The 144,179-nt window shown below is 44.4% G+C and overlaps 1 protein-coding gene across 1 annotated transcript; it reads left to right on the top strand.

Moving 5' to 3' along the window:
* Positions 1-28,728: 28,728 nt before the first annotated feature.
* Positions 28,729-125,142, top strand: SPTLC1 (serine palmitoyltransferase long chain base subunit 1). The gene is made up of 16 exons (XM_077299927.1): positions 28,729-28,882; positions 35,112-35,219; positions 38,273-38,367; positions 75,401-75,494; positions 76,515-76,587; positions 77,730-77,862; positions 88,161-88,290; positions 95,464-95,553; positions 98,404-98,511; positions 103,165-103,260; positions 109,080-109,176; positions 110,434-110,488; positions 116,735-116,852; positions 119,443-119,516; positions 122,283-123,631; positions 123,695-125,142. Exons 1-15 carry the CDS (start codon positions 28,829-28,831, stop codon positions 122,374-122,376), a joined length of 1,419 nt encoding a protein of 472 aa, XP_077156042.1. The 5' UTR covers positions 28,729-28,828; the 3' UTR covers positions 122,377-123,631; positions 123,695-125,142.
* Positions 125,143-144,179: the final 19,037 nt, after the last annotated feature.

Here is a 144,179-nt window from a genome sequence, read left to right as displayed (position 1 = left end):
AATAAGTCCTTGCTTAGTCCACAACACAGATAGATATGCTTATAAGGCAGTTCAAATAATATCTTAGCTCAACCAGGGAGGTCTGGGTAATAGTCTCACGTTCTTGCAGAGCAGAAACAGCTTACATGCCCAGCAAATGCAGATGGAAGCAAACACGAGCAGCAGATGAAGTTGGATTACTGGAACTGGTGTATGCAGCAGGAACTCAGAGCAGGGTAGCAGGATAACCCCACAGGTTCACTGGAGCAGGTATATAGCCAGGGAGTCACCAGGGGTCAGGAGCTGGTGTCACGGGGGAACTAGGTGAGCGAGAGCTAATAACCCGGGCCCCTGCAATTTCCCTCAGACTAGGGAAATCCTGACTGACCCTCTACCTGGAGTTTACACTGATGGTGTGCATGTCCAGGCCTCGAACCTCACCCTGTCTCCTGTTTCAACCCTAGGCTGAAACCTCCGCACACCACCCAGTGAAGAGGTAATACACCAATACCCACAGTTAGCACAGACAAGGATAAAGGAAAATATACACCACGCCGCAGTCACTCAGGAATACACTATAAATGTGCAGGGCAAAATAAATACAAATATAGGAAGGAGTAAATAAGACTAAGGAAAATACACCATCAGCAACGAATCTCCAACAACCAGCTCTCCACTCCAGACCGAGATAACAACGCACAAGACAGAAGCTATAATCGGCAACGCCCAAAGATCAGGAGAACTATTTAAAGGCAATGGGCATGGCCCAGCTTCCAATCCGAGGATCAGGTAAATTAACCCCGGAACAGCTAAATAAAATCTAGCCGACGCCAATGAGCAAATAGTGGTCAAAAGCGGAATTACCGCTGTCTGTCGAACGACCTGGTCTGAACAGCGTCCGACATGACAGTACCCCGCCTTCTACGAGGGACTCCAGGGCCCTCACGGCTTATAGGACCCGGCTTGTCTGGATGGCGACGATGAAAAAACCTGACCAGCCGATCCGCATGAATATCCGAGGCTGGCACCCAGGACCTCTCCTCAGGCCCATAACCACGCCAGTGTACCAAGTACTGTAAAGTGCGACGCACTACACGAGAGTCAACCACCTTGGAGACTTCAAACTCCAAATTACCATCCACCAAGACTGGAGGTGGCATAGGCGCCGCGTCCACAGAACCCACCACCTTCATTAGAAGAGACCTGTGGAACACGTTGTGTATCTTATACACCGTAGGGAGCTCCAATCGGTACGCTACTGGGTTAATGACGGCGGTGACCCTAAATGGACCAATAAACCGTGGACCCAATTTAAGGGACGGTATTTTGAGTCTTATGTTTTTTGTGGATAACCACACCCAGTCATCCACACTCAGGTCCGGACCTGGCACACGCCTACTGTCAGCCACACGTTTGTACCTAGCACCCACACTCAACAGGCGCTGTTTAACTCTCTGTCATGTCGGACGCTGTTCAGACCAGGTCGTCCGACAGACAGCGGTAATTCCGCTTTTGACCACTATTTGCTCATTGGCGTCGGCTAGATTTTATCTAGCTGTTCCGGGGTTAATTTACCTGATCCTCGGATTGGAAGCTGGGCCATGCCCATTGCCTTTAAATCGTTCTCCTGATCATTGGGCGTCGCCGATTATAGCTTCTGTCTTGTGCGTTGTTATCTCGGTCTGGAGTGGAGAGCTGGTTGTTGGAGAATCGTTGCTGGTGGTGTATTTTCCTTAGTCTTATTTACTCCTTCTTATATTTGTATTTATTTTGCCATGCGCATTTATAATGTATTCCTGAGTGACTGCGGCGTGGTGTATATTTTCCTTTATCCTTGTCTGTTCTAACTGTGGGTATTGGTGTATTGCATTCACTGGGTGGTGGGCGCAGGTTTTCAGCCTAGGGTTGAAACAGGAGGCAGGGTGAGGTTCGAGGCCTGGACATGCACACCATCAGTGTAAACTTCAGGTAGAGGGGCAGTCAGGATTTCCCTAGTCTGAGGGAAATTGCAGGGGCCCGGGTTATTAGCTCTCGCCTACCTAGTCTCCCCGTGACACTCTCCTCCAGACTGATGACAATTGTGCTCCTAACTGATCCTCCTCCGGAACGCCGGAAGAGCCCCTCTGACTCAAGGTACAAAATTGAGGATGTAGCCCGTAAACACAAAAAAACGGAGACTCCCCAGTCAACTCCAGGCGGTGATTATTGATGGCAAACTCAGCCAAAGGAAGAAAGGTAGACCACTCCTCCTGGTTATCAGAGACAAAGCAGCGTAGGTACTGTTCCAAATTTTGGTTCATACGCTCAGTCTGACCATTTGACTGAGGATGGAACGCCGAAGAATGAGACAACTTGATCCCCAGCCGTGAGCAAAATGCTTTCCAAAATTTTGCCACAAACTGAGACCCCCTATCAGACACGATGTCAGACTGAACCCCATGAAGTCTGACCACCTCCTGCTCAAATACCTGAGCCAGAGTCTTAGCGTTAGGCAACGAAGGCAAAGACACAAAGTGCGACATTTTAGAAAACCGATCAACAATCACCAAGATGACCGTGTTCCCAGCTGATGAGGGCAAATCAGTGATGAAATCCATGGAGATTTCCGTCCATGGCTTACTAGGTACTTCAAGAGGAAGTAGTGTGCAAACAGGACGGGAGCGGGGCGTCTTAGCCCTAGCGCACGTGGTACAAGCTGACACGTATGAGACCACGTCCTGTCGGATCTTGGGCCACCAAAACCGACGTGACACCAACTCCAAGGTACCTCTAACCCCTGGGTGGCCAGCCAGGACAGCATCATGATGCTCCGCCAAAACCTTTAAGCGGAGATGAAGCGGTACAAAAGATTTGTTGATGGGAAGCTCAGATGGTACCTCCTCTTGAGCCTCGGCAATCTCAGCCTCAACCTCGGTAGTGAGAGCCGAAACCACAACACCCTTTTGGAGGATGGGTACTGGATCTTCCCGAGGTTCACCCCCCGGAAAACACCTGGACAGAGCATCCACCTTAGTGTTTTTAGACCCCGGTCTGTAAGTGACAACAAAATTGAACCACGTGAAAAACAATGCCCAGCGAGCCTGCCTGGGGGACAGACGCTTGGCTGACTCCAAATACAGCAGATTCTTATGATCGGTAATAACAGTAACCTGATGAACCGACCCCTCCAAGAAGTGTCGCCATTCCTCAAAGGCCAACTTGATTGCCAACAACTCCCTGTTGCCGATATCGTAGTTACGTTCGGCGGACGACAGTTTCTTGGAGAAATAGGCGTACGGACGCAAACCACTCAAAGATGAGCCTTGAGATAGTACCGCCCCCACACCAACCTCAGACGCATCGACTTCCACAACAAAGGGTTTTGATACGTCTGGCTGCACAAGAATGGGGGCTGAAACAAAACTGTTCTTAAGAAATTCAAATGCGCGCACAGCAGCCTCAGGCCAAACGGATAAATTGGTACCCTTTTTAGTCATGTCAGTTAGCGGTTTAGCAATGATGGAAAAATCCTTGATAAATTTCCTATAGTAGTTAGAAAACCCAAGGAACCGCTGAAGTACTTTCAGGTTATCAGGACGTTCCCAATGCAGCACCGCTTGCACCTTAGCGGCGTCCATTTTAAAACCAGAAGCAGACACAATATAACCCAAGAAAGGCAACTCTTGAACAGAAAATACACATTTCTCAAGTTTAGCATACAGCTTATTCTCTCTGAGAAGCTGTAACACCTTCCTGACATGATTTAAATGAGCATCACGGTCGCAAGAATATATGAGGATGTCATCTAGGTACACGATAACGAATTTCCTCAAAACATGCGAGAACACATCATTGATGAAATGTTGGAACACTGCAGGTGCGTTAGTCAACCCAAAAGGCATCACCAAATTTTCAAAATGACCCTCAGGGGTATTAAAAGCCGTCTTCCACTCATCACCTTGACGGACTCTTATGAGGTTGTACGCCCCCCTGAGGTCAAGCTTGGTAAACCACTTAGCACCCGCCACCTGGTTGAACAAATCTGGTATCAGTGGCATCGGGTATGGATCACGAACCGTAATCTGGTTCAACTCCCTGAAATCCAAACACGGGCGTAATCCGCCATCTTTCTTCTTCACGAAGAAGAACCCTGCTGCCACGGGCGAGGATGACGGCCTGATGTGCCCTTTGCTCAAGCTTTCAGCAATATAATCTTTTAACGCTTGTCTCTCCGGACCGGAGATGTTAAACATCCTTGATTTAGGCAACTTGGCCCCTGGTTTAAACCTGATAGAACAGTCATAGGGACGATGTGGCGGCAACTCTGAACAACCCTTTTCAGAGAACACATCCACAAAATCCAGAAGTGACTCCGGAACGCTTGAAGTCACCGCAGCCACACATGTGGCCAGGCAATTCTCCTGGCAGAACTCGCTCCACTGAATTATGTCCTGAGTTTTCCAGTCAATTACCGGGTTGTGCATGGACAACCAAGGAAAACCCCAAACCACCTGAGCAGGAAGATTCCTGAGCACCTTACATGTAACCCGCTCGGAATGTAGAACCCCAATGTGGAGTTTCACCTCAGCCACAAATTCAGTAATCTCCCCCTGAGAGAGAGGAGCAGCATTGATGGTGACCACACGGATAGGATGAGACAGTTTTTCAATCCTAAAACCTGCTGTGCGCGCAAACTCCTCATCAATGAGATTTGTGGCTGAACCACTATCCACAAAAACAGTAATTGGCAGCTCACTGCCAGCGATAAAAACCTTAGCAGGGAGCATGCATTGAGAAACCACCATGGAGGATATACATAAGCTCAGATTGGTCTCCTCCACACCCTCTGAGCTTAGACGTTTTCCGCCGTTGCGTTTTTCTTAGACAGCAGAGGACAGATGTTAATAAAATGACCAGTTTTACCACAGTAAAAACAGGCTCCCTGCTTCCTGAGCTCTGGGGCTCGATGCTTCACATGTGACACCCCTGCGATTTGCATAGGCTCCGTGGGCTCACCTGCAGCAACCTCACGTGAACCTAAACCCTCTCCCATAGGCGGTGTCTCATGCTCCCCCTGACGCAAACGGCAATCAATGCGGACAACCAGACTCATAGCGGAATCTAGAGAAGCAGGAGTCTCGTACATCAGAAGAGCTTTTTTAACCCTTCCAGAAACCCCATGAATAAACTGACTCCGCAATGCTGGATCATTCCATTGTGTATCGATCACCCAGCGACGAAATTCTGAACAGTAATCCTCTGCAACTCGCTCCCCCTGGCGAATAGTGCGTATCTTAGATTCTGCTAGAGCCATTCTGTCAGGTTCATCGTAGATTTTTCCAAGAGAGGAAAAAAAACTCTCCACAGAGCCAAATGCAGCAGAATCAGATGGCAAAGAAAACGCCCATGCTTGGGGATCCCCGCTTAACAATGACAACACCAGGCCCACACACTGAGCCTCATTACCCGAGGAGATCAGGCGCATACGGAAATATAGTTTGCAAGCTTCACGAAAAGAAACAAATTTACTGCGTTCCCCAGCAAATTTTTCAGGCAAAGGGAATTTAGGCTCAGCAACTCTTCCTGTCGCTCCAGCTTGCACATTAGATACTGGTAGTCCCTGTTGCTGAACAGCCCCCCTCAACTCAGTGACCTGTAGGGACAGCGCCTCCAACTGGCGGGTTATGGAAGTCATGGAATCCATGACAAAAGAAAAAAAAGAAACCCCTTTTTTTTTTTTTTTCTTTTTGTTGTTGGGCCGATTATAATGTCACGGGGGAACTAGGTGAGCGAGAGCTAATAACCCGGGCCCCTGCAATTTCCCTCAGACTAGGGAAATCCTGACTGCCCCTCTACCTGAAGTTTACACTGATGGTGTGCATGTCCAGGCCTCGAACCTCACCCTGTCTCCTGTTTCAACCCTAGGCTGAAACCTCCGCACACCACCCAGTGAAGAGGTAATACACCAATACCCACAGTTAGCACAGACAAGGATAAAGGAAAATATACACCACGCCGCAGTCACTCAGGAATACACTATAAATGTGCAGGGCAAAATAAATACAAATATAGGAAGGAGTAAATAAGACTAAGGAAAATACACCACCAGCAACGAATCTCCAACAACCAGCTCTCCACTCCAGACCGAGATAACAACGCACAAGACAGAAGCTATAATCGTCGACGCCCAAAGATCAGGAGAACTATTTAACCCCTTCCTGACATCTGACGTACTATCCCGTCGAGGTGGGGTGGGCCTGTATGACCACGGACGGGATAGTACGTCATCACCGATCAGCGGCGCTCACGGGGGGAGCGCGGCCGGGTGTCAGCTGCATATCGCAGCTGACATCCGGCACTATGTGCCAGGAGCGGTCACGGACCGCCCCCGGCACATTAACCCCCGGCACACCGCGATCAAACATGATCGCGGTGTACCGGCGGTATAGGGAAGCATCGCGCAGGGAGGGGGCTCCCTGCGGGCTTCCCTGAGACCCCCGGAGCAACGTGATGTGATCGCGTTGCTCCGAGGGTCTCCTACCTCCCTCCTCGCCGCAGGTCCCGGATCCAAGATGGCCGCGGCATCCGGGTCCTGCAGGGAGGGAGGTGGCTTACCGAGTGTCTGCTCAGAGCAGACACTTGGTAAGCCTGCAGCCTTGCACAGCAGATTGCAGATCTGGCAGAGTGCTGTGCACACTGCCAGATCAATGATCTGTGATGTCCCCCCCTGGGACAAAGTAAAAAAGTAAAAAAAAAAATCCCCACATGTGTAAAAAAATAAATAAAAAAAATATCCTAAATAAAGAAAAAAAAAAATATATATTATTCCCATAAATACATTTCTTTTGCTAAATAAAATAAAAAAAACAATAAAAGTACACATATTTAGTATCGCCGCGTCCGTAACGACCCAACCTATAAAACTGCCCCACTAGTTAACCCCTTCAGTAAACACCGTAAGAAAAAAAAAAAAAACGAGGCAAAAAACAACGCTTTATTATCATACCGCCGAACATGAAGTGGAATAACACGCGATCAAAAAGACTGATATAAATAACCATGGTACCGCTGAAAACGTCATCTTGTCCCGCAAAAAACGAGCTGCCATACAGCATCATCAGCAAAAAAATTAAAAAGTTATAGTCCTGAGAATAAAGCGATACCAAAATAATTATTTTTTCTATAAAATAGTTTTTATCGTATAAAAGCGCCAAAACATAAAAAAAATGATATAAATGATATGATGATTGATATCGCTGTAATCGTACTGACCCGACGAATAAAACTGCTTTATCAATTTTACCAAACGCGGAACGGTATAAACGCCTCCCCCAAAAGAAATTCATGAATAGCTGGTTTTTGATCACTCTGCCTCACAAAAATCGGAATAAAAAGCGATCAAAAAATGTCACGTGTCTGAAAATGTTACCAATAAAAACGTCAACTCGTCCCACAAAAAAACAAGATCTCACATGACTCTGTGGACTCAAATATGGAAAAATTACAGCTCTCAAAATGTGGTAACGCAAAAAATATTTTTTGCAATGAAAAGCGTCTTTCAGTGTGTGACGGCTGCAAATCATAAAAATCCGCTAAAAAACCCGCTATAAAAGTAAATCAAACCCCCCTTCATCACCCCCTTAGTTAGGGAAAAATTAAAAAATTAAAAAATGTATTTATTTCCATTTTCCCATTAGGGTTAGGGTTAGGGCTAGCGTTAGGACTAGAGTTAGGACTAGAGTTAGGGCTAGGGTTAGAGCTAGGGTTAGGGCTAGGGTTAGGGTTAGGGCAAGGGTTAGGGCTAGGGTTAGGGTTGGGGCTAGGGTTGGGGCTAGGGTTAGGGTTAGGGCTAGGGTTGGGCTAGGGTTAGGGCTAGGGTTGGGGCTAGGGTTAGGGCTAGGGTTAGGGCTAGTGTTACGGCTAGTGTTAGGGCTAGTGATAGGGCTAGGGTTATTGCTCGGGTTAGGGCTAGGGTTAGGGCTAGGGTTGGGGCTAGGGTTGGGGCTACAGTTAGGGTTGGGGCTAAAGATAGGGTTAGGGTTTGGATTACATTTACGGTTGGGAATAGGGTTGGGTGTGTCTGGGTTAGAGGAGTGGTTAGGGTTACTGTTGGGATTAGGGTAAGGGGTGTGTTTGGATTAGGGTTTCAGTTATAATTGGGGGGTTTCCACTGTTTAGGCACATCAGGGGCTCTCCAAACGGGACATGGCATCCGATCTGAATTCCAGCCAATTCTGCGTTGAAAAAGGAAAACAGTGCTCCTTCCCTTCAGAGCTCTCCCGTGTGCCCAAACAGGGGTTTACCCCAACATATGGGGTATCAGCGTACTCAGGACAAATTGGACATCATCTTTTGGGGTCCAAGTTCTCCTGCTACCCTTGGGAAAATACAAAACTGGGGGCCAAAAAATAAGTTTTGGGGGAAAAAAAGGATTTTTTATTTTCACGGCTCTGCGTTATAAACTGTAGTGAAACACTTGGGGGTTCAAAGTTCTCACAACACATCTAGATAAGTTCCCTGGGGGGTCTAGTTTCTGATATGGGGTCACTTGTGGGGGGTTTGTACTGTTTGGGTACATCAGGGGCTCTGCAAATGCAAAGTGACGCCTGCAGACCAATCCATTTAAGTCTGCATTCCAAATGGCGCTCCTTCCCTTCCGAGCTCTGTCATGCGCCCAAACAGTGGTTCCCCCCCACATATGGGGTATCAGCGTACTCAGGACAAATTGGACAACAACTTTTGGGGTCCAATTTATCCTGATACCCTTGTGAAAATACAAAACTGGGGGCTAAAAATCATTTTTGTGAAAAAAAAAAGAATTTTTATTTTCACGGCTCTGCATTATAAACTGTAGTGAAACACTTGGGGGTTCAAAGTTCTCACAACACATCTAGATAAGTTCCTTGGGGGGTATAGTTTCCAATATGGGGTCACTTGTGGGGGGTTTGTACTGTTTGGGTACATCAGGGGCTCTGCAAATGCAACGTGACGCCTGCAGACCAATCCATTTAAGTCTGCATTCCAAATGGCGCTCCTTCCCTTCCGAGCTCTGTCATGCGCCCAAACAGTGGTTCCCCCCCACATATGGGGTATCAGCGTACTCAGGACAAATTGGACAACAACTTTTGGGGTCCAATTTATCCTGATATCCTTGTGAAAATACAAAACTGGGGGCTAAAATTCATTTTTGTGAAAAAAAAAAGAATTTTTATTTTCACGGCTCTGCGTTATAAACTGTAGTGAAACACTTGGGGGTTCAAAGCTCTCAAAACACATCTAGATAAGTTCCTTAGGGGGTCTACTTTCTAAAATGGTGTCACTTGTGGGGGTTTTTAATGTTTAGGCACATCAGGGGCTCTCCAAACGCAACATGGCATCCCATCTTAATTCCAGTCAATTTTGCATTGAAAAGTAAAATAGCGCTCCTTCCCTTCCGAGCTCTGCTATGCGCCCAAACAGTGGTTTACCCCCACATATGGGGTATCGTCGTACTCAGGACAAATTGCACAACAACTTTTGTGGTCTAATTTCTTCTCTTACCCTTGGGAAATAAAAAAATGGGGGCGAAAAGATCATTTTTGTGAAAAAATATGATTTTTTATTTTTACGGCTCTGCATTATAAACTTCTGTGAAGCACTTGTTGGGTCAAAGTGCTCACTGTTGTGAATTAGACTTTTTTGGCTCCCTCTTGTGGTCACTAGTGGTATGACTCTGAGATTGTCTTTCCCTAGTTTGGCACCCACCTGGGTCGTTAGTCCAGGGGTGTTGCTATATGAACTTCCTGAATTCTTAGTCTGGTGCCTGGCATCGTTGTAATCAGTCCTTTCTGTTTGCTCCTGTCTGCTGGTCCTGGTTCATGCAAAATTAAGCTAAGTCCTGCTTCCTTGTTTTTTGGTTATTTGTATTGCTCCTATTTTTTGTCCAGCTTGTACTAAATGTGATTCCTGATTTTGCTGGAAGTTCTAGGGGGCTGGTATTCTCCCCCCGAGCCGTTACACGGTTCGGGGGTTCTTGAATATCCAGCGTGGATATTTTTAATAGGGTTTTTGCTGACCGTATAAGTCATCTTACTATATTCTGCTATTAGTCAGTGGGCCTCTCTTTGCTAAATACCTAGTTCATTCTTACGTTTGTCTTTTCTTCTTACCTCACCGTTATTACTTGTTGGGGGCTTGTATCCAACTTTTGGGGTCTTTTCTCTGGAGGCAAGAAAGGTCTATCTTTTCCCTTCTAGGGTTAGTTAGTTTTCCGGCTGGCGCGAGACGTCTAGAACCAACGTAGGCACGTTCCCCGGCTGCTGCTATTTGTGGTGCTAGGATTAGCTATACGGTCAGGCCAGTTACCACTGCCCTATGAGCTGTTTTTTTATGTTTGCAGACTTGGTATTTATTGCAGAGACCCTCTGCCATTGGGGTCATAACAGTATGCCAGGCCAAAGTTGAATGTTTAATGCATTGCAGAAGTGGGATAATAAGAAAGGAAACTCTGAGTTGTTTTTTTTTTTTTTTTTCCCTCATTTTCTTCCTCCCCTTTACCTCTGAGTGGCTTAAGCTTGCTGCAGACATGAATGTCCAGACTCTGATTACAAGTGTGGATCAGCTTGCTGCTCGTGTGCAGGGTATTCAAGATTTTGTTACCAGTAGTCCTATGTCTGAACCTAAAATACCTATTCCTGAACTGTTCTCTGGAGATCGATTTAAGTTTAGGAATTTCAGGAATAATTGTAAATTGTTTCTTTCTCTGAGACCCCGTTCGTCTGGAGACTCAGCTCAGCAAGTTAAAATTGTTATCTCTTTTTTGCGGGGCGACCCTCAGGATTGGGCTTTCTCGCTAGCGCCAGGAGATCCGGCATTGGCGAATATTGATGCGTTTTTTCTGGCGCTCGGATTGCTTTACGAGGAACCCAATCTTGAAATTCAGGCAGAAAAAGCCTTGCTGGCTATTTCTCAGAGCCAGGATGAAGCTGAGGTGTATTGCCAAAAATTTCGGAAATGGTCCGTGCTTACTCAATGGAATGAGTGTGCTCTGGCCGCAAATTTCAGAAATGGCCTTTCTGAAGCCATTAAGAATGTGATGGTGGGTTTCTCCATTCCTACAAGTCTGAATGATTCCATGGCGCTAACTGCTAATCCTCTGGTGGTGTTGTCTGAACAAACACCTGATTTAATGCAATGTGATAGAATTCAGACTAGAAATGAACGGAATAATCATAGACGGCAGAATGGGTTGTGTTTTTACTGTGGTGATTCTACACATGTTATATCAGCATGCTCTAAACGCCTTACAAGGGTTGTTAGCCCTGTCGCCATTGGTAATTTGCAACCTAAATTTATTTTGTCTGTGACTTTAATTTGCTCATTGTCTTCCTACCCTGTTATGGCGTTTGTGGATTCAGGTGCTGCCCTGAGTCTTATGGATCTGTCGTTTGCCAAGCGCTGTGGTTTTGCTCTTGAGCCATTGGTAAATCCTATCCCTCTTAGAGGTATTGATGCTACGCCATTGGCGGAAAATAAACCGCAGTTTTGGACACAGGTACCCATGTGCATGACTCCTGAACATCGGGAGGTGATTCGTTTTCTTGTTCTGCATAAAATGCATGATTTGGTCGTTTTGGGTCTGCCATGGTTACAGACCCATAATCCAGTCTTGGATTGGAAGGCAATGTCTGTGTCAAGTTGGGGCTGTCAGGGAATTCATGGTGATTCCCCGCCGGTGTCTATTGCTTCCTCTACTCATTCGGAAGTTCCTGAGTATTTGTCTGATTATCAGGATGTATTCAGCGAGTCCAGGTCCAGTGCTCTTCCTCCTCATAGGGACTGTGACTGCGCTATAGATTTGATTCCGGGTAGTAAATTTCCTAAGGGAAGATTATTTAATCAGTCTGTACCTGAGCATACCGCAATGCGTTCGTATATCAAGGAATCTCTGGAGAAGGGGCATATCCGTCCATCCTCTTCCCCTCTTGGTGCGGGATTCTTTTTTGTGGCCAAGAAGGACGGATCTTTGAGACCTTGTATTGACTATCGGCTTCTGAATAAAATCACTGTTAAATTTCAGTATCCTTTGCCTCTGTTGTCGGACTTGTTTGCCCGGATTAAAGGTGCCAAGTGGTTCACCAAGATAGATCTTCGTGGTGCGTACAACCTTGTGCGCATTAAGCAAGGAGATGAATGGAAAACTGCATTTAATACGCCCGAAGGTCATTTTGAGTACTTGGTGATGCCTTTTGGGCTCTCTAATGCTCCTTCAGTGTTTCAGTCCTTTATGCATGATATTTTCCGGAAGTATCTGGATAAATTTATGATTGTTTATCTGGATGATATTCTGTTTTTTTCTGATGATTGGGACTCGCATGTAGAGCAGGTCAGGATGGTGTTTCATGTTTTGCGTGAGAATGCTTTGTTTGTTAAGGGCTCAAAGTGTCTCTTTGGAGTACAGAAGGTTCCCTTTTTGGGTTTTATTTTCTCCCCTTCTGCGGTGGAGATGGACCCAGTCAAGGTCCGAGCTATTCATGATTGGACTCAACCCACGTCAGTTAAGAGTCTTCAGAAGTTCTTGGGCTTTGCTAACTTCTACCGTCGTTTTATCGCTAATTTTTCTAGCGTTGTTAAACCTTTGACGGATATGACCAAGAAAGGTTCTGATGTTGCTAACTGGGCTCCTGCAGCCGTGGAGGCTTTCCAAGAGTTGAAGCGCCGGTTTACTTCAGCGCCTGTTTTGTGCCAGCCTGATGTCTCACTTCCCTTTCAGGTTGAGGTGGATGCTTCTGAGATTGGGGCAGGGGCCGTTTTGTCGCAGAGAGGCCCTGGTTGCTCTGTAATGAGACCATGTGCTTTTTTCTCTAGGAAGTTTTCGCCTGCTGAGCGGAATTATGATGTTGGCAATCGGGAGTTGCTGGCCATGAAGTGGGCATTTGAGGAGTGGCGTCATTGGCTCGAGGGTGCTAAGCATCGTGTGGTGGTCTTGACTGATCACAAAAATCTGATGTATCTCGAGTCTGCTAAACGCCTGAATCCTAGACAGGCCCGTTGGTCATTGTTTTTCTCCCGTTTTGACTTTGTGGTCTCGTATTTACAGGGTTCAAAGAATGTGAAGGCTGATGCTCTTTCAAGGAGCTTTGTGCCTGACTCTCCTGGAATCGCAGAACCAGTGGGTATTCTTAAAGAGGGAGTAATCTTGTCAGCCATTTCTCCGGATTTGCGACGTGTGTTGCAGAGATTTCAGGCTGGTAGACCTGACTCTTGTCCACCTGACAGACTGTTTGTTCCTGTTAAATGGACCAGCAGAGTCATTTCCGAGGTTCATTCCTCGGTGTTGGCAGGGCATCCGGGAATTTTTGGCACCAGAGATTTGGTGGCTAGGTCCTTTTGGTGGCCTTCCTTGTCGCGGGATGTGCGGTCATTTGTGCAGTCCTGTGGGACTTGTGCTCGAGCTAAGCCTTGCTGTTCTCGTGCCAGCGGGTTGCTCTTGCCCTTGCCTGTCCCGAAGAGGCCTTGGACACACATTTCCATGGATTTCATTTCAGATCTTCCGGTGTCTCAGGGCATGTCTGTCATCTGGGTGGTATGTGATCGCTTTTCCAAGATGGTCCATTTGGTATCTTTGCCTAAGCTGCCTTCCTCTTCCGATCTGGTTCCTTTGTTCTTTCAGAATGTGGTTCATTTACACGGCATTCCTGAGAATATCGTGTCTGACAGAGGATCCCAGTTTGTTTCCAGGTTCTGGCGATCCTTTTGTGCTAAGATGGGCATTGATTTGTCGTTTTCGTCTGCCTTTCATCCTCAGACTAATGGACAAACGGAGCGAACTAATCAAACTTTGGAGGCTTATTTGAGGTGTTTTGTTTCTGCGGATCAGGATGATTGGGTGACCTTTTTGCCGTTGGCTGAGTTTGCCCTTAATAATCGGGCTAGTTCCGCTACTTTGGTATCGCCATTTTTCTGCAACTCTGGTTTCCATCCTCGTTTTTCCTCGGGACATGTGGAGCCTTCTGACTGTCCTGGGGTAGATTCTGTGGTGGATAGGTTGCAGCAGATTTGGAATCATGTGGTGGACAACTTGAAGTTGTCACAGGAGAAGGCTCAGCGTTTTGCCAACCGCCGCCGCGGTGTGGGTCCCCGACTTCGTGTTGGGGATTTGGTATGGCTGTCTTCTCGATTTGTTCCTATGAAGGTCTCCTCTCCTAAATTCAAGCCCCGCTTCATCGGTCCTTACAAGATATTGGAAATCCTTAATCCTGTGTCCTTTCGCTTGGATCTTCCGGTGTCGTTTGCCATTCACAACGTGTTCCATAGGTCTTTGTTGCGGCGGTACGTTGTACCTGTGGTTCCTTCTGTTGAGCCTCCTGCTCCGGTGTTGGTTGAGGGCGAGTTGGAGTACGTGGTGGAGAAAATCTTGGATTCTCGTCTCTCCAGACGGAGGCTTCAGTATCTGGTCAAGTGGAAGGGCTATGGTCAGGAGGATAATTCCTGGGTGGTTGCCTCTGATGTGCATGCGACCGATTTAGTTCATGCCTTTCACGCTGCTCATCCTGATCGCCCTGGTGGTCTTGGTGAGGGTTCGGTGACCCCTCCTTAAAGGGGGGGTACTGTTGTGAATTAGACTTTTTTGGCTCCCTCTTGTGGTCACTAGTGGTATGACTCTGAGATTGTCTTTCCCTAGTTTGGCACCCACCTGGGTCGTTAGTCCAGGGGTGTTGCTATATGAACTTCCTGAATTCTTAGTCTGGTGCCTGGCATCGTTGTAATCAGTCCTTTCTGTTTGCTCCTGTCTGCTGGTCCTGGTTCATGCAAAATTAAGCTAAGTCCTGCTTCCTTGTTTTTTGGTTATTTGTATTGCTCCTATTTTTTGTCCAGCTTGTACTAAATGTGATTCCTGATTTTGCTGGAAGCTCTAAGGGGCTGGTATTCTCCCCCCCGGGCCGTTAGACGGTTCGGGGGTTCTTGAATATCCAGCGTGGATATTTTTGATAGGGTTTTTGCTGACCGTATAAGTCATCTTACTATATTCTGCTATTAGTCAGTGGGCCTCTCTTTGCTAAATACCTAGTTCATTCTTACTTTTGTCTTTTCTTCTTACCTCACCGTTATTATTTGTTGGGGGCTTGTATCCAACTTTTGGGGTCTTTTCTCTGGAGGCAAGAAAGGTCTATCTTTTCCCTTCTAGGGTTAGTTAGTTCTCCGGCTGGCGCGAGACGTCTAGAACCAACGTAGGCACGTTCCCCGGCTGCTGCTATTTGTGGTGCTAGGATTAGCTATACGGTCAGCCCAGTTACCACTGCCCTATGAGCTGGTTTTTTATGTTTGCAGACTTGGTATTTATTGCAGAGACCCTCTGCCATTGGGGTCATAACAGCTCACCACACATCTAGATAAGATCCTTAGGGGGTCTACTTTCCAAAATGGTGTCACTTGTGGGGGGTTTCAGTGTTTAGGCACATCAGGGGCTCTCCAAATGCAACATGGCGTCCCATCTCAATTCCAGTCAATTTTGCATTGAAAAGTCAAATGGCGCTCCTTTCCTTCCGAGCTCTGCCATGCGCCCAAACAGTAGTTTACCCCCACATATGGGGTATCAGCGTACTCAGGACAAATTGTACAACAAATTTTGGGGTCTATTTTCTCCTGTTACCCTTGGTAAAATAAAACAAATTGGAGCTGAAATAAATTTTGTGTGAAAAAAAGTTAAATGTTTATTTTTATTTAAACATTCCAAAAATTCCTGTGAAACACCTGAAGGGTTAATAAACTTTTTGAAAGTGGTTTTGAGTACCTTGAGGGGTGCAGTTTTTAGAATGGTGTCACACTTGGGTATTTTCTATCATATAGACCCCTCAAAATGACTTCAAATGAGATGTGGTCCCTAAAAAAAAATGGTGTTGTAAAAATGAGAAATTGCTGGTCAACTTTTAACCCTTATAACTCCGTCACAAAAAAAAATTTTGGTTCCAAAATTGTGCTGATGTAAAGTAGACATGTGGGAAATGTTACTTATTAAGTATTTTACGTGACATATGTCTGTGATTTAAGGGCATAAAAATTCAAAGTTGGAAAATTGTGAAATTTTCAAAATTTTCGCCAAATATTAGTTTTTTTCACAAATAAACGCAAGTTATATCGAAGAAATTTTACCACTATCATGAAGTACAATATGTCACGAGAAAACAATGTCTGAATCGCCAAGATCCGTCAAAGCGTTCCAGAGTTATAACCTCATAAAGGGACAGTGGTCAGAATTGTAAAAATTGGCCCGGTCATTAACGTGCAAACCACCCTTGGGGGTGAAGGGGTTAAAGGCAATGGGCATGGCCCAGCTTCCAATCCGAGGATCCGGTAAATTAACCCCGGAACAGCTAGATAAAATCTAGCCAACGCCAATGAGCAAATAGTGGTCAAAAGCGGAATTACCGCTGTCTGTCAAACGACCTGGTCTGAACAGCGTCCGACATGACAGCTGGATGCAAGGCAGAATATTCTAGCACAGACTGAAGGCTGGGGTGGAGTTTTATAGCAGGAAGACACAGTGCACATGAGACCAAAGACGCCATCTTGGAAAAGGTCAGTAATGCACAAAAAGGTAATAAAAAATGTTCAGAGTCCTGACACTACAATCCTCTATACCTCGTATTCCATTGCCAAAAACAGGAGGAGGCAGAGACAAGGCAGACACCACTGACGGGACAATCTCTTGCAACAGGGACCTGTAGAACACATTTGGGATGTGAAATGTCAGAGGAAGTCTTAATCTAAAGGCCACAGCATTAACTGCTTCAAAATCTCACACAGGTCAATAAATTTACTACCCTACTTTGCTAATGGTACTTTCAGCTTAAAGGGAATCTGTCACCTAATTTTGGGCCTATAAACTGCGGCCACCGCCATCAGGGGCTTATCTACAGCATTCTGTAATGCTGTAGATAAGCCCCCGATGTAACCTGAAAGAGAAGAAAAACAAGTTAGATTATACTCACCCAGGGGCGGTCTCGGTGCGGGGCGGTCCCGCTGCGGTCTGGTCCGATGGGCATTTCAGGTCCGGGTCCGGCGCCTCCCATCTTCATACGATGTCGTCCTCTTCTTTGCTTCCTGTAGCGGCTCTTGTGCAGGCGTACTTTATCTGCCCTGTTGAGGGCAGCATAAAGTACTGCAGTGCGTAGGCGCCAGGTCTCTCTGACCTTTCCCGGCACCTGCGCAATGCAGTACTTTACGCTGCCCTCAACAGGGCAGATAAAGTATGCCTGCGCTGGAGCCGTGACAGGAAGCAAAGAAGAGGACGACATCATATGAAGATGGGAGGCGGCAGACCCGCGACACCCATCAGATCAGACCGCAGCGGGAACGCCCGAGTGAATATAATATAACTTGTTTTTCTTCTCTTTCAGAATGCTGTAGATAAGCCCCTGATGGCGGGGCCGCAGTTTATAGGCCCAAAATTAGGTGACAGATTCCATTTAATAGTTTTGGATGTTTGAGGTTCTCAATAACAAGCTTCTAAGGTGCTTATTGCAAAACCATCCTATCCTATATTCCACGGACCCCCCAACATACACAAGGGAACTTTTCCTCCACGTCTTCGACATAAGGGAACTTTTCCTCCACCCTTTCGCCCAATAATTTCTGGCAAAGGATCTCTTAACAAGAACCTTAGTGATTGGCTAGATGAGCATTTGCAGAAGGGACAAGGGGCAGGCAGGGTTAGCACCTCCCTAGGGTGCTCCCACCTGCCTATCTGAAGGGGGTGCAGGCACGGAGGTGAGTGATGTCAGTCGCTGACACAGCTCACCCCTCTCTCTGTCCTGTGCCCTGGCTGTCGCTCCCTTCCTGCTCTCAATTGCATTTGCGTCTATCAGACACGAATGCAATGGCTGTGAGCCGCGCCACCAACACAGGAGCAGAGTAACAGTCATCTCAGCTGCTCTATCGGGATATCTAGCAAGTCGCAGGCCACTTTCAGCCTGCACCTTGTTGGAGAAGATGCATGTAGGGGACGTTGAATGGCGTGGTGCAGTGAAGCCATTGCGCCATCCAGCATTCACTGCTGCAAAACACAAAGGACATGGAAGATGGGAGCCGGGTTTAGGTGATTATGAGGTTTTTTTTTTAATAAATTCTTATATTACTGTCAGGACTCTGAACATTTTTTATTACCTTTTTGTGCACTACTGCCCTTTTCCAAGATGGCGTCTTTGGCCTCATGTGCACTGTGTCTTCCTGCTATAAAACTCCACCCCAGCCTTCAGTCTGTGCTAGAGTATTCTGCCTTGCATCCAGCTCCTGACCTCTGGTGACTCCCTGGCTATATACCTGCTCCTGTGAACCTGTGTGGTGATCCTGCTACTCTGCTCTGAGTTCCTGCTGCTTACACCAGTTCCAGTAATCCTCCTTCATCTGCTGCTCGTTTACTTCCATCTGCATTTGCTGGACATGTAAGCTGTTGCTGCTCTGCAAGAGCCTGAGACTATTACCCAGACCTCCCTGGTTGGGCTAAGATATTATTTGAACTGCCTTATTGTGCTTCATAGACTTTCTGCGTGATTGCTTTTTCTTCTGAAGTTTCCTATAGACTGCTGAGCTGCATTTGATATTTGTACCAAGTAGTTGTCTTGTTCCACGCAAAGAGTCTCCTGAGTTATCCCCTATAATTATTACAATTACTGTGCAGAAGGCGGGGCTGTACTGATGGGGACTAAAATTAGTGGAGGGGCTATGCTGATGGGGGCTAAAATTAGGTGAGGGGCTGTGCTGGTGCTGATGGGGGAATAAAATGAGATGAGGGGCTGTGCTATTATGGGGTAATAAAATGAGGTGAGGAGCTGTGCAGTTGGGGGAATAAACTGAGGGTCTGTGCAGAAGGGGGAATAAACTGAGAGGCCGTGTAAATGGAGGTAATAAACTGACGGGCTCTGCAGATGGTGGGAAATAAACTAACAGGCTTACAGATGGGGGAATAAGCTGGGGGGCTAAGCAGAAGGGGGATAAAATGAGGGGCTGTGCAGATCTGGGTGAATAAACAGAGAGACTGCAGATGAGGGAGAAAAAAGTGATGGGCTGTGCAGATGACAGGAATAAGCTGAGGGGCTGTGCAGATGTGGGTGAATAAACTGAGGGGCTATGCAGATGGGGAAAAAAGTGATGGGCTGTGCAGATTGGGGGAATAAAATTAGGGGCCGTGCAGATGGGGGAATAAACTGAGGGGCTGTGCAGGGGGGCATGAAATGAAAGGTAGTGTGGGGGACATGAAATGAGGGGCTGTGCAGGGCCATAAAATGAGAGGATGTCTGTTTGGGCCATGAAATGAGGGACTGTGAAGGGGGACAGCTAAATATATGTTGTGATGACTATACTGTATATGAGGCTGTGGAAGTCATTATACTGGGGACTATGGTGACCATACTGGATACGGGTCTGTGGTGAATAACATACTATTTGGGATCTTGGCCATTTGAGGAAGCAGATGCGAATTGCGTGTTGAGGCGCGTGTGGCACCGCAGACACGAATATGGGTAACAGCCATTTAGTGGTATGATTCATCTCACCACTACCAATGATATTACTAAAATGATTACTGACTTTATAATTTATACCTTAAATTATTTTTCTTGTGTGGTGTTGTGACTCTGCTATTACACTTGTTTCTTTCTAATTAGTTGCACTGTCACTTTATTGAGACACTTATTTGAATAATAGGCCTTTTCTCATTATTCTCGTTGGTTTGTTAAAAGAAGTATAATGTTTGTATTTGGATGTTTTAATTGTGGAATCATAAAATGAGAAAATCTCAGATTTTAATTCTTGTCTAAGCTTGATTAATTCTTAATTGTATAGGTGATGAGGGCGAAGGTAGGCTAGATTGTATAATTCTTTGTTTTTTATTTGGGATTGAAGTTCCATAATTCTTGCCCTGCTTAATTTATTTTCTCTGGAGGACAGTTGTATCAAGATGACTCTTAAAAATGGCCTTGTGTGCATTCCATCAAATAAATGGATTGATTGTATCAGAACTGTTGTCTTTAAAGTATTTTTTAGGGAAGATTCTATGGCTTCTTTGTGGGTGGGATTATGTAAGAGAGTAGAGTTGCACTTCCCAAAAAAATTTTTTAAAGAGGGGCCTAACATGAATTCGCTTGTAACTGGGGTGTGGACAGATATGGCTTTGGATTTGATTGAAACTTTTAAACTTGGGAAGTGTAAATACATCGGTGATCAGTAGGTCAATGCGTGAAGTGGATTGGTGGACATCGGAAAAGTGTGTAAACTCTTTAGATGTGGTGTTGATGTATCTGAAAATATCAAAGAGTTCATTTTTAAATAACCAGTGAGTTCAGTTTGCTGATAAAGAGTCCTGGTGGCCGTGTGGAACAATATTGAAATCTCCTGTTTTTTTTATGACAGTTAGAACACCTGCCTTCTTTTTGGAATTTGCAGACTCAAAAATGTAAGGAAAGTTTTTGTGGGAAAATTTGGGATGGTTATCCTTCATATATTTAGTTTCTTGTAAACATATTAGATCAGCATGTGAATTGTTAATTTCCCTCCATAAGGTGAACCTTTTTGGGGGGCTGTTTAGGCCTCTTACATTATAATTCATGAGTTTGATACTCATGATGGTTTGAGAATAAAAGGTTTGTTCTGGATTAACATAAATGTCTCGAGAGTGTACCTTGTGACGTTTGTGAAGTAGGAGTGTAAATAATTCAATAGTTACAATTAACAGGTTAAACAATGAGCAATCAACAATGTATGACAAAGTACAATAAACTATATCAAATACAGTACAACAAAGTGTTTACTAGTTAAAGTCCTCTTGAAGGAATCCTACAGAACAGTGGATTCTACTTCTCTATCGGGGGAAAAGTTTGTGGATGCAGTTCCAGGGGTTCTACCTCTAGTACGTGTAGACAGGTTAAGCATATACAATTAGCAATTAACAACACAGTGGTAATGATCAATTCAAAATGTAAGGGTAGTAAGAGAAGGAAAGCACAACAAAATTAGAACAAGATAGGTATATAGCATATTAGCTAATGCCCAAGAGCTAAGTTGAGAGTGGTCAATTCAGTTAGGAACCGTCTTATGAATTGTGAAGGAATCTAGTTCAACGATTGGTGTTAGAGGGCGGGTTGGGCTTTGAGTAGGGGACTTCCATCAAGGAGATAAAATCGAGTGCTTCTTTGGGTGTGTAGAGAGGGATAGTTTTCCCTTTAAAGAAAACAAGCAACTTCCCATGTCCCTGAGAGAAGTGGTGGCTTGTACAAATTAGATAACCCAGATGCACTACTCTGGTTATCATGAAACAGGGAGGTGCAAAAACCAGTAGTAGGGAAAATCAGTATGAAAGAAGGAAAGCACTACTGTAAAATATGCACACTACTCCTGAAAATCATAAAAAATTATGAGAATTCTTTATTGGCACACGAAATAGCAAGTGACATTAAAGCATAATTAAAAACAAATGTTGGTTCAACCACTCCATAGTCCTGAAAATATAAACATGAAGAAAACAGCAAATTGCAGTGTATATAACCCCTTATTAAGCAGTGTGTCTAGTATCATATACCAGGCGATACGCACTGTCTCCTAACTTTTGGTTGGCTCACAGATTTCGTATCTCCCTCCAGTATAGTTTCTGGTAACAAGTCCTGGCTCTTCCAGGTGACAAATAACACAATTGAAGTCCATGTAATCAGGGGAAACAATCCTCAAGAAAGTTGGGTGAAATCCAGATGACAGATCCCTCAACCGTAGCAGAAGGACCTAGCCCAGCCGGCAACTCATCTCCAAAACCCCATAGGCCCATTATCTATGACTCAAGGACCTCTGCCTAGATCTTCTCACCTCAACGTCGCTCCAACTGCCTGACTAAACGTGGCTTCTTTTCCTCCCTCCCCCTTAATATTTGCTTTTGGCTCAAAGAATGAAGAATATTTCATAAGCCCCTCACCTGGGACTGCATGTGAGACCCCCTGTAGTGACTGCTTCATTGGGTATACGAACCCCATCCACACAATGGGACTATTGGCTGGAAGAGCAATGGAATGATAGAGTTCCTTGATTACTAATCTTGGGTTTGGCCTAATGTATGCATACTAACTAGCCTGCATTTCTTCCTCTCCTTACTGTCAATGACTGGAAACATTGATTCTTGTGGCTGAACTGACAAGCAAGCAAATCACTAGGAAAACAGAGCAAGAAAGTCTCTGATAAACAAAGACAATGGTGTTCCGTGCTGGAAAAAGTCTGCATTCCCTAGAGCCGTGGACTCTGATTTAAGTCAATTTATCCAGTAGTCTTTAGTAAGTGGCCAGCTCCTCACGTTTACTCCAGGTCTGGGAGGAGATCCCTCAGGAGACCATCCGCCGCCTCATCAGGAGCATGTCCAGGTGTTGTAGGGAGGTCATACAGGCACGTGGAGGCCACACACACTACTGAGCATCATTTCCTTGTTTTGAGGTATTTTCATGAAGTTGGATGAGCCTGTAACTTCATTTTCCACTTTGATTTTGGGCATCATTCCAACTCCAGACCTCCATTGGATATTAGTTTAGATTTACGTTGATAATTTTTAGGTTTTATTGTTCTCAACACTATGTAATGAATAAAGATTTACAACTGGAATATTTCCCTCAGTGATATCTAGGATGTGGGATTTTAGTGTCCCCTTTATTTTTTGGAGCAGTGTATGTTGACCTGTCAAATACTCCATTACTCGCATAAATAATTAGTCACAAAGATTTTCCCCATAGACTTGCATTAGAAGCGGAAAATGTGCAAGTATTGTGTTTTTAGTGCTTTTCCACAGCGGATACTCATCAAAAATGCATATGACTGCATCAATAAATATGTGTGAAAGGTAAATATAACCCCTTAACGACCGCCGATACGCCTTTTAACGGCGGCCGCTAAAGGTACTTAAACCACAGCGCCGTTAATTAACGGTGCTGTGGAAAAAGTGAATAGCGCCCCCCAGAGTCGGATTTTCTCTGGGGTCTCGGTTGCCGAGGGTAGCCGAGACCCCAGAGAACATGATTCGGGGGGGTTTTACCGACCCCCGAGTTGCGATCGCCGGTAATTAACCGTTTACCGGCGGTCGCAACAAAAAAAAAAAAAGCGATTTGCCATTTAATTTCTCTGTCCTCCGATGTGATCGCACATCGGAGGACAGAGAAATAGGGTCCCCGATGGCCCCCGATAGCCCCCCCAATACTCACCTACCTCCCCCGGTGCTCCTCGTGGCTCCCGATGGGCGCCGCCATCTTTTTTCCGGGGAAAAGATGGCGGGCGCATGCGCAGTACGCCCGCCGCCCGGCACCCGGAAGATCTTTGGGGTCTCGGCTGCCGGGGGTAGCCGAGACCCCAAAGAACATTATCGGGGTCGGTTTGCACCGACCCCTGTTTTGCGATCGCCGGTAATTAACAGTTTACCGGCGACCGCAAGAAAAAAAAAAAAAAAAGCGATCTGTAATTCTCTGTCCTCTGATGTGATCACACATCAGAGGACAGAGAAATAGGGGGATTCGGGGACCCTAACATACTCACTCGGTGTCCCTGGGTCCTCTTCTGTCTTCTCCTGCCGGCCGGCTTTTTCATCATGGCGGGCGCATGCGCAGTGCGCCCGCCATCTGCTGCCATCTGCCGGCCGACAGGAGAGACGAGTTGGGGCTAAAATTAGGGTTAGGGTTGGGGCTAAATTTAGGGTTAGGGTTAGGGTTGGGGCTAAATTTAGGGTTAGGGTTAGGGTTGGGGCTAAATTTAGGGTTAGGGTTGGGGCTAAATTTAGGGTTAGGGTTGGGGCTAAATTTAGGGTTAGGGTTAGGGTTAGGGTTAGGCTACTTTCACACTAGCGTTTTTTGGCTTCCGCCGCAATGCGTCGTTGGAGAAAAAACGCATCCTGCAAAAGTGCTTGCAGGATGCGTTTTTTCTCCATTGGCTTGCATTAGCGACGCATTGCGACGGATTGCCACACGTCGCATCCGTCATGCGACGGATGCGTCGTGTTTTGGCAGACCGTCGGCACAAAAAAGCTACATGTAACTTTTTTGTGCGACGTGTCCGCCATTTCCGACCGCGCATGCGCGGCCGGAACTCCGCCCCCGCCTCCCCGCACCTCACAATGGGGCAGCGGATGCGTTGAAAAAACAGCATCCGCTGCACCCATTGTGCGGCGCTTACAATGCTAGCGTCGGTGCATCGGCCCGACACACTGCGATGGGCCGAGTACGACGCTAGTGTGAAAGTAGCCTTAGGCTTCTTTCACACTTGCGTCGGTACGAGGCGGTCGCAATGCGTCGGCCTGACGTACGTTGTGAAAATTGTGCACAACGTGGACAGCGGATGCAGTTTTTCAACGCATCCGCTGCCCAGTCTATGTCCTGGGGAGGAGGGGGCAGAGTTACGGCCACGCATGCGCGGAAATGGCGGACGCGACGTACAAAAAAAAGGTTACATTGAACTTTTTTTGTGACGACGGGGCTAAAGTTATGGTTAGGGTTGGGGCTAAAGTTAGGGTTAGGGTTGGGGCTAAAGTTAGGGTTAGAGTTGGGATTAGGGTTACGTTTGGGATTAGGGTTGGTATTAGGGTTACGTTTGGGATTAGGGTTATGGTTAGGGTTGAGATTAGGGCTGTTTTGGGGTTAGGGTTGTGATTATCGTTAGCGTTGTGATTAGGATTATGGATCGGGTTGAGATTAGGGGTGTGTTGGAGTTAGGGTTGGAGTTATAATTTGGGGGTTTCCACTGTTTAGGTACATCAGGGGGTCTCCAAACACGACAGCCAATTTTGCGCTAAAAAAGTCAAATGGTGCTCCCTCCCTACTGAGCTCTGCCGTGCGCCCAAACAGTGGTTTACCCCCACATATGGGGCATCAGAGTACTCGGGATAAATTGGACAACAACTTTTGGGGTCCAATTTCTCCTGTTACCCTTGTGAAAATAAAAACTTGGGGGCTAAAAATCTTTTTTGTGGAAAAAAAATATTTTTTTATTTTCACTACTCTGCATTATAAACTTCTGTGAAGCACTTGAGCATTCAAAGTTCTCACCACATATCTAGGTAAGTTCCTTAGGGGGTCTAGTTTCCAAAATTTGGTCACTTGTGGGGGGTTTCTACTGTTTAGGTACATCAGGGGCTCTGCAAATGCAACATAACACCCACAGACAATTCTATCAAAGTCTGAATTCCAAAATGGCGCTCCTTCTCTTCCGAGCTCTGCCGTGTGCCAAAACAGTGGTTTGCCCCCACATATGGAGTACCAGCATACTCAGGACAAATTGGAGAACAAATATTGGCATCCAATTTCTCTTGTTACCCTTGTGAAAATAAAAACTTGGGGGCTAAAAAATCTTTTTTGTGGAAAAAAAAAATATTTTCTATTTTCACTACTCTGCATTATAAACTTCTGTGAAGCACTTGGACATTCAAAGTTCTCACCACATATCTAGATAAGTTCCTTGGGGGGTCTAGTTTTCAAAATGGGGTCACTTGTGGGGGGTTTCTACTGTTTAGGTACATCAGTGGCTCTGCAAACGCAACATAACGCCCGCAGACCATTCTATCAAAGCCTGCATTTCAAAATGGCGCTCCTTCCCTTCCGAGCTCTGCCGTGCGCCCAAACAGTGGTTTACCCCCACATATTGGGTACCAGCATACTCAGAACAAATTGGACAATAACTTTTGGGGTCCAATTTCTCTTGTTACCCTTGTGAAAATAAAAATTTGGGGGCTAAAAAAATCTTTTTTGTGGGAAAAAAATTTTATTTTTATTTTCACTACTCTGCATTATAAACTTCTGTGAAGCACTTGGGCATTCAAAGTTCTCACCACATATCTAGATAAGTTCCTTGGGGGGTCTAGTTTTCAAAATGGGGTCACTTGTGGGGGGTTTCTACTGTTTAGGTACATTAGGGGTCTGCAAACGCAACATAACGCCCGCAGACAATTCTATCAAAGTCTGCATTCCAAAATGGCGCTCCTTCCCTTCCGAGCTCTGCCGTGCGCCCAAACAGTGGTTTACCCCCACATATGGGGTACCAGCATACTCAGGTCAAATTGGACAACAACTTTTGTGGTCCAATTTCTCTTGTTACCCTTGTGAAAATAAAAACTTGGGGGCTAAAAAATCTTTATTGTTAAAAAAAATATATTTTTTATTTTAACGACTCTGCATTATAAACTTCTGTGATGCACTTGGGCATTCAAAGTTCTCACTACACATCTAGATAAGTTCCATGGGGGGGTCTAGTTTCCAAAATGGGGTCACTTTTGGGGGGTTTCTACTGTTTAGGCACAACAGGGGCTCTCCAAACGCGACATGGCGTCCGATCTCAATTCCAGTCAATTTTGCATTGAAAAGTCAAATGGCGCTCCTTTGCTTCCGAGCTCAGCCATGCGCCCAAACAGTGGTTTACCCCCACATATGGGGTGTCGGCGTACTCAAGACAAATTGTACAACAACTTCTGGGGTCCATTTTCTCCTGTTACCCTTGGTAAAATAAAAATTTGGAGGCAAAAAGATCATTTTTGTAGAAAAAATGCGATTTTTTATTTTCACGGCTCTACGTTATAAACTTCTGTGAAGCACTTGGGGGTTTAAAGTGCTCACCACACATCTAGATAAGTTCCTTAAGGGGTCTAGTTTCCAAAATGGTGTCATTTGTGGGGGGTCTCCACTGTTTAGGCACATCAGCGGCTCTCCAAACGTGACATGGCGTCTGATCTCAATTCCAGCCAATTCTACATTGAAAAAGTAAAACGACACTCCTTCTCTTCCAAGCTCTGCGGTGCGCCCAAACAGTGGTTTACCCCCATATATGGGGTATCAACGTACTCAGGAGAAATTGCACAACAACTTTTGTGGTCTAATTTCTCCTGTTACCCTTGTGAAAATAAAAATTTGGGGGCAAAAAGATCATTTTTGTAGAAAAAATGCGATTTTTTATTTTCACGGCTCTACATTATAAACTTCTGTGAAGCACTTGGGGGTTTAAAGTGCTTACCACACATCTAGATAAGTTCCTTAAGGGGTCTAGTTTCCAAAATGGTATCACTTGTGGGGGGTTTCCACTGTTTAGGCACATCAGGGGCTCTCCAAACGCAACATGGCATCCGATCTTAATTCCAGCCAATTCTGCATTGAAAAAGTCAAACGGTGCTCCTTCACTTCCAAGCTCTGCAGTGCGCCCAAACAGTGGTTTACCTCCACATATGGGGTATTATTATTATTATTATTTATTGTTATAGCGCCATTTATTCCATGGCGCTGTACAAGTGAGGAGGGGTATACATAATAACAAGTACAATAATCTTGAACAATACAAGTCATAACTGGTACAGTAGGAGAGAGGACCCTGCCCGCGAAGGCTCACAATCTACAAGTATCGGCGTACTCAGGAAAAATTGCACAACAAAACTTGTGGTTAAATTTCTGTTTTTACACTTGTGAAAATTTAAAAAAATGGTTCTGAAGTAAAATGTTTGCAAAAAAAGTTAAATGTTCATTTTTTTCTTCCACAGTGTTTCAGTTCCTGTGAAGTACGTAAAGGGTTAATAAACTTCTTGAATGTGGTTTTAAGTACCTTGAGGGGTGAAGTTTTTAGAATGGTGTCACACTTGGTTATTTTCTATCATATAGACCCCTCAAAATGACTTCAAAGGTGATGTGGTCCCTAAAAAAACATGGTGTTGTAAAAATGAGAAATTGCTGGTCAACTTTTAACCCTTATAACTCCCTAACAAAAAAAAAATTTGTTTCCAAAATTGTGCTGATGTAAATTAGACATGTGGGAAATGTTATTTATTAACTATTTTTTGTGACATATCTCTCTGATTTAAGAGCATAAAAATACAAAGTTTGAAAATTGCAAAATTTTAAAAATTTTCGCCATATTTCCATTTTTTTCATAAATAATCGCAAGTAATATCGAAGAAATGTTACCAATAACATGAAGTACAATATGTCACGAAAAAACAATCTCAGAATCAGCGGGATCCGTTGAAGCGCTCCAGAGTTATAACCTCATAAAGTGACAGTGGTCAGAATTGTAAAAATTGGCCTGGTCATTAAGTACCAAATTGGCTCTGTCACTAAGGGGTTAAGGAAGTATTATAAACAAAGCAGCTTTATTTTAAAAAAAATGACATAACAAAAAACATTGTCAAAAACATGATGAAAATGTATGTAACATAAAAACCCACTGAAAAATGCAATGAAAAGATGCAAGTAAGCTAATTTACATAAGGCAACGTGCCCATAGGACTGCGGAGTAAAAGGTGACCATGGAAGAAACAGCGCCCCTGCGGCACTTCAGGCTCCTCCTGGAAGCTGGGGCCATTATATTGCCATGTTGTGCCCAAGAGCTCTTTAGTCACTGCAGTCAGATTTGTTGCTCCAGAGCCCCCAACCCTCACAAGAACGCCATAGACCCCGCCCCATAGCAGGACAATACATGACTAGAAGCCGCACAACGCGCTGCCACGACCCGCCGCCATGTGTGGCCTCAGCCCATGACAGCCTGCTCTACGCCGCCTCCGCCAATAGCAATGATTGCCAGAGAACCCCGACAACCAATGAGCGCACACATCGGCAGCTTGGAACTTCCGCTTCTCTCCGTTACCACGGCAACAACACACCCAGCTCTACCGCCGCCACTTCCGCCTCACCTCACGGCAGTCAGCATTGGGCAGCGCCAGCGAGGCCCCGCCCTATTCTCTCAGGATGCTCAGCTCCTCGCCTAGGTCCTTCCGTGTGATGACGTCACTTAGTAACCACCAATGGCCACAAAGCTTCTCCCAAATCCCCGCCTACCGACCTCTGTCACTTTCAGTCCAGGAAGCGTCCGGCTTCTTGGAGCTTCGCTACAGCGCGGTGTGTCGGGAGTCATGGCGGCGAGTCAGCAGTGGGTGTTGGTGGAGATGGTGCAGGCGTTCTATGAGGTGGGTGGCGCGCCCTGAGAGACCCTGGTGGCGTCCCGGCCGCTCCGAGCCGCATTGTTCCTACTTCCGAGGAACTTCCGTGACAGGTGTGGTGAGCGGAGGCCGGCAGCTGCCTCATGGGGTGAGCCGGTGCATGGGGTGAGCCGGTGCAGGTGTCCTCCAGGGGGCAGCAGCGCCCCAGCCAGGTCTGTGCGGTCCCTGTGGCTCCTCTCCTTCCAGGAGACGTTGTCCCTTTCCTGCTGAGCTGGCTGAGGGCTTGTTCTACAGCTGACCTGTGGTCTTCCTCATTACCCCTCCTCATAGTCAGCCCATCAGCCACCTCAGGAGCCTGCAGCTATTGGACCGGAGCCGCCTCTGGCGTGGCGGCTTCGCGGCTCCTCGTTTGATTAGCTGGGCTGGCGAAATGTCATCATACCACCACCATGAAGTCACGCCAGGCCGTCTAATGAAGAGACACAGATGGCAACAGGTAAAGCGCTGGTCACCGCTCCTGTCCAGTACTGTAATATTGTGGTGTATGGTGAAACTACCGATGAACCACAGGTCACATGCCGGCTGAATCGCAGATTCATAACCATTACAGGAAGTAATAAGGAAAAAGCGATGGTATATGGCTTCATAGGTGTACAAACATGGCAGACATGGGGGGCTGCCATGACAACGCCATCAGGATCCCGTAGTCATGTTGGGGGGGTGCCAATGGGTGTCTGGACATTTTCACTTATTTCCAACCTCTTAGGTCACGTTCCCATGGTGACTGACCTGCGGTTCGTGTTTCACATCCTCAACATGTCAATCTCTCTTGTGGATATGCTGCATTTTATGTGCAGATTTTCCCCATAGAGTTCCATTTAGATGTGGAAAATCTGCAGGTTAAAAAAACAAGGCATGTTATCTGCAGGTGTTTTTTTTTTTTTTTTCACCAAATCAACATGTGAAAAAAAAAATCATAGCGTGCGCTAGTTTCTTCTGTAAATCGGAAACCCATTCAATTCTGTGTGTGTGGAAAAAAAAAAAAAGTGGATGAGACTTCATGAAATCCTGTGCCCACTATGCACAAACACTCCGGATCACCTGCGGAGACGGACATGCGGTGCGTCTTTCCAGACCGCAGCATGTCTATTTATCTTGCGGGGACGTGAGCCTAATACAATGTATTGGATGCGGTGATTCAGCATGGTTTAGTGATCACATGCGGAATCACCTGTGTTCAATAGACGTCAGCGCTTTGGACAGAGCGGACATGTGCTATGTCCAAAGCGCTGACAATTACTGACCGTGGGCACATAGTCTAAATGGTCCTGTAATAGATTAATAGCGACTGCTGTAAAACAAGATTGTATACAGACTGCACACGGACTGCACATGGATGACAAGTGAGAAAAAGTAGCTCTACTTTTCTGAATGAAACGCGGAACTTTTTTTTTGTATGTTCGTCTGAACCTGTCCTTTGACTCTGGTATCAGTAAGTGAATGAGATTTCTGAAATCTGATGCACATGCTGCTTATTTTTACCGTGCGGCTTTTAACAATCAATGTGTTTTTTCAAACCTGCAGCTTGTCAATATTTTAAGCTTTTTTGCAAAGTTTTTCAGCCATTTAAACGAATGGGGGAAAAAAAAAGACCAGTACTAATGCTCCGAAAAAGCATATAAAAGAGTCAACGCACATATTGAATGCAGTGTTTTTCAGTGCGTCATGAAAGGCCTGGGCTACATTACGAACATGTTTTGTGGTATGACCGGTCATTTTTTTAGGGTTGCACTTGACTTTAAGAAGCACTGCTCCCATCAAAATTGTTATCCTGTTAATATAGTGCAATCATATTATATAGCACTGTGTACTTACAATTGCTCATTTTGCCTTTCTACCCAGCTAATTCTTCTTTTCCAGTAGGTCTATGACATCAAGTGATTAAATAGCAAATAGATCAATGGCTGCGCTCAATTTTACTGTACTAAAGCAAGGAAATGTGCGATACATGAAATGTGAATAGCACAATGGCTTGTGAAATCTATGAATAAACAAATGAGATGCTTAGCACAAGATTTGGCCAAAAATTGTGAGCCCATCCACCAAACATCAAGGTAATCTCAGATCGAGGGCAGCCATTGATCTATTTGCTATGTAAGATTTTTTTGGTTATGCACCAGTTCAGACTAGATTGCTGTTCAGTCAGTTTTCCTATATTTACCATGTACTATTTTTTTCTGACTTGGACGCCCCGCCCGTCACCATGCTGTGATTTTAATTGCATCCAAACACAGTTGGTCCGACCTTCGTATAAATGCAGGCTTTACCATGTTATTAGCCATAGGTAAGTGTTCACACTAGGCAGACGGTCAGGTACCCATCCGATCTGAGATTACCTTGACGTTTGGTGGATGGGCTCACAATTTTTGGCCAAATCTTGTCCTAAGCATCTTATGTGTTTTTTCATAGATTTCACAAGCCATTATGCTATTCACATTTCATGTATCGCACATTTCCTTGCTTTAGTACAGTAAAATTGAGTGCAGCCATTGATCTATTTGCTATATGTCTTTTTTGGTTATGCACCAGTTCAGACTATATTGCTGTTCAGTCAGTTTTCCTATATTTATCAAGTGATTAAAAACTGACTAGCCGATTCCTTCTTCTCTCTTTATAGAAACAGGAGGTCAATTTTCCCTGTATGAGTTATTAGTCACTGAAAAAATCCCTGACTGGGAGAAGCGGAGCAGCTGGGTCAGGAGTTGAAAAGGAAAATGATAAATGCAGGGACAAGAGACTTCCTTTTTCTATATAGAACAGAGAAAAGAAAATAACTGGGTAGAAAGGCAAAATGAGCAATTGTAAGTACACAGTGCTATTTGATATGATTGCTATATATTCGGAGGATAAAAACTCTGATGGGAGGCTTCTTTAAGTCACTGTTAAGTATAACTACTCCTTAAATGAAAACTGGAACCCCTTTCTGAGAGTGCGAAGTAATACTACAAGGCATTATTTCTTGTGGGAGCAGGAGTCACTTCCCATTCTCGTTAATAGGAGTTTCTTATGATGTGGTCTTGTGGGAAATATCAGGGTACTCCTGGGTGAACTCCTGTAAAGTTGTTTCTTTCTTGCTGCAGTCAGTCAGGCACTTCCACTATAGAGGCTGTTGCAGGGGGAATGTAGATGGTGGCTCACTCCTGTATGAAGCTCAAGGATTCTTCTCATTCACACCAGTGGCTTCTATCTGACATGGTGCATCTGAAGTCAGAGTCCAGCCTCGGCCTGTCGGGCCGTCAGCTAGTGTCTCGGTAGGTTGGCAAGTTAATCTGTATTGATTGATCTTCCTGAAGTTGAGTCATATTTTCCATGTTTTTCTTGAACTAAATTGGTAATTGATTAGAGGAACGTCACGCTCCGTCTATGGTGTATTCACTACTGTAAGCAAAAGCTGAAGAAAAGAGCATTCTAAACAAAGGGATCTCCAGAAAGAAAATTATTTAAATAAGTTCTTAACGCAAGCTGCAACAAATGGTTAATGGTTCACTACTGTACAGCGCATATTACAGAACCTCACTAGGGGCAGGATTTCTATTTTCGACTTTCTTGGCCCATTTACGTAGGGCTGAGTATGTAAAATAAATTATGGCATATCATGTAGAACTGGTGAAGAAGGCCATGTCTTCTCTTGTAATGTGTTCGGCTCTGTGCAGATTGGATCAGAGCCCCCTACCTTTAGTATAAATGGAAAAGTCCCCCAGCATTTTTGTCAAAACGTATTTATAGGTCTCCATTCACCCAGTAGAAGCCCAAAAAATGCTCTTGTGACTTCCATTGGGGTGCTAATGTCTGTTTTTTCTTTTGTATAGAAAAGCAAGTAGTCTGTACTTTCCTAAAAGTATGCCACGCAGCATGCATTACTTACATTGGGACCCTCAGGGTCACTGATGCCCCGTATATATGTACATGTCATACCCTGCAGCTGAGACTCGGACTCCGTGCACAGTGGTGTAGAGATGATGAGTGTAGTGCAATGGGAAGATCAGCAATGTGCCATAAATATAGAGGTGGCCATGCTTTTTTTATGGGGCAGGCAGGAGAGATCTTATTAGCTTGGGCAGCCTGGTCATTACGGTACTTTATGCTGATCTGAATTTCTGTCATCCGGTTTGCTGGATAGTCCTGTTTTTGGATGTTACTTGGATTTTTCGGAGGTTGTTGTGCCCCAGCCTTCATAATGGGTGGGGCATTGTTATCCCAGTTTCACCTCTTCATTCAGATTCTGGAATGTGTGCTGCTAGCAGCCTAAGGCTGGTTTCACACTTCCTGATATTTCCGGGACCGGAGATTTCCGTGTCCGTCTGTGTACTACGTGTGGCAACCGTGTGCCGCATCAGTACCACACGGACGGCCGCCGGGGAAGCAGCGCTACAGTAAGCGCTGTTCCCCTGCGTGTGGTGCTGAAGCCGGCTTTCTCCCCTGCTCAGCGAATCAATGAATGATACGCAGCGGGCACAGGCTCAGTAACTAGCGCTGATGTCACGGAGTCTGTGTTTGCTCGCCGGCACGAACTCCTGTGACCTCAGGACCGTGGGAGAATGCAAGTGATGAGGTCACTGTAACAGAGCTTAAACTGCTGTGACCTCATCACTTGCATTCTCCCACGGTCCTGAGGTCACAGGAGTTCATGCCGACAAGCGAGCACAGACTCAGTGACGTCACCGCTAGTTACTGAGTCTGCGCCCACTGCGTCTCATTCATTCCCCAGTAGTTTACAGCCGGACGGTCGCATTAGCTGCGCTCCTGGTTGTAAACTATACATTCCCCAGATATGGATGACGGCGTTGGACTGACTGTATCCCGGACAGGTATGAACTTGTTGGTTTGTTGTTTTTATTTTTTTACAGGAGATCGAGGTTGTCGCTTGGATTTCCAGTACAATAAAGATGGGAAAACTGTGTGGTGTATGATTTCATTAAAATACTTTATTCAGCATGTGTGTGCTTATTTAACCTTTTACCCACTATAGGATTAGTAATGGAGAGGTGTCTTATTGACACCTCTCCATTATTAAGCGGCGCGTAATGTCACCTTACAATAGGAAGGTGACATTAACCCTCCATTACCCCACTTGCCAATGCTACAGGGCAAGTGGGAAGAACCCTGCAAAGCTCCAGAATTGGCGCATCTAATAGATGTGCCTTTTCTGGGCAGCTGTGGGCTGCTGTTTTTGGGCTGGGGGGAGGGCCCATATACATGGCCCCTTACCAGCCTGAGAATAGCAGCCCGCACCTGTGAGTTTTGCCTAGTTATGCTAACAACATAGGGGGGACCCCACATCAGGTTTTTCATTCATTTATTGTCCCCTGCTCGCGCTGTTCACCGTCCGAGCAGGGGACAATGGATGAAAGCCGCGTTCAGCACCACACACAGGGGAACAGCGCTTACAGTAGCGCTACTTCCCCGGCAGCCATCTGTGCACATGGAGGACAGTGTGCACTGTTTTCCTTGTGGCACGTTTTGGAGGCAAAAAACGGACATGTCTGCGTGTTTTGCACACAGACACATAGTCTGTGAAAACACGCTGACATGTGCATAGACCTATTCATTTGAATGGGTCTACGTTTGTCAGTGTCTCTGGTACGTGAGAAGACGGTCACCAGACGTACCGGAGGCACTGATGTGTGAAACCGGCCTCACCAGCAGCTTGTCCTGTGCGTATATGTAATCTGTGCACTGGATTTTGTTAACGTAATGCTTTGTATAGGGTGACGTTTACAGCAATTTTGCAACTTTATGCATTGCGAGACCTGCATAACACCACCAATGGATTTTTCTGTATTTTTTCCGCAAACAAGTTCTGCTCATGTGTGTGGGACCCTGAATGCACCTACTTCTGGACTCCATTCAAATCTTCCTTAGAAGGAATTCAAATAATATAATGTGATTTATGAGACTATAGGATCCACTATTAGGGTAAATTCACACTAATCATTTTTCAGGGGTATTCGTGGAAATGTGGCTGAAAATTACCATTACACAGTAATTGCAATAGATACAGAAGGGACATCCGCATTTATACATTCTCACTATTTTGTGGATTTTCCTGTAGTAGTTTAAGGAGTATTTTTAGGAATAATTGTGCACTAGGAAATGTCAGTATGTCGAAAATAATGTCTGTATTGTTTAAAATGTAGACATTTGACAATCTTGCTTCCTAAAATGTGACTTTTCTGCCAATTTTGTGTTTTTGTAGGCACCTGCATATCACCTTATACTTGAAGGAATTCTCATCCTATGGATTATTAGACTAATATTTTCGAAAACTTACAAACTTCAGGAAAGGTCTGACCTTACAGAAAAGGTAATAAAAATGGGATACATTTTTGTCCTATTCATATGTATTAATGGCTGGATTAAAATCTGCCTAAGGCCGGTTTCACATTTGCGTTCAGGAGGGCTGCGGATGGCTGTTTACTTCCTCCGTGAAGCCCCGCCTACTTCTGTATGCGTCCTGCGTTTCCCTGTGTACCTATCTTTAACATTGGGTACGCAGGGACATTAATTGTATGTGGATGCATCCACGTGCGGCGATTTGACGCAGGCGGCGGCCGCACAGGAACACAAAATTTTGCGTTTCCTTGCGGTCGCCGCACACCTCAAATCACCGTATGCGGGCACATCTGCATACAACACATGTCCCTGCGTACCCAATGTAAAAGATAGGTACGCAGGGAAACGCAGGACGCATACAGAAGTAGGCGGGGCTTCAGGGAGGAAGTAAACAGCCATCCGCAGCCCTCCTGAACGCAAATGTGAAACCGGCCTTAGGCTATGTTCACACATTGCATTTTTGCTGCTTTTTATGCAAATTATAAGCTGCATTTTACAGTACCAGCAAAAGCTATGAGATTTCTGAAATCTCATGCACACAATATGTTTTTTTTCCTGACTGATTTAGAAAACTGCTGCGTTTTTGCAAACGGCAGCATGTCGCTTTTTGCAGCGTGTTTTTTTTGTTTTTCACCCACATAAAGCAATGGGTAAGTGCAAAAACACAGCAAAAAAACTGTTACCGCTTTTTTGGGGAGGGGTGGGCACTAAAATGTATCAACATGCACCAAGTGACAATAAAAATGCAGCAAAACCTGCTTTTTTAAAGTTGCTTCTTTACTGCCAAGAGAACAGGTTTTGCCTGTGGGGAAAAAAACGCAACATGTGAACATACCGAACAGGATTGCTTCAGGTTTTTCTAGAAAATCTGCATCGCAAAAGGCACCAAATCTGTAACGTGTGCATAAGCCCTAAAAGGGTATTTTCACCTGTTGCTTTTTCGTTTTTGCAGCCGAAAAAAGTGTTTTACAGTAGCGGCAAACTGAGTGACATTTCTGAAATCTCCTGCACATTCAACTTACTGTATTTTTTCCTTTGCAGATTTGAAGCAGTGTCATGTCTGCAGCATATAAATTCAGGCCATACGTAGACCGATGCACTTACACAACGTTATGCCCTCCAAGAGACACATTTTTTGTGCAGAAATGCCAGCAGCCAATTCTTAACAAGGGCAGCTACCCCTAAAGGGGTTGTCCGGTCTGAAATGAAAAGTCTGTAGTTGCCCTGTGTGACTGCAGACTTATTAATTCCCCTACACGCTGTGAGGATTCGTCAGTTTCAGAGCCGGGATTAGCGGTGATCTATGCGTATTTCATATTCCCGGGCAGAACCAGTGTAATGGACGTGGCTTCACTCCATACAAGCCTATTGAGCAAGGCCGCGTCCTCCGGATGGCTATGCCCACTATATGGCCGCGCCCTCTCTCCATACACTTGTGTACAGCGAGGCTGAGCCCCCTAGTCAGGTTCTGGCCAGGATGATGTAGAACGCATACATCACCAGCCTCTCAGGGCTCAGAAACCAGTGAATCCTCGCAGTGCACACTGTGGGCACTGGGGGGGGATTCATTAGTCTGCAGTCACATACAGTGACTGCAGACTTATCATTTTAGACCTGGCAACTAGTGATGAGCAAATGTGCTCGGATAAGGTGTTATCAGAACATGCTCGGGTGCTATCCAAGTGACTTCAGCTGAATGTCTCGTGGCTGTTTGACAGCCACAACACATGCAAGGATTGCCTACAAACGGGCAGCCTCTGCATTTGTTGCGGCTGTTGAACAGCCGCGAGACATTCAGCTACGGGGGCTTGATCATATTTTTCGAGCGCACCGAAGACACTCAATTAGCACCCGAGCGTGCTCAAATAGTGCCTTATCCAAGCAAGTTCGCTCATCACTCCTGACAAGCCTTTTAAGTAAGATGGCCTTAAACAGGAGATGAAAGCTGTACCGACTTATTGATGTTTAATGTAGTTGGTCCTGCTGATTCTCTCCTGTTGGCATATACGTGTATACGAAGGTTCGGGCATCTGGATTACAACGTGCCTGATTCTTTTTCTTATGGGCCATTACTGCGAGCTGTAGCCACCGATGCCATCACAAATGTGGGCGCCATAGCTTGCTAACCAAGAGTGGCATTCCCCCTCTTACTGCTTCTGATTCCTTTAACAAAGTTATGAAGTTTAATAACTTGGCCGTTTTTTTTGAGTGACTATTTGAACACCCCGGCTCCTATGATCCAGGAGACAATGTGACTTTTTTGGTGCTGTGATAAGAACTGTAACGGGGTTATGTAGTCTCTAAAATGTAAGTATAGGGATTTATTAACCATTAAATGATAAAGTTTAATTTCTTACTCAAATTTGGAGGTTCTGTTCAGAATGCGATGGAAAATAAGACTTATTTTCTATTTATAATAGTGGAATAGAGGACTCCTAAGGTTCATATGTGTTCAGATAGGGGCTCACTCCGTATAAATTCCTGCAGAAAAGATTCCAGCACTCTTGGAATGAATCACGTAGAGCAATAATTTAATCGTGTGGGCCAATGCTGTGTATACATCACGTGACACTTCTGTCAATCTAACCTTCATTAAACATACACGAGTGATAGAGGACCATATCTGGATGCACATATCTCTCAGCGACGGCGGATGTAGTTTACATGGTGCTGCCTCCTTATCCTTATCCTAATGGTCACTTGTGTATGTTTGATAAAGACCAATTTGACCAAAACATCATATGATTTATACTCCGTATTGGACCATATGATTAAAGAATTTCTCTACATACCGTAATTCATTCAAGCGTGTTGGATTCTTTTGTATATGGGGAAAAAAATAATTTTCCAGGGTTTTCCTGAGTGTCTGTCAGAAGACAGATGGCACTTATCGTCTGTATAATGTATACCATGAGTGGCTGGACGCGTCCGTGCTGACGTTTGTGCATAGCATTCGTATACATTTCTGTTGTAAATGTGGGCAGTAGTCACCCTCCTGTAAACTAGGTCCTGTTGGATTTGCAGGAGAAAGAAGAGTTAATAGATGAGTGGCACCCTGAACCCCTTGTCCCTCCTGTCTCTAAAGACGACCCAGCTCTCAGTTATAATATTGTTTCCGGGTAAGTTGCTCTTTAATTAGTTATATGGATTGTTGCTGTTATAAGTTAATATTGAAATAATTACCTGTAAGTGTATCACCAAAAAGCAGAATTTCAGGTCTTGACTATGGCAGGACGTTCAGTCCATTGTCCTATCAAATTTTAGAAAAGAATCAAGCTGTACGCATTCGAGTAAAACCAGCTTGACAGCGTATGATAGAACCTCACTTTTCTACAATTGGAATTCGTATGTTAACCATGTACGTCCTTATGTGTTAAGGCTTTGATAGCACGTGCCATAAATGACTCATGGCAACGTATAGTATGTGGACACGATGTTCACGTCTATTACCCACGGCATTTGAATAGATCATAGATAGATCCAGTACTCGGCAGCGGCCACAAAGCAAGATTTGGAGCTGCGGTGTTCCTGTACTCTGTACATTGCTCAGGTATGGGACTGAGATATCAGCTGATCAGTGGGACTACCAGAGATTTCTTCCCCCACCATGTTATTTAATAATATCTTGGTTCCAAAAAAAAAAACCTGAGGGTGGTTTGGGAGTGAAGATTCTTTACCATCCTGGTCTTGATTACCAAGTGTGTCTGATCACAGGACTTGAATACAAGGCTTTTATGTGTTGTCATTTAATTCCCATGCATATAACACCAATACTTAGGCAGATATTTTCCACACATCGAGGCTTCTGCCTTTTAGTCATGAAAAAAACAAGATTCAGGTAGATCTATCAATGGGTCATAGACTTTAAAGGGAGCCTGTCACCAGAAAAAACTCTATTAACCTACAGATATAGGGTTAATCTGCAGGTTTATAGTGTTATTAACCTGCCCGGTGCCCGCAGTTAGCTGAACGCTGGGAAGGGAAAATTAACTTAATTCCCTCGGCAGTGTTCAGTCACGTGGGCGGTGCCAGTGCGGGTTTGGTCACCGCTCTGTGTATAGAGAGTGGCGGCTGTAACCACTCCCCAGTGCCTTGGCTGGCGCTGGCTCTGCATTGGGGCCAGCTGTCAATCAGGGCCAGGGGCGCAGTTATAGCTGCCTCTCTGTATACTCAGAGCATGGCCTGAACCTGTGCAGCCAATGCCCCCCGTGACTGGAAGCTGAACGCTGTCAGGGAACTGAAGTTAATTTTCTCCCAACAGTGTTTGGGTAAGTGCGGCCACCGGGCACGTTAATGACGCTATTAACCTGCAGATTAACCCCATATCTGCAGGTTAATAGCGTTTTTTTTCTGGTGATAGGTTTCCTTTAACCTCCAAGGTGGTTTGCACGTTAATGACCAGGCCATTTCTTACAATTCTGACCAGTGTCACTTTTTGTGGTAATAATTTTGGAACACATCAAGGAATGCCACAGATTCTGAGACTGTTTTTTGTGACATATTGTACTCTATAATGGTAAAATTTCTTGGGTATGACTTGCGTTTATTTGTCAAAAAAAAAATTAAATAAATAAAAAAATTAAAAAAATGGAAATTTGGTGAGAACTTGGAAAAGTTGCAATTTTCACAAAATAGTTCATAAATAATATTTCCCACGTGTCTACTTTACATCAGCACAATTTGTGAAACTTTTTTTTTTTCCTTAGGACGTTATAAGGCTGTGTGCACACGTTCAGGACGCGAAAAAAACGCATGCAGATTTCTTGCTGAAAATGTCCAGTTTTGTTCAGGAAATTTCTGCAAGAAATCCCGACGTGTGCACTTAGCCTAAGGGTTAAAAGTTGACCAACGTTTTTACTAATTTTTACAAAAAAATTTACAAAACTAATTATTTTAGGGACCACATCACATTTGAAGTGACTTTGAGGGGTCTGTGTGACAGAAATTACCCAAAAGTGACACTATTCAAAAAAAACAAAACTGCACCCTTCAAGGTGCTCAAAACCACATGCAAGAAGTTTATTAACACTTCACGTGCTTTACAGGAATTTTTGAAATGTGGGGGAAAAAATGAATACATTTTCACAAATTTAATTTAGACCCATTTTTTTGTTTTTTCCAGGGTAGCTGGAAAAATTTACCCCAATTACTGCTGAGCATGCCGATGCCCCATATGTGGGGGAAAACCACTGATTGCGCGCACGGCAGAGCTTGGAAGGGAAGGAGCGCTATTTGACTTTTTGAATGCAAAATTTGCTGGAACAATTCGCGAGCACCATGTCCTGTCCTGTTTGTAGAGCCCCTGATGTGCCTAAATAGTGAAAATTCCCCACAAGTGACACCATTTTGGAAGCTAGACTCCTCAGGGAATTTATTTAAATGTGGTGTGAGCACCCCCAGGTGCTTCACAGAAGATTATAACATTAAGCCTGTGAAAATAAAAAAAATAAATCACATTTTACCCTCATAAATGTTACTTTAGGCCATTTTTTTAATTTCACAAGGGTAACAGGAGAAATTGCACCATACAATTTGCTGTGCGATTTCTCCTGAGTGCTAATACCACATATGTGAGAGAAAACTACTTTTGAGGCACAGTACAAATCTCAGAAGGGACGGAGCGCCATATTATATTGCATATTTTACTGTTATGGTTTGCAGGTGCCATGACCCACTAGGAGAGCCCCTGAGATGCCAGCACTGCAGAACCCCCCCCCACCCCCATTAGTGACCCCATTTTACAAGCTACACCTCTCAAAGAATTCACCTAGGGGTGCAGTGATCAAATTGAACCACGGGTGTGTCAAAGAATTTTATACCATTGGGCAGTGAAGAAAAAATAACTACATTTTTACCACCAAATTTTGTTTTAGCCCTAGATTTTGCATTTTCATGCAATAAGTGGATTAAAATGGTACCATAATTTTCCAGTCACCCATGACAGCACCAACGAGAGAGGGATAAAGAAAACAAGACAAAGACAAGTTCCCAGACCTGGGCCGGTTGGTTGGGGCAGGGCACCGTCTCTGATGCGGCTGGGATTGCTGGAAGCGCAACTGGGGGGCCCAATGGGGTATCGGTCGTGCGGGAGATTGCGGAGTCATCACCGCATGGTTATCTGGCAGCCTCGCGTCCCGGCGCGGTCACAGAGTGCGGCTGGAGACCATAAGTCGCGCTCTGATGACTTGGCCGGGACCTTCACCCGAAGCGCTTCCGAGGGGCGGGTACGGGAAGCTGCAGGAGCACGGCGGCTGGCAGATCCCCCTACAGCACAGTAATTAAGGGTATATCACTGACCAGGCAGGGGCACCAGTGCAGCTATGGGTGCACAGCAGTCCTCTCCACAGCAGCCACAGGGGCTGCAGCTACAGGGGCTGCAGCCACAGCAGCAGCATTTGGAGCCAGAGGTGCCGCAATGACCCCCGACGTCAGATGCGACCACATCAGAATAGGAGTACCGGGTGCTCCAGCGGGGCACGCAGGTCCAAATATTCTAGGACAAGTCGGCACACAGAATGGCCCTCTGTCAGGATGGTAGATTCCGCGGTCTCTAAAGGAGACCTTTTGAATGACATTCTGGCTCCTGTTCCGGTACCCTGGAGTGGTGAGTGAGCTACGAGAATGTTATTTTAATAATGCAAATCTCGGTCTCCCTCTCTTTTTCTCTATTATCTTGCTTTTCTTGGATTCCCCTAGAAAATGCACAGGGAAATCAAAGGCAGAGTCTGGCTAGTACATGGCCCAAAAATTATGCCAAGCATGTATCAATGACACAGTGGCAAATGAGACCCCAGACTTCTCCACAATAAGAACCCTCATGATGACTGAGGTAGAAAACTCATTAAGTTCCCAATCTTTCTGTGAGGAAACACCATGCAGGGATAGAGCTAAAGTGTCTCCCACATCGTCGACTGTATACTCGGATGAGTGGGTTCTGCAGGATACTGCAGGTGGGACAATTTAGTTAAGGCCGTGAGGTCCACAATGGAACGAGTCGACCAAAAGGCCAAAAAGTCTGTCCAAGGGACTTTCAACAGGAAAAAACGTAGATACTTCCCTATGAATCAGAAAGTGCTAAATCTCATTAATAAATGGGAAAAGCCAGATAAGAAGTGCCCCTTGCCATCCTCCTTTAAAAAGGAAGTACCCCTTTGATGAAGAGGCTACCTCATCATAAAGCGCCCAAATTGGATGTCGCTATATCCAAGGCCAATAGAAGATCATCCCTTCCCTTTGAAGATGCAAGGTTACTGAAAGACCACCTCAACAGAAAGGTTGACACCTTTCTTAAGGCTACCTGGGAATCATTGGCAGGGGCTCTGAGGCCAGCCATTTCGGCAACGTGTACAGCAATGTCCCTTATGGTCTGGCTGAGTAGATTGGAAGACCACCTGAGGTAAAATTCACCCAGAGACTCCATTCTGGACACGCTCCCAGTCATCAAGGGAGCGGCGGCCTTCTTATCAGACGCATCCTCCGACTCAGCCATACTGGCTGCAAGATCTGCCGCATTATCCAATGCAGGTTGGACAGCAGTCTGGTTAAAAGGTTGCCCGGGGGACGTGCAAGCAAAAGGGAAACTGTGTTCTGTCCCTTGTGAAGTTCAGTACTTGTGAGTTTCAGCTTTGAATGACATCTTAGAAAAAGCTGCTGATAAGAAGAAAGGGTTCCCAAAACTTCCCTTCTCGTCCTTCAGGCAGTCATTTTGGAGGAAGAAATTCAGCCGAAGGATACCGACCACAGAACACCGTAGGTGGGAGGATCAACCAAGTAAAGGCAAGGGGGGGCACCTATTTGGTAATTTTTCTCTTCGCCACGACAGCACCCACTGAGAGAGGGGATCCGCCCCTAGGAACAGGAAACCCTACGGAGAGATAAAAGGGGCGGTCCCCCTCGCTCCCACAGTTTGGTTTCCTGTTCCTATGGGAAATCCACGGAGAAGAGGATGCCTAGCCTGGATGCCGCTTGCGCGGTTTACCTGTGAGGACGGCAAGGGCTCCAGAGCTGGAAGCAGCGTCGGGGGTCCTGGTGTCAGCTTCCCCCCTCTGCTGGCAGACGCTGTGAGGCCAGGGCTGGAGAGTGCTGGCTCACAGAAAATCATCCGGAACGTCTGCGGGGAGTTAGCGCTGTAATGGGGAACGCTGCGCCGTCCTCGGCGAGCGCTTATACGGCGTGGAGACCCAGTATGCCCCCCGGAAGTATAAGCTGAAAAGCTTCCGAGGAGAGGGAGGAGACGGCGCCGGCGCTGGTGCCGGTGACAGCGCGGGCATATGGAATATGGCCGCGACCCGGAAGTGATTAGCACTTCCGGGTTCAACAGGAAGAAGATGGCGGCCCCCATGTGAAAAGGACGCCGGCGGTAACGCTCCGGCGTCCAATATGGATTCGGCACAGGACCCTGCGATGTCTTCTATTGAGGCCACCGCAACTACTCCTCGCAGCCATGCCAGCAGCAGCAGCCGCTCCAAGCGGAGTGGATCTTCTAAAAAGAGCAAGCCTCTGCAGTCTCCTCCCCGTCAGCCGGTACCTTCACAGACGCTTCACTGGGGTGAGTGTACATCTACCCTATTAAGCTGATTGCTGTCCCCTCTTCTCTAACACTCTAGGCAAAATGTACTGAAAAAACGAAACACAAACAGTGTGCGATATGTCTTCAGCCCCTTCCGGATAGTTACACAAAGAAACTTTGTAAACCATGCATTGATTCCACCTTACGGGAAGAGGCCTCGGTTAAATCTGAGGACATTAGAGTGTTGATTAGAGAAGAACTACAAGCCCTGCATAGTTCGGGAAAAGAAACGCGTCCTAAGGGGACAAGAGAGTATGTTTCACCCATATCTGACCAATCTTCCGAATTAGAGAATGCAGATTCGGATGTTTCTAGGGATTATGTTTCCTCGGATGAGGATCAAGATACGTGCTTCCCCACCGACAGTATAGATAACCTGGTGAAGTCCGTCCGTAACACTATGGGCATTGAGGATTCTAAGACCCCTAAAACACAGCAGGACATAATGTTCGCTGGGCTGTCCGAAAGGAAAAGACCCTCCTTTCCGGTGATAGCAGCAGTTAAAAATTTAATTAAAAAAGAGTGGGAAAGCCAGGGGCAGAGGGGACTACCACCATCTTCAAAGAGACGTTATCCCTTTAATGATGAGGAATTCTCGACCTGGTCAAAAGCCCCAAAAGTAGACGCAGCAGTGGCTTCCACATCTAAAAAATCCCTGCTACCTGTGGAGGATTCAGGTTCACTACAAGATCCTTTGGACCGCAAAGCCGACTCTCTCCTTAAAAGAGCGTGGGAATCTTGTGCGGGAGCCCTAAAACCGGCTGTGTCAGCTACATGCACCGCTAGGTCCATGCTAGTCTGGCTAAATGACTTGGAAGAAGGACTTAAAAACGGTCTCTCTAGAGACAAGTTGAGAGCCTCTATACCTTTAATTAGGGGTGCTACAGCCTTCCTGGCAGACTCATCTGCTGACTCAATACGATTAGCGGCCAAGTCGGCGGGGCTGACTAATGCAGCACGTAGAGCCCTGTGGCTTAAGGGCTGGAAAGGCGATCCCCAGACAAAATCCAAATTGTGTGGTCTTCCATGTCAGGGTGAGTACCTATTTGGTACTAAGCTGGACGAGATCCTGACTAAAGCAGGGGAGAGGAAAAAGGGCTTCCCTAATAATAATTACCTTCCATCTTATAGGAGGGCGTTCCGAAAGCCCATGTTTAACAAGAGGAAGGATTTCAAGAGCCAAGATCGCTGGGCCACTAGAGACACCAGACAGAGAGGAGCACTTTTTGGGAAGCGCCCTTACAAAACTGAGGAAAAACCCCGTTAGAACAGATCTGCCTGTCGGAGGTAGATTGTCTTCCTTCTCAGATCAATGGCAGAAAATAACTTCGAACATTTGGGCAAATAGTATCATCACCTTCGGCCTAAAATTAAAATTTTCCCGAGTCCCGCCGGACTCATTTCTATTGACTTCTTTAAAAACCCAGTTACAGCAGGAGGCTTTGGAGCAGGAGGTATTGAACCTTCTAGCCAAAGGGGTTTTGGTGGAAGTCCCATTTCTTCAGCAAAAAAAGGGGTTCTATTCCCCTCTATTTTTAATCCCAAAGCCAGATGGATCTTTCAGAACCATATTGAACCTTAAAAAATTGAACACCTTTTTGCAGAATCAAACCTTTAAAATGGAGTCTATCCGATCCACCATAAAACTGTTGTCTCCCCATTGTTTTATGACGGTACTCGACCTAAAAGATGCGTATTACCATCTGCCAATTTTTATAGAACATCAACAATATCTCCGCGTGGCGATTGTGTTGAATGGACGTATACGACACTTTCAGTATACAGCAATGCCCTTTGGACTATCAATAGCTCCAAGGGTATTCACTAAGTTAATGTCGGAAGTAATGTCATACCTAAGAGTAAAAGATACCCTCATAATTCCGTACCTTGATGATCTTTTAGTGGTAGGAAGTTCCCCGTCACAATGTCACCAACGATTGTGTAAGGCTACGTTCACATTTGCGTTGTGCGCCGCAGCGTCGGCGCCGCAGCGCACAACGCAAACAAAAACGCGGCAAAACGCACGCTAAAACGCTGCGTTTTGCGCCGCATGCGTCCTTTTTGGCCGAAAGTTGGATGCAAAAAAAATGCAACTTGATGCGTTTCTTGCGTCCAACGCTTGCGGCCATGCGGCGCAAAACGCAGCACAACGCATGTCCATGCGCCCCCATGTTAAATATAGGGGCGCATGACGCATGCGGCGCCGCTGCGGTGCCCGACGCTGCGGCGCTGACCGCAAATGTGAACGTAGCCTAATATGGTCTCGTCCCTGCAGAGGCTAGGGTGGTTGGTGAATTGGGAAAAGTCTAGACTTCTTCCAACTACTCGACAAACATTCTTGGGGATTATAATAGACTCCATAAGCCAAAAATGTTTCTTACCACAATCCAAGCAATTGACAATAAGAAATAAGGTACAGTCGGTAATAGATAAACCTCTAATATCTTTAAGACAAGGCATGTCCCTCCTTGGCTCCTTCACGTCATGTATCCCAGCAGTACCATGGGCCTAATTTCATTCAAGGTGTTTACAATATGCAATTTTACATGAGGAAATAAAATTACAAGGTCATCTAGACTGTAAAATTTCCCTTTCTGAAGACGTAATTAAATCTCTATCCTGGTGGCTAGAACCAGATCACTTGGTTAGTGGGGTCCCCTGGGTAGTTAAACCTTCAAACACAATATTCACGGATGCCAGTCCTAGTGGTTGGGGAGCACATATGAGAGATCAGGTAGCCCAAGGTCTATGGTCGGTTACGGAGTCAGACGACTCGTCTAATATAAGAGCTGAAAGCTATCCATCACGCTCTTTGTGAATTCCTTCCGCAGCTACACGGAACACATACAAGGATTCTGTCAGACAACATGACATCAGTAGCGTATATCAATCATCAAGGAGGAACAAGATCAGGAACACTCATGTCTATAGCCGAAGACATCCTAACTATAGCCGAGAAACATCTACTGTCTCTATCAGCACTACATGTCAGAGGAGTGAACAATTCAAAAGCGGACTTCCTCAGTCGCCATACCCTCCACCAAGGGGAGTGGGTTTTAAATCATCGAATCTTCAAAATGATAACCGTAAAATGGGGTTTACCAGAAGTAGATCTCTTCGCTACAAGAGACAACAGGCAATTAAAAAAGTTCGCTTCAATGTTCCAATCCGACAAACCCGATTTTCTCGATGCTCTCCAGGTACCCTGGACATTTCAGAAAGCGTATGCCTTTCCTCCTCTGATACTTCTACCAACAGTAATCAGGAAGATAAGAGAGGACAAAGCCAATATAATCCTGATTGCCCCATTTTGGCCAAAGAGACCATGGTTCTCCCTGCTCAGAGCTATGTCCATCTCAGATCCATGGATTCTCCCAGAGGATCAGGATCTTCTTTTCCAGGGGCCATTCAACCACCCTCATGTGAAGGGTCTACGGTTGACAGCCTGGAATTTGAGAGGCAATTGTTGAAATTAAGGGGTTTCTCTGATCAAGTAATTAATACTCTATTATTAAGTAGGAAAAGATCCACTACTTCTATATATGTAAGAGTATGGAGGAAGTTTCTAAGTCTTTATCCATTGGCCTTGTCAAACGAAATTCCTATACTTAACATTTTAGAATTTCTCCAGAAAGGACGTGACTTAGGTCTTTCTGTTAATACCTTAAAAGTACAAGTCTCTGCTCTAGGGGCATTGTATAGTCACAATGTAGCGGGTGATAGGTGGATAACTAGATTTATTTCAGCCTGCCAGAGGTCAGAACCAGTTCAGATTCCCCGCATACCGCCTTGGGATGTTAATCTAGTCCTTGAGGCCTTGACAGGTCACCCATTTGAGCCACTACACTCAGCTCACATTAAACACGTTACTCTCAAAACTACTCTTCTTGTCGCATTAGTATCGGCAAGAAGGGTAAGTGACATACAGGCACTATCAGTAGATCCTCCCTTTCTGTCAATATTTCCAGATAGAATCGTCCTGAAAACAGACCCTTCCTACCTACCTAAGAGATGTACTAAATTTCATAGATCTCAAGAAATTCTTCTTCCTACTTTTTATGATAATCCTACAAATCAGGAAGAGGAGAAATACCATACCTTAGATGTGAAAAGGGCTGTAATGACTTACTTAGACAGGACTAGCGCCTGGAGGAAGAGCAGGGCTCTTTGTTTCCTTCCAGGGTCAAAGGAAAGGAGCTGGTGTCACAAAAGGCACATTATCTCGATGGATTCGGGAGGCGATATACCTGGCCTATTCATCTAAAGGGGAAGATCCACCCGAGACTGTAAAGGCACACTCAACCCGGGCAATAGCATCATCCTGGGCAGAGCGAGCAGAGGTTCCAATAGAACTCATATGTAAGGCCGCAACCTGGTCTTCGCCTATTACCTTCTATAGTCACTATAGATTAGATCTATCTGCTTCCACTGATTTGTGTTTCGGTAGATCAGTTCTTAACACGATAATCCCCCCCAAATAGCTGTCTCTGAAAGTCTCTCAGTGGGTGCTGTCGTGGCGAAGAGAAAACACCGGATTACGTACCGGTAATGCTCTTTTATAGAGCCACGACAGCACCCCTTCACTTCCCTCCCTTATATATTAGTTTACATATGAGCACTGATAAGGGTGATTGGTTCTTGTAAATATACGTGATTAAGTCAAAGATGAAATGTTAATATAGAATGACCTACTAAAACTTGTGGGCGGTTCCTCGCAATCTCTGTAACCCAAACTGTGGGAGCGAGGGGGACCGCCCCTTTTATCTCTCCGTAGGGTTTCCTGTTCCTAGGGGCGGATCCCCTCAGTGGGTGCTGTCGTGGCTCTATAAAAGAGCATTACCGGTACGTAATCCGGTGTTTTCCCAGGGTGGTAGGAAGCCCTCCAAATTACTCCCTACCCCAGGTGGGAGGAAGATTCTCCCTTTTTCTTCCAGCCTGAGAGAAAATATCCTCCAGCCCTTGGATTGTCAGTCTGGTAAGATCAGGGTTAAAGCTGGAGTTCTGGAGATATCCACCAGTCAGGGTCATTGTGACGGACCCACAAGCATCCCGCTCGGAGCAAGTAGCACTGAAATCAGAGGTACTAAGACTCCAAGAGAAAAACGTTCTGCAGGATGTTCCAGCAGGAGAAAAAGGGAAAGGCTTCTTTTCTCCCCTGTTTTTAATAAAGAAGCCAGTCGGCTCATACAGAACAATTTTCAACCTGGAACGCCTGAACAAGTTCTTGAAGATTCCCAAGTTCAAGATGGAGTCAATGCAGCGATACAACTGCTCTTTCCTGGTTGATATATGGCCATCCTGGACGATAAGGACGCGTATTACAACGTGCCAACACACTTAGCGTTCTGGAAGTTTCTCAGAGTAACAGTACCAGTAGGAGGCACCACAAGGCACTTCCATTACAGGGCCCTCCGCTTTGGCCTGGCGGTAGCTCCTCGTGTGTTCACAAAACTAATAGTGGAAGTTACGGCCCACCTCAGAGAAAGAAACAGACTGGTCATCCCATACCTGGACGACTTCCTGACAGTGGGTCGTTCTTTCAGTCATTGCCAGAGTCAAGTGAGAGACATAGCCACCATATATTGGAAAGCATAGGGTGGTGTTTAAAACGAGAAAAATCAAAGTTAGATTCACAAAGGACACAAATCTTTCTGGGACTCTTACTCGACTCATTCCAGTAGGAATGTCGCCTACCGGATCAAAAGAAGGAAAAATTACTCAGTCTCCTCTCCAGGTCAATACAAGATCCGGCGATGTTCCTCAGGAATGCTATGTCCCTCCTGGGGTCCCTGACCTCCTGTATCCTGGCAGTAAAATGGGCCCAAATCCACTCGAGAGTTGCAGTGGTATGTGTTGGAAAGCTAACGTTCCTTACGGAGTTATCTGGAAGGTACACTGGCACTGCCTCTGGAAGTAATACATTCACTCCACTGGTGGTTAAAAATAGAATCCCTACGGGAGGGGGTCCCTTGGTTTCCTCATGTCACCAGGGTAGTCCCAGGGGGTGGGAAGCACATCCGGACAACCATTTGGTCCAGGGAACATGGTCGGCGGTAGAAAAGGAAGGCTCATCAAACACTTGGGAGTTCTTAGCGGTAGAAAATGCATTACAGAGTCTCCTACCATTCCCACAAGGCCATCATGTAAAAATTCTTTCATACAACCAGGTGACTGTCGCATACCTGAATTATCAGGGGGTTACACTGTCCCGTTCCCTAATGCAGACTACCAAGTGGATTTTCAGTGTCACGGAGGAGTGCAACCTTTTCATTATCTGCTCTTCACATGAGAGGAAAGGACAATATAACAGCAGATTTTTTTGAGCCGGAAACCACTGCTACAGGGCGAATAGTCCCTCAAGACCTCAATATTCAGGCGGTTAGTGTCCATGTTGTGGTGTCCGGAGATCAACCTTTTCGCTACTTGGCAGAACAGCAAAATGGAGGGGTTCTGCTCCCTGGATCCAAAAGAAAATCCTCAGGCGGTGGGTGCCTTTCGGATCAGATGGGACTTCACCCTGGCCTACGCCTTCCCCCAAATTTGTATAATTCCAGCGGTTCTCAGGAAGATCAGACAGTACAGGGCAAGAGTAGTGCTCATAGTCCCTTTTTTGGCCCAAGATGCCCTGGTTCTTTTGGATGAGGAGCCATGGGTTCTTCCAGAGATCCCAGACCTTGTAGCTCGGGGACCTGTATTCCATTCTCGGGTGACGTGGCTGCACTTAACAGCATGGAATTTGAGAGGTCAGTGCTAGAGGGTGAGGGGTTTTCTCCCAACCAAGTCTCTACCTTGCTTGCTAGTAGGAAGCCGGTGTGATGCAGTGACCTATGTTACAGCCAGGGGGCGCTGTATGTGCTTTTCAGGATACGCATGGAGGCGTATCTGTAATGGTGATAATGAAAGTGTCCAGCATGATTGTAAATGGCTGGTATGTGTCGCAGTGAGTCTACTCTGTAAGCCTGTAGTATTATTGTTCTAGGACCTGTAGTCCCACAAGTATTTGTATAGTTAAAAGGGAGGTGTAACACCCCAGGTAAACGGTTGTTACAGTGGTATTGCCTTCCTCACGGGTAGGGTGATGCCTTGCTTGGAAGCGACGAGGATCCCTTTAACAGGTAACAAGTACATACAACACTGACTCCAGGCCAGAAGGGGGAGCTCGAGACCCGGATTCAGGGGAACTTCCCTACATATATTCTGGCTGGAGAAGGAGTTAGTCAGTCTGTCAGAAGGACAGAGACAGAGCGCAGTCAGACAGTCTGAGAGAGGAGTGGAAAGCTGGGGCCTTGCAAACATGGTTCTGCAGCTCCTGGAAAGAGAGAGAAACAGAGCAGTCTGTAGAAGACTGATAGGGGAGAAGAAGCGAAGGAGAGGAAAGAGCTGGAGGGGAGCTGCGAGTGAGCTACCTCCACACTGAAGCGCAGAATACCGGAGGCCGGAAGTCTTGAGGTTGTTGGGGTAACTGTATGCCCCACAACAGAAACCGGCGGGCAGGAGATTTCAAATCGCCTGTCCACCATTACATCCGAAAGCACAGCAGCATATAGAGCCCAGAGTCGCCGCAAGTAGGGACACCTGTAAAAAGGCTCGAGTTGCCTCCATAGGGATATTGTCCTCCTAATAGGACAGAGAGAGAGAGAGAGGACCTTGTGTGAATCCTTAGGCAGCAAGGGACTTAAACCACAGTGCAGTAAGGAAGGTTTCCAACCCCCACCTGGCTAGGGGGATTCCGAATCGCTTCCAGGCTGGCCGGACTTCACCATCACCTGTGATCCGTACCCTGGACTGTGGCTGCATACTACCAGTAAAAGTTAAATAGACTGCAACCTTGTGTCCTCTAATTATTTCCTGCACTTCACCATCTATAATCCTTACCAACTACATGGGAGCCCTGGGGACTAAGTTCTACCTGTGGGGAACTATACCATCTCTGCTGCAATACCATCATCCCCAGAGGGACCCCTTCAAGCAGCGTCGGCCTTCCCTGGCCGAATACCACAGGTGGTGTCACGAACACTACTACCATAGACTTTACTCCTATATACTTTTCCCCTTTTATTGGACGCCCAGGGCCATGGACCAGGTCACTACCACCGTGACACATCCCTTTAAGAACCGGCCCGGTTCCGAGTACCCCAAGGTCCTAGTGAGGGGCTCCAGAGGCTTGCAGGGTTAGTCGGAGAGTTGGGTGGGACTGGGTAACCACACACACACCTCCCACCTATGGGGGTGGTTACAGGTACATAATGTGACCAGGGTTTGGGTTGCATGTTGAGTGTATGGACCTGAATGGTCAGAGTGTGAAGTCCTGGATAGCCTGTGTGTTGGAATGTCCTGGAGTGGACTGGATTCCTGGAAGCGCCTGTTGAGGTCATGGACTGAAGGCCTGTGTGTTGGAAGTGCCTGGGTCTGGACTTCCTGAAGAGCACACGGAGAGGCCGTATCTACAGAGCTTGTGATGGTTACTGTGTTGGGGAAGCTACAGTTCCGTCTGCAGGTCTGGACTATCTGAAGTGCCCTGGTCATAAGGACGGTGATCCCAGTTCGGCAGCTTCCCTGGGAACCAGGACTGACAGGAGTCAGTGTGTGGAGCAGGAGCTCCCGTAAGGTAACTCCAGATAAAGGGGGTTACGGGCAGAGAAGTATCTGCCATTGGAACAGCCTGCCGATGGTTTGTGTTCCTTTGACGTTAATGAACTGTTCGCCGAGTTAAAGTCCTATGGACTATGTGTAGGCCTGTGCCAAGCGAGTATCCCCCAACCCATTCAGGTAGCGCTATCTCACATATGGTGCTAGTCCAGAAAGCACGTGTAGAGGTGATTGCTGTAACTCGGCGGGGTTACGAAGTTTGCTGTTGATCGGCGGGTCCACAAAGCTTACAAGCATCTGACTGTAACTCGGCGGGGTTACGGAGATTTGCTGTGGATCTGCGGGTCCATGAAGTCTCCGGTGCAGAGCCTTGCAGAGAGGAGCTGCAGTTGCAGCAAGAGGTTCTGCAGCAGCAAGAGCTGCAGTTGAAGCAGCAGCGGCTTTTGATCAGCACCCGGAGGTGCTGGCAGTTTGTAACTGCAGCAGGAGCTGTGGCGCTAGAGTTGATGAGGTGTCGTGAGAGGACATTGGTCCAGATCATTCAGACTCTTAAAGGGCCAGTGCTGACCTCAAGAGACTTTTTTTTTTTTTACTGTGCAAACTGGTGCCTGAGTGCCATGGGGGAGTCCACGGGGTGTACCCTTGGGAAGGGGTGGTGTCCCAAAAAGGGGGCGGTAACCTAAACAGGGCTGGTTGCCAAAAAAGGGGTTGAGTCCCAAAAGGGGGCGGTATCCCAAAAGGGAGTCATTGCTTAAAAGGGGGTGGTTGTTGTGGATTCTGTTTGTGGGCTCCCTCTGGTGGTTACTGCTGGTACTGGGTGACTTTGGTGGGTTGCGGCCTTTGGTTTCCACCTGTCCATCAGAGGCTGGGTGTTTCCTATTTTACCTGGCCTTTCTGTCATTCCCTTGCCGGCTATCAATGTATTCAGATGTGCTCTGTTTGGTTCCTGCCTACCTGCTCCCAGATCTTTCAGGATAAGCTAAGTGCTGATTTTCAGTTGTTGTTTTTTTTGTCCAGCTTGCTTATTATGTCTCTATGCTAGCTGGTAGCTCTAGTGGACTGAGGTTCTCCCCATGTGCCATGAGTTGGCACATGGGTTCTTGTAATCTCAGGATGGTTTTTTGATTAGGGTTTTTTGCTGACCGCTCAGACCCCTTTTGTATCGTTCTGCTTTCTAGTTTACAGCGGGCCTCAATTTGCTGAACCTATATATATCATCTCTATGTGTGTGCCTTCCTCTCATTTCACCGTCAATACATGTGGGGGGCAACTATACCTTTTGGGGTTCATTCCTCTGGAGGCAAGTGAGGTCTTTATTTTCTCTGCAGTACTAGTTAGCTCTTAGGCTGGTGCGTGGCGTCTAGAACCAACGTAGGCACGCTCCCTGGCTATCTCTAGTTGCGTTTGTCAGGCGTAGGGCAGCGGTCAGCCCAGGTTCCATCACCCTAGAGCTCGTCCGATATTTTGTATTACTTTGCTTGTCCCTTGCTATCCCTAGCCATTGGGATTCATGACAGGTGGTGTCCCAAAAGGGGGTGGTGACCCTAAAGGGGTCCGAGTCCCAAAAGGGGACGGTTACCCAAATAGTGGTGGTGGCAAAAAAAAGAGGTGGCGGCGAATGCGCCATTGAACTGTAGCCAGGGACAACATAGTTCATGCTATGTAGGTCCATTCTGTGCTGTGGATTGCTCAGCCAATAAGGAGTCCTGGGAAGTGGTAGCTACCCAAAAATGGTGGAGCCTCTTATAGTTAAAGGGGTGGCACAGACAGACGGTTGCCAGGGACAATGGTACTATGTGTGTCCAATTTGCCATAAGAACTACCCTCCTGGCAAGAGGCTACGTGGGTGTGTTCTGGAGTTGAATGCAGAGGTAGAGGATGTATTTGGTATGGTCGATTCGGGGAGCTCGGTGACCCTAGTAAGGGCTGTGAAAGATAAATTTTGTAATGTCCGAAAGGAAGATCAAGGTCACCTGCATCCATGGGGACATTAAGGTTTATTCAATGGCCTGAGTGCAACTCGAGATGGTCAGGGGCCATACAAGTCTTGAGGCTGCCATAGTCCCAAACTTAGCCTGTCTGGTGATAGTGGGCCGGGACTCTAGGCTGTTCTCAGTCTTGTGGGAGGAGGGCATTCCTCTACAGCAGGAGGTTGGACGTCTCTCTCTACTGTTGCAGGGGCATACATTAAGGCAGTAATACTTCCCAAAATTGATGGGTCAGATCTTGGGTTGACCAGTGGGAAGGGTGCGTTTGCCCAACTTACGGACATGGTGTCACCTGACGTGTACCACAAGATGACTGATAATTATGTGGTGGTTAAAAAGAGCGGAGCCGACACCCAGAGAGGAACTTGAGGGTTCACCATACTGTGGGGTGTGAATCAGACTCCGGGGGTGGCTGTGACGTATCCTTGCCAGTAGCAATTGCTAGGGCTGAGTACAATGGTGTGCTGACAGAAGCACTGACACAGTGGAATGACAGTGCTCCACAAGGTGAAGTCAGGATAACTGTGGTAACCATACCAGAACGTATGACCGGACGGAAGTGTGGGTCTGACCAACTCTGGGACTTGTCAGAGGTGACCAAAGGTGTGACCGTTGAAGACGAGGAAGCTCCAGGAATGGGGTCTGACACTGTTAGAATGGGGACAACTGGTTCCAGGATGACCGATCGGGTGGTGGTGACTCCCATTCAGTTGGTGACGAAAGCGGAAAAGAGTGCAGTAAAGCTAACTCTGGTACAAATGGCAAGTCTTCCTCCCGTCGCTGGAGATGTAAAAGAGGCAAAGGGGCTGAACAAATTGCACCCTCTGAAAAGATTGATAAAGAGGAGAATTCGACCGCTGTCACCCGACAACTAGAGGAGGTCTGTCAACAGCTGGCGAATGACAAGTTGAAGGTGTCGAGTATGGAAGCTGCCAACTCGGCACAGTTAGATCAGGTTCTTCACCTGGAGTCTGGGCTCTCGGTAGTCAAGGCTCAGCTCGGAGAGAAGGAAGCGCAGGAGGCCCAGGATCTCGCCAATGAGTTTTCTCATGAGAAGCAAAAGGTGACAGATTTACAGGACGAGTTAAGGCAACTGAGACAAGCGGCTGAGCACAGGGTGGATGAGCTGGAGAAGGAAGTCTCTAAGAGGTGTCAACATGGCAAAGTGTGAATAAGGCCTTAAGGGAAGATGTGGAAGTGCTCCGAGAAGCATTAAGTGGTCTTCTGCCAGAGGAGAAGATGCTGGTCGCAGACTTGCAGCGGCGGTGCCAGAGTGGTAACGAGGTAAAGCTGCCAATGCCCATCCTGGCCAGAGGTCTGGAAGAGTGTAAAGCGGAGGAAGTTTTGGCTCTAAAAGCAGAACAAGACCGTCACCCAGTCGTGGCAGATGTCTTGATGGAAATGTCCGAGGCAAAACAGGAGCCGTCCGTCCATGAAGAGACTGAAACCTCACTCTTCAAGTCCGTGGTAGAGGTACCCGAAGACGTGTGAGATGCATGTACCGATGAGGGTGTGCATGAGGCCTTTAAAAAGGAAATACAAGCATGTAGTGTGAACTAGGCACCAGAGACGAAACAGTTGGTGATACTGTTGACTAGGGAAGTCACAGTGAAGCGGGTGGCTATCCTGAAGGATATACACCTATAATGTCTCCGCACGAAACAGATGATCCTGTTGAGAAAAAGGAAGCCGCTCGACGTTTAGAGCATGCCAGGAAAGCTTAGTCGGCTGGGCTTTGTGGAAGACATAATTCAAGTACCCAGAAATCTGGTGGGGAATGTCGTTGGAAGATTTGGAAAAGTGATGCAAGACCTGGTGAATAGATCTGGTGAGGCAAGAGTGAGGATTCCAGACGATGGTGAAGTACAGGTAGCTGGTGAAGATGGCATGGTTCCATTTGTCGTAATTGGCTCAATGGAAAGCCTTAGGAACATTCGAATGGTTCTTGAATACCGGGTGACGTATCTGAAGGAGAGAGAGCAGCTAAGACTGGACCGTCTGCAGATTAATAAACAGCTGCAGAATATAAGATGGTGACCACTTTCAGATACCCTAAAAAATAAAAGCGCCCAAAGAAGTGACTCCTCTGTTTGCTCCGGGCCGAGTGACCCGGGCGGGAGACCCGGTAGCAGACATAGTAACGAAGAGTCAGACTCAGATCAGTCGCTAGGCTCGACTGGACGGTGCACTCATGACCGCAACAACCGTGGGTGGCGGCCATGGAAAGAAAGGTCACAAAGGGGCACACTTGGAAAGTGGATTGACTAATAAGGGTCTGGTGACAGACAGATGGTGACTCAAGGGTTGAAGCCCAAGGCTGACAAACTGACCTCTGGGGGTGGGGGAGGCCTAACAAAGAGGTGATGCTGAATGACGCCCAAAACCGACTGAGATGGTCCTCTCGACTTGTAGGGCAAGGTGACATGGGTACCTGGTCTCGGGACCCCTGGTTTGTCAAGTGTTCAACCCCGCAAGTTTGGGGGGGGGGTATGTGATGCAGTGACCCATGTTACATCCAGGGGGTGCTGTATGTGCTTCTCAGGATAAGCATGGAGGCGTATCTGTAATGGTTATAATGTGTTGCAGAGGGAGTCTATGTAAGCCTGTAGTATTGATGTTCTGGGACCTGTAGTCCCACAAGTATTTGTATAGTTAAAAGGGAGACTTGCAGGGTTAGTCTGAGAGCTGGGTAGGACTGGCCAACCACACATACACCTCCCACCTATGGGGGTGGTTACAGGTACATAATGTGACCAGGGTTTGGGTTGCATGTTGAGTGTATGGACCTGAATGGTCAGAGTGTGAAGTCCTAGATAGCCTGTGTGTTGGAATGCCCTGGAGTGGACGGTTGATTGTTTGTACGGTTGGCATAGCTGTGTGTGTCAGTGGTTATTACCAGTATTGCACTTTTTGCACTTTATATTTTGTGGATTATTTGCATACAATTACCTTCTTTAGGGATATACCCTACCTTGGGCTTGGCTTGATGCTGATGATATCCTTTGTCATCTTTTTTAGCCCCATTGTATCTGTCTGTCTGGTATACTCTGTTCTATTTTTTAATCTTTGATTGTGATTATAATAGTGTTTTTGGATTTCATGACTGCTTTGTGGTGTTTGAGGTATCCTGCGATTGGTCTTGCAGTTATCCATATACTTCCATACTTGGGTGGTGTTTGGGTAGACATATAGATACATGTACATTGTATTCCACTCCGTGATGTTTTAGGTACCCACCACCAATAATGTTCATCAGAATATTTCTTTAACATGGCCTACAGTGCGGTTTATGACGTTTAAATAAACCAAGTAGACTGTTTTTGTGAGAAACCGTACCTGAGTGCTTTAATCCCGTTGCCAAACGAGTGTCCCCCCAACCCACTCAGGTAGCGCTATCTCACTCTGGTCACTACAAAGATTTATGATAGGACTTGGAAAAAATTATTTACATCTACGGGGTGTACTCTGGAAGGAAAGGTACCCCTAAGACAAATCCTGGAATTCCTTCAGAAGGGGCAGGAACAAGGCCTGGCGGTTAGCACCTTGGAAGTCCAGGTTTCGGCCTTAGGGGCTGTGTATAATTACAACCTCATGGCTATTCAGTGGGTGGTTAGGTTTATTAAAGCATGTGCTAGATCCAGACCACTCCCGGTAGCCAGGACCCCTCCATGGGACTTGGTTTTGAATGCTTTGACAGAACCCTCCTTTGAGCCTCTGACTGAAGGGTCTATAAAGTTGATTACCCTAAGACTATACTCTTTGTATCCCTAACATAAGCATGTAGAGTGAGCGATATACAGGCTCTACAAGCAGACTCTCCCTTTACCATGGTAATGGACAATAGATTAGTCTTGTAACTGGACCCGGCCTATCTACCTAAAGTAGTATCTAAGTTCCATAGGTCACAGGAGATATCTCTGCTGTCCTTCTGTCCTGACCCTAAGAATTGTAGGCAAAAAAAAGTTTCACACTCTAGACATTAGGAGGTGCCTTCTTCACTATTTGTCAGCAACAAAACTGGAGGAAGGATAGGGCTCTGTTTATCTCCTTTCAGGGCTCTAGGAAAGGAATGAGAGTTTCAAAGGGTACCCTATCCAGGTGGATAAGAGAGGCAATCGAATTGGTCTGTACAGGCGCAGGAAGACCGGTCCCTGACAACCTGAGGGCCCACTCTATGAGAGCGATGGCAACGTCTTGGGCAGAAAGAGCAGAGGGTGTCCATAGAACAGATCTGTAAGGCAGCTAAGTGGTCGTCTACTTCCACCTTTTATAGCCGCTATAGACTGGATCTCTGCCTCTTCTGATCACACGTTTGGGAAGAGGGTTCTACAGGCTGTGGTCTCTCCCTAATTGAGTAATTCTCTGTAATTCTCTCGTTGGTGCTGTCTTGGGTGACTGGAAAACACGTATGTTATTTACCGGTAATGTGTTTTTACGAAACCCATGACAGCACCCTTATATTCCCTCCCGTTACTAAGTCATCACCTTCTGGTTGGTGGTTTATTGTATATAGTACAACACTTATGGTTGTGGTTAAAGATAGTTTGTATAAATGTATTTAGATATGTGTACACTAACTTGAAGGTCCCCTCATGCTTTGTAATCCACTGATGCGGAGAGAGGAGCCCCCCTTTTTATCTTGAAGGTTTCCTGACCTTGAAGGGCAGATCTCCTCTCTCGGTGCTGTCATGGGTTCTGTAAAAACACATTACCGGTGAGTAATATGCATATTTTCACTTCACCCATGACAGCACACCTGAGAGAGGGATCCACCCAGTCAGGACTGGAGACCTACTGAAATAAAAGGGCAGTACCTTTTCCCCGCTTTAGCTGGGTTTCCTGTCCGGACAGTAACCCTCGTGCCGAGACCCAGGTGGGTTGAAGGTTTTATTTTTTTGTTGTTCCTACTTGCTCACTCCTGTCCCGGCACTGGAAGAACCTTCAGGTGCTGGAGGCACCATCCAGGGGGCCTTAGCGTGAGCGGCACAGACGCGGGCCGGGTCTGATGTTTTCGATCCGCTGCCCTGCTCTCCCTCCTTCTTCCAGCTGCGGCTCCGTAGTGAGCCTGGCTTCCGGGGGCTTGCTCCGCTGACAGGCAAGGTACGCTGGGAATGGGCATGCCCAAGTGACATCGGAGGGGGTGTGCTGGAGGCAAAATGGCGGCGCCCTGGGCAAAAAAGCTGGCCGGGACATGTGGAGACTTGTCACATCCTGGCGGGGGGGCAGTGGGAGGCGGAAAGCACGGTGGATCCCTTATAAAATGAGATGACCACAGAAGAGACGCTTATGTCTAAAACTCCCCATCATGGAGAATCTGAGAGAACAACAGCAGCAGCAGCTGCAGTAGCTTTTGCAGCAGTTGCCAATATCAGTGCCTTGTCATCAGCTCGGGCGCACTAAAGCCCCCGTCTCACATAGCGAGATCGCTGCTGAGTCACAAGTTTTGTGACGCAACAGCGACTTCAGTAGCGATCTCGCTATGTGTGACACGTACCAGCGATCAGGCCCCTGCTGTGAGATCGCTGGTCGTGTCGGAATGGCCTGGACCTTTTTTTGGTCGTTGAGGTCCCGCTGACATCGCTGAATCGGTGTGTGTGACACCGATCCAGCGATGTCTTCACTGGTAACCAGGGTAAACATCGGGTTACTAAGCGCAGGGCCGCGCTTAGTAACCCGATGTTTACCCTGGTTACCAGCGTAAATGTAAAAAATAACAAACAGTACATACTCACCATCTGATGTCCGTCAGGTCCCTTGCCGTCTGCTTCCTGCTCTGACTGACTGCCGTACAGTGAGAGCACAGCACAGCAGTGACGTCACCGCTCTGCTGTTAGGGCCGGCACTTAGTCAGAGCAGGAAGCAGACGGCAAGGGACCTGACGGACATCAGATGGTGCGTATGTACTGTTTGTTATTTTTTACATTTACGCTGGTAACCAGGGTAAACATCGGGTTACTAAGCGCGGCCCTGCGCTTAGTAACCCGATGTTTACCCTGGTTACCCGGGTGCTGCAGGGGGACTTCGGCATCGTTGAAGACAGTTTCAACGATGCCGAAGTCGTTCCCCTGATCGTTGGTCGCTGGAGAGAGCTGTCTGTGTGACAGCTCCCCAGCGACCACACAACGACTTACCAACGATCACGGCCAGGTAGTATCGCTGGTCGTGATCGTTGGTAAATCGCTATGTGAGACGGGGCCCTAAGGAGCAGCTGTTCCAAGTGGCAGGAGTGGCAGCCGTCCCGGTCAGAGGTCACAGGACTCCTCGGTATACAGGTGGGACGTCGTATGTACCCTCGATCAGCCTCTGAATCTACGAGAATGTCACCTTTTGTTAATAAGGGCCATTTCTTGCTTAAATCACTAGGGGCCTAGGAAGGCTAGCAACAAAAAGAATAAAGAGTGTGCCCTTTGTAGGACCCCGCTGGCAGTTAATTGGCAGAAAACTATACGGGATGAGACCCCTGACTTCGCCACGAGGCTTAGGTCCATGATCAGGACTAAGGTGCAAGGTTCCCTAAAGACCCTGTTTAAAAAAAAAAAAAAAAAAAAAGGGAACAAGAGAGCTCAGGAGGTCGTTACGGAATCTGAGGCATCTCCACAGTCTGTTGGAGAATGCCATAGTGAATCCCCGTCCTCCTCCTCATCATGGACAGTGATACAGGTGTGGCCAACCTTGCTTTCCCGGCTGAGGATACAGATAGGTTGGTTAGGGCAGTCAGGTCAACAATGGGCCTGAAGGATGAGAAAGCACCTAAATCCCTAAAAAATATAATATTTGGGGGTCTAGAGGAAAGGCGGAAGCGCACCTTTCCTGTTAAATCCAGGATACGAGCGCTCATAGCTAAAGAGTTGAAGAAACCAGAAAGATCTGGTAGCATGCCCTCATCTTCAAAGAGGAGATACCTCTTTGAGGAAAGAGACTCCGACAGTTGGGATAAAATCCCTAAAATCGACGGGGCAGTGGCAAAATCCTCTAAGAGGTTAGCCCTGCCCTTTGAGGATTCCGGCACACTTAGAGACCCATTGGAAAAAAACAAAGCTGATGGGTTCCTGAGGCACACCTGGAAGACAGCCGCAGGGAGTCTGAAGCTGGCAATAGCTGGGACTTGTACTGCCCGCTCCCTTATGATCTGGCTGCAACAAATGGTGGAGCAGCTATAAGAGCAAAGTCCCAAGAGATTAAATCTTGGCCAATATGACTCTGTTACAAGGAGCAACAGCCTTTCTGGCAGACACCTCAGCAGATTCTGTGAGGTTGGCGGCTAGGTCGGTGAGCCTATCCAATGCAGCTAGATGGGCCTTTTGGCTGAAGGGGTGTCCCGGAGACCTGCCTTCAAAAAATCGACTCTGCTCCATCCCATATGGCCATTTTCTCTTTGGACAGAAACTAGAAGACATTCTAGAGAAGGCAGGAGACAAAAAGAAGGGTTTCCCTGCTGAAGCTAGGAAGCCTTCCTTTTAGAGGAGTAAGATTAATAGGGGATATCCTCTGAGAGAAAGGAAGAGCTTGGAGTTAAAGGATAGAAAGGAGTCCAGATATATGTCCAGAGGACCCTGTACATCTACTAAAAAAGCCCTCCCATTGACGTCAGGTCAGCAGTAGGGGAAAGGCGCTCCCTCTTTCTCCCTGCCTGGGTAAAAATCCCCCCAGTGGCTGAATCTTGGGTATCATCAAAGACGGTCTGAAAATAGACTTTGTCCATCCACCTAGCCAGACCTTTGTAGTAACACCCCGCAGGAAATCACCAGGAGAACAGCTGGCCCTGGAGTTAGAAATCTTGGAACTCTTACAAAAGCGTGTTCTGTGTGATGTCCCGGTGGAAGAGATAAGAAGGGGATTTTATTCCCCCCTCTTTTTGATAAAGAAGCCGGTTCTCTAAGAACTATTATTAACCTGAGGAAGCTTAACCAATGGATTGTGAATTATTCCTTCAAGATGGAGTCAGTGAACACATCTATAAAGCTGTTATTCCAGAATTGTTTCATGGTGGTTATCAATTTGAAGGATGCCTATTATCACATCCCAATCCATCGGGGCCATCAAAAATTCCTGAGGGTGGCCTTCCATTCGGACTGTCAATAGCTCCAAAAGTACAGTTAGGTCCATATATATTTGGACAGAGACAACATTTTTCCAATTTTGGTTATAAACATTACCACAATGAATTTTAAACAAAACAATTCAGATGCAGTTGAAGTTCAGACTTTCAGCTTTCATTTGAGGGTATCCACATTAAAATTGGATGAAGAGTTTAGGAGTTTCAACTCCTTAACATGTGCCACCCTGTTTTTAAAGGGACCAAAAGTAATTGGACAGATTCAATAATTTTAAATAAAATGTTCATTTCTAGTACTTGGTTGAAAACCCTCTGTTGGCAATGACTGCCTGAAGTCTTGAACTCATGGACATCACCAGACGCTGTGTTTCCTCCTTTTTGATGCTCTGCCAGGCCTTCACAGCGGTGGTTTTCAGTTGCTGTTTGTTTGTGGGCCTTTCTGTCTGAAGTTTAGTCTTTAACAAGTGAACTGCATGCTCAATTGGGTTGAGATCAGGTGACTGACTTGGCCATTCAAGAATATTCCACTTCTTTGATTTAATAAACTCCTGGGTTGCTTTGGCTTTATGTTTTGGGTCATTGTCCATCTGTAGTATGAAACGACGACCAATCAGTTTGGCTGCATTTGGCTGGATCTGAGCACACAGTATGTCTCGGAATACCTCAGAATTCATTCGGCTGCTTCTGTCCTGTGTCACATCATCAATAAACACTAGTGACCCAGTGCCACTGGCAGCCATGCATGCCCAAGCCATCACACTGCCTCCGCCGTGTTTTACAGATGATGTGGTATGCTTTGGGTCATGAGCTGTACCACGCCTTTGCCATGCTTTTCTCTTTCCATCATTCTGGTAGAGGTTGATCTTGGTTTCATCCGTCCACAGAATGTTCTTCCAGAACTGTGCTGGCTTTTTTAGATGTTTTTTAGCAAAGTTCAGTCTAGCCTTTTTATTCTTGATGCTTATGAGTGGCTTGCACCGTGCAGTGAACCCTCTGTATTTACTTTCATGCAGTCTTCTCTTTATGGTAGATTTGGATATTGATACGCCTACCTCCTGGAGGGTGTTGTTCACTTGGTTGGCTGTTGTGAATGGATTTCTCCTCACCATGGAGATTATTCTGCGATCATCCACCACTGTCTTCCGTGGGCGCCCAGGTCTTTTTGCATTGATGAGTTCACCAGTGCTTTCTTTCTTTCTTAGGATGTACCAAACTGTAGATTTTGCCACTCCTAATATTGTAGCAATTTCTCGGATGGGTTTTTTCTGTTTTCGCAGCTTAAGGATGGCTTGATTCACCTGCAAGGAGAGCTCCTTTGACCGCATGTTTACTTCACAGCAAAACCTTCCAAATGCAAACACCACACCTCAAATCAACTCCAGGCCTTTTATCTGCTTAATTGAGAATGACATAACGAAGGGATTGCCCACACCTGCCCATGAAATAGCCTTGGAGTCAATTGTCCAATTACTTTTGGTCCCTTTAAAAACAGGGTGGCACATGTTAAGGAGTTGAAACTCCTAAACCCTTCATCCGATTTTAATGTGGATACCCTCAAATGAAAGCTGAAAGTCTGAACTTCAACTGCATCTGAATTGTTTTGTTTAAAATTCATTGTGGTAATGTCTGTAACCAAAATTAGAAAAATGTTGTCTCTGTCCAAATATATATGGACCTAACTGTATTTACCAAGATAATATTGGAGGTGATTGCCTACCTTCATTCTCGAAACACCGTTATCTTCCCATTCCTGGACAATTTCCTTATAGTCAGAAGGTCAGAAGATCACTGTGCAGAACAGCTGAGGGAGGTAATGGTGGTCCTAGAAGAGCTGGGCTGGATGGTAAATGCCCTCAAATCGGGACTAAAACAAGAAAGGATACAGGCCTTCTGGTGTTGATTTTGGAGTCCGAGCGCCAGGTCTGTCTCCTGCCAGAGGACAAAATAGCCAAGGTACTGGTCCTGGCACTGTCAACGATAAATCAGCCAAGAATGACACTAAGAAAAACAATGTCCTTGCTAGGATCCCTAACATCTTGTATCCCAGCAATAAGATGGGCCCAATTTCACCTAAGTCAGCTACATTGGAAGGTCCTGTCTGCACTGAGGTTGTTAAAAGGGCATTTCGAGGTAAAGTTACATCTTTTTTCTGCAATAATGGATTCCCTGACTTGGTGGACAGTAGGAAAACATTTGTCGCCAGGAGACCAGTGGATAAGACCAGTGGAAGATGTTATCACAACAGATATGAGCAATACCGGATGGGGGGCACATCTAAAGTCTCACTCAGTTCAGGGGACCTGGTCTCCTCTAGAGAGGGGCCAAGGTTCTAACTTTTAAAAGCTGTGGAAGGAGCCTTGAGACACTTTCTCCCCTTCCACCGGGGTCACCATGTCAGTCATGCCGGACAATCGAGCAGTCGTGGCTTATGTCAACCACCAGGGGGGGGGGGGAACAAGGTCTCATACCCTAATTATGGCAGCAGACATCCTACTCCAGCTAGTGGACCAACACCTACTGTTCCTTATGGCACTTCACATAAGGGGAATAGACAACACAAAGGCAGACTTCCTGACTCGTGAGGATGGTCTCAATTCTAAATTCCCAAATTTTCCAGCAGAGTGCCGACACGGGGGCGGCCGGAGATAGATCTGTTTGCCAGCTTACACAACCGAAAATCAAAGAACTTCTGTTCGTTAAAACCAAGGGAGAAACCATTTGCAGTGGATGCTCTTCAGATTCCCTGGAGTTTCAGGATGGCCTATGCATTTCCTTCATTTAACGATGATTCCAACAGTCGTGTGGAAGATCAGGAAGGATCAGGCAAGGGTGATTCTCATTGCTCCATTCTGGCTGAAGAGACCATGGTTTTTCCTTCTAAGGCTAATGTCCGTGTGCTATCCATTGATAATACCAGAGATCCTGGACCTTCTTACCCAGGGACCGGTCTACCACTCAAGTGAAAGGCTTCCATCTAGCAGCATGGAATTTGAGAGGGCATTACGGAGTCGGCAGGGGTTCTCGACAGGGCTAGTCTCCACCCTTTTGAAAAGTAGGAAACAAATTACATCAAGGATCTATGGTAGAACATGGAAGAGATTCCTGGAGTTTTAATTGCAGCCCTTGGGAGTGAGGCCCTGGTTGGGTGCATTCTAGAGTTTCTGCAGTCGGGGTTGGAACTAGGGTTAGCAACTAACACTCTCAAGGTGCAGGTATGGGCCCTGGGTGCCTTGTATAATTGGAACCTACCAGCAAATAAATGGGTGTATTGGTTTATAAGATCCTGTAGTAGATCCAGACTGGTTATAGTCCCAAAAATTCCTCCATGGGACCTGAACCTAGTTTTAGAGGTGCTAACTAGAGACCAGTTTGAGCCCTTACAGGATTAATCTGTGAAGTTCATCACACTTAAGATGGTTGTACTAGTGGCCCTGACATCAGGGTGAGCTATATACAGGCCCTGGTTTTTATTCCCCACCCTACACACAGGTGTGTGACAACAGAGTTGTTCTAAGGCTGGACACGGCATATCTCTCCAAGGGGTTTCTTAAATTCCATAGGAGCCAAGAGATTACATTGCCCTCTTTTTGTAATAACACTAAGAATCCAGGAGCAAGAAAAATTCCATACCTTATGTGGGGGATTTCTACGGTTTATGCACATCAAGGGCTCTCCAAACATGACACGGCGTCCGCTCTCAATTCCTGCCATTTTTGTGTTCAAAAAGTCAAATGGTGCTCCTTCTCTTCTGAGCCCTGCCGTGTACCCAAACAGCAGTTTTCGGCGTGACTTCGGACGTCTATGGAGGCAGACGTGTGAAGAGGGAGCTCCAGGGGAAAAATCCCTATACGCGACTTCCACAGCATATTTTGGAGGCCCCTTGCCACATAATCCCCCTTCATCATCCCCTGATACCAAGGGGAACCCCTCCAACCAACTTCCTCCTCATCTCTGTCCCCCAGAACAGCTCCAGCCGGAGCAGGCCTCTGGGGCCCATCAGGCCTAGTGAACAGGAAGGCCCTGCACGGCAGTGAAGAGGAGGACTCCTCCCCTGCCAGATATTCACTTCAGGAGACTAAGCGCCGCAAGCTTCCCCCTCCAGGAGGACCTGCAAGCAGCAGAACGGAGGTTCCGGCCCTGCGCTCCCTCCGGTAAGCTGACACAGCGGGCATCCCCGAGCGGCACAGCCCTGACTGTGGGCCGCGGCGTCAGACGTCCCCTCGGAGTGCAGCGCCGCTGCGGACCCGCCCGAGAAGATCAGCAGCAGCCGGCGACGATTGCGACACTGTAGCGGCGCCCCCGGGGAAGCACCGCCTGAGGAGCAGGACAAGCGGTTCAGCCCGAGAAGCAAGCCGCTCCACAGTGCCCCGGACACCGGCGCCGGCTGATCGGCAGGTCCCGGACCCCAGCGATAGGAGTCCAGCGGACGGCGGCTCTGCAGAGGCGCCGCTGGTGATCCAACTTACCCTCACCCTGCCCTCCGATCCAGCCCCGGATCTTCACAGGAAGCTCTCCGGCACCAATCCGCAAGGTCAGTGGTCTGGAAAAATCGAGCCCTCGGCTCCAAAGCGGCGATTCTCGGAGGCCTAACCTAAAAAAGTAGTCCCCAAACAACCACTCACATTACCGCAAAATCGCGGTGAAAAAAAAGAAAAAGGGGGAATTAACTCTTTAACGCTCTTCCTATATCGACCCCCTAATTCATCCACTTGGGGAAAAGGAATTGAAACATCTTTTATTAAATCTCAAGGCTTCCTCAATAAAAGCCTATGGGAAGTAGTTCCGGTCGCTCCCTGTAGGAATAACTACGCCGGCACCATCCCAAGCGCCCTACAAAGCTGACAGCAGAGAGCAGAGTCTGCAAAACAACGCTCTTGCTCTCACTGTAAAAGGCACACTGTAATTAAGCCTCCATCTTCTAAAAGGTAAACAAAACCAGAAACGCCTCCCTCTCACAGCCCTCACAGAATACCTACTTTTTGACAGGAGTAAAACACTCTCTTAACCTTAAGGCCCCGTCACACTTAGCGACGCTAAAGCGATCCCGACAACGATACGACCTGTCAGGGATCGTTGCTGCGTCGCTATGTGGTCGCTGGTGAGATGTCACAGTGAGATCTTCCCAACGACGCAGCAGCGATGCGGCGACCTGTAGCGACCTGTACAACGATGTCGTTGGTCGTTGTGACCCTGTCACAAGGCAGCTATTATGATGATTCAGACCTCGATGAGGGACGTCCTGTGGTCGTCGTAGTCACACAGGCGTGCATTTGCGTTGCCTTTTCCGCGCCCATTCAGTTCCGATTGGTGGTCGCTACTGTGTTCTGATTGGTGTCAGAAGAACCGTTGAAGAATAGATAAATCGAAGAGGAGTTGCAGGCCGGAGAACTCTACAACGATCTGCAAACCACCACGCGGTCAGGAACAAAGGATGGAAGCGCTACTATGTCGCCTTCTGTTGAAGGCATGACCGCCAATCAGAACGCAGTAGCGACCACCAATCGGAGCGGAGGGGTGCGGAAAAGGCAACGCAAATGCACGCCTATGTGTCGGTGTCTGAGTCGTCAACGAGGTCGTTGGTAAGGTGTCAAACACAGCGATGTGTGCTACCCAGCGGGACCTCAACGATCAAAAAAAGGTCCAGGCCATTCCGACACGACCAGCGATCTCGCAGCAGGGGCCTGGTCGCTGCTACGTGTCAAACATAGCGAGATCGCTACTGAGGTCGCTGTTGCGTCACAAAACTTGTGACTCAGCAGCGATCTCGCTTAGTGTGACGGGGGCTTTAGCCACATAAGACTTAACTGTGGGGCATAGCACTAATTGGTCAACACCCATTAAAATCTGCTCTGACAGCGTCCATTAACCGCTACCATGAATAACGCAAAATCTAAAGGGAGAATTAACCCTTCCACTCCAAAAAAACCACTCTACAGCCAAAAACAGGACAAATCTCTGAGTCGCAGGGACCTAGAGAAATCCAGACCTAGCTCCTTCTCACCCAGGCGCAGATCTAGATCCCCCAGGAGAGACACACCTCATTTAATGGACTATGGGTCCAACAACAAATCCTTTGATAACAAATCCTCTCCTACAAAAATGGACTCCCCTGCCAGCTTAAAGAGATCTAACACAGGAGCCACGAATGAGAAATATGATTCTTATGGGAACTATTCAGAAGCGGAGGAAGATGTTGTATCTAGTGACACATCCCCCAATCAATCCCCACAAAAAAGTAAAACAAAATATGATGACCCAGAACCCAACAGGGGCGTCAAATCGGCAGGCACATACTCACACACGTTACAGGCCAAAGCCAACCAGATCAAGAGGATCTAATAAATTAAAATAAAAAACATAATGGACGATAAAATAAACTCCCTGGTAAATACAATGAAAAGTGAAATGGACTTAAATTTCCAAAAATATTGTGACAAAATCGACAAGATTGACAAACTGACCAGACACGAGGAGAGGCTGAATAGACTGGAACATAGGTCGTCTATCTCTTTTGACGAGCTGGATAGGATCAACTTTGAAATGAAACACCTGCGATCTAAATTGGCAGACCTCGAAGATAGAGGCAGGCGAAATAACCTAAAAATTAGAGGCATATCAGAGGACATACCCCAAGACCAGCTGTCTTCTCACCTCAAAAATATCTTCAAAGCAACTCTGCCAGACCTCTCAGACCTAGACCTCACGATTGACAGGGCCCACCGGCTGCCCAAACCCCCCAAGGTCTCTGCGGATCTACCTAGACACACCATTTTAAAACTCCACTTCTTTAAAACCAAAGAATCCATTCTCAACTATCTTAAGGAAAAAAGAACATTCCCAGAGCCCTATGGAGATTGAAAAGTCTTCCCAGACTTCTCAATGGAAACCCTAGAAGGCCGCAGAGAATTTAGACCTGTGACTTCAGCCCTCAGGGAAAAAGGAATAATCTATAAATGGGGCTTCCCGTTAAAATTATTAATTTCACATCGGGGAAGAATCATTCCGATCCACTCTGTCGAAGATGGCCTTCGTCAAGTCACTTGACCGTTGAACTACTTCCATCCTATCACTCAGCTGGCCTACTTTTTTCTGTTATCCAATTGTGGGGGTCTCCCTCTTAAATTCTAGATGGGACATCTCCCCTATTCCCGTTCACTTTCAGTAACCTCCTCTTTTCTATTTCCAGGTAGTTCTGTTGACCTACTTGTGCAGTTACTGTTTTATTCTACTGTTATTTTATCTTTAAGATTTCACCCAAGAACCGTCGGCTCAAGAACCTCTCAAGAAGAAAGATCTCTGTAGTCTATAGGTTATAACCTTACTTGTTTCAACACTAATCTTTCCTTTTCAGGTTACCTTTACCCCCAAATGCTAGTGTTACCTTCTTCGTCTTCATCATCTGGGGTATAATATAATGTCAGTCAAAATCCTAACATATAACATTAGAGGGCTAAATAGCCCCCAAAAGAGGCACACTCTGTGGAGGGAACTACTTAAATCCCAGGCAGACATTGCCTGCATCCAAGAGACGAAGTTCTTGGCAGGGAATCACCCCTACTTTAATCACCGCAGCTTCCCTCATATCTTTGAGGCCTGCAACTCAAGTAAAAAGGCTGGGGTGATCACTCTGATCAGGAACTCCGTCCCCTTCGAGGCTCCTGAGGAACATGCTGATATTGGAGGCAGGTATCACATCTTAATTTGTACCATTAATGGTCAGACATGCACCCTAGCGAATTTGTATGCTCCAAACAAAAATCAGATTAGATTCCTTTCTAAAACGCTGAAAAAGATAAACGAAGTCAAGAGAGGCACCTTGATTCTCCTGGGAGACTTCAATATAACCCCAGACAGAATCCTAGATTCCTCATCAAACTCTAGACCTAATTCAGACAACTTAAATTGGTGGCTGGACAGAAATGAACTTTATGATATTTTCAGATGCCTGAACTCCTCCTCCAAGGAGTTCTCTCACTTCTCCTCAGTCCATCATTCGGCATCCAGGATCGACTTGATCCTATCTGACATTTTTTCCCTGGACAAATTTAAAAAAGTATCCATAGGCGACAGAACGCTATCGGACCACTCCCCAGTTAGTGGTGAAATACTGATTGGCCCTTCCTTAAAAAACATTAAATTATGGAAATGCAACTCTCATATCCTCCATGATTCCATCCATATTGCCACAATCCAGAATACTTTAACCAACTATTTCAAGGAAAATTCCCCAGAAACAACCAACCCTCCTAATAACTGGTGCGCCCATAAAGCCGTTATCAGAGGCACTATAATGAATATCTCCGCCAAAATAAAAAGGGAGAAAAGGGAAAAAACTCTGAATTTACAAAAATCTATTCGCACACTCGAAAACACCTTAATAGGCCTCCCCTCCCCCTCACCTAAGATGCAATCCGACCTCCTTTCCCTAAGATGGGAACTTAGGTCCTTAATATTTTCTCCCTATGAAGCCGCCCTCAACTCCTCTAAATTCAAGGTCTATTCGTCCCTGAACAAACCCACCAGATACATGGCCAACAGAATTAAAAAACTAAGGACCCAAAACAAAATAAACAGAATCTCCTCCCCAACAGATGGCACTCCACTAACCCACCCCCAAGACATAGCAAATGAGTTTTCCAAATACTATTCCAAACTCTATAACTTAAATTCAGATCCTACCTCCTCTCCCCCAAAAGAACTAGACATCAGAACATACCTCGCCAACATTAATCTGCCGTCCTTAACAAAAGAAGAGACTGAATCACTTTCCGCTCCCTTCTCCATCCCAGAGGTAGAGGATACCATAAACCACCTTAAACCCCACAAATCTCCTGGGCCAGACGGCTTCAATAATGCTTACTACAAAGCCTTCAGCAAAATCCTTGCCCCCCATCTAACAGAGCTTTTTAACCACGCTGCCAAAATAGGGTCCTTCCCACAAGAAATGCTGGAGGCGTCTATCATTCTAATCCCCAAACAAACAGGTGACCCCACTTCCCCCAACAATTACAGACTGATCTCCCTGTTGAACACAGACATTAAGATCTTTTCAAAAATTCTTGCCAACAGGCTCAGTGATATCCTACCTAACCTTATAGCGAACGATCAAATGGGGTTTGTCAAAAATAGACAACCCGCCGACGCCACGAGAAGAATTCTGAATTCCATCAAACTTACAAATCTTACTAGATCACCAACAGTACTTATATCCCTAGACGCCGAGAAAGCCTTTGACCGCATCGACTGGCTATTCCTCAAACAGACCCTAATTAAATTTGGCTTCAACAATAACCTTATCTCCACATTCATGACACTCTACAAGTGTCCCACGGCAAGAGTTATCTGCAACAACCATATCTCGGACGTTTTCCCCATCAGCAACGGCACGAGACAGGGCTGTCCCCTCTCCCCCCTACTCTTCAATCTGGCACTAGAACCTCTGGTAGAGCATATCAGACAAAACCCTTATATAACTGGAATACCCGCAAATAAGTGCCAGCACAAGATCAGCCTGTTCGCGGACGATATTATCCTGACTCTCACAAATCCAGTATCCTCCACACTAAAAACCCTGAACGAATTGAAGACTTTTTCGGCCCTTTCTAAATTTAAGATCAATAACTCAAAGTCCAACATCCTTCCCATACACGTTAGCCAAAAAGAAATTCAACGCCTAAACACCTCTGTATCATTTAATTGGTGCAGAGAAGAATTCCCTTACTTAGGTGTCATCATCAACAAAAACCTAGAAAAAACAGCCACATCAAATATGAAAAAATTAACTGACTCAATTTTAAAAGACTGCATTTCCTTCAAAGACAGGGACCTGTCCTGGTGGGGGAGAAATTTGGCAATCAGACTATTTACGCTCCCCAAAATCCTATACATCTTTAGATGCATCCCACTCCCCATCTCCACGTCCTACCTGACGGTGATACAAGCTCATCTGAATAACTCTGTTTGGAACAATAAAAATCTAGAACAGATACTAGATCTCTATATAAGAAGAAAAACCATGGTGGAATGAGCCTTCCGAACATTCATGCTCACTACCACTCACTTCTTCTTAAACAGAGCGCCCACTGGTTTTCAGACCAAAAAACCCCGGCTTGGTACGACTTGGAGTTGGAAATAAACGAGGGCAAGCCACTCAAATCTTTGATCTTTAAAGCCATAGCTAGCTCCCACCTAAACACCTCTAAGCACCCGATATTCCAAGCAATTTCCCTTGCCTGGTCCAGAGTATCCAGAGTAGAGGGCCGCAGCCAGAACAGATCCACTCTCCATAAGCTACCTCTCACATTTATCTACTCATATTTTAACCTACCTCTGCCCCCCTTCTGGGCCGACCTAAAAATCCTAACCCTGGGGGACATTTCGGATGGTCCTAATCTTTTGAATTTTAGCTCCCTAAAGTCCAAATTCAACGCACCCTCGTCCTCCTTCCTTGAATACATTGTATTGAGGGAAAACGTTAAACTTTTTCTAGGCCTCAAACTTAGATTTTCGGAGCCATCTTTAAAAATCTTAACCAACCTAAACCACCGAATATTCTGGGGCCATAAGTTTATTTACGACTGCTTCAATAAAGACACTACTTTTGTAAAAAATGCTTATATCCTAGCTTGGGAGAAGTCCCTAAACTTATCCGCTTCCACAGACGACTGGGAAGAGGCTTTTTCAACCACATACTTCTCCACAATCTCTATGTCCCTTCTAGAATCCCATTTCAAAATTTGTTCCAGATGGTACTACACCCCAACTAGACTCTCACACATAAACCTGTCCATCTCCCCTCTCTGCTGGAGAAATTGCGGATACAGGGGTGAGTTGCTACACGTTTTCTGGAACTGCCCCATTGCTACTACCTTCTGGTCAAACATCTCCTCGATAATCGCCAAACTTCCAGGCCCTACAGTCACCCTTTCTCCTCAACTAGCTCTCCTCATTGGACACCCACCTCCTAGACAGTTCTCTGGTAAAAATAATCCTACACCTATGCAGGGTCGCCAAAAACTCCATAGCATACCACTGGAAAAACACGACCCTCCCCAACGAAACCACTATAATTAAATTAATGTCGCAACATAGGGACCTCGAACTCAAATTCGCTTTATCCAATAACGAGTTTAGCAACTTCTACCAGAAATGGTATAAGTGGGACCAGTTTTTTCCTCCTTGAATGTCTGCTGCTACCTCAACTCACTTTCACTACCATAAGGTAACATAAGATGGCACCTGCCTCACACCTAATTCCTCCCTGATAGCATATCTGCCTCGCCTGGGAGCTCTCTACTTATATAGCCTCTGCACTAATCTTGCTGTTAGAATTAATAGTCCGTCCAAGGGACATGAGCCAAAGTATGCCTAGCTCGAGGGCTTGACCCTTGCTCTATACAAGTTAAAATGTACCTAATCTTGTACCTAAAATGTACCTGATGTACCTAAACCTAATGTTCCTGTTTCCTGCTTACGTTATACATTATATTTTATATAACGAACAGTTATTAGACAGTTTGCTCCAAGGGCTACGTCCCTTGCTTCATTAAGGCTTACTGTAGCCTCTCCGCACTTTGTGTGATTTGTTTGCTTCACTTCCCTTTTTTTTTTTTTTTTTTCCTGAACACCCATACCCCCCCCCCCCTCCCCTCTTTTTCCTCCCCTGTTCATTATACTTGTTAAAAAAATAATAAAACCTTGGAAAACACATATTGGCGTACTCAGAAGAAATTGCACAACAAATTTGGGTGTCTATTTTATCCTGTTACCATTGTGAAAATAAAAAATTTGGGGCTAAAGTAACATTTTGTAAAAAAAAAAAAAAAAAAAAGCTTTTTTTTTTTTTTTCCTTCCACATTGCATTAATTCCTGTGCAGCACCTGAAGGGTTAATAAACTTCTCGGGTTTTGAAGACTTTTAGGCGTGCAGATTTCAGAATGGTGTCACTTGGGTATTTTCTGTCATTTAGGCCCTCCTAAATGTGAGGTCCCCTAAAAAAAAAAAAATGGTTTTGTAAATTTTGTTGGAAAAATGGAAAATTGCTGATTAGCTTTTAACCCGTCTAAATTCCTAACAATTTTTTTTTTTTTTTTTTTTAAATATTGTGCTGATGTAAAGTTGACATGTGGGAAATGTTATTTATTAACTATTTTGTGCAACATGACTTTGATTTAAGGACGTAAGAATTAAAAATGTTTCAAAATTTGCAACATTTTGAAAATGTTCTCCAACTTACCGATACTTTCACAAATAAACGCAAAAAGTATTGAACAAATTTTACCATGGTCATTGAAGTACAATATGTCACGAAATAATCAATCTCAGAATCACTGGGATCCATCGAAGCGTTCCAGAGCTATAACCTCCTAAAGTGGTCAGACTTAAAAAACTAGACCGTCATTAACTTACAAAGTGGCTTCGGAACTTAAGGGGTTAAACACAGGTTGTAATGTAACAAAATAGGTAAAAAGCCAAGGGGGTGAATATTTTTACAAGTCACTAATGTTAAAATTAATTGGAACAATCAAAATTGCGACTTGTCCTACATAAAAAATAAAATCCAAGCCATCGTATATCTGTATGGAGAAAAAAATAAAAGGTTATGACTATTTAGAAAAGAAGTAAAAATAAAACACATATAAATCCTCAATTCCTTCCAGCTCCCCATACTGCTTTTCTTCCAGTGCTGCCCTGGTCTCTGTGATTCCTTCTCTGGCCAGACGGGCATGTTACTGTGTCACAGGTGTGATTGGGTGCATTGGTCACATGTTTATTTTAGAGCCTGCTATAGGAAATAACATTTCAGGGATGGAAAACCCCTTTAAGTTAGCAGAATGGACAGCTAGGTTTACATAATTTGTCTGGAACCGTTCTTGGGTGTATGTTCTTCTTGTTTCTGGCTTCCAGATGATTTCAATTTGGATCCTTTGATATGTATTTTTGTCTTGCAGCCCTCCAAGCCACAAGATTGTTGTCAATGGGAAAGAATGTATTAATTTTTCATCATTTAATTTTCTTGGCCTTCTTGATAACGATAGAGTTAAGGTTGGTAACGATCTGTATTGTGCTCAATCATTGTGTAAATATGACATGTTTTAGTAATATAGTAATACACTAAATTCTGCAGAATCTCATGCAAATTGTTCTCCTTTAATAAGGTCTGACAGACACTGAGATCTCGCTTCCATATGTCCTTTAATATTTCAACATCCAGTATTACACAAGGTCGCCTGATCTCAAATCCACCACCTCCCCTCCGTGGCTGACCGGATTTCTGGCATCAACATCTGACAGTGGGAGTGCGTTCCGTGACTGCTGCAGCCAATCAACTGATACTGATCGACGAAATTAAATAGCTGCAGCGCTCATGTGATTTTTTCCCCCCCGCCAGATGTTGAGTCAAGGCTCCTCATGGAGTTAAAAAATAATCACACCCCACTGGCACAAACAAGATTCAGTTAAAATGTAATAAACTTTCTGAGGAAGCTTCACCTTGTTAAAGGGAATCTGTCACTAGGATTTTGCCACCCCTTCTGAGAGCATTATGATGTAGGGCTAGAGACCCTGATTTCAATGATGTGTCACTTACTAGGCTGCTTACTGAAGTTTTGATAAAATCACTGTTTTGCTTTTTAAGTGGCAAAAACCTGGTGACAAATTCTGTCTAAATGTTTTCTGGCGTCTCACTTAAAGAATATCATTATTTTACCACACCGGTATGCATTTATACCGTACCAGTAGGAAGTGACCCAGAGAAAAGAATGTTAAAAATTAAATCTTTATTGGTTACATATGTAAAAACAAGAAATGAATTCTAAAAGGCAGGGGAGTGAAGAAATAACCTCCAAGAAAATTCTTACTACATCTACTAAGATTAAAGTGAACCTGCCAGCTTGCCTTGCGGCATGAATACCCTTTCTAACAACAATTTTTTCTTTTTTTCTTTTTTAAAACTATTTTATCATTTTGGCAATATGTTAATTAGTGGGTAACTAGTCGTGCCTGTGTGTTTTTTTTCGCTGAAGCAATTGTCCCACCAATCATCTAATCTTGTATTATTTGCAGAGTGCAGCATTGGCGTCACTTAGAAAGTATGGTGTTGGAACATGTGGTCCAAGAGGGTTTTATGGTACATTTGGTAAGTAGATTACTTGTGGGGTCTCTAAATCAGCACCAGCTGAATATCAGGACATTGCAGCACGTACCTGCTGTGCCTACTTATTGCAGAAGGAGAGACCCACTTGTGAGACACCCATGTGCTACTTAGGGCCTCTAGTCAGAGGTTCAGGCAGACACTTTCTGGCATTGTGCTGAAAATAACTGTTTGCATATTTCACAATTATTTATTATGTCCATTTTTCCGTTTGATTCTTTGCTTTACTTTACTTGTCTGTGATACCTCAAGTGGCCATTAGAGGGCAGCCTTTCCCTACTTTTCTGATCAGTGGAAACAACCAATTTCTGCATAATAAGCTTTACATTTTCCCTAAAAATACCATGTAATGTTATACAGATTGTATTTAGTATCTGCTACAGAGAATAACTGTAATGCCGTATTTTTTGTCGCTTTTTTTTTTATTTTCTTATAGTAGTGATTAGCGATGAGTGAATTGATTTGTAGGACCCTAGTCTAGCTGTCATGTCACTAATCCATGAGCCCTGGATGGGAGCTAAGCACACCTCCTTCTACTTGGCAGAATCCCCAGCGTCTCTTCTGATTTGCAGGTTCACCTCGACATCTTTGTTGTGGTGTGACACACTTCGCTCTGGGCCTACTATTTATAAAAGGCACCGAACTCTCCAGAAAGCAGGAGGCAGTTGGCAGTGCTCCTATCTGCTAGTCGCTGACTGCTGATGTCTTTCACATCACCTATCTTTTTCCATGTCTTAGAGATATGTCAGACATAATCTGTGTCACTCCCTGGATCTATTGGGTGCTACCAAGAACCAGAAGGGTGCGGCTCTCCATAAAGAGTTAATTCTGGATCGTTGTTTATTTTGAATTCAGAATATTTGTAGTATATCCTTCTTGTAAATGGTAGTGTGGGGGAAACCATAAAGGTTTTATGGGCAGTTATCGGGGACATGAATGCCCCAAGATTAAAGAACAATATGTGCTCTTCACAAAGTGTGGAGATTCCGCACAAACCCATTTCAAAGCTACCACTGCTTCTTCACACGTCTTTAGGATGTTTTCTGGAGGGTCCAAATATGTCTGCCACCTTTTTCTGTGGAACTGGCTAACCACACTACTTGACTCCTTCACAAACTTTCTTGCAGATGTACATTTGGAACTGGAAGAAAGACTGGCCAAGTTTATGAGGACAGAAGAAGCAATCATTTATTCCTATGGATTTGCCACCATTGCAAGTGCTATTCCAGCTTACTCGAAACGGGGAGACATAGTGTTTGTGTAAGTGCAGAGTTTTCATGGTCTGTTATCATCGTACTTCTAGATCTAAATGTGTAAAAGAATTACATGGCCTAAAAGTGCTGACATCCTCACTGCTGAGTGGCACCCTCCCACTGAAATCAGTGGATATCTGTGGTCTATTGCTTCAGATAGCGTCCCTGCCCGCCTGTAGCATGGCTAGTAAGCTGTTTAATAGCACTCATACTTTACAGAGGTTATTTAATGACCGATTTGTGGCGTATCGCTGGAATTGTTACATCGGTGGTGAAACAACAAAGTTTGACTCTTCTTTCTCCGATTTGGCTCTAAAATTTAAAATTTGCTTTTGCCATCAGTGGATCTGATTATTACATGTGATCTCTTGGCAAGGGTTATTCTCAAGTTGTCCTTCCTTAGACTATGTTCGCACTTTTGGTGACTTTTTGATGTTGCATATTTTCTGCACCCATTAAGTAAAATACGTTACTTGCATTTTTTTCTTTTAGAAAATATGGAGTGTAAAAAACGGATCAAAAACTCATCATGGGAACGTGGCGTAGCCCTTTCATTCTTATTACGTCTTGGTTTGTAGCAGGGCAGGCACTGCTCCTTGACTGATCTCTCTAATGAAAAGTAGAACTCTCCCATGAGTGGAACTATAAAACTCCGCACAAGTTTTGCTGTGACACATTCAACATTCAGTGGTTGTTCTGGAGTGTACACTGCTATCACTACGTTCACACATGGGGATAAGGCTGCGTGTCCACGGTCAGGATGGCCGGCGGTATCGTCGGAGCGCTAAGCCCCGCCCCCTTCTGGGACGCAATGATGCCGGATGTGTTCATTGTACACATCCGGGATCATCGCACCCCAAACATAGGGCCCTGTGTTATTCCTTGCGGCGACGCAGCGTCGCCGCAAGGAACACGGACATGCTGCGATCTGAAAAGACGCGATGCATGTCCGGAGTCGCAGGGCCGCCGCGTGCGTGTTTCCACGCATAGTGGACACGGGACTTCGAAAAATCCCCTCCACTATGCTGGAACATCTGGACGCTGCGTGTTTCACGCTGCGGCCCCACGCAGCATCAAACACGCAGCGTTTCCTGACCGTGGACACACACCCTAACAAGGTTTTTGAACAAGCTCAGAGCTGTGATTAGCAGACCTGCTGGTGATTTAGAACTGCATCTCTTCAGGAAGTGAGCAGCTAACTGCTGTATAGAAATCAATGGCCTGGAGACAAGTGAAAAGAAGGTCCGGCTGGTAGGTTAAGAGTTAACCTATCTTCTGGAATGTACTGCACACTCTGACCAGGTTCTGGAGGTCAAGCTCCATGGTAATGAGCTGCACACCATAAAAGATGAACACTGTAATTGCAGGTGAATTACAGCAGAGAGAAAAGCAAATCAGTTGCATTCTTGTTTATTTTCATGGATTCTTAGTAATTACTGAACTTGAGAATACCCCTTGAAATATCTTCAAGGGTGGGTATGATCAGGTGGCGAGATCGGCATGGTGAATTATTATTATTTATTTATGTAGCACCATTGATTCCATGGTGCTGTACATGAGAACAAGTTACAGATATCACTTACAGTAAACAAACTAACAATGACATACTGATGCAGAGGGGCGAGGACCCTGTCCTTGCGGGCTTACATTCTACAGGATTATGGGGAAGGAGACCATAGGTTGAGGGTTGCTGCAGCTCCGGCGTTGGTGAGGCGGTAGGCGGTTGTTAAGCCCCCGTCATTTTCTCTGTGACTTAATGTTTAATATTCTGCGTAACACGGGTTTACTGCTTTAGTAATGATGTGGCTTCCTGGAAGGAAAACCTTGCTGAGAGAAACTGTATCAATGGGTGATCTGACTAACTGTTCTAACCTGTATTTTCACTTTGTAATCCAATCCACATTTTCCTCGTTGCTAAATCATTTGGATAGATCACTATTGCTCAAACAGATAATGCATCTTAAAGGATCATTCAAAGGCTTCTGTCTTCCTCATCAGTTTAAACAATTCAAGTGAAGTAATGTTGCTTTTGTTCCATAATTTGATACTATTACACACACTCCCATTTTGGTAAAAACAAAAATCTAATATATACAGTGGGGCAAAAAAGTATTTAGTCATTCAGCAATAGTGCAAGTTCCACCACTTAAAAAGATGAGAGGCGTCTGTAATTTACATCATAGGTAGACCTCAACTATGGGAGACAAACTGAGACAAAAAAATCCAGAAAATCACATTGTCTGTTTTTTTATCATTTTATTTGCATATTATGGTGGAAAATAAGTATTTGGTCAGAAACAAAATTTCATCTCAATACTTTGTAATATATCCTTTGTTGGCAATGACAGAGGTCAAACGTTTTCTGTAAGTCTTCACAAGGTTGGCACACACTGTTGTTGGTATGTTGGCCCATTCCTCCATGCAGATCTCCTCTAGAGCAGTGATGTTTTTGGCTTTTCGCTTGGCAGCACGGACTTTCAACTCCCTCCAAAGGTTTTCTATAGGGTTGAGATCTGGAGACTGGCTAGGCCACTCCAGGACCTTGAAATGCTTCTTACGAAGCCACTCCTTCGTTGCCCTGGCGGTGTGCTTTGGATCATTGTCATGTTGAAAGACCCAGCCACGTTTCATCTTCAATGCCCTTGCTGATGGAAGGAGGTTTGCACTCAAAATCTCACGATACATGGCCCCATTCATTCTTTCATGTACCCGGATCAGTCGTCCTGGCCCCTTTGCAGAGAAACAGCCCCAAAGCATGATGTTTCCACCACCACGCTTTACAGTAGGTATGGTGTTTGATGGATGCAACTCAGTATTCTTTTTCCTCCAAACACGACAAGTTGTGTTTCTACCAAACAGTTCCAGTTTGGTTTCATCAGACCATAGGACATTCTCCCAAAACTCCTCTGGATCATCCAAATGCTCTCTAGCAAACTTCAGACGGGCCCGGACATGTACTGGCTTAAGCAGTGGGACACGTCTGGCACTGCAGGATCTGAGTCCATGGTGGCGTAGTGTGTTACTTATGGTAGGCCTTGCTACATTGGTCCCAGCTCTCTGCAGTTCATTCACTAGGTCCCCCCGCGTGGTTCTGGGATTTTTGCTCACCGTTCTTGTGATCATTCTGACCCCACGGGGTGGGATTTTGCGTGGAGCCCCAGATCGAGGGAGATTATCAGTGGTCTTGAATGTTTTCCATTTTCTAATTATTGCTCCCACTGTTGATTTCTTCACTCCAAGCTGGTTGGCTATTGCAGATTCAGTCTTCCCAGCCTGGTGCAGGGCTACAATTTTGTTTCTGGTGTCCTTTGACAGCTCTTTGGTCTTCACCATAGTGGAGTTTGGAGTCAGACTGTTTGAGGGTGTGCACAGGTGTCTTTTTATACTGATAACAAGTTTAAACAGGTGCCATTACTACAGGTAATGAGTGGAGGAAAGAGGAGACTCTTAAAGAAGAAGTTACAGGTCTGTGAGAGCCAGAAATCTTGATTGTTTGTTTCTGACCAAATTATTTTCCACCATAATATGCAAATAAAATGATAAAAAAACAGACAATGTGATTTTCTGGATTTTTTTGTCTCAGTTTGTCTCCCATAGTTGAGGTCTACCTATGATGTAAATTACAGACGCCTCTCATCTTTTTAAGTGGTGGAACTTGCACTATTGCTGACTGACTAAATACTTTTTTGCCCCACTGTATTTTGGATTATTATTTATTATGATTATACATTTTTATAGCGCCATTTATTCCATGGCGCTTTACATGTGAAAAGGGGGAAAATATAGACATACAATAAACATGAGCAAAAAACAAGGCACACAGGTACATAAGGAGGGAGGGCCCTGCCTGCGAGGGCTCAGTCTGCAGGGAATGGGTGAGGATACATTAGGAGAGGGTAGAGCTGGTCGTGCGGCTGTTCAGTAGGTTGAGGATCACTGCAGGCTGTAGGCTTGTCGGAAGAGGTGAGTCTTCAGGTTCTTTTTGAAGGTTTCTATGGTAGGTAAGATTCTGATGTGTTGGGTTAGAGAGTTCCAGAGTATGGGGGAAGCACAGCAAAAGTCTTGGATGTGGTTGTGGGAAAAAGAGATAAGAGGGGAATAGAGAAGGAGATCTTGTGAGGATCGACGGTTGCGTGTAGGTAAGTATCGGGAGACCATGTCACAGATGTATGGAGTAGACTGGTTGTGGATGGCTTTGTATGTCATAGTAAGGGTTTTGAACTGTAGCCTCTGGACGATAGGAAGCCAGTGAAGGGCTTGGCATAGGGGAGAGGCTGGGGAATAGCAGGGAGACAGGTAGATTAGTCGGGCAGCAGAGTGTAGGATGGATTGGAGTGGTGCCAGAGTGCTAGAGGGGAGGCCAGAGAGTAGGAGGTTGCAGTAGTCAAGGCGGGAGATAAGGGTGTGCACTAGTGTTTTTGTGGTTTCGTTGTCGAGGAATGCGCGGATCTGGGAAATATTTTTGAGTTTGAGACTGCAGGAGAGGTAAGGGCTTGGATATGTGGCTTGAAAGAGGGCAGAGTCGAGGATCACCCCGAGGCACCGGGCGTGTGGGACTGGGTAAAGTGAGCAGCCATTGACATTGATGGATAGGTCTGGTGGAGGGGTAGTGTGAGAAGGGGGAAAGATGATGAATTCTGTTTTGTCCATGTTCACTTTTAGAAAGCAAGCAGAAAAGAAGGCAGTGATGGCAGACAACAGTGTGGGATTTTGGTGAGTAAGGAGGTGAGGTTAGGTCCGGATAGGTAGATCTGCGTGTCATCGGCGTAGAGACACTGTGGTGAGGTTAGGGATGAGGTAGGACGGGAGCGGATCAAGCGTGCAAGTGGTGAGATGTGATCTAGACAGGAGGGTGGAGAGCTGATCTTCTGTCATGGTGGAGAAGCTGGTTTTGGAGGAACAGGGTTGAGCAGCTAAGAGGGGCATTGGGCGCTGCGGGCCAAAGCTTTCTCTGATCGTATCGATCTTCTGAAAGAGGCAAAATATTCAGCAGAAATGAGGGGGGAGGGAGGAAGTGTTGGGGGACGGAGTAGAGATTTGAAAGTGTTGAAAAGCTGTTTAGGGTTGTGAGACAGGGAGGATATGAGAGATGAGAGATAAGTTTGTTTTGTGGCAGTGAGCGTGGACTTGAAGCTGGCGAGAGACTGCTTGTATGCGATGAAGTGCTTGGCAGAGTGGGATCTTTTCCATCTCCGCTAAGCGACCCTGGAAGCCCGTCTCAGTTCTTTCGTCAGGCTGGTCAGCCAGGGCTGTCTGTTGATTGTACGAGTTTTGCTATGCATGAGGGGGGCGGCCGAATCAAGTGTAGCTGTTATTGTGGTGTTATAAAAAGTGGCAGCAGCATCTGTGTCATGAAGGGAAGCTATGTCTGTAAGAGGGAGAAGGAACTCAGAGAGTGATTGTAAATTGAGGTGTTTGAGATTTCTGCGAGGGTGAGGAGTTTGTGGAGTGGGGGTTGCGCACTAGGAGAGGAGAGAGAAGAGAATGTCAGTAGGTTGTGGTCAGACAGGAGGAGAGGTGAGTTGGTGAGATTAGTAAGGGAACAGAAGCGGGTAAAGATAAGGTCTAGTGTGTGACCATCTTTGTGAGTGGCTGCAGAAGACAACTGAGTGAAGCCGAAGGAGGCAGTAAGCGATAAAAGTTTAGAGGCAGCTGAGGTGGAAGTGTCAATGGGGATATTGAAGTCACCCATGATGATAGTGGGGACGTCAGCAGAGAGGAAATAAAGTAGCCAGATGGTGAAGTGGTCGAGAAAGGTGGTGATGGCTAGTTCTGGGGGGCGGTAGATGACAGCCGGCTGGAGGGGGAATAGATGTGGACGGTGTGCACCTCAAACGAGGGAAGAGTAGTGGAGGGTGGTAGTGGGATTGGAGTAAAGGAGCAGGTGGTGGACAGGAGCAAGCCAACTCCTCCACCACGTTTGTTGCTGGGGCAAGGGATGTGAGAGAGGTGGAATCCGCCATAGGAAAGCACAGCTGTAGAGGATCGTGGCAAGGGGTTAGAAATGAGTGTGGGGAGGTGTTGAGGAGGGCCAGGATTTGGGGATACGTTACCAGCGATGAGGAGCAGCAGACAGAGCATTAGAAGATGGGAGCAGGATAGGACATGATGCGGCCGTGTGTGTCTGGAGAAAGAGGATTGTATGTGGAGGAACAGCTGTGAGGAGGAGGTGAGATGGCTGGGGAGAATAGAGGGTGAAATTACTAATTCCTTACTAGGTGGGGGGATTACAGGAGGTAGGGAAAAAAAGAAAAATAGGTGTGAAAGAAAAAAGAAACCAAAACATTGTAGTCGTTTGATATTCCGTTACCTTACAGTCAAATTCCAGTCCAATTCAAGTCTAATTCAAAGTATAGTAATTAGAAATCTGTAATGTGAAAGATACATGGATCAGACTGAAGTCTTGATCAGACTCCTGGGTCTGAATATATCCCCAGCAAGGGCAATGAGTAGGTGGGTGGGTATGGCGAGACCAAATGTTGAGTTAAGCAAAGTTCATAAAGAGAGGGAGGGGTTGGAGTGATCACTCAAAGATATGCCAGGGTAACATAATGAGAGACAAGAAACAGGTCATGGAAACGAGATGATGGGTAAGAAAGCATACCAGAAAGAGATTATGTGCTGCACATAGACACTCAGATGCCAGGGAAACCATAGAAAGTCAATGCAATATACAGAGGTTATGGAGGAGATTAGTCTTGGATTAGTAGAACGGAGAGCAGATTCATACCCATGACTATAAGTGTGCGGAGATAATGGTCTAGCCCAGACACCAATTGACTGGCCCATCTTACTATAAAATGGAAAGCACTGCACAGAACATAGAAAGGGTTTATTTGTTGAAGCTTTTGCGTCAGGGCTTTATAATGTACTAGATGGCAGCCCGATTCTAAAGAATCGGGAGTCTAGAATCCATATATACTTTATTTATTCAAATGTAAGAATAATACAATTAATAAATAATAGTAAGAAAGAACAAAAAATGGCTGCACTCACCAGCTCTTGACAATTCTTGACAGTACGGCACATTTCTGATTGGTCGCTCGCGGCAGGCGGCAACCAATCAGAAAAGTGCCGCGCATCACGAAGGCATATATCTTTGTCCACCCTGAGCGGGTGTAGGACGCTGGTGACGTCACTTATCTCCGGACATTATCTCCGGACAAAGCCACGGAAGTTGGCACAAATTGCCGGAAGTAGTATTCTAGGCAATTATATATTAGATTTTAATGTTATCAGTGTTTACCTTTGAACGTTTATATTGTATTGTCCTGTCACCAGCCATGTGTACGATTATCGGCCGAAAGCCTCTCTGGAACCAATAATCACCCCATGTAAAGGTATCTTTATAAGTTAAAGATTCAGAATACTATGACTTTTATCATATCCTGAACAGTCAAGTTTTTTTATGAACCGTTAAGGTTTTCTGGTTGAAAAAAAACTGAGTGTTTACAGTTTGAAACCATAAAATGTTGAAAAATTATGTCATTCTTGAGTATATCACTCAATGGTGCTCATAAACGTGTCAAATTTGATCTATAATATACTTTAATATACGTTACTTTAATCTTTAATATACTTAAGAACAGGGCCCCAGACATCACACAGGGGGTCTGAAACACCGCACAGTGGTCCAAAATATCGCTGTGCTCTGCCTGGGGCCCCATATGCTGCCTGGGGCCCCTGTGCTCTGCCTGGGGCCCCTGTGCTCTGCCTGGGGCCCCATGTTCTGCCTGGGGCCCCTGTGCTCTGCCTGGGGCCACTGTGCTCTGCCTGGGGCCCCATATGCTGCCTGGGGCCCCTGTGCTCTGCCTGGGGCCCCATATGCTGCCTGGGGCCCCATATGCTGCCTGGGGCCCCTGTGCTCTGCCTGGGGCCCCATAGGCTGCCTGGGGCCCCTGTGCTCTACCTGGGGCCCCTGTGCTCTGCCTGGGGCCCCTGTGCTCTGCCTGGGGCCCCTGTGCTCTGCCTGGGGCCCCAAGTTCTGCCTGGGGCCACTGTGCTCTGCCTGGGGCCCCTGTGCTCTGCCTGGGACCACTGTGCTCTGCCTGGGGCCCCATATGCTGCCTGGGGCCCCTGTGCTCTGCCTGGGGCCACTGTGCTCTTCCTGGGGCCCCATATGCTGCCTGGGGCCGCTGTGCTATGCCTGGGGCCCCATATGCTGCCTGGGGCCCCTGTGCTCTGCCTGGGGCCCCTGTGCTCTGCCTGGGGCCCCTGTGCTCTGCCTGGGGCCCCTGTGCTCTGCCTGGGGCCACTGTGCTCTGCCTGGGGCCCCAGTGCTCTGCCTGGGGCCACTGTGCTCTGCCTGGGGCCCCATAAGCTGCCTGGGGCCCCTGTGCTCTGCCTGGGACCACTGTGCTCTGCCAGGGGCCACATATGCTGCCTGGGGCCCCTGTGCTCTGCCTGGGGCCCCATATGCTGCCTGGGGCCACTGTGCTCTGCCTGGGGCCACTGTGCTCTGCCTGGGGCCACTGTGCTCTGCCTGGGGCACCATATGCTGCCTGGGGCCCCTGTGCTCTGCCTGGGGCCCCTGTGCTCTGCCTGGGGCCCCTGTGCTCTGCCTGGGGCCCCTGTGCTCTGCCTGGGGCCACTGTGCTCTGCCTGGGGCCACTGTGCTGTGCCTGGGGCACCATATGCTGCCTGGGGCCACTGTGCTCTGCCTGGGGCCCCTGTGCTCTGCCTGGGGCCCCTGTGCTCTGCCTGGGGCCACTGTGCTCTGCCTGGGGCCACTGTGCTCTGCCTGGGGCACCATATGCTGCCTGGGGCCCCTGTGCTCTGCCTGGGGCCCCTGTGCTCTGCCTGGGGCCCCTGTGCTCTGCCTGGGGCCCCATGTTCTGCCTGGGGCCCCTGTGCTCTGCCTGGGGCCCCATATGCTGCCTAGGGCCCCTGTGCTCTGCCTAGGGCCCCTGTGCTCTGCCTGGGGCCCCTGTGCTCTGCCTGGGGCCCCTGTGCTCTGCCTGGGGCCCCTGTGCTCTGCCTGGGGCCACTGTGCTCTGCCTGGGGCCCCATATGCTGCCTGGGGCCCCTGTGCTCTGCCTGGGGCCCCATAGGCTGCCTGGGGCCCCTGTGCTCTGCCTGGGACCACTGTGCTCTGCCTGGGGCCCCTGTGCTCTGCCTGGGGCCCCTGTGCTCTGCCTGGGGCCACTGTGCTCTGCCTGGGGTCCCATATGCTGCCTGGGGCCCCTGTGCTCTGCCTGGGTGTAGGACACTGGTGACGTCACTTATCTCCGGACATTAGCTCCGGACATTAGCTCCGGACAAAGCCACGGAAGTTGGCACAAATTGCAGGAAGTAGTATTCTAGGCAATTATATATTAGATCACTTTCTCCTGGTAGAATTTCTTCCCAAATGAATGGAAATTTCCTCCAGCTGTACACTGACAGCAGGGCACCCAGGCCTTTTTCTCCAGGTACATGGTGGGCCCCGCTCTTAGTTTACAGTATTGGCATGTCATTACTCTATGGCAGTGTTCCCTAACTTCGGCCCTTAAGAGCCACCAACAGGTCATGTTTTCAGGATTTCCTTAGTATTGCACAGGTGATAATTGCATCCCCTGGACGGGCAAGCATTCAATCACCTGGGCAATACAAAGGAAATCCTGAAAAGATGACCTGTTGGTGGCTCTTGAGGACCGGAGTTGGGGAACACTGCTCTAAGGATGGGAGTAATGTTTTTTGCCTCTGCTTCCTCTCGAGTGTTGAGAAGCCTATGTGTAGTTCTGAGCTGCAGCATCTGCAGTTTTCTATGGAATTGTGTACTTTGCCTCTTGTTTTTCTTTCTTCCATTGTAGCATGCCCTTTATTACTGGCGTGCAGCTGTGACGCTCTGGGGCAAAGTTATTATTTTTATTTATATATGACTGAAACCATGTGTGCAGATCCGTACAGCCTAAACCCCCAAATATATTTTAATATAGACTGATACTGATCCAGTGCAGGGAGAGAAGTGAACTGGTGGGAGCTGGAAGCTGCCAAAAAACTTTACATTCCCTAACTTTAATATAAAAGTTTACTAGAGTAGACAAAGTGTAAGTTCGAGGTGCAAAGTTGGATCTTTTGTGTTTTCAGGTCACTGCTTTTCATGCACTTGCTTGACCCATGTAGGGTTTCTGACATCACCATGAATCACAATTAGCATTGTTTACTGCAGTTTTTCTTAATTATATGAGTCTAGATTAATGATCTGTTGAAAATGACACAGGGGTAGTTCTTTATTACACATGAAATGTGTCGTAGGACTGGGGAGCTATAGTACAGCCAAGGAGCTTATACTATTGTAAGTGCTGTCCTCCTTTGTGATTCCAGGGATGAAGCTGCATGTTTTGCTATTCAGAAGGGCCTTCAGGCCTCAAGAAGCAACATCAAGTACTTCAGACATAACGATATGAGTGACTTGGAGCGATTGTTAAAGGAGCAGGAGCTGGAAGATCAAAAGGTGAATAATTGTGGGTTATAAATGATTTTGTGATGGTTAATGTACAATTGGTCAAGAAGTTCAAGAAGTTGATGGGCCTATGTCTTTTTTTTTTTTTTTTTTTTCCTTTCATGTTAATTGCTCACTGAAATTACCAACTTAGCATGATATTTACATAAATCTACTTCATCACAAATTAAAAAAAAGATTTGGACTTCAAGAAAAGCCTCACAATTAATATTTGTTATATTTATCATCTCTTTGAATTGTACTTCTTTGTGCCTATGTCCTGCTTTGCTCTGTTCTAATACACTAGTGCCCGTTGTGGTCTACAGTGGTTAGTAAAGACATCTAAAGGTGTTTTTTTAAATATAATAAAAATGTAAGATCTAGGTGTAGTGTTTGTGGGTGCTTCTTGCCAAAAGCTGAGAGCAATATGTTGCAAAATGAACATGGTAATTAGCTGTTTGACATTATACCTATATAGACTATAGACCTAGACTTTTTATCTTGCTACAAAAAAAAATCTGAGTTATTGCTTTCCATGAGAATACATTAAAGGTGTTGCCCCTTTTCAGAAAATGTTCGGCCCAAGTTTGATAGTGAGCAGCAAACTTCCCTGTACTCATCTTCCCTGGGTCTCCACTGCTGATCACGGCATCAGTCATTGCCTATGGCACGGACTTAACATCAAAAGCACCGCAGCCAATCACTGAGCTCATATACTTTAAAGGGAACGTGTCACCAGGTTTTTCCCATATGAAGTAAGGCCAGCACCTTTTACCACCCTGTGACCGCAATCTAACATGTTGTGTGTATGCCCCCCAATTCTGCTTGCAAGGCAAAAAAAGACCTTTTATTATACTTATCTATGGGCAGTCTGGTCTGATGGGCGTAGCTGGTCTGGATCCAGTGCCTCTTCTCTTCCCGCGATCACGATCTTCCTTCTTTGCTTCATCCTACGTCATCCACACAGTCTCCTGGACAGGCATACTTCTCTCTGCCGAGGGCAGAGCAAAGTACTGCAGTGCGCATGCGGAGGAAAAGGCCAAATAGCGCCTGTTCATTCGCACTGCAGTCCTTTACTCTGTCCTCAGTAGGGCAGTGAGAAGTATGCCTGCCCAGGAGCGTAGTGCGTGAGACTGTGTGGAAGACGTAGACACGTCATCCACAGGAAGCACAGAAGAAGCACTGAATAGCAAGAAGAGAGGAGGCGCCAGATCCAGACCAGTGATGCCCATTGGACTGGACCACCACGTAAGTGAATATAATAAAATGGCTTTTTCTTGTCTTGCATGCTGGATAGGGGGCATATATAGAGCTTATTAGAATTCTGCTATGAGGGCTCTTATGTACTGGGCTTACCTCTGGGGAAAAACCTGGTGACAAATTCTCTTTAAATATTGGCTGGAGACCAGCGTTAAAGACAACACTAGTCTGGCTCTGCCCCAGTCAGCTTTTGCGAACACTGCTCCAGATAATTGACAAGTCTTGGGCTATTGGTGAGACCTGTCAATCACCTACAGCAGTTCTAGGAGGAGCTGACCAGGAAGAGAACCAGAATAGTTTGTCTGGATGTGTGATTGTGGACATATAATGTTAGCAACCCATCACTGGGCTCAGTATTTGGGTTGTTAACCCCTTCCCGACCCATGACGCCTATGTGGCGTCATGGAATGATCGCGTCCCTGCAGATCGGGTGAAGGGGTTAACTCCTATTTTACCTGATCTGCAGGGAGAGGGGGAGTGGTACTTCAGCCCAGGGGGGGTGGCTTCACCCCCCCCGTGGCTACGATCGCTCTGATTGGCTGTTGAAAGTGAAACTGCCAATCAGAGCGATTTGTAATATTTCACCTAAAAAACTGGTGAAATATTACAATCCAGCCATGGCCGATGCTGCAATATCATCGGCCATGGCTGGAAAACCTGAAGTGACCCCCCCCACCGATCGCCCCCCCAGTGCTCCGTTATGGGGTCCGGTCCCCTCCGTCCTGTGCTCCGCTTCCCCGTCCTCCTGCCCGCTCCCCCCCTGCTCCTATGTCACCCCCCGGTGCTCCGACGCCCCCCCCGTGCCCCCATCTCCCCCCCCTTATACTTACCGAGGCTCCCGGTGTCGGTCCGTCTCCTCGCTGGGCGCCGCCATCTTCCAAAATGGCGGGCGCATGCTCAGTGCGCCCGCCGAATCTGCCGGCTGGCTGATTCATTACAGGTACATTTTGATCGCTGTGGTAGGTTCTAACACAGCGATCAAAATAAAAAAATAATAAATAAACCCCCCCCCTTTATCACCCCCATAGGTAGGGACAATAATAAAATAAAGAAAATATTTTTTTTTCTTTTTCCACTAGGGTTAGGGTTAGAACTAGGGTTAGAACTAGGGGTAGGGTTAGGGTTACGGGTAGGGTTAGGGGTAGGGTTATGGCATGTGCACACAGAGCGGATCGGCCGCGGATCCGCAGCGGATCCGCAGCGGATCGGCAGCGGATCCGCAGCGGATTGGCAGCGGATCCGCAGCGGATTGGCCGCGGATCCGCGGCCGATCCGCTGCAGTTTTCCATCAGGTTTACAGTACCATGTACACCTAAAGAAAACCAAATCCGCTGTGCCCATGGTGCGGAAAATTCCGTGCAGAAACGCTGCATTGTATTTTCCGCAGCATGTCAATTCTTTGTGCGGATTCCGCAGCGTTTTACACCTGTTCCTCAATAGGAATCCGCAGGTGAAATCCGCACAAAAAAACACTGGAAATCTGCTGTAGATCCGCAGGTAAAACGCAGTGCCTTTTACCTGCAGATTTTTCAAAAATCGTGCGGAAAGATCTCACACGAATCCGCAACGTGGGCACATAGCCTTAGGGTTAGGGTTGGAATTAGGGCTAGGGTTTGAAATAGGGTTAAGATTAGGCTTGTGGTTAGGGTTACGGATAGGGTTAGGGGTGTGTTGGGGTTACAGTTGTGGTTAGGGTTGGGATTAGGGTTACGGTTGGGATTAGGGTTAGGATTAGGGTTGGAATTAGGGTTACAGGTGTGTTGCGGTTAGGGTTGTGGTTAGGGGTGTGTTGGGGTTAGGGTTGTGATTAGGGTTATGGCTACAGTTGGGATTAGGGGTGTGTTGGGGTTAGTGTTGAAGTTAGAATTGAGGGGTTTCCACTGTTTAGGCACATCAGGGGTCTCCAAACGCAACATGGCGCCACCATTGATTCCAGCCAATCTTGCGTTCAAAAAGTCAAATGGTGCTCCCGCCCTTCCAAGCCCCGACGTGCGCCCAAACAGTGGTTTACCCCCACATTTGGGGTACCAGCGTACTCAGGACAAACTGGGCAACAACTGTTGGGGTCCAATTTCTCCTGTTACCCTTGCAAAAATAAAAAATTACTTGCTAAAACATAATTTTTGAGGAAAGAACAATTATTTTTTATTTTCACGGCTCTGCGTTATAAACTTCTGTGAAGCACTTAGGGGTTGAAAGTGCTCACCACACATCTAGATAAGTTCCTTCGGGGGTCTAGTTTCCAAAATGGGGTCACTTGTGGGGTGTTTCTACTGTTTAGGCACATCAGGGGCTCTGCAAACGCAACGTGACGCCCGCAGAGCATTCCATCAAAGTCTGCATTTCAAAACGTCACTACTTTCCTTCCGAACCCCGACGTGTGCCAAAACAGTGGTTTACCCCCACATATGGGGTATCAGCGTACTCAGGAGAAACTGGACAACAACTTTTGGGGTCCAATTTCTCCTGTTACCCTTGGGAAAATAAAAAATTGTGGGCTAAAAAATCATGTTTGAGAAAAGAAAAATTATTTTTTATTTTCATGGCTCTGCGTTATAAACTTCTGTGAAGCACTTGGGGGTTCAAAGTGCTCACCACACATCTAGATTAGTTCCTTGGGAGGTCTAGTTTCCAAAATGGGGTCACTTGTGCGGGAGCTCCAATGTTTAGGCACACAGGGGCTCTCCAAACGCGACATGGTGTCCGCTAATGATTGGAGCTAATTTTCCATTCAAAAAGCCAAATGGCGTGCCTTCCCTTCCGAGCCCTGCCGTGCGCCCAAACAGTGGTTTACCCCCACATATGGGGTATCATCGTACTCAGGACAAACTGGACAACAACATTTGGGGTCCAATTTCTCCTATTACCCTTGGGAAAATAAAAAATTTTGGGCTAAAAATCATTTTTGAGGAAAGAAAAATTATTTTTTTATTTTCACGGCTCTGCGTTATAAACTTCTGTGAAGCACCTGGGGGTTATAAGTGCTCACTATGCATCTAGATAAGTTCCTTGGGGGGTCTAGTTTCCAAAATGGGGTCACTTGTAGGGGAGCTCCAATGTTTAGGCACACAGGGGCTCTCCAAACGCGACATGGTGTCCGCTAACGATTGGAGCTAATTTTCCATTCAAAAAGTCAAATGGCACGCCTCCCCTTCCGAGCCTTGCCGTGCACCCAAACAGTGGTTTACCCCCACATATGAGGTATCGGCATACTCAGGAGAAATTGCCCAACTAATTTTAGGATCCATTTTATCCTGTTGCCCATGTGAAAATGAAAGAATTGAGGCTAAAAGAAATTTTGTGTGAAAAAAAAGTACTTTTTCATTTTTGCGGATCAATTTGTGAAGCACCTGGGGGTTTAAAGTGCTCACTATGCCTCTAGATGAGTTCCTTGGGGGGTCTAGTTTCCAAAATGGGGTCACTTGTGGAGGAGCTCCAATGTTTAGGCACACAGGGGCTGTCCAAACGCGACATGGTGTCCGCTAACGATGGAGATAATTTTTCATTCAAAAAGTCAAATGGCGCTCCTTCCCTTCCGAGCCTTACCATGTGCCCAAACAGTGGTTTACCCCCACATGTGAGGTATTGGTGTACTCAGGAGAAATTGCCCAACAAAATTTAGGATCCATTTTATCCTGTTGCCCATGTGAAAATGAAAAAATTGAGGCTAAAATAATTTTTTTGTGAAAAAAAAGTACTTTTTCATTTTTACGGATCAATTTGTGAAGCACCTGGGGGTTTAAAGTGCTCACTATGCTTCTAGATAAGTTCCTTGGGGGGGTCTAGTTTCCAAAATGGGGTCACTTGTGGGGGAGCTCCAATGTTTAGGCACACGGGGGCTCTCCAAACGCGACATGGTGTCCGCTAAAGATTGGAGCCAATTTTTCATTGAAAAAGTCAAATGGCGCTCCTTCCCTTCCGAGCCCTGCCGTGCGCCCAAACAGTGGTTTACCCCCACATATGAGGTACCAGCGTACTCAGGACAAATTGGACAACAACGTCCGTGGTCCAGTTTTTCCTTTTACCCTTGGGAAAATAAAAAAATTGTTGCTAAAAGATCATTTTTGTGACTAAAAAGTTAAATGTTCATTTTTTACTTCCATGTTTCTTCTGCTGCTGTGAAACACCTGAAGGGTTAATAAACTTCTTGAATGTGGTTTTGAGCACCTTGAGGGGTGCAGTTTTTAGAATGGTGTCACTTTTGGGTATTTTCAGCCATATAGAACCCTCAAACTGACTTCAAATGTGAGGTGGTCCCTAAAAAAAATGGTTTTGTAAATTTTGTTGTAAAAATTAGAAATCACTGGTCAAATTTTAACCCTTATAACTTCCTAGCAAAAAAAAAATTTGTTTCCAAAATTGTGCTGATGTAAAGTAGACATGTGGGAAATGTTATTTATTAACTATTTTGTGTCACATAACTCTCTGGTTTAACAGAATAAAAATTCAAAATGTGAAAATTGCGAAATTTTCAAAATTTTTGCCAAATTTCTGTTTTTTTCACAAATAAACTCAGAAATTATCGACCTAAATTTACCACTAACATGAAGCCCAATATGTCACGAAAAAACAATCTCAGAATCGCTAGGATCCGTTGAAGCATTCCTGAGTTATTACCTCATAAAGGGACACTGGTCAGAATTGCAAAAAATGGCAAGGTCATGAAGGGGTTAAGTGGTGCACCTTATAGTGTTGACCATCAGCAGACGTGTCTTTGTATGACTCTTCATTGTGCTCCTACGTGTAGATTAAATTCACGATCTACTTGTCAACCCACTAGAGTAATGGTTCTTGTTTTGAGCTGATCTTAGATTTGGTTGTGAAACCTCTCTTTCTAGTATATAGGTAGAATAAGAACTTGTATGAAACGTCATTGCCATTCTTCACAGCTTAGTTCTCTGATGATAGATGACCGGGAGCCCTGAGCTATCGGCCTGCATTAATAAATAGAATAGACTTTGTGTTAGCAAGTTGTTAATAAAAGGAATGATTCTGAAACAGTCTGTCTGCTCTCCAATGCTAGAGTTGTTCCACCGGGGAAAATTATCTTTTATGGAAACCTCTATATTAAACTCGCTTTTACTGATGTCAGTTTATGGCAAGTCTTTCAGCTAAATCATGTATCCATGTAAATCTCACTTGTGGCAATATATGATAATTATTTGACTACTTTACAACACTAGAAAAATGAGGCCTAGTAACCTCAACTGGCCAATAAAAGTAGAAGTAATAATAAGTTCTTTGGATTCCGGGTCAGTCTCTTTTAATGTGGTGTAACAAATTGCATACAAATGTAACATGAGGATTTAATGTACACAGCTCCAGTACAGAAGTCAATTATCCCGCTAGGTATATAGCTCGTGCATCCAAAGGTAGAATAGATAAAACAGTGTTATTTGTACTTGTTACTTTTCCTGTGCGAAACCTGGACAGACAAAAAATGAAAGCGGTGACAACCTAGCCCCCACCGCAAGGGAACACACACGTGGACTTGTAAATTTTATGGGTCATATGCTTGTATAATTCATGGAATTCCTGTGTATGGGCCATTACCCAGGAGATCCATGTGTATTGAAAAATAAAAATAAAGCTTTGATAAAATATGTGGAACAAACATGGATTTATGACTATTTTTACTTTTCCATTTTCTTGGCCTTTGCAAATTGACTTTGCTGGCTGCAGCCAAGAACTGAGCGTTGCGTGATAAATGGCCTCAGTGGTGTAAGTCATTAGGAAAAGATCACTTTGCTTGTGGCGGAGAATGAAACCCGCTGTGGGAATAGTAATCTGTGAAAAGGAAAACTAGGTGACAAGCTAGAAAACAAACAAGTCATCGATCTGTACCATACTTGTGTGTCTAAAGGTTTTTATGCTTTACTTGTTGTATATAAACATTTAATAGTTTTGTATTGTTCCTTCCTTTAGAATCCACGTAAAGCCAGGGTGACCAGACGATTTATTGTTGCTGAAGGAGTCTATATGAACACTGGTGACATTTGTCCTCTTCCTCAATTGGTACGAGACTTTCTGTATTCTATGATGTATTTAAATCAGGTCTTAGAAGTGAAACTGTGTGGGCAACAACCATTTCCCTTTACTCCAAAAACCAAACCTTTTTGGGTTGGCCAAACATTTTTGTGATCTAGGTTAGATACACACAGCCGACATTCACGGTCAAAGCATGGACTGCAGTGTACAGACTAGTAATGGGCCTTCTGACCTGAGCTCAACCGTTCTATAGAAATATAGGAGACTGCTGAATTGGGTTCAGCAGACCTGTGTGACATGGGCATTGAGTATAAGCAGTAGTGATGAGCGAGCCTGCTCGTGTCCTAATCCAGTATTTTCGGCCAGCTCGAAAAATATGCTAGTCACTGCAGCTACATATCTCAACAGCTGCAGCACATGCAGGGATTGTCTGTTTGTTAGGCCCATTTTTAAATACAATCTATTAAAGTGTCACATAAGTTAACCCCTACAGAGAACGCTGTAAAAAAAATACACAAAATGTCATCTTGTCGTGCAAAAATCAAGCCCCCAAACAGCTCCATCAACGGAAAACTTAGTTATAGCTCTGAGTAAAGTGATGTATACAGCATTCATACAGCGCGTGTGCAGCGTACGGCGTTCACACGGCGCGTGCGCTGCAACCATGCAGTTCATTGTGCATTAGCCCCCTATATACAGGAACAAATCCCACACACACTTAAAAAAAGAAAACAAAACGCACTCGCCTCGCTCCCGTTCCCCCGGCGCTCTGCTCTGGTCTTTGCAGTGTGCTCTAACTCTCCGCACAGCAGAAGCGATGTAGTGACGTCATTGTGTCTGCTGTCTCAGTTGCACACGCTGACTGGTGGAAGGAGCCAGTTGTTCCGTCCTCCACCATTATGTTCATCGCTATGTGCTTCCTGAAGATGCAGATTGCGGTGAAATCTAGATTCAGGGCGGCCGTATAGTACAACCTGCGGACCAGTGTTTTCAGGCCCTTGGCATTCTCTGTCTGAGGGCCCCACTTTGCCCAGGTCTGTTATGTGTATATGTATGTGTGAGACATATACTAATCTGCACTGACTGCTATGTACTATACTATGTGTACATATACAGTGTTACATGCAGTGACTGAGCACTCCTGGAGGCTGCAGGACCTCACACATTATAATGTATTTCTGCAATATAAATGCAGGAAGTCCTGGAGCTGGGCTCAGGGTCACACACTGCAGTGTGGCTATATATTGGTGTCTGCAGTCACGCTGAGGATCACTGAATTATTGCCGCAGCTTCAGCTTGCATACAGATCGGGTGACACTGGACCCAATGCCTCCACTGACAGAGCAATGTGGTCTGTATGTAGGTTTAAGATGGTGCAAAAAATGTCACAGTACCTCAGAAAAAGCCTCCAAAGAAACAAGACCCAGGAATCAGATCATGCCCTGTCACATACCTCCTGCCCTGACCCCTGGCTCTATGCTGACCTCATCGCTCCTCTCCGGCAGAGTGAAACGGGCGCACTGAGATGCCGGCACTTGACACATCTGAAGTACATATACCCAAAGCAAGAAATGGAGAACCGAGCAATAATAAAAATATATAAAGAGCTTTATTGTAATTTTAAACCTACAAATTATATTTTATTAAAACATAAACCTATACTTATAAAATTCAGAGGGCAGCGACACCTTAGTGCCACGATGGAGCAAGGTTATGGTGTACAAGTCTATATAAATGCCAAAACGTCAGAAGAAAATATACAACATGTAGCTATATATACTTACATACATCCCATACACACAAAAGTGTTTCACTTGAGTGATCTAAAGTGCATATGAGTGGTGTAGAATAATAATTTTTTATAATAATAATTTGTATTTATATAGCGCCAACATATTCCGCAGCACTTTACAATTAAAGACCTACTAATGGAGAACACACGTGCTAAATGTTAATGGAGTAAGGTAAATAATAAGTATAAGATACACATCCAGAGGGAAACCAGGTTAAATTAAGGCACTGACATTAGTATATCCTCTGACAAGGTAACAAGGCATAAGAAGACTGAGAGAACCTGACCTGCTGCAGACGTGGATGAGGCAGAACCCAACGCGCGTTTCGCAATGTGCTTCTTATGCCCCACGCATAAGCCTGCTCCTGGCAGTACGCCTCTGCCTGCAGGCCCCCCTCCAGCTCCGGGCCCCGGTGCAGCTGCATCTGCCGTATGTCCGCCCCTGGTAGAGCCACGGTGTCGCTCCTAAATGGGAGATGGGAGCTGGCTGCCACCCTCAGTACATTGCATTCACAGACCGAGCTTCTCCACTTACCGTACAGGGTTTGGTAGATGTTCATACATGATTGGCTTGCTACCCCAATAGCTATGCTGCTGGCTATGGGATTGTATGTAAGGATTGATGGAGGATGTGGATTACACACCGCAGTTGTAGATCACAGAAGTTGAAAGTTGCTGAAGACTCATGCTGTTGCCAAATATTTCTCATGTGGCAGTCATCCATATTTTACGAAGTTATATCTGTAACCTGTTTTCCTTGGATTGGGAAACTACTGCCTTATTTATCCCCTACTAAGTTGCCGAAATGCTGCATGTTTAAGGTAGCAAACATATAAAATATTTTTTTATAGAAAAGGAATTGCAGCAATGTGTTATGTTTCTTTTCCTACTTTGTGGTGACTATTCAAAAATAATCACTGGCTGCAAATCGTTTTTCTCTGCCATAATATAAACCATCTCTCGGACTCTATTGGAACAGCTTTGCTGCGTCCTGTAATTCATGAACTTTTTTTTTTCATCCAGTGTTTACATCCCTTTCCTTTTTTATAAAAAATTTTAACTCTTGATGTTTTTGGAAATTGCAGGTTGAGTTAAAATACAAATACAAAGTAAGAATATTCCTAGAGGAAAGCCTCTCGTTTGGCGTTTTAGGGGAACATGGACGTGGAGTTACTGAACACTTTGGAATAAATGTAAGTTTGATCAGTTGAAGGCAAAAATACAATTGATGTACTATGGACTACCATATTATATGGGTAGATCACTGCTATGTTTAGAAATGGGTGTGCCTGGCACACACATGTAAGAAACTGAAATAAGAAAAAAAGGTTTTCTAATTTTACCACCCTCTATGATGTCCCCTTTGTAATACCTAACCAATGGAACCTGTTAATGTAAAACCCTATCCTTAAAAAGTACCCCATTTACTGACGACGTGCTCTCTTTAACATACATGTATATATCACCATAGTGGTTATTGTTGATATGGCGTCATCTTTGGAAGTCCCAGAAGTTATCTTTATTGTCTCTACCCTCCTGGAGTCAAATGAGAGCAATTAAACTCATTTGACGTGTTACTTGCTTTTAAACCATAGTCATAGGATGTAGCGCGGACAGGGTCATTATGTGAATAGCATAAAATAGTGTTTATATTTTCTAATTGTATGGGCTGAGACGTGACCTTGCCAAAGCATGAGCAAGAGAGTGTGCATTCTAAAATATCAATGGGGCAGCGTTCTGCTTTCAGCAGAGGAAATTGAAATTAATTTTATAGCTGGAGAATGGCTTTTTAGTCCATTTTACCTTATCAAGTAAAAGACTGCATGGAGGAGAGCCCCATGAATGCTGATGGTGAGCTCTTTGGAACCTCTGCACAAAAACATTGTTATTTAACATATGAACCCTAGTTATAAATCCTTGGTCTGTGTAACTAAGTAATGTTGTTTCAGTTCTATAAATCTGCAGACCAAGGCTGCCTGCATTCATCCCTAGCCAATTAAAACTGATTTATGGAGTTATTACGCATAGTAGAAACTTCCGGTCCCATGCTATTGTCACAACTATTTCTTTCCAGCAAGACATGCTGAAAGTGCTGCTTTATGTACCTTGTCCTTGAGGTCAGACTTCAGCATGACCTCTTGATCTGTTGTAGCTCTATGTGAAGAACCGCACTGTCTAGCTTCCCCCTCCGATGTCCCGAATACGTTTGGCATCACACGGTACGGCCTCCTCTTTTTCACCAACGTCACATTCCGCAGCCCTTAAGGGATATGTAATGTTAGCTTGGCGCAGTTTTACACGCATCCCCTATCCACAACGGCATGGGGAGTGAGAGAGGGTGGCCCATATGACCGCCAGCATGGCACAAAACTCGCTCAAAACTCTTGACGGGCTGAGAGACCCCTGTGCAGAATATGGGTGATATTATTTCATGCCAATCAACTGTACCATATCTGGTTCGAGATTCTGGCCCTCCCTCAAATTGTGAAGCTGAGATATGACACCTGGCGCAGCTGGTGGTCCATCTTCAAAAGCTCCAAATGGAAAAGCTCACACCCCAAGCATCCTGGCTGGTACCAAGGCCTTTCTGGCAGGGAGGACCCCTGCTGGGAGCCCAATCTGCTTAACTGCTTCAAAGATCTCCCTCCTGACATACGGGAGCCATTATTTCATACCAGATCCGAGGGGATGGAAACTAGGACCATCCCGGGGGTGGGAAAGGGAGTGACCAACCAAGGTGTTAATTGCTCATGCAAGGCTTTGGCCCTTGTTCTCTTCTAAGGGAGGTCACACCATGTATTTTGTTGGAAGAAACCAGAACCCGCTGGCACCCCATATCTACCATGAGGCTGCCAGCACCAAGGCCTAGCAACCAACTGGTAACTGTTGTATCTTCTGCCTTTAGTTAATGTACTGTCACCTGTATTTGCATATCTGACCACTGTATATGTATATCCATTGTGTATATAGCGTGTGCTTAAAGGGAATCTGCCAGGTAATGTGTTTGTAGTGTAGTAATAGTATCCTTAAATAGGGCTTGGGCAGCCCTTTCAGCATATGTAATTTTTATTTTTCTACGTGACCCCATTGCCTTGCTGTAAGCCCAGGACAAATTTATTGCCTCGTGCCAGCATCTCAAGCATGTGTAAATGATAAATGAATAATCATCTTCCCCCGCCCATAATCCCTCCCACCCCTCTGTGCTGACGTCAGAGTTGGACTGCCATATGCCAGAAGATTGCATCGCAATCCTCGGACTGGTCATTGTATCTCCTGCCTTTGATAGTGATAGCTACCTAGAAATACATACGGTCATGCTTATGTCAGGAGATCAGACGGCCAGTCTGAAGATTGCGATGCGATCCTTGGGTATATGGCAGTCTGACTGAATCAGTGACACTGGCTGGGAGGGGTGGTTGGGATTATAGGTGGGAAAAGGGGTGACTATTCATTAAACATATATACTCTTGGCTAATCAGTGAGGACAGTGCAGAGGGGTGGGCCAGATTATTGGCGGGAAAGGGATGAATATTCATTTATCATTTACATATGAGTGAGTAGCCGGTGTGAGACAATACATTTTGTCTGGGGCCAAACAGTTTAAATGGGGTTGGGAATCAATTGAACATTACTCCCATAGATATCAAATGAGAGAACACCCATGCAAAGTGCAAGTGCCCTCTGGGAATTGTTTCTGCACTCCCATGTTACCATGGGTAAGTGTTCAAATTTGCTATCAATGCACATGCACTTTACCATATTCTCTTCTTTTCATCTTGCCATTGTGGCATAATGAATTACCCTTTGTAGATACTCGGGTGTGCTTCTTGATTTCAGCCTAAGCACCTTATTATCCCCCATAATCAGGTGGGGTTTCTGTGTGTGATGCATGTAATCTATGAAATTCTGTGGCATGAAATCCCAATTTATCGGACTCCTGCCTTATGACTGATAACTTCTCTTGCCCAATTTCCTATTCCCGGGGTGATCCTCTGAATTCTCTTATGTTTACTTCTTGTCATTTATTGTCATATGTATTGAAACTTTTATATAAAAAGGTATTCAATAAACTTATACTATATTGTTACTGATATAAACACAATCCTCCGATCAGAAAACATGTTCTCAATCCATCATACCCTAAACTCAACGGTAAGGGGGCTATAGTAGCTCAAGGAATATAGCCACACAAGAGGAAAAGAAGTGCACAAGAAGTCCCAGAATAAATATCAAAATTATTCAGTAACCATACAATACAAATAAATGAGTAGTAATAATCAATTGAAGATAAAGATAAATAGTAAATATCCTACGTGTAAAGCACTGGATCCTCCAATGTTCTAGTGGAGGGGGGGGGGTAGTGTCAAACAGCCCCCCGAGGAAGCCCATGCAAAACGCGCGTTGGGGCTGCTACACTGGGTCCCCAGGTGGTGAAAATGGGTAAGGGTAGCTTTTGGCTCATCTAAAATATTTATTGTTCCCTTAAAGTGACATACACTTTACCAGGAGGTCTCATATGACTCCTTGGTGTTGGCTCTGTCCACCTACTATTTTTAATATATTCCACCTGTTAACTCTGTGGTGTTTATCTGATATTAGGTGAGCATTAGACTGTGTGCTTTTTTTCTGTACTTAGACTTATAATAACTTGGGAACACCCAGTGTTGGGTAGCACTTGCACTTTATTCTATTTTTGATTTGCTGCTATCTACTACCCCACCTCCTCTAGAACATTGGTGGATCCAATGCTGTACACCTAGGATATTTACTATTTAGCTTTATCTTCAACAATTGATTATTACTACTCATTTATTTGTATGGTATTGTTACCGAATAAATTTGATATTTTATTGTGGGACTTTTTGTGCTCTTCTTTTCCTCTTGTGTGGCTATATTGTTACTGATGAAGTCAGAACTCCTTTCTTTTTGTTCAACTATTTATTTGGAGTTTCTTCTTTTAAAAAAAGCTTTCTTGACCATAATTTATTCTGATAGAAAATATGCTACTGGCACTGCTATTTCTATATTTAACTATCAGTATTCCTGTGATCCCTTTAAGAAAGTAAGGATTGGCCTCATTAATAGCAGCCAATTCTAATTTCTTAAATGAGAAACTGACAGTAATGATATATTCTGCACAGTTTTGATATACCGTATGTGGATCCAATGCAAATAGGGCTTCAACTTACACAATTTTTTTCTTAAAGGAAATCCATCAGCATGCTTAAACTAGGTAATCTTGTAGCTGCATGATCTAAGGACGGAAACCCTGATTCCGGTGATATGTCACTTATTAAGCTTTTTGTTGCTATTTCAATAAAATCAAAAAGTGTTTTATAAGCAGGAGACTTTCACTACAGGACTAGTTATCTTGTGGCTTGTAGCCCTCCATCTCTTTGTAACCCGGTCCCCAGCACCGATCAGTAGCTTACTGTCAATGTATAGTGTTGTACTCAAGGTTATACAGAACGCCACATTCTGAGCTCTGCTAGATCTGCAGCAGAGAAAACTGATAGTAACAAAATGACACCATGCAGACAAGCAACTGACACATCGCTGGAATCGGGCTCTCTGCTCCTACATCGTGCTGCTGATAGATACCCTTTTTAAAATGAAAACTTGCAATTGTTGCCTTACTTTTTCGCTTTCAGCTGTCTTGGGCTCCCTTCAATTGTGAATAGTGTTCACTCATCACCAACAGTCCACATTTAATTTGCCATATGATCTAACAACGAAGTCACAGGAATCCTTTTCATACAACCGAATCGTGGGATCTGCCGTGCATAATATGACTGTTTAAAAGAAAAAATGAAATTATTGTGTAATGTCTTTTCATCTTTCTTTAGATTGATGACATTGACTTGATAAGTGCAAATATGGAGAATGCTCTTGCTTCCATCGGAGGTTTTTGCTGTGGCCGATCGTTTGTTATTGATCATCAAGTACGTATATGTTTTCTAACTTGGATATATATAATTTTATATACCGTATATACTCGAGTATAAGCCGAACCGAGTATAAGCAGAAGCAACTAATTTTACCACAAAAAATTGGGAAAACGTGTATTGACTTGTGTATAACCAGGGTATTCATTGTCTTCTCATGCCTTTCCTGGTATGCATGAATCCTCATCCCTATCCTGGTCTGCATGGCCTCCTCCTCCCCATCCTGGTCTGCATGGCCTCCTCCTCCCCATCCTGGTCTGCATGGCCTCCTCATCCCTGTCCTGGTCTGCATGGCCTCCTCCTCATCCCTGTCCTGGTCTGCATGGCCTTCTCCTCATCCCTATCCTGGTTTGCACTCCTCCTCCCCATCCTGGTCTGCATGGCCTCCTCCTCCCCATCCTGGTCTGCATGGCCTCCTCCTCCCCATCCTGGTCTGCATGGCCTCCTCCTCATCCCCGTCCTGGTCCGCATAGCCTCCTCATCCCCGTCCTGGTCCGCATGGCCTCCTCATCCTCGTCCTGGTCTGTGTGGCCTCCTCATCCCTTTCCTGGTATGCGTGGCCTCCTCCTCCCCATCCTTGTCTGCGTGGCCTCCTCGTTTCTATCTTGGTATGATTGGCCCCATTTCCATCCTTGTATGCATGGCCCCGAACAAAAAACATAAAAAAGCAACAAAAAAATCCACATCCTACTTACCTTCCTGCGCTCTCAAACAGCGTTTTGTTCCGATGCCAGCAGGAGCTTTATGCTTGTAAACAGCACATGGCAGGGACGTCATGCACTGCTCATAAGCAGAGCACAGCTGCCAGAATACTCACAGCTCCCCACGCCGGGACTATTTGCATGGAGGGCAATGAGTATCCATTGCTATTAAGTAGCGCGCAGAGTGTCACTCACATGGGAGTGGAGAGAAGTGAATATTTCTCTTAAGTAGCGGGCACACGTGACTACCCAGAAACTGTAGGAAGCCGGCTGCTGCGACTACTGTGCCCACTATTACGGAGAAATTAATATTCACTGCCAGCGCATTGAATATTCATATCTCTTTATCAGCAGGCACAGGCTTCAGCTGCAGCAGGCCGGCTCATGCCTCCTGTGACCCACTGCTCCACTGTTGCCGCTCCCCCTCCATCTTCTAGGACCGTCACTCGAGTATAAGCCTAGGGGGCATTTTCAGCACAATAAAGTGCTGAAACACTCAGCTTATACTCGAAAATATATATGTGTATATATGTATGTGTGTGTGTGTGTATGTATGTATGTGTATATATATATATATATATATATATATACATACATACATACATACATACATACATACATACATACATACATACATACATACATACATACATACATACATACATACATACATACACACTCACCGGCCACTTTATTAGGTACACCATGCTAGTAACGGGTTGGACCCCCTTTTGCCTTCAGAACTGCCTCAATTCTTCGTGGCATAGATTCAACAAGGTGCTGGAAGCATTCCTCAGAGATTTTGGTCCATATTGACATGATGGCATCACACAGTTGCCGCAGATTTGTCGGCTGCACATCCCAAAGATGCTCCATACAAGGCAGGATGGATCCATGCTTTCATGTTGTTTACGCCAAATTCTGACCCTACCATCCGAATGTCGCAGCAGAAATCGAGACTCATCAGACCAAGCAACGTTTTTCCAATCTTCTACTGTCCAATTTCGATGAGCTTGTACAAATTGTAGCCTCAGTTTCCTGTTCTTAGCTGAAAGGAGTGGTACCCGGTGTGGTCTTCTGCTGCTGTAGCCCATCTGCCTCAAAGTTCGACGCACTGTGCGTTCAGAGATGCTCTTAGGCCTACCTTGGTTGTAACGGGTGGCGATTTGAGTCACTGTTGCCTTTCTATCAGCTCGAACCAGTCTGCCCATTCTCCTCTGACCTCTGGCATCAACAAGGCATTTCCGCCCACAGAACTGCCGCTCACTGGATTTTTTTTCTTTTTCGGACCATTCTCTGTAAACCCTAGAGATGGTTGTGCGTGAAAATCCCAGTAGATCAGCAGTTTCTGAAATACTCAGACCAGCCCTTCTGGCACCAACAACCATGCCACGTTCAAAGGCACTCAAATCACCTTTCTTCCCCATACTGATGCTCGGTTTGAACTGCAGGAGATTGTCTTGACCATGTCTACATGCCTAAATGCACTGAGTTGCCGCCATGTGATTGGCTGATTAGAAATTAAGTGTTAACAAGAAGTTGGACAGGTGTACCTAATAAAGTGGCCAGTGAGTGTGTATGTGTATATATATATATATATATATATATATATATATATATATATATATATATATATATATATATATATATATATATATATATATATATATATATAATTTTTTTTGTTTTTTTTGTTTTTTTTGTTTTATATGCAAGTGCTTCTCACGAAGTTAGAATATCATCAAAAGGTTAATTTATTTCAGTTCTTCAATATTAAAAGTGACAAGTTCCTATATTATATAGAGCCATTACAAACAAAGTGATTTATTTCAAGTGTTTATTTCTGTTAATGTTGATGATTATGGCTTATAGCCAATGAAAACCCCAAAGTCACTATCTCTGTAAATTGGAATAATTAACAGAAAACACCTGCAAAGGCTTCCTAAGAGTTTAAAAAGGTCCCTTAGTCTGTTTCAGTAGGCTCCACAATCATGGGGAAGACTGCTGACTTGACAGATGTCCAGAAGGCAGTGATTGACACACTCCACAAGGAGGGTAAGCCACAAAAGGTCATTGCTAAAGAAGCTGGCTGTTCACAGAACGCTGTATCCAAGTATATTAATGGAAAGTTGAATGGAAGGAAAAAGTGTGGTAGAAAAAGGTGAACAAGCAACGGGATAACCGCAGCCTTGAAAGGATTAAGAAAAGGCCATTAAAAATTTGGGGGAAATTCACAAGGAGTGGACTGCTGCTGGAGTCATTGCTTCAAGAGCCACCACACATAGACGTATCCAGAACATGGGCTACAAGTGTCACATTCCTTGTCAAGCCACTCATGTCTAGAGATGAGCAAATTTGCTCGGGTCCCCTCCTTATTCAGCAAGCTATAACGTTTGCCGACTAAGCTGCAGAGGGAACCCGGCTTTCTGGATGGCGCCTGCAGATCAGGTGATCGGCGCCACAGCTGCATGTCGCGGCTGTGACAGGCACGACACATGCAGGGAGAGCCTGTTTGCTGGGCTATCCAGCTTGCTGAATAAGAGGGAATCTGAGAAAATTTGCTCAACTCTACTCATGAACAAGAGACAATGCCAGAAGCGTCTTACCTGGGAAAAGAAGAACTGGACTGTTTCTCAGTGGTCCAAGGTGTTATTTTCAGATGAAAGTAAATTTTACATCTCATTTGGAAATCAAGGTTCCAGAGTCTGGAGGAAGAGTGGAGAGGCCACAATCCAAGCTGCTTGAGGTCTAGTGTGAAGTGTCCACAATCAGTGATAGTTTGGGGAGCCATGTCATCTACTGATGTGGGCCCACTGTGTTTTATCAAGACCAAAGTCAGTCCAGCTGTTTACCAGGAAATTTTAGAGCACTTCATGCTTCCCTCTGCTGACAACCTTTTTGGAGATGGAAATTTCATTCTCCAGCATGACTTGGCACCTGGCCACACTGCCAAAAGTACCAATATCTGGTTTAAAAACAACAGTATCACTGTGCTTGATTGACCAGCAAACTCACCTGACCTTAACCCCATAGAGAATCTATGGGGTATTGTCAACAGGAAGATGAGACAACAGACCAACAATGCAGACGAGCTGAAGGCTGCTATCAAAGCAACCTGGGCTTCCATAGCACCTCAGCAGTGCCACAGGCTGATCGCCTCCATGCCACGCCGCATTGATGCAGTAATTGGTGCAAAAGTAGCCCCGACTAAGTATTGAGTGCATTTACTGAAAATACATTTCAGTAGGCCAACATTTCAGATTTTAAAATCATTTTTCAAGCTGGTGTTATAAATTAGAATACTTTATGAGATAATGACTTTGGGCTTTCATAGGCTGTAAGCCATAATCAACATTAACAGAAATAAACACTTAACCCCTTTCTGCCAGCTGACGGAATAGTACGTCAGCTGGCAGTATACCCCGCTTTGAGGTGGGCTCCGGCAGTGAGCCCGCATCAAGGCCGGGACATGTCAGCTGTTTTCATCCGCCTGCGCCCATTAACTAGTTAAATGCCGCTGTCCAACTCTGACAACAGCATTTAGCAAGCGCTGCCGGCCGCGTGACCGGAAGTATGCGCACCGCTGACCTCGTCATGTGATCGCGGGTCATCAATGCATTGCCATCACAACCAGAGGTCCCCTCGAGACCTCTATGGTTGTTGATGGCAGATTGCTATGAGCGCCACCCTGTGGTCGGCGCTCATAGCAAGCCTGTAATTCCGCTGCATAGAGGTGATCTGTGTATCACCTCTATGTAGCAGAGGCAATCGAGTTGTGGCAGCTTCTAGTCTCCCATAAAGGCTATTGAAGCATGCCAAAAGTAAAAAAAAAAAAAAAAAAAAAAAAAGTGTTTAAAAATATTTAAAAAAAGTAAAAAAAAATATATAGAAGTTCAAATCACCCCCTTTCTCCCCAATCAAAATAAAGCAATAAACAAAAATCATACCTACACATATTTGGTACCGCTGCTTTCAGAATCGCCCGATCTATCAATATAAAAATAACCCGATCGCTTAACGGCGTAGGTAGAAAAAAATCAAAACGACAAAATTACGTTTTTTTGGTTGCCGTGACATTGCATTAAAATGCAATAATGGGCACAAAAGTGGTATAATTAAAAACGTCAGCTCGGCACGCCAAAAATAAGCCCTTACCTTACCCGAGATCACGCAAAATGGAGACGCTACAGGTCTCGGAAAATTGCACAATTTAGTTATTTTTCTTTTAGCAAACTTTGGAATTTTTGTTTACCACTTAGATAAAAGAGAACCTAGACATGTTTGGTGTCTATGAACTTGTAATGACCCGGAGAATCATAATGGCAGGTCAGTTTTAGCATTTAGTGAACCTAGCAAAAAAGCCAATCAAAAAAACAAGTGTGGGATTGCACTTTTTTTGCAATTTCATGGCACTTGGAATTTTTTCCCCATTTTCTGTTACACGACATGGTAAAACCAATAGTGTCGTTCAAAAGTACAACTCGTCCCGCAAAAAATAAGCCCTCACATGGCCATATCGACTGAAAAATAAAAAAGTTATGGCTCTGGAAAGAAGGGGAGCGAAAAGCGAAAAAAGCTCCAGGGGTTAAAATAGATCACTCTGTTTGTAATGAGTTTCACTGTTTGTATTGAAGAACTGAAATATATATATATATATATATATATATATATATATATATTTTTTTATATATATATATATATATATATATATATTGTGTGTGTATATATTCTAATGAAAAAAAGCGGCTACAGCTTATTCTCCTTATCCTAAAGAACACGCCTGCACATCCAGATAAGCCCATTTTTAATGAGTACTTATCACCAAATTTCACCACTGTTTTATATTAGTGCTTAAAAATAAGCAACTTTCAAAATATAATAAAAATATCAGTAATAAGGGAGGTTCCACTGTTTAGAGCAGTGTGACCGTTATGCAGTAGGTGCAGAAAAGAGACTGCTGCTCTGTCAATTTAACCTCAACGGAAACAGCAGAATTGCTGGCAGGAGCAGAACAGGTATGTTCTCTAAGCGCTCCATAGGCTCTCAAAATATAATGTATGTGACTTTTAAAAATAAAAGAACTCAAAATTGTTAATTTTTCTATATTTATAATAGAGACTATCTGGCCAAGGATACTGTTTTTCAGCATCGCTTCCCCCTTTGCTAGCGTCTGCTGCTATCGAAGGCCTTAATATTATGGAGGAAACTTCAGGTATTGTTTTATTTCTAAGGCTTGGTTTGCTTTGTTGATTATAGAACACCCATCCATGCTCTTAAATAATTCAGTTATCAGATCTGTGGTGGTCTGACACCCAGCACCACTACGGATCAGTTGTTCTTTGCTCCATTCGTAGGCCAATGTAAACAGTGAATGGTGCAGAACAATACCGCTCCATTTGTGTAGTGGCCACTGTTGGGTGCTGCAGAACAGCTCATAATATACAGTCTTCAGAGCTGTGATCTCCCAACGTGCCTTGGATGCAGTACATATCTCATTTGGAGAAGTATCACCTTTAGAAGAGCTACATTAAAGAAACATTACTATTTCAGGAAAAACCAAAGCTAACAGGTGGCTGGTCATTTGACTTTGTTTAACATTTTCAGATTTTGAGTTTTCTCTAGCAATAGTTAACATAAAATGTATTAAAGGGAACCTGTCACCCCCAAAATCGAAGGTGAGCTAAGCCCACTGGCATCAGGGGCTTATCTACAGCATCCTGTAATGCCGTAGATAAGCCCCCAATGTATCCTGAAAGATGAGAAAAAGAGGTTAGGTTATACTCACCCAGGGGTGTTCCCGCTGCAGTCCGGTCCGATGGGCGTCGCGGTCCGGTCCGGGGCCTCCCATCTTCTTACGATTACGTCCTCTTCTTGTCTTCACACCGTGGCTCCAGCAGCTTGAAGACAAGAAGAGGACGTCATCCTATGAAGATAGAAGGCCCCGGACAGGACCGTGACGCCCATCGGATCGGACCGCCCGCCCACCCAGGTGAGTATAATCTAACTTCTTTTTCTCATCTTTCAGGTTACATCGGGGGCTTATCTACAGCATTACAGAATGCTGTAGATAAGCCCCTGATGCCAGTGGGCTTAGCTCACCTTCGATTTTGGGGGTGACAGGTTCCCTTTAATTTCCTCTTCACCATTATTCATTCTTGTTGTTCTTTTTTGACATACCCTGTCACCAGTTTTTTCATATAATTTCTTGCTCTGCAGTGATTCCTGTTCAGTCTCTGATGTGTTTACTTTGCTATTAACATGATTAAAATACTGATTTTACTTGATTATTATTCATTTTGCCTTGTATTTTGGGTAGAGTTTAGCGTTTACAACCTGAGAGAACCCCTATGTGCTTCAAAATCTTATTTCTGGTAAAGCAATACTTTCTGATTGCTTTTGCTGGGAAGTGACATGTATGTATTTTTTTTTTTTTTTAATTAAAATTAGATATTGATTTTTTTTTTTATAGAAATATTCCACACCTTAAAAGAAAAGTGCCAAAGAATCCATAAAGCATTGCAAGGGTATGTAAAATAAAATAGCCCCTTCCCTTCATTCACATCTTGCCCCTTTCTGTTGTTTGAACTGTATTGGCCTTTGTCTTTATTTTTTATCTTACAAAATAACTGACTTCTTGTGAAATCACTTTATTATTACAGCATAGGTCAAAGACCGCTAAAGTGTGGTTCTGAGCTTAGCTGGCAAACAGATTAACTAGGGATGTCGGCATGTATCCAGTAGAGTAGACTTCTAAAATAGCAGTTGGTAGTGTGATTTGATTGGGATTGCAAAAGGATTGCCTTTTCCCATTCAATCATTTCATAAGATGCACATCTATTGCAGCCTATGTGCAGAGCTCAATTCTTGTCCTGATCTATTCTGCATCTAAAAAAATGGGTTATTGGCTTTTCTAACCATGGGAGTGTTTCTTTTGTGATGCAAAAGTCACGTTGCCACATATATAGCAGAAATCTGCTTTGTTAATGCAATCACCAGGTATCTCTGATAAATAAATATAAATAAGCCAAAAGAGTTAACAAATAGTGCTGTGTGACGGCTAGAGGGAGTGCCTTGTAAAGCCAAGTAATACAGTTTTAATTAGGATTTAATCCTCGGGGCTGACAGGTCAGGTTTCCATTGGTTAACCCCTTTCTGACATCAGACGTAATAATACGTCCATGTGCCCTGGACCTATTTGACCATGGACGACGAAATATTACATCAAACGGGGGTGGGATGGTCGATCGCGACCAGGTATCGGCTGATTCTGACAGCTGACACCCGGCACTAAGTGCCTGGAGGAGTCGCAGACCGCTCCCTGCACTTTAACCCCTGAAATGCTGCGATTGAACACGATTGCAGCATTCCGGGAGCCGGCAGAAGGCTGACAGCTCCACTGCCTTTAGATCAGAGACCCTGATAGTTACCATGGTGACCCCATGTCATCATGACGACATCCGGGTCACCAGACCTGGGAAACTTGATGAGCAAGTTTGTCAGTGCAGAGCTGACAGTTTCTACAGCATGGGATGCTGCTGCATCCCCATGCTGTAGAAGCGATCAGCCTGCAAAAAATGATTGTCCTATGGTCAGACAAAATAAAAAAGTTAGAAAAAAAGTAAAAAAAATAAATTTTAAATTGTAAAAATATTTTTCAAAAAAAGATAATGTATCTAAATATTTGAATGAAGAAAATATAAACAATGAAAGTACATATATTTGGCATCACCGTGTCCGCAATAAACCTGACCTATAAAACTGTCCTACTAGTTAACCCGTTAGTGAACACCATAAAAAAGGGAAAAAAACAATGCTTTGTCCTCATACTGACGAGCAAAAAGTGGAATAAAACGCAATCAAAAAGACTGATATAAATAAACATGGTACCGCTGAAAAGGCCATCTTGTCATGCAAAAACAAGCCGCCATACAGCTCCATCAGTGTAAAAATAAAAATGTTGTAGCCCTCAGAATAAAGCGATTAAATTTTTTTTCTATTAAATAGTTTTTATTGTATAAAAGCGCCAAAACATAAAAAAAAACTATATAAATGAGGTATCGCTGTAATCGTACTGACCCAAAGAATAAAATTGCCTTAATAATTTTACTACACACGGAACGGCATAAGTAAGTGCTCGGCGTAGAGCGCCTCATAAAGGTGATCCCAAACGTTATGTAGAATGTTCCCAAAAAAAGCAAGTCCTTACTCAGGTTCGTCATCTGTTGACTGAAATATAGGGGGCTGCCACATTACTGGTAGTACAAAGGCTCTGGAAAAACAAAATGGCTCCTCAATCTCCAAAAGAAATTCAGTAAAATCTGTGCTCTCAAATACAAACGCCCCCCTCACTTCTGAGCCCCACAGTGTACCTAAATCACATACTGCGTCCACATGTTTGGCATTTCTGAAGCGATGAGAGCCCACCTAACTTAGGGGTTCATGTCTCTAGAAGCACGGGCTGGGCATAACGTACTGGTCACAACGGCATTTTGCTATATTCACTCGTGAACATTCATTACTGCTGGTTTCTGGAAAACACCCATGGAGTTAAAATCATCACTACACCTGTAGATAAATTCCCCAAGGGGTATAGTTTCCCAAAAGGGGGTCACTTGAGGTTGGATTCTGCTACTCTGGCAATCAGGTGCTCTGTATATGGAGTCCGCAAACTGTTCTAGGAAAATCTGCGCTCCAGGAGGCAAATAGCGCTCTGTTCCTCCAGAGTCTCTCCATATGGCTAAGTAGTACTGTACAGCCACATATGGGATATTGCTACGTTCAGTAGAAATTGTCGGATAAATTTTGGTGCCATTTTTACCCACTTCTTGTGTGAAAATGTAAAATCTGGGGCTAAAACAAAATTTTGGTGATAAAAATGTAGTTTTGTCTTCACTGCCCAATGGTATAAAATTCTGTGACACACCCATGGTGTCAATGATTACTGCACCCCTAGTTAAATTCATTGAGAGATGTAGTTTGTAAAATGGGGTCACTTATGGGGGGTTCTGTTGCTCTGGCACCTCAGGGGCTCTCCCAGTGGGTTATGGCACCTGCAAAATTAAAAACTTAGGGCCAAAATAACTTTTTTTTTTGTGGAAAATTTTATTTTCTTGGCTCAACATTATAAACTTATGTGAAGCACCTGAGGCTTCAAGGTGCTTACCATGCTTCTAAGTACATTCCTAGAGGGGTCTAGTTTCCAAAATGGGGTCACTTGTGGGGGGGTTTCCACTGTTTTGGCACATCAGGGCTCTCCAAATGGGACATGACGTCCGCTAATAATTCCAGGAAATTTTGCATTCAAAATGTCAAATGACGCTCCTTCCTTCTGAGCTCTGCTGTGCATCCAAACAGTGGTTTTCTCCCTCATATGGGGTATCTCAGTAGAAATTGCACAACAATTTGTATGGTGCAGTTTCTCCTGTTACCCTTATGAAAATTCAGTATTTTGTGTTAAAAACATGTTTGTTTGGAAAATTAGATTTTTTATTTATTTTTATTTTTATGGCTCAGCGTTATAAACTTCTGTGAAGCACCTGAGGGTTTAATGTGCTCACCACACAACTAGATCAGTTCCCTGAGGGGTTCTAGTTTCCAAAATGGGGTCACTTGTGGGGGGTTGCAACTGTTTAGGCACATCAGGGGCTCTCCAAATACGATATGGCATCTGCATATTATTCAAGCAAATTTTGCATTCAAAAAGTCAAATGATGCTCCTTCCCTTCCAAGCTCTGTCGGGCACCCAAACAGTGGTTTTCTCCCTCATATGGGGTACTGCATGCTCAGGAGAAATTACACAACAAATTTCGGGGTCCGTTCTTTTTCTTGTTATCCATGTCAAAATAGAAAAAATTTGGATCTGACGTAAATTTTTTGTTCAAAAACGTTATGTTCATATTTTTTTTTTTTTTTTTAATTCCTGTGAAGCACCTGAAGAGTTAATAAACTTTTTGAATGTGGTTTTGAGCACCTTGAGGGGTGCAGTTTTTAGAATGGTTTCACATTTGGGTATATTCTGTCATATAGACCCCTCAAAGTCACTTCAAATGTGATGTAAATTTTGTTGGAAAAATGAAAAATCGCTGGTTAAATTTTAACCGTTATAACTTCCTAACAAAAAAAAAATTTTGTTCCAAAAATTGTGCTGATGTATAGTAGACGTGGGCCGATCTGGCATCAGTCGAACATCCCTTTAGGTGGATATTAACTACTCACAAATAGCACCCTTACAAAATACAGCTGCTGCAGCACCTCAACGAGGATGACCCAGATCGGCACGCTGAACTTGCAGAATGGGCAAAAGAAAAATTGGAACAGGACCCTCAGTTTACACAGAGCATTATGTTCAGTGATGAGGCAAACTTTTTTGGGTGGGCCATTTATATGGATACACCTAAATAACATGGGAATGGTGACAGTTTTCTTGCATAGGGTGTCTTGCATTGAAATCTGCTGCAATGACCCGGGTACTGCATTCACCAGACATCAACACAATTTCTATCTGCTCCTCACATGTTAACCTCCACGACATGTCAATGGCTGTAAACAAAGAGAAACTTGTAAATAACTCATGGAAGAATAAAGTTACGTTAAATCCAAGCACACCATTGTTTTTCTTGTGAAATTCTCAATAAGTTTGTGTCACATGACCCTCTTCCTGTTGGAAAAAGTTAAGTTGGATCCAAAAGGCCGACTTCAAAATGGCCGCCATGGTCACCACCCATCTTGAAAAGTTTTAACCCTCCCATATACTAAAGTGCCACAAACAGGAAGTTGATATCACCAACCATTCCCATTTTATTTAGGTGTATCCATATGCAGTGCCCACCCTGTATCTATCTATAGATATATCTATCTGTGTGTGTAAATGTTATTCTTCAATGTAGTATGTGAAAGAGGTTGGACTAGGAAATTACATCACAATTCTTTTTTGTTAAATAATATATCTTTACTTAGCTTACAAAAACGCAGCAAAATCGGCATGAAAATCCGCGTAAAAAACACATCAAATCCGCAACGTGTGCACATACCATAAGAGTGTTAGGTAATTAACGAAGCAGCAAAGATCTGTCCTAAAGACATAAAGCAAAAGCAAAAAATGCAATGGCAGACAGAAAAAATAGCTTAAAGTGTAAATGAGATCAAGTAACTCTCATACGACCATAGGACATGTCTCAGCAGAGATCTAAGAGAGTAATTGGGAGAAGGTAGCATGCCCCGCGTGTTACCCCACATGTGATGGCTTCATCAGGGTTTCTATTGGTCACACTATGATGATGCACTACTGATGGCTCAACAGGCTTCTCATGTCTCTATACTGAAGATCCAATCTTCAAATTGCATCATAGGCTCTCATAGATAATTACCCCCCATCTTGAAAATTAGCACCAATTAGCAATTATAATAATAGTTTTCATTTTCAGCATCCCAAAATAAGGTTGGGTTTAACTATTTCTATGACTAAACCAATTTGGCTATAGACCAGTGTAAATGTTTTTCTCGATTTATAGGTTATAAATATTCATCAACACACAAGAAAAGACAGTGTGAAAATATCACATGCTACGAAACACAACACAACAAAGATCATCTGTACAAGTGGTGGTCGCATTTTGTGTGAGGCCCTCAGGCAATGTTGACCTTTACAAGTGTGGCAGATGTCTTCAGTCCTATTCTCCACAACTAAAGACACCCAGCAGATGCATCTTTTATCCACTGGATGCAAGAATCTTCTGAGGGTACCGTCACACAGTGGCATTTTTATCGCTACGACGGTACGATTCGTGACGTTCTAGCGATATCGTTACGATCTCGCAGTGTCTGACACGCTACTGCGATCAGGCACCCAGCTGAGAATCGTACGTCGTAGCACATCGTTTGAAACTTTCTTTCGTCGCTGGATCTCCCGCTGTCATCGCTGGATCGTTGTGTGTGACAGCGATCCAGCGATGCGTTCGCTGGTAACCAGGGTAAACATCGGGTTACTAAGCGCAGGGCCGCGCTTAGTAACCCGATGTTTACCGTGGTTACCAGCGAAAAAGTAAAAAAAAAAAAAACGTACATGCTCACCATCTGATGTCCGTCAGGTCCCTTGCCGTCTGCTTTCCGCTCTGTCTGCCGGCCGGAAAGTGAGAGCAGATCACAGCGGTGACGTCGCCGCTGCGCTCTGCTCTCACTGTACGGCCGGATCTCAGTCAGACCAGGAAGCAGACGGCAAGGGACCTGACGGACATCAGATGGTGAGCATGTACGGTTTGTTTTTTTTTACTTTTACGCTGGTAACCACGGTAAACATCGGGTTACTAAGCGCGGCCCTGCGCTTAGTAACCCGATGTTTACCCTGGTTACCCGGGGACTTCGGCATCGCTCCAGCGCCGTGATTGCAACGTGTGACCGCAGTCTACGACGCTGGAGCGATAATCATACGATCGCTGCGACGTCACGAATCGTGCCGTCGTAGCGATGTAAATGGTACTGTGTGACGGTACCCTGAGACCAGGTTCACATTTTGCAGTATGAGTCGTGACTTATTCACTTTAGGCCGGTTTCTCACAGTTCCTGATTCCTTAACTAAGCTAACTGCTTTACATATGACTGCGAGGCAGTTGGCTCAGGTCAGGAGACCCATTGGTCTGGATGAATCTACGGATCCGAGCACAGTCTATATTTTACAGATGTGTGACACCAGCCTTAGGTTGTCTTGCCTGATTTTCTTGTTGTAATTGTATGTTTTCCTAAAGATGTTTTTCCTTCTTCTATTCTTTTTGTAGTGTGGAGGGTTTGAAGGTTGTTGGTGAGAACTTCTCCCCTGCCTTTCATCTGCAGTTAGAAGAAAGCAGCGGATGCCGGGTAAAAGACTCAAAGCAGCTACAAGATATTGTAGATCACGTAAGTGCTGCAAATGACCACTGATTTATTCTTGGACTGACTTCTGCATACCTGAAAACATAAAGTATTCTAATAGATGACTGTAATCATTGCCAGACCCAGCAGTGTTCTCCTTGACCCTTTCAACCATTTCCTTGGAGACTAGTGTTATGATTTTACACATAAATAGGCACAGCATACAATAGTGAAATCTGAACCTTTTCTCATGACACAAGTCCTCATTTCTAAGTCATGGTGTGGTTTTGGTTAAATCCTCCAAATTATAGCAACAAGGAATTAAAGTAAAACTTTCCTTTTCACTACACCTCCTCAACAGCCCGACCAGAAGGAATCCTTTATTTTTCAGGCAAAGGAAAACACAGGAAAACTTTAAAACTTAACTAGAATTTTGTCCTTCCATGTGATCTTGCCATTTGGTGTATTTGGAGGAAGAGAACTAGAACTCTAGTGCCCTCTATTGGAAGTAGCAATCCTACAAGTCAATGTCAACCCTTTAACAAGCCTTGTCACATGACTTGGGATAATAGCCAAACCAGAATCTCAATTTGCAGACACTGTTTCGGGGTACTGCCCCTCGTCAGTGCAAAGTGGAGATCTGGTTTGGCTGAGTGAGAGGCATCCGAACGATAACCAAAACGTATCGTTTCTCCTTGCGGTGATTGACATGCCAATAGGTGGCACTAGAGTTCTAGTTCTCTTCCTCTCTGAAGAGTCTATTTGCATAATTAGCATATTTCCTAGAGGAGCACTGCGGCTTTAAGTCTCCTCATCTCGGCATGCTTAGCATGTCAATCTCTGCAAGGAGCCTCTCGCAATCGCGTCGATGTGTTGCTACGACAGCTTTTCCTATATGCTGCAATAATACAGTATTACGGTATATGGCAAAAAAAAAAAAAAAAAACTACCATACGATCCTAGGTTCCAATCCCCTATTGGGACTGAAGAGTTAAAACTTATATATAAAAACCTAAAAATGTTAATACCCACCGCCCCTTTTTCCCAGTTAAAAATCTATAGGAAAATATTAAAATATACCCAATTATCACTGCTCCTTTTAAAACCCAATATATCAAAATATAAAATGATTTATCCCATACAGTACATAATGTAAAGAAGAAAAAATTTAAATGTCAAAACTGTCACTTTTTGTTGCTGCAACCCCCACAAAAAACAATGGTGTGTTTTTTTTTTTTTGTTGTTGTTGTTTTCCTTATTTTTTTTCACCATTCCACTGCATTTTCATTTTATATTTTTCCCCCTACACTATCTGGTAAAATTAATAGTGTCTTTTTCAAAGGTACAACTCTTCTCTCATAATGACTTGTTGAAAAGGGTAAGGGAAACGGCAAAAATGAAAATTGTCTGCCTCCTTAAGGTCTGTGTATGTGGGCCCCCGTCTCGGCAGAGCGTGCGCTCACGTATATGAAGGCCATGCATGATAACCAAACCATCAATCGGCCGGAAGCTACCTAAAGTGTATTGGGTCTTTCTGCTAGATGTTTGCCACCTTCTTTTTTTCCTATTAGCCATTGAAATAAATCGAACGTATGGCGTTTTCAGGATTGAGAGCTACTGCCTGAATGGTTTTTGTCAAAAGCTCTCATGTTTATGACCATCTTGAACCGGTGATCGTGATCCCATCTCAGACATTTATGACATATCCACATTTGTGTGTCTTTAGGACATTTGCTGGGCATTTTACTTTCTATTAATTAGGAGCAGTATCATGCTGTGTGAAGTATATTTATATAATTTTTTATTGGTGTTTTTAGGATGTACTATGTCAGTTCCCAAAGATTTTAAAGGGAACCTGTCACCCCCAAAATCGAACGTGAGCTAAGCCCACCGGCATCAGGGGCTTATCTACAGCATTCTGGAATGCTGTAGATAAGCCCCCGATGTATCCTGAGATATGAGAAAGAGATTATATTATACTCATCCTAGGGCGGTCCCGGTTCTGTTCTGGTTCAATGGGCGTCGCGGTCCGGTTCGGGGCCTCCCATCTTCTTACGATGACGTCCTCTTCTTGTCTTCACGCTGCGGCTCCGGTGCAGGCGTACTTTGTCTGCTCTGTTGAGGGCAGAGCAAAGTACTGCAGTGCGCCCTCGCCATAATAGGTCAGAGAGGCCCTGTGCACTGCAGTACTTGCTCTGCCCTCAACAGGGCAGACAAAGTACGCCTGCACCGGAGCCGCAGCGTGAAGACAAGAAGAGGACGTCATCGTAAGAAGATAGGAGGCCCTGGACCGCGACACCCATCGGATTGGACCGCCCCCCCCCCCCCCCCCCCCCCAGGTGAGTATAATCTAACCTGTTTTTCTCATCTTTCAGGATACATCGGGGGCTTATCTACAGCATTCCAGAATGCTGTAGATAAGCCCCTGATGCCGGTGGGCTTAGCTCACCTTCGTTTTTGGGGGTGACAGGTTCCCTTTAATCCTTGCCGTGATTTTTTTTTTTTGTTAATGATTTTATGTAGCTTCGTCTATATTAGTAGTATAGGACACAACACAGCAGTTATAGGTTTGGCATTACTGTTTAAATGCACAACATCTGGGCATTACATTAAACCCAACTTAATCATGTTTCAGTGCATGAATAGGAAAATTGCATTAACTCGAGCTCGTTATTTGGAAAAAGAGGAGAAAAATCTCCCACCACCAAGGTCAGTAACCCTGTATTATTCCTCTGGAAATCTGTAATAAGAGTATTTTGTTTTACTTTGTTTGCTTTTCTTAGTGTAATATTTATTATAAGTGCTGTATTGGAGTAAAAAGAAAGATGCATATTTAGAAAGATTAAAATGTCTATAAAAAGTGGGGAAATAAAGAACCGAGTTGCAGTGTTGGAAGGGTACATCCATCAACATGCACATTGTCTATTGTCATTCAAATACTGTCAAGTAGACCTTGGCAACTAAAGGCCCCGTCTCACTAAGCGATTTACCAACGATCACGACCAGCGATACGACCTGGCCGTGATCATTGGTAAGTCGTTGTGTGGTCGCTGGGGAGCTGTCACACAGACAGCTCTCTCCAGCGACCAACGATCAGGGGAACGACTTCGGCATCGTTGAAACTGTCTTCAACGATGCCGAAGTCCCCCTGCAGCACCCGGGTAACCAGGGTAAACATCGGGTTACTAAGCGCAGGGCCGCGCTTAGTAACCCGATGTTTACCCTGGTTACCAAAAAAACAAACAGTACATACTCGCCTTTCGGTGTCCAGGTCCCTTGCCGTCTGCTTCCTGCTCTGACTGAGATCCGGCCGTACAGTGAGAGCAGAGCGCAGCGGTGACGTCACTGCTGTGCTCTCACTTCTCACTGTACGGCCGGCAGTCAGTGAGAGCAGGAAGCAGACGGCAAGGGACCTGACGGACATCAGAAGGCGAGTATGTATTGTTTTTTTTTTTTTTACATTTACGCTGGTAACCAGGGTAAACATCGGGTTACTAAGCGCGGCCCTGCGCTTAGTAACCCGATGTTTACCCTGGTTACCAGTGAAGACATCGCTGGATCGGTGTCACACACACCGATTCAGCGATGTCAGCGGGGCCTCAACGACCAAAAAAAGGTCCAGGCCATTCCGACACGACCAGCGATCTCGCAGCAGGGGCCTGGTCGCTGGTACGTGTCACACATAGCGAGATCGCTACTGAGGTCGCTGTTGCGTCACAAAACTTGTGACTCAGCAGCGATCTCGCTAGCGATCTCGCTATGTGAGACGGGGCCTTAATAGATATTTCTGAGTCTTGTGTAATTGTAAAATTTAGCAGTTTTACAATGCATAAAACTATCCACTGGAAAGACTAAAAAATATATATCTGGTACTAGTGCGACTTAATTTTCAATTGCATGGCACGGTTTGTATGGTTAGCCATAAAGGCTATGGACAACTTTTGACATTGGGACATTATTTTTACTTATGATAGTGGATCTATTTTCAGTCTGCAATCTTCATTCCTTTGTTTGATTGTAGACTCCCTTTGATATGCAATTTGCAGCCAGATTAATTTTCGGAATTTTCTTTTGTTGGAGTGTTTGTACCAGTAATATAGGTTGGGTGTGAGATCGGTGTACATCCAGGGTGCTTCTGTCTGTTAGCTCTTACGTCAGCACAGGTTCTATCCTGTACTTATTTCATTTCTCCACCTTGAGGAACTCTAGCTACAGCTCCCTCCTCATATCCTGTACAGCGTTAGAAGGGACATCTATAACAACCATACTAGCACTATCTGCTTTAATTCATATGCAAATAGGGAGTCTTCGGTGTACCCTTGCATGGTCAAGAGTTTGGTGCACAGCTACGCTGCCTCATTTGTAAATTGAGGCCCTTCCTCCGCTTCTGACTGACCGTTCTCACTTCCCATAGTGTGCTCTGTCTGAATGCTGCCGGCGTGTGTACCCGTGTTCTCCTTCCCGTCTCCTTTTGTCTGATCCCGAAATCTGCTCTAATATACCCGGAAGTGTAGCGAGTAGGAGAACGTGCACCTGCCTGCAGCATTCAGACACTGCTTGCTCCAGGAAGCGAGTACTGTCAATCAGAAGTGAAGGACGGGCCCCAATACGCTAATGAGACATAGCCGTGCAACAAACTTCTCTTGGCCACGCTAAGGGCAGAGTTGCCAGCTTGAATTTTTTATGGACACATTTGGAAAACTATAATAACTCTTTGATTACAAGTCTCCTCTACAGCCTATAATTCTAATATGAAAAAATTAACTGCTTCCACTGCGAATTATAAAATTATCAAAATTACACATAAAATCTATATAAGTTTCTTCAGTCTCAAAAAAATCTGACACTTAGCATTTTTTTTACGGACAGTACAAAAAATGCCCTATTTTTATGGACTGTCCAGGAATCTCTGGTTGGTTGCCAACCTAGGTCCAGGATGTGCAGACGCCTCCTCATTTGAAAAAGTCTGCTTTTCCCCAAAAAGCCTATGCTTGGCCAGTCAACATCCAAGCTATTCAGTTTAGCTTAGTATCAAGTAGGAGGTAGACACAGGTCTGAGTTTCATGCCCGTTTCTACCTATGATTCTTCCTTCTACCATATTGGTATTAGCACCAGGGACTGCTTTATGATGTCTCATGGTTCCTATGTCTTCCAATGAAGCGTTCAAGAAAGATTTTGGGTACTCACTATAAACTTTCTTGTACCCTTCATTGGGGACACAACAACGCCTTCCCTTGTATGGGGGGTCTTGGTTTTGTTCCTCCTACTGAATTTGCACTAACTGAATACCTGGGTTTCTGCTGACCAGGTGCAGGCTGTTGGGCAGGAACCAACTTTTTTTTCCAGGTGGCAGCATATAACCCATGGTTCCTGTGTGTTCCAGTGAGGGTTAGGAGAAGAGATTTTACGGTGAGTACCAAAAATCCTCATTTTGCCTGTAGTGAATGACCTGCTCTTTCCTTGGTATCTTGCAGCATAAGAGTGATAGTGACTGTGGAGCAAACAGATGAAGAATTGGATATGGCTGCCTCTGTGATCAAGCAAGCAGCTACTTTGATACTAAATTAACTTTTCCTTTTTTATATTGATCCATTTCTGCTAAACTACGGACATGCTAATGATGGTAAGCTCTTGTTCAGTGTGAAGATTCCGAGAGAAGATGCTGCATCGGTAGCCTTAAGTTACAACAGCATACGTTCCAGGTCTGAGGAAGTAAAAAGAGTGAACTGGCGATGGGGAAAATAAAGACTAGAGGAAAACCAAATATTGGTGCATGTACAGATTTTGTCATGGACCTTTTTAGTACTGTTACGCTGTGATTTTTCTTTTTCCTTTTTTTTTTTTTCTTTTTGCTTACTTCCAAATAACTTTATAAAAAAAAAAAAAAAAAAAAGATTCCCCACAGAGATGTATACAAAAACAGTTTTTCTTTTTTTATTATTGTTAACTGGAACAAAAAAAGAATTCTCTTCTGTTGTGCTTACTAACAAAACCTCCTATCTAGAAGACATGTATATTTATAGATGCATATCATTTTGATAGGTGTGGGCTTCTATAGAAATGTGTACTTATATGCAATGGAATACATGCACACTTTTTTTTTATGTTGAACCTTTTCCAAAATTTCAGATGTTTCAAGGTGAGAACAGGAAATTGTTTATTAACCAATCTGACTATCACTATTTTATATTCCTGATTGTGTTAAAAAAAAAAACAACTATGGATAAGTATATAGAATAACTAATTTTTTTATAATCTACAATGCCTATTTCTTACAAGTCTAATTTGTGCTGATGATATCATTTCATTATTTTTTTTTTTAAAGATTTGGCTTTTATAGCTCTAAAGATACACAGATGACACAGTATAACTGTATTTATCCAGACATATCATTTTCAGCAGTAATGTACAAAGAGGTGCAGGTATTTTCTTTCCAGTTTTAATAGTAGTTCTGATCATCTGTAACTTATGCTCCTAAGTGAAGTATTTTCTACTTCTCTTCATGAAAACATAGAAATGTTTGTCTCTGTATATACTAAATGTGAGTGGATGCAAGTTCACCATTGTAGAACTTGTTAGTGCCATACATAAGGGCTGTATTTATCTACATGATTCCTTCAGGGTACAAGCACATTACCAGGCACCTATGTCTTTTACAAACACGTCCTATCCATGAAAACATGTCCTAGCCATAGAAAAGCAAAGTTGACAACTTTCTGACCATTTTTACATTACATTGTGACTTAAAACTGCATGATGGAAGTTGCGTTCAGTATGTATGTGTATTATATGTGTGTGTGTGTGTGTGTATATATATATATATGTATATATATATATCATTCTCAAAGCCGTGGTGTTAAAAAGAAGTAACACAAATCGCCTGCAGATGGGACATGTGAACCTCACGCCATCAAGTATCTGTCCTTCAGTGTAGAAAACCATTTAGGGCTTTAAAGCGCCACTACAGCATTTTATTATTTTTATTTCAGTGCTGGAGTGGTGCCACTAACCAAAGTTCCCGGCCCCTAGTATTATACCCACCAGCATTTTTTTCTCCGCTCCGGTCCCGCCATCTTGTGACTGCAACTTGTGACTCAGCAGATATCATAGGCAGCGGTCACAAGTTCCCCGTGAAAGTCTGACAGCCTTTTTCTGGCCTTGTTCTGGCTCTCATAGATTTACATAGAGTAGTGCATTTCGGATTGCCCAGCGAACATTGGAGCGATCCGGCAAGTCACAACCTGAAACAGACGGATTGGTGCGGCACCAAGAATAGATGAAGACGGCCGCTGGTAAGTAATAGGCTAGGGACAGAGAACTTACATTAGTGACACTACTCCTGCTGTAAAATAAAAAAACCTAAAACAAAAAACCCTCTGGAGTGGTGCTTTAATGATCTGGTCTGTACCTAGTTGTGCTAATGATGTCCGCTATACATTACTGCTTGAAAGGTTACTTCATGCCATCATTTCATGTTTATGCTGTTGTCCATCCGCCATGTCTATTTTTATATTAAGCATATTCATACATGATGGCGTTTGCAACCAGAGCTTTATATTTGCTAGTTATTGCTGCCATGTTACGTTTCATTCAACAGTATGAACAATGTGCTACATGTTTTTTGCCTAATACAATTATATATTGTGTATTATGTGCACCTATGCTCTTCAGAGCTAAATTCAAGGATTTTTTTTTTCTGTCATTTAAAGGGAATATATCAGCAGGTTTTTGCTATGTAATCTGAAGACAGCAGGAGATAGAGGCTGAAATAAAGAATTCAGGGATGTGTCGCTTGTCAAAGTGCACAGCTGTTGTTTCCTACTTGTGAAGGATTAATCACAGAGATTAACATTGCTGGACTAGTCGGACCCTGCCCCCTGCGGCGATAAGCAGCTCACTGTCTATTGACTTTGTACATGGAGAGCCTGGTGGGAGCGGGGTTAGCTTTCTCAGCTCTGCTGTATTGCTAATTCTAAAGGCTCTGATTGTGTCAGGACAGCTGCACCCAGTAATCTAAGTGACACAAGTTTGGATTCAGCTTCTCTTTATCTACATGATGCTGCTCTCAGATGACGTAGCAAAAACCTGCTGACAGATTCCCTTTTAATTATAAAGTGTATTGTGAGAGTAGATTTTAGCAAAAGTTAGGGCTAAACACACTAATGGGAACTATGTACCGTAGAAGCTTTGGTCATTGTGCAGTTTACCTAGGCAGCTGCCCCACATACCAGTTGCTATCTCCTACTGTCGCTTTGGGTGGGAGAAGCAGATCAGAATAAATATGTATTAAGTTATGTGCCTGATAAACTACTACTGTTTTTATTGACTATTTTGGTGAATTTGAACAAGATTTAATGAAATCTGTCACCAGATTTCACCATACAACCTGCATATATTAATAAATAAATCTTATACCTGATGAGGATGAGCTGCTTACTTTGAAAAGCCAAGTTAGTATGGCTATCATCAATTTAAAGATAAAAAAAAAAATATATATATATATATATATATATATATATATATATATATATATATATATATATATATATATATATATATATATATATATACACATCATATATTAAAAGGGGGGGGGGAACTGAACCTGCAGATATGGTGTTAACCTGCAGGTTAATAGTATTTATAACCTGCCCGGTGCCCACACTCAGAGCCCTGCTGCCGGGAGGAAATAAAGTTTATTCCTCCGGGTCGTGCTCGGGTTTCAGTCACTGGGGTGGCGCTGGCGCAGGCTGTTACTGCTCTTTGTATAGAGAGTGGCGGTTGTAACCACACCCCCAACCCTGACAGCCGGCTCTAATGCGGTTCCTGTTGTCAGTGCTGGGAGCGCAGTTACAGCTGCTGCTCAACATACGCCGAGTGGTGACTGGACCTACACCAGCGCCACCCCCGTGACTGAAACATGACTGCTGCCCAGAGGAATAGAGTTTATTTCCTCCCAGCAGGGGGGGGTGTAAGTGTGGGCACTGGGCAGGTCCTAAACACTATTATCCTGCAAATTAACCCCATTTCTGCAGGTTAATGGCCTTTTTTCACGTGACCGGTTCCCTGTGAAGAACTTCCTGATTACTCTTCCCTGGTTTCTAGCGCTGCTCTGATTCTCTTCTGTCCACGTGATCTAAAAACACTCGCACAGAGGTTTATGATGTGTGGGATGGAAATCACTTTCTCAATGTAAACGCTTCTTTATGGACAAGCATGGTGCCCCCAATCCTAGAATCACGGGCTCATAGACGCATATAAAGCTGTGACACTCGGGAGACTTGTGGCCATTCTGTGTTCGGACCGATTTGCACAGATGTCTGGAGCAGCCGATAGACTATGGTACCTCGTTTTGGTTCTCATAGCCTTAGTTTGGAAAAGAAGCATGGCCCCACACTGGACTCCCTGTATAAGCCTTCATAGCTGAAGAGCAGTCACGTGGGCCAGAAGGGGATGAGCACTACGCTGGAATCTGGGGAAGATGGAGATCTGTAAATATTTTAATGCATTTGCACTACATCACAGACACAGGGTTTAGGGAGAAAGTACCGAGAGTTCTTCAACATGACGGAAACACAACCAGTCTGGCATGGATTTTCAAAATATATTCACCAGCCTCACCATGTTCATGCAATAATGTAATCAGTTTGTATTGTAAAATCAGGTGACCTCCACTTTATAATGTGCTATGTATATCACTGGAGAAAACAATAGTACATAACTAAATACACTGAAAAAAAACGTAAATTGAAGTATCTGCAAAGTTGCTCATCTTTGTATAAAGATTTAAACCTAACCTGTCTCCAGATTTGACCGATATGAAATAAGACAACCACCTTTCAGCGCTGATATATAGCATTCTATAGTGCTGTATATTTGCCCCCAACCCGACCTTCAAGACCAGAAAAAGACCGTAGTATTATACTCACCTGCGGGGCAGTCCAAGGGGTGTCGCTGGTCTTGGTCTGACGCTTCCCTTCTTGTAATGTTGTCCTCCCTTTGTGCTTCATAACTCATCCCAACGTCATCCACACAGTGTCCCGGCATTGCGCTCCTACACTGGCGAGTTCTGCAGGTGCTGGGAAAGGTCAAAGATCCCCGACGCCTGCCTTAGTCAGGACTGAGAAGTCGCCTGCGCAGGAGCACAATTTGTTACACTGTGTGGATGAAGTAGGGACGTGTCATCAACATGAAGCAAGAAGAAGGGAGGCGCCGGACCAAGACCAGCGGCCAGACCGCCGCTGGTGAATATAATAAAAGGTGTTTTTCTTGTCTCGCAGGTCAGGATGGGGGTCAAGCATGGTAACAGGTTCGCTTTAAACGTTGTTTTATATGAAGTGCAATTTCTTTGCATTTCAAGGACATGGGACAATACTTCTAAACAGTTGGAGTTGCAGGGGTACAATAGCCTTTTCAATGGCCCCTTAATGAAAATGTTAAAATGTACATTTATTTAGTAGCTATAGTAAGAGTTAATTATACATGTGTGTTCTTATACCACCCTATCCTATGGTAAATAATCTTTTAATCTATCGTTTGTAATTACTGATATTTTGTACTGAATTTCCTCTTGGCTTTTTTTTAAACATGTGCCTTTTTTTGCTGCTGCTAAAAAAAAACAAAAAAAAACTACTAAAATTGGATTTGAATTTTGTTTAAATAAAACAGTGCAAAAATGTATGTGGATCTGTTATTTATTATTATAGCGACATTTATTCCATGACAAAAACAAGTCCAATAATCATGAACCATACAAGTCACAGACTGGTACAGGAGGAGAGAGGACCCTGCCCGCGAGGGCTCACAGTCTACAAGAAATCATTTGGCTTAACTGAAGTATGAAATATTACAAATTGACCAATAATGAATGTCACGATGTGATGGTTTGCTCTACTACCACAATTAAGACAAACAGTCCTGAAATATAGAATAAACCAAACCCCACCTCCCCATACTTTTATTTTTCTAAAATATAGGTGTGAGGAGGGGGAAGTGAATGCCCAGCAGTTTACGTTCAAAAGTGCCTTCAAGCAATTTTGGATCAAGGTGTAATGTTTTTTTTTTTTGTTGTTGTTTTTTTTTTTTAGAAAAAAAACATTTTTATTTTTTTTGTGAAAGTCTGAACCAAGCCAAACCCTAAAATCATAACTCTTCCTGAAAATGACATTTTAGAACTGCTGAGTTCTACATGTTACAGATGAAATCAGAATTGTTCAACCCTTGTAGCAGATTTGGTTTATCGCAATCAGCAGAAAATTTAAATGTTTAACTTGTAATATTAAATTGCTCGGTAATATAACAAATTCTCCAAATGTATCGTAAAATGACACTTTTACCATTACAATTATTTAACTCCTTCTTGATGAGCGTCTATAGTACTTAGTAGAGCTCATTTTGTCTGTTATGGCCTGCTGCTAACATGATGCATAGCCAGACACCAGTTTTGCAGTGTTCCCCAGTATTCTTAGCCCATTCCTCAAAGATTTTTAATCAAGTTGAAATCTGCAACCGAGACCCTGATTCCAGAGATGTCACTTACTGGGCTTTTTGCTGTAGTTTTAATAATCTCCTGATAAAACAGTGATTTTTTTTTTTCACTAGAGGATCAGCTAACCTGCTGCCATGTTTTCCCCATATTCATGAGCTCTGTATAACTCCACCCCCACTTTCTGCCTAACCTTTTAAAAATGTGCGGGTAGTGTTCTAAACAGGTTAGCGTTCAGAGAACTGGTAGATCTGCAACAGATAAAATGGTAATTTTATCAAAATGACAGCATGCAGCTCAGTAATAATCACTGCAATCAGGGTATCTTTCTACAACATGCTTCTCTCAGATGGGGTAGCAAACACCTGGAGTCAAAATTCCTTTAAGGCTATGTGCACACGATGCAGATTTGCTGCGGATTCGCAGCTGATTTTTCCGTGCGGAAACGCTGCAGATCCGCACTGTGATGTACATCACAATGTGAATCAATGTTAAAAAAAAAAAAAAAAAAGAAAAGTTGTGCAGATGGTGCGGAAAAATCAGTGCGGAATTGCTGCGGATTTAAAAGAAGTGCATGTCACTACTTTTGTGCGGATCTGCAGCGTTTCTGCACCCCTCCATGATAAAAATCTGCAGTGGCAAAAACTGCAGAAAATCCGCATCAATTCCGCGGCAAATCTGCACAAAATCCGCATAAAAACCGCGGCAAATCCGCAGCTGCGGATTCTGCCAGGAGATGCGGATTTTGTGCAGAAAATTCTGCACCACATTTCCTACGTGTGCACATAGCCTAAAGGGTCTTGCCACATAACTTAGGATAAGAAGCCAAACCAGAAACTTAATTTGCAGACGTGTTTCAAGGTGTTTGCTCCTCATCAGTGCAATGCAGGACAGGACTGGGTTGTTGTCTCTTGCTTTGCACTGACGTGGGGAAAACACCCCAAAACTTGTACCTGCAAATGGAGTGTCTAGTTTGGCTTATCCGAAGTCATGTAGCAGGGCCCTTTTTAAAGGGTCGATATTCACATTTAGGATTGCTACATCCAATAGGTGGCACTTGAATTCCTGTCTTTTTTCCTTTCTGAAGAGGTGAGTTGCATATTTAAATTTCCAGTGTAACATTGCCTGAATTATTAGTCTCTTTACACCAATTTGGTGCTCTTCACAAAGCAAAATTTTACATGAAAGGGTATGTGCACACATTGCAGATTTGGCTGCGGATCCGCAGCGGATTGGCAGAAGTTTTCCATCAGGTTTACAGTACCAGGTAAACCTATGGAAAAACAAATCCGCAGTGCACATGCTGCGGAAAATACCGCACGGAAACGCTGCGTTGTATTTGCCACAGCATGTCAATTCTTTGTGTGGATTCCGCAGCGTTTTACACCTGCTCCTCAATAGGAATCCGTAGGTGTCAAACCACAGGTAAAAAATGCAGGAAATCCGCAGTAAAATGCAGTGCGTTTTACCTGCAGATTTTGCAAAAATGGTGCTGAAACATCTGCACATGAATACGCAACGTGGGCACATAGCCCAAGACCTTCTAAACAAGTTTAGAAATAATTTTACTTTTCTAGACAGGTCAACAATCAAGAATTGGTTGTGCGCATTTTTTCCAGGGCTTCCCAATGCATTAAATAGCGAAAAATCCGCAAAATTAATGAACATTCTGCGTTTTTTACCGCAATGCGTTTTTTTCACGGAAAAAACGCAACACGTGCACAAATATTGCGGATTGCATTCTATTAATAGGATGCTTAATGGATGCGTGTTTTTCGAGGTTGTATCTCTTTTTTTTATAGCGAAAAATCCGGAGCCTAAATGTTCCCCAATTGAGTTTTTCTGGGCCTTATAGCCCCTCTGTTTGAACCTCTTTCTTCCACTCATATTTTTTTTTGTACATAGCTATTGGTTGTTATTAACATGGGCAAGGGCAGGATTATTAAAAAAAACCACCTTTGGACCACATGCACACATTGAATATTTGGTGCGTTTTTTTTTTTACTTCAGTATCTGTAAATCAAAACCAGGAGCGGAACAATCAGAGGAAAAGTATAAAAGAAACACGTCACCACTTCTGTATTATCACCCACTCCTGGTTTTGGCTTACACATACTGATGTAAAATACTGATCAAATACACAACGTGTGTACGTGACCTTATACAGTGGGGGGAAATAATTATTTAATCCTGATTTTGTAAGCTTGCCCACTGACAATCTATATAAGGGTAGGTTATTATTTATATGTCACCATTAATTAGGTTAATTTTAACATTTAGAGAATATCAAAAATAAAATCCAGAAAATTACATTGTATAAATTATATAAATGTATTTGCATTTTGCTGTGAGAAATAAGTATTTGATCCCTTACCAACCATTGAGTTCTGGCTCCTACAGACCAGTTAGACGCTCCTAATCAACTCGTTTCCTGCATTAAAGACAGCTGTCTTACATAGTCACCTTTATAAAAGACTCCTGTCCACAGACTCAATAATCTGTCAGACTCTAACCTCTACAACATGGGCAAGACCAAAGAGCTTTCAAAGGATGTCAGGGACAAGAACATAGACCTGCACAAAGCTGGAATGGGCTACGAAACCATAAGTAAGATGCTGGATGAGAAGGAGACAACTGTTGCTGCAATAGTAAGAAAATAGAAGAAATACAAAATGAACTATCAATCGACATCGATCTGGGGCATCATGCAAAATCTCACCTTGTGGGGTATCCTTGATCATGAAGACGGTGAGAGATCAGCCTAAAACTGCATGGGGGAACTTGTTAATGATCTCAAGGCAGCTGGAACCACAGTCGCCAAGAAAACCATTGGTAATACATTACGCCGTAAAGGTTTAAAATCCTGCAGTGCCCGCATGGTCCCCCTGCTCAAGAAGGCACATGTGCAGGCCCGTCTGAAGAATGCCAATGAACTGTGAAACGAAATGAGTTGTTGTTTTTGACATGCATTTTGATCATGTTCTTGACTCTGTTTTTTCTTTATGAAGCACCTCAGGTCAGTTTACGCAATGTTTTTTTTTTTTTTTTTGTAAAGGCAGATGTCCGAGATTTCTATAATTCCCACCTACTTTCATGGAACTGTAAGGGTATGTGCACACGTTCAGGTTTTTTTCGCGTTTTTTTCGTGTTTTTTCGAGATAAAAACGCATACATTATGCATCCTATCATTTAGAATGCATTCTGCATGTTTTGTGCACATGGTGCGTTTTTTTCCGCGAAAAAAACGCATCGTGGTAAAAAAAGCAGCATGTTCATTAATTTTGCGGATTTTCCGCAAAAAAACCCGCATCAAAAACGCGAAAATAAACATGAAAAAAACGCATGTGGATTTCTGGCAGAAATGTCTGGTTTTTGTCAGGAAAATTTCTGCAAGAAATCCTGACGTGTGCACATACCCTAAGATGCTGCATTTTTACACAGTGTCAAAAACTTTGTGAGAACTTAACCTAACTTCCCTGTGATCCCACCCTAAAGAAGCCAATACTCATACTCCAGTTGCACTGTCTTGATGGTTCTTACCAGTAAATTGGATTCCCTAATTTATTTTTTTTTAAATTGTTAATTAAGGCTGGGCTGCATTCCCACAATTGGCTTTTGGTGAATTTTTGATACTTGCATTTTTTCAAAAAACACACAGTGTAAAAAGCTCACCCAAAAGTCACTGTAGGAACCTAGCCTAATTCTTTATATTAAATCAGACGCTTGGGGTAGCCTTCTACAAAGTTTAAAGGACCAGTTGTATTTTTAAGACAACTTTGGCACATACTGTTTTTAGTATTACTTTTTTTTGGGTAGGAAGGTCAGGAGGTAGAGTTGTGGCAGATAAAAATGAAAAAAAAAAATCTGTTTTGGCTTACAACATTTACTGTGCAGCATAAATTAAATTTTTAGCTTTTGTTTTGTAGACGATTGTGATTATTTCAATACTACATTTGTACATGTTTTTTTTCCATTGATGACCAAGCTTTTTGCGTTTTTTTATTTTTTTACATTTTTATTTATTTTGGAGATGTGGTATGTTCCGTACAAGGTCAGGCACACTCACCCCTGTGTCTGACCTTGTACAGAACATACAACAGCTTCTGGGCAGGGGAGGAAGCAAAAGACAATACTGACATTACAGCAGGAGATCGTAGAGGATACATTTTGTGAGGTAAAATATTTTTTAAAAAGTCAGTGAAATATTTTACCTCACAAAATGAATCCACTGTGGTCCCCTGCTGTAATGTCAGTATTGTCTTTTGCTTCCTCCCCTGCCCAGGAAATGTGGTATGCTCCGTACATGGTCAAGATGCAGTCAAATTTTAAAATTGTGGGAAAACTCCTTTAATGTGACCGGCTTCCTCTGCCTGTAGACATGTCACGCATCTGCCGCCGCGTTCATCCAAATGATTCACTGCACCTACCCGTAAATCACACCGCCGCCATCTTTGTGCAAACAGATAGCAGCGGTCACATTAAAAATGCGCATGCGCTCCTCCTGTACAAAGATGGCAGCAGTTAGTGAATTATTCGGCTGATCCCGGCGGCGGGGTGTTCGCGACAGTGTTCCACTGGTGGTACTGCGCAAGAGGCAGTGTGAGTGTGAGAGGTGTACGTACGGCATATAGAGAGTGTGTGGTGCGACGGTGTTCTGCTGGTAGTACCGCGCAATAGGTTGGTACCAGCAGCAGTTTCCATGTTGAGACACCCATCACTTGGGTGTCCCAATATATGGCGGTTGGTGAACTTCCTCCGCTTGGAATTCTGGGATACAGTGACATCTGGACAGAACAGGAAATTAAAATATTGCAAGGCAATTATATAAATACCTAATTAATCCACATGACCTTAACTTTACCAATTTATATGGCGGTTCATCTCTTTAGGATTTTTGTTAGTTTGCACCCAGTACATATAAAGGTGTGGCCTGCCTTTTCTTTGAGCTGGATATTATATTCATGTAGTTCCCCATGGCTGCATGTCCACTAGCCGGGTCTCAGTCCTTCTCGGCCCTCATCCACATGTACTTCAATTGACAAATGGTACGGTTTAAATATTAGACGTTAGGACCGGCCCAGATAGGGTCACTGTAATGTGGTGGAATGGCTTTTACAATTTTTTTTTTTACCAAAATTGTTAACTAAGCATCGAAAAATTATTTTCATGCACTATTGCTGTTTATTTACTGCAGGATATTTGCTTATTATGTTTTTATCCTGGGTTTTGTCTTAGCTTTACCTCGCCTACATTCCCCTGTAATTGTTCCAAAAATCTCCATAAAATTCTGTTCTAGCAAAACAATATTAAAAACAAAATGCTGCTTTGTGTGATTTAGAGGGGGTAATAAAATGGTCAATAACCTGATGGCTTGTAGGTACTGCTTTATCACCAGAAACACTAAGTCAGCAAAGCAAGGCTTTAAAACCACCAAATTACGACCAATTGTTTCAGTCCATTTAATATCATGCATGTACCAGAGTCTCTGCTAGTAGGTTAAGCGGTTTTCATTGGGAGACATCATTATTTGGAAGAAATGCATGAGGTATTTATTAAAAGGAACAGTTGTTTGAGCTTTGATTTTACACTTTTGAAATCTGATCTGGGTCCAATCACAAAAGGGTGTATTGTCTCTCCTTATGTCACTGCATCTGGACACGATTACTCTGCTCGCAGGGAATTGGCATCTAGTGATCTATGAGGTGTCAGGTCTCCAAATTTACTAACATAACTTCAGAAATCCTTAGAAAAGTACTATAAATGCCGGATAAAGCAAGGATTCTATTGGTAGACTATGAAAGAATGTACTTGCCCACAAGTCTGAATAAGGCCTGAGAGCTATGAGCAATGCATTGTCATTATTGGCTACCACTTTGAGTCTGAATAGTGAAATTAATAAAAGCATATTTTCCAGACTTACTTTTTGTGGTATGCTTCTGACATAACAAACAAGGTGTGTGTTGAAAGCGAGGTTCTGGAGATTTTTGATGTTTGCTGCTTTTATCGGCTCCTATTCGCTGTCACATGGAGGCACCTGCAAGCAATCATCACATTCTGCTTGGGCTGTTGAAGGCCAATTGTAAAACTTGGCTGAGGATGGGAAATAGATCCAAATTCATTTTACCATTGGAGAAATTTTTCATGTAACCAATCTGTAAGAGAAATTGTATACAAAGAAGTTTTGTTTGTAGGATTAACAGAATTAACAGAAATAATCAAAATATTAACCCCTTCAAGACCTAAACATAGTTTGAAAAAAAAAACAAACCTAGGTCCATCAAGTTCAACCTTTCTCCACCAATTACCGTATTTTTGGGACTATAAGACGTACCGGACCATAAGACTCACGTAGGTTTTAAAGGTTGAAAATAGGAAACAAATGTTTTGAAGCAAATAATGGGGTAAAATATTTAATAACATAAGTAACACAATATTTTACTAATGCAAATGTAAACAGAACTCGGCAGCAGCATTAGCAACCATTATTGATTTAACCCCTTAACGACTGCCGATACGCCTTTTAACGGCGGTAGTTAAGGCTACTTAAACCACAGCGTCATTAATTAACCCCCAGAGTCGGAATTTCTCCGGGGTCTCGGCTGCTGGGGGTAGCAGAGACCACAGAGAACATGACTCGGGTCAATTTTCACCGACCCCAGGGTTGCGATCATTATTAACCGTATAACGGCGACTGCAAAAAACAAACAAACCGCGATTTGCCATTTGTTTTCTCTCCTCTGATGTGATTGCACATTAGAGGAGAGAGAAATGGGTTCCCTGATTCCCCCCGGGTACCTCTGTTGTCCCTCCATGACCCCCTGAAGTCCCCTGTGGCTCCTGCTTCTTCCGGGAGAAAATGGAGGGAGCATGCAACAATAGGGAGATTTTTCCTATTGGTTCATTTTGGTCACTGTGTTAGACCCTATCACAGTGATCAAAATAAAAAAAATAGTAAATAACCCCCCCCCCCCTTTATCACCCCCTTAGGGAAAAATAATAAAGTAAAGGAAGTTATATTTATTTCCATTTTCCCATTAGGGATAGAGTTGGGCTAAAGTTAGGGTTGGGGCTAAATCTAGGGTTAGGGTTTGTGATAGGGGTTGGGATTAGGGGTAGGGTTGGGAATAGGGTTTGGGTTAGGGTTGGGATTAGGGTTAGGGTTGGGCTTAGGGTTATGGTTGGGATTAGGGTTAGGGGTGTGTTGGTGTTATGGTTGTGATTAGGATTATAGGGTTGGGATTAGGGTTAAGGGTGTGTTGAGGTTAGGGATGGAGCTAGAATTGGGGGGTTTCCACTGTTCAGGTACATCAGGGGGTCTCCAAACGCGACATGGCGCCACCATTCATTTCAGCTAATTTTGCGTTCAAAAAGTCAAATGGTGCTCCTTCCCTTCTGAGCTATGCTGTGCGCTCAAACAGTGGTTTACCCCCATATATGGGGCATCAGCATACTCAGAACAAATTGGACAACAACTTTTGGGGTCCAATTTCTCCTGTTACCCTTGGAAAATAAAAAATTGGCTAAAAATCATTTTTGTAGAAAAAAAAAATATTTTTTTTTATTTTCACGGCTCTGCGTTATAAACTTCTGTGAAGCACTTGGGGGTTCGAAGTGCTCACCACACATCTACAGAAGCTCCTTGGGGGGTCTAGTTTCCAAAATGGGGTTACTTGGAAGTTTCTACTGTTTAGGTACATCAGGGGCTCTGCAAATGCAACATGATGCCCAGAGACCATTCCATCAAAATCTGCATTTTAAAACATCACTACTTCCCTTCCGAGCCCCAACGTGTGCCCAAACAGTGGTTCCCCCCACATATGGGGTATCAGCGTACTCGGGACAAACTGGACAACAACCTTTGGGGTCCAATTTCTCTTGTTACCCTTGTGAAAATAAAAAATTGTGCGCTATAAATCATTTTTGTGGGAAAAAAATGATTTATTTTCACGGCTCTACGTTATAAACTTCCGTGAAGCACTTGAGGGGTTCAAAGTGCTCACCACACATCAAGATAAGTTACATATCTAGATAAGTTCCCTGAGGGGTCTAGTCCTGAGGGGTCTAGTTTCCAAAATAGTGTCACTTGTGGAGGGTTTTCAATGTTTAGGCACATCAGGGGATCTCCAAACACGACATGGCGTCTCATCTCAATTCCAGCCAATTCTGCATTGAAACAGTCAAACGATGCTCCTTCCCTTCCGAGCTCTGCCGTGCACCCAGACAGTGGTTTACCCCCTCATATGGGGTATCGGCATATTCAGGAGAAATTGCACAACAAATTTTGTGGTTCATTTTCTTTTTTTACACTTGTGAAAATAATAATAAAACAAAGTTAAATGTTAATTTTCTCCTTCCACACTGCTTCAGTTCCTGTGAAGCACATACAGGGTTAATAAACTTCTTGAATGTGGTTTTGAGCACCTTGAGGGGTGCAATTTTTAGAATGGTGTCACTTTTGGGTATTTTCTGTCACGCACACCCCTCAAAGTGACTTTAAATGTGAGATGGTCCCTAAAAAAATGGTTTTGTAAATTTTGTTGTAAAAATGGGAGATAGCTGTTCAACTTTTAACCCTTATAACTTCCTAACAAAATAAAATGGTGTTTCCAAAATTGTGCTGATGTAAAGTAGACGTGGGAAATGTTATTTATTAACTATTTTGTGTGACATATCTCTCTGAATTAAAAGTTTGAAAATTGCAAAATTTTAAAAATGTTAACCATATTTCTGTTTTTTCATAAAAAAAACACAAGTAATATCGAAAAAAAATTATCGCTATCATAAAGTACAATGTCACGGAAAAAACAGTCTCAGAATCAGCGGGATCTGTTAAAGCGTTCCAGAGTTATAACCTCATAAAGTGACAGTGGTCAGAATTGTAAAAATTGGCCTGGTCATTAAGCTGCAAATTGGCTCTGTCACTAAGGGGTTAAGTACGGAAACTCCTCAGTCACCAGGGAACCCCAAGAACTCATTACTAGTGTCCATATTAAGCTTGGTTCCTCAGAATCACTAGTATCACTGTCTTCACTCTTCATAGAGGATGTCATCTTCTGAGCCATCTAAGGCATTGCTGATGCCACATTTTTTTTGAATGACTTCACAATGGTTTCATCCTTAACTGATTGCCCTGATGTTTTCACCCACTCACAAACTTGGGTGATAGTGGGCCTCTTTATTCATCCAGTTGGTGTCAGGTCATGATTTCTAGCAGCCATCCATTTATTCCACTCTCCTCTCATGAAAACTTTAAATGGCTTGTTGATGGAAAGTCCAAAGGTTGCAACTGACTGGTAAGCCCCCCAGGAATTACGGCAAGATGGGTTTTCTCTTATTTAAATTTCCTTTTTGTGGCTTCAATGATATGTGCCCTGAACTGGTCAAGCACTAATAGAGCGTTTTTTTTCAGAAGCCCTCCAGGACGTTTGGACCACACTTTTTCTATCCATATCTTCATGCCATTTTTATCCATCCATCCCTTGTCATGAATATGAACAATGACTCCTCTTGGGATTGTCTCTTTTGTTATGGTTTTTCTCTTGAAAATCAGTGGTGTCAGTTTGGTGCCATCTGCACAGCAGAGCAATACAACTTTATAATGGGTTTTCTCATGACCTGAGGTCTTCAAGGCTATAGTTTTAGCACCTTTCACATCAACAGTTTTGTTTGATGGAACATCGAAGGTCAATGGGAACTTCATCCATGTTCCCAATCTGAGTAATTTGGAATCCATTTTTCTTTCTTTGCTTTCAGTACAAATTTGTGAAAAGACACAATCTTGGCTTCATATTCTATAGGCAATTTTTGTGCAATCTTAGTTTTTGTGCGCATAGCAAGGCCACATCGCTTCATAAATCTATAGCACCATGATGGTGATTCTTTGAAGTCCTCAATGCATTTCTCTGCAGCAAGACTCTTAGCTTCATAAATTATCATGTTTGGAGATACAGAATATCCATTGTTCCTGTGACGTATAATCCACTCTTTCACATCCACTTCTAAATCTGGCCACTTTGCAGCATTCCCACAAAAAACATTTTTTCTTTGTCCATTTTTTAGAGCTGATACTCCTGTTTCCTCCATTCCCGTATCATTTTTTTCAGCTGGAGGTGGCCCAAAGTGTCTCTCTGCTGCCCTGTTCCCATGTTCTTTGGCGTATTTCACTACATCCAGTTTAAAAGGAATTTTATGTGAAACCCTTTCCTGCTTTGATATCTTTCGAGGAGAGTACAGTACACGATCTTATCTTTCTGCATCAAAATACAGAATTATGGTATCAGTATGGTACTGTACTTTGTCCTGCTGCTGACACTGTTATGGTGGGGGATCGGCTGGAGGGCCACAGGTTGTGCAACACTGTTGTATGGATCAACACCCCACCAAGGAGAACATCTGCAAGGAGTTTGTATGATCTCCCCGGGTTTGCGTGGGTTTTCTCCAGTTCTCCGCTTTCCAAACACATACTGATAGAGATATTGTGAGCCCCAATGGGGACAGTGATGATAATACCTGTAACGTGCTGTGGAATAGGATAGTCCAATATACGGTACTGTAGGCAATGCATAATAAAATAAATATGGTATTACGGATACCGTAATTGACCTCTAACTGCGCTAATTTTTCTGTTTACCGTACGTGTGAGTTTTTTTTTTTTATTAAACAAGCTGGAGTTTTTATTGGTACCAATTTGTGGTACGGTACTTATGATTTTTCAATCACTTTTTTATGTGGCGGGATGAAAAAAAAGCATGTGCACGGATTGGTGAAATCTTGCATTTTTTGATGGGTTAAAAGGGTTTTTCTGAGAACGTTTGCTTCTGGATTGGGAAGTGAGTAGTGCTGACATCCTACCATCAAAGCGAACCAACCAAGGCACCTGCATGATACCGTAGTTGGCAATCATGCATCTGTCCACGTGTGAATGCTGCTCACCTCCCAATGCGGAAGTACCATAAATACTATAACGGGAACCTGACAGCTGATACATGCTACCGTAATCCAAGGACAGCATGTATCAGACCTTGGTTGTATAATCTAATCCAGGTACAGTATGCTTCACTCGAAAATGCTACGGAGTTTCAGAGAAAAACACACCATACCGTACTTTGGCTTTTCCCCTCCTGCTGCAAATCACTGACCGGTCTCTTCCTGTACATGCTCGCAGAAAGAAAATTGTCACTCACTGGGAGCGGATAAAGAGAAGCCGCTGGAGACCTACCTGTCTGGCTTCTTTCCAGGTGGCTTTTAACCCCTTTACCCCCAAGGATGGTTTGCATGTTAATGACCAGGTCAATTTTTACAATTCTGACCACTGTCCCTTTGAGGTAATAACTCTGGAACGCTTCCATGGATCTTGGTGATTCTGACATGTTTTCTCATTACATATTGTACTTCATAATAGTGGTAACATTTATTTGACATGACTTGCGTTTATTTGTGAAAAAAATGGAAATTTGATGAAAATTTTGAAAATTTCCAATTTTCCAACTTTGAATTTTCATGCCCTTGAATCACAGAGCTATGTTACACAAAATACTTAATAAGTAACATTTCCCACATGTCTACTTTACATCAGCACAATTTTGGAACCAAATTTTTTTTGTTAGGGAGTTATAAGGGTTAAAAGTTGACCAATGATTTCTCATTTTTACAACACCATCTTTTTTTAGGGACCACATCACATTTGAAGTCACTTTGAGGGGTCTATATGATAGAAAATACCCAAGTGTGACACCATTCTAAAAACTGCACTCCTCAAGGTGCTCAAAACCACATTCAAGAAGTTTAGTAACCCTTCAGGTGCTTCACAGGAATTTTTGGAATGTTTAAAAGTTTTGGGAATTTTTTCACTAAAAATTTACTTCAGATCCAATTTGTTTTATGTTATCAAGGGTAACACGAGAAATTTGACACCAAAAGTTGTTGTACAATTTGTCCTGAGTATGCTGATACCCCATATATGCAGGTAAACCACTGTTTGGGCGCACGGCAGAGCTCGGAAGGGAAGGAGCGCCGTTTGACTTTTTCAATGCAGAATTGGCTGGAATCAATGGTGGGCGCCATGTTGTGTTTGGAGACCCCCTGGTGTACCTAAACAGTTGAACCCCCCCAATTCTAACTCCAACCCTAACTCCAACACACCCCTACCTATAATCCCAACCGCTGTAGTACATCACTGCAGCCCGTGACCGGGTGGAAGAACTCCTACTTCCTGTCACTCCGTAACGCCACTGCCGGTGGCTCCTGCAGTGCCGCTCCACCGCTGGCGGCTCCCAGCTCTTGCATTGGCGCTCGACCTACGGCGGCTCCTATCTCTTGCGATGCTGTTTAACCCCATCTACAGGTACATTCCGACTATAAGACGCACCCTAATTTTCCTCCCGAATTTTTGGGGAAAATAGTACGTCTTATAGTCCGAAAAATACGGTATACATTTTCTCACTAAATTAACTTTAACATGCAATGTTGTGTATCAAGGAAATCAGCCCTTTTCTAAAAGCTGTCATAGTGTCTGCTATTACTTCATCTTGGGGTAGAGCATTCCACAGTCTGACTGCTTTAACTGTAAAGAAGCCTTTTCTATTTAGCTGTCGGAATCACCTTTCTTTCACCCGTAATGAGTGCCCCTGGTCCTTAGTATGGTCCTTTTGGAAGGAGTAAGTCATGTGCATGTCCTCTGTACTGAACACATGTACAGTGGGGGAAATAAGTATGTGATCCCTTGCTGATTTTGCAAGTTTGACCAGTGACAAAAACATGAATAGTCTATAATTTTAAGAGTAGGTTAATTTTAACATTGAGGGATAAAATGTCAAAAATAAAATCCAGAAAATCGCATTGTATAAATTTATATAAATTTATTTGCGTTTTGCTGTGAGAAGTAAGTATTTGATCCTCTACCAACCATTAAGAGTTCTGGTTCCTACAGACCAGTTAGACGCTCCTAATCAACTCGTTGCCTGCATTAAAGACAGCTGTCTTACATAGTCACCTTTATAAAAGACTTCTGGCCACAGACTCAATTCATCAGTTAGACTCTAACCTCTACAACATGGGCAAGACCAAAGAGCGTTATAAGGATGTCAGGGACAAGATCATAGACCTGCACAAAGCTAAAATGGGCTACAAAACCATAAGTAAGACGCTGGGTGAGAAGGAGACAACTGTTGGTGCAATAGTAAGAAAATAGATGATATGCAAAATGACTGTCAGTTGACATCGATCTGGGGCACCATGCAAAATCTCACCTTGTGGGGTATCCTTGATCATGAGGAAGGTGAGAGATCAGCCTAAAACTATATGGAGGAACTTGTTAATGATTACTGATGAGCGAGTGTACTTATTGCTCGGGTGGTCTCCGAGTATTTGTAACTGCTCTAAGATTTAGTTTTTGTTGAGGCAGCTGCATGATTTACATCTGCTAGTCAGCCTGAGTACATGTGGGGGTTGCCTGGTTGCTAGGGAATCCCCACATGTATTCAAGCTGTCTATCAGCTGTAAATCATGCAGCTGAGGCAACGAAAACTAAATCACCAAGCAGTTACAAATACTTGGAGACCACCTGAGCAGCGCATACACTCGCTCATCACTATTAATGATCTCAAGGCAGCTGGGACCATAGTCACCAAAAAAACCATTGGTAACACATTACGCCGTAAAGGTTTTAAATCCTCCAATGCCCGCAAGGTCCCCCTGCTCAAGAAGGCACATGTGCAGGCGCGTTTGAAGTTTACAATGAACACCTGGATGATTCTGTGAGTGATTGGAGAAGGTGCTGTGGTCAGATGAGACCAAAATTGAGGTTTTTAGCATTAACTCAATTTGCCGTGTTTGGAGGAAGAGAAATACAGCCTATGACCCAAAGAACACCGTCCCCACTGTCAAGCATCTGCCGCTACTAGCCACAGGTGGGGGGCTGTCGTGGGGTACTGATGGGTTGCCATGACAGCCTGGAGCCTCATTAAGACCCCTGTGTCTGTCTTGATAATGCTCCTATTAACACCAGACTGTAGCTGGTGTTCATTAGAGCACAGGATTTTTTATTACATACTGCAATACAGTGGTATTGCAGTATATAGTATAGGTGATCAGACAATTGCAGGTTCAAGTCCTGCAAAATAAAATATAAAGGTTTGAATCTCCTGCCTCCCTCCAATTAGAAATACACGTTTAAAACACATATACAGTTAGGTCCAGAAATATTTGGACAGTGAAACAAGTTTTAGCATTCTGTTTATAAAAACATATTCATGATACAGTTATATAATCAATATTGGCTTAAAGTGCAGACTCATCTTTAGGGTGGAGTCACACGAGCGTATAGCATCTAATGCGATCAGCTAATGACACTGTGCTCCAACTGTTCTGCGAGCATGAGCCAAGTGTCAGTGCTCTGCTCTGATTCCTTCACATGAGCACAGGTGCAGAGGAGACAGAGAAAGTAATTTCTCCATCTCCTACATGGCTTGTCTCGGCGTATATCGGACTGCACTGGGATGACATCAGAGTGCAGTCCGATGTTTCACGCGCACCCATAGACTTGTATGGGTGCGTGTGAGCCGAGTCTTGCTGCTAATAGTAGCATGCTGCAATTGTTTTTTTCATGCTGAATCGGCATGAGAAAATAATCACTGATCTGTACTGCCCCATAGTATAAAACTGGACTAAGTTCTATCCAATAAAACATTGGATAGCAGTCTACCATAGCATACCCTTGTGTGACCCTGACCTTAATTTGAGGGCATTCCCATCCTATTTGGAGAAAGGGTTTATGAATTACAGTGCTTTAATATGTAGTTGCCTCTTTTCCAGTGGATCAAAAGTAATTGGATAATTATCTCAAATGCTCTTTAATGGGCTGCATTATCTATTCCGTTTTTTTATCCATCATCAGTTAAACAAGTAAAAGGTCTGGAGTGGATTACAGGTGTGGCATTTGCATTTGGAAGCTGTTGCTGTGAACCCACAACATGCTGTCAAAAAAGCTTTCAATGGAAAAGAAACAGACCATCATTAGACTGAAAAGGAAGAAATCCATCATAGAAATAGCAGAAATGTTAGGAGTGAATATATGAGTAGTTTGGTGCGTTCTGTTAAAAAATAACCCTAAAAGCGCATCGATAAGCTTGGGATCTAAAAAAAAAAACCTGGACATCCATGGAAGAAATCAGTGGTGGATGATAGCAGAATCCTTTCAATGATGAAGAAAGACTTCTTCACAATATTAACCCAAGTGCAGAACACTCTTCCGGAAATTGATTCTGTATCTAAGGGTACTGTCACACTCTGCAACTTTCCAACGATCACGACCAGCGATACGACCTGGCCGTGATCGTTGGAAAGTCGTTGTGTGGTCGCTGGGGAGCTGTCAGACAGCTCTCCAGCGACCAACGATGCCGAAGGCCCCGGGTAACCAGGGTAAACATCGGGTTACTAAGCGCGGCCCTGCGCTTAGTAACCCGATGTTTACCCTGGTTACAAGCGAACGCATTGTTGGATCGGTGTCACACACACCGATCCAACGATGACAGCGGGAGATCCAGCGACGAAAGAAAGTTCCAAACGATCTGCTACGACGTACGATTCTCAGCAGGGTCCCTGATCGCTGCTGCGTGTCAGACACAGCGATATCGTATGGATATCGCTGGAACGTCACGGATCGTACCGTCGTAGCGACAAAAGTGCCACTGTGAGACAGTACCCTTAGTCTTCTATAAAGAGAAGACTTAATGAGAGCAAATACAGAGGGTTCACCACAAGGTGCAAACAATTAACAAGCCTTAAAAATATCAATGCCAGATTAGACTTTGCCAAAAAAAATCTAAAGAAGTCAGCCCAGTTTTGCAAAAGCATTCTTTTGAAACTAAGATAAACCTGTACTAGAATG

The sequence above is a fragment of the Ranitomeya variabilis genome, chromosome 1, assembly GCF_051348905.1.
Source record: "Ranitomeya variabilis isolate aRanVar5 chromosome 1, aRanVar5.hap1, whole genome shotgun sequence".
NCBI lineage: Eukaryota > Metazoa > Chordata > Amphibia > Anura > Dendrobatidae > Ranitomeya > Ranitomeya variabilis.
The sequence above is the reverse complement of the archived record's forward strand: the minus strand, read 5'-3'. Positions and strand labels throughout refer to the sequence as shown.

Bases quoted from the DNA above. Each gene is read 5' to 3' on its own strand.
- SPTLC1 (XM_077299927.1), top strand. From the start codon at position 28,829: ATGGCGGCGAGTCAGCAGTGGGTGTTGGTGGAGATGGTGCAGGCGTTC. The intron at 110,489-116,734 runs GTATGTAAAATA...TTCTTTTTGTAG, and splicing joins ATCCATAAAGCATTGCAAGG to TGTGGAGGGTTTGAAGGTTG. The intron at 116,853-119,442 runs GTAAGTGCTGCA...ATCATGTTTCAG, and splicing joins TACAAGATATTGTAGATCAC to TGCATGAATAGGAAAATTGC.